We start from the raw sequence: 140239 nt of genomic DNA on the forward strand, positions 1-140239 counted from the left end.
GGCTGGAGACTCCCTTTCTGTCTGTAGGTACTGAGAGCGGCAGTGAAGAGGAGAGTCCTCAGCAGGAAAGTTCTGGGGAGGAGGTCATCTTGGGAGATCCGGATCAGAGTCCAGAATCCAAGGACCCACCAGAGATGCCCCTGGAGAACCCCTCCCAGGATGCCTCAGCTCCTCAGGATTCCCCAGCCCCTCTGGCTTCTTCCACCCCCTTAGACCACCAGACTCCTATGAACCCATCAGCTCCTGAGGTAGTCCCTTCCCCCTCTGAGTGGACCAAGGCCTGTGAAACCAATTGGCAGTGGGGAACCCTCACCACCTGGAACAGCACCCCAGTAGTCGCTGCCAGCGAACCCAGCCTCCGGGAGCTGGTGCAGGGCCGCCCTTCTGGGGCCGAGAAGCCGTACATCTGCAACGAGTGTGGCAAGAGCTTTAGCCAGTGGTCCAAACTGCTCCGGCACCAGCGCATCCACACGGGGGAGCGGCCCAACACTTGCTCAGAGTGCGGCAAGAGCTTCACCCAGAGCTCGCACCTGGTGCAGCACCAGCGCACGCACACGGGCGAGAAGCCCTACAAGTGCCCCGACTGTGGCAAGTGCTTCAGCTGGAGCTCCAATCTGGTCCAGCACCAGCGCACGCACACGGGCGAGAAGCCCTACAAGTGCACGGAGTGCGAGAAAGCCTTTACACAAAGCACCAACCTCATCAAGCACCAGCGGTCCCACACGGGTGAGAAGCCCTACAAGTGCGGCGAATGCCGGCGCGCTTTCTACCGCAGCTCCGACCTCATCCAGCACCAGGCCACACACACAGGCGAAAAGCCCTATAAGTGCCCCGAATGTGGCAAGCGCTTCGGTCAGAACCACAACCTGCTCAAGCACCAGAAGATCCACGCAGGGGAGAAGCCATATCGCTGCACCGAGTGCGGCAAGAGCTTCATCCAGAGCTCAGAGCTGACCCAGCACCAGCGCACTCACACGGGGGAGAAGCCCTACGAGTGCCTGGAGTGTGGCAAGAGCTTTGGCCACAGCTCCACGCTCATCAAGCACCAGCGGACGCACCTGCGTGAGGACCCCTTCAAGTGCCCCGTCTGTGGCAAGACCTTCACGCTGAGTGCCACGCTGCTGCGCCACCAGCGCACACACACCGGTGAGCGGCCCTACAAGTGCCCCGAGTGCGGCAAGAGCTTCAGCGTCAGCTCCAACCTCATCAACCACCAGCGCATCCACCGTGGGGAGCGGCCGTACATCTGCGCCGACTGCGGCAAAAGCTTCATCATGAGCTCCACGCTCATCCGCCACCAGCGGATCCATACCGGCGAGAAGCCCTATAAGTGCTCCGACTGTGGCAAGAGCTTCATTCGCAGCTCGCACCTCATCCAGCACCGCCGCACGCACACGGGCGAGAAGCCCTACAAGTGTCCCGAGTGCGGCAAGAGCTTCAGCCAGAGCTCCAACCTCATTACGCACGTCCGCACGCACATGGACGAGAACCTCTTTGTGTGCTCAGACTGCGGCAAGGCCTTCCTGGAGGCTCAGGAGCTGGAGCAGCACCGCGTGATCCATGAGAGAGGCAAGACACCTGCCCGGAGAGCTCAGAGTGACAGCTTGCTAGGACTTGGGGATCCTGCCCTGCTGACCCCGCCACCGGGGGCCAAACCTCACAAGTGTCTGGTCTGTGGCAAGGGCTTCAATGACGAGGGCATCTTCATGCAGCACCAGCGGATTCATATCGGAGAAAACCCCTACAAAAATGCGGACGGTCTCATAACACACCCGACCCCCAAGCCTCCGCAGTTCCGCTCCCCTAGGCTCCCCTTTGGGGGCAATTCACATCCAGGTGCTTCGGAGGGCAGAGCTGACCCCCCAGGACAGTCCTTAAAAGTGCCTGAGGGTCAGGAGGGCTTCAGCCAAAAGCTGGGTCAGCTCTCCTCTAAGTGCTATGTTTGTCCCCACTGTGGAGAAAGCTTCCTCGACAGGGCGGTGCTCCTGCAGCATCAGCTAACCCATGGCAATGAAAAGCCCTTTCTCTTTCCTGAGTGTAGGATTGGCGTTGGGGAAGGGGCAGAGCCCAGTTCCTTCCTAAGTGGGAAGCCCTTTAAATGCCCAGAATGCAAAAAAAGCTTTGGCCTGAGTTCTGAGTTGCTGCAGCACCAGAAAGTCCATGCGGGCGGGAAGTCCCAGAAGAGCTCAGAGCTGGGGAAGAGCTCCTCAGTGCTGTTGGAACATCTCAGGAGCCCCTTGGGGGCCAGACCCTACAGCTGCTCTGATTGTGGGGCCTCCTTCCTCGACCGGCTAGCTCTTACCCGCCACCAGGAAACCCACACTCAAGAAAGGGCCCCCACTCCTGAGGACCCCCCTTCAGAGTCAGTCACCTTGTCCACAAATCAGGAAGACGAGGGAGAGGCCTCTACGCCCCCAAAGAGCAGCAGCCACAGGGAAGAGGACAGTCCTAAAACTCTCCCGGAGGAGAAGCCCTATCTGTGCCCTGAGTGTGGCGATGGCTTCACAGAAGTCGCAACGCTCCTCCTCCACAGGAGCTGTCACCCAGGGGTCTCCCTGTGAAGGAGGTCTGGAGACCAGGGACCTCTCTCTCCTGAGAAATTGTGGGGAAAGGAAACCAACCCCATCAGGTCGTAGAGAAGTGGAGGGCCAAGAACCCTGGGAAGAATTAGTGCTTTTGCGTCAGCGGTGAAAAGCCTATGAGATTGTGGGTGGGGACCACTTATAAGCCGTAGAGAAAAACTGCTGGGTTAGAAGCCCCATACATATGTAGGAAAAAAGCCCTTTAAGTCTGTAGCAGAGAAACCCTATAAACCATAGTGGGTAAAAGCCCTGTTAACCGTAGGAAGAGGTTCTAACACGTCTCTAGACAAACCCATAAAACTGTATTAAAATCCTTCTCAGAATCTTCTAGGGTGGGGGAGGTATAGGCAATACAGTCGGCACTGACTTGGGAGGTGCCCTGGATGGCGGGGGAAACACCTGAACTCTTGTAGTATTCTCTCCTGGCAGCCTTGGATAGAGGAGCGCGCTCAGCAGGGAAGTTGTGCAGGAACTCAGTAGAGCTAGAAAGGAAGAGAAGTGGGGAGGGAATGGCCAGGCGCTTCCAGACCCACAGGTGAGAGAAGACATCCATTGCACTAGAGGTTCTTTGGTGAATTGCATGTACTAGGGGAAGGAAGACTGGGGGGTTCCTTATCAATAAGAGCCCCCCAGAAATGACAAGCCATTTTAAAGGCTGGAGTTTGGGGTGTATAACCAACCTTGAGTGTAAGTAAGACTATTGAGAAAATGTTGAGAAACCACCTCAGCTATTAGGGGAAAGTTAAGCCTGTTTGAAGGGAAGCAGAGCACGGTGGAGAAACTGCAGCTGGAAGCTAGCCAGTTCCTCCTCCTAGGAGCATGTAAGCTTCAAGTGCAAGCAGATCCCAGTTCAGGCCGTCAGGGTTCTCCTCAGACAGGCAGGACCAGCCTTTCCCCAGCCCAGCTGGGGATGTCTACTCTGAGAGGCCTCTGGGGTTTCAGGGGGCCTCTGCCACATTCTCAGGTCTCACAGGTTTTACCTGAAAGCTAACTGCCACAAGGTTTACTGCAGTGGCAACCCGTTTCCTCGAATTCTGTCCTCCGTGGAGAGAGCCACTCGCTGCTAGTCAACTTCCAAAGAATAGATTCCTTCAGAGATACAAGGCTTGTATGTTCTTGTCCTCCCTGGACTTCTACAAGTTCATGAGAGAGAGCCACTTGTGGGTTCTCTGGTTACGAGGGATGGCAAGACAACAGAACAGGCAGCTTTGATTTACCAGCAACAAGAGTCAAACCTCAGCCTTTCGTGTGAACTCTGTGTAAGGCTGCCTGCAGGGTGAGCCGGGCTGCACATGGCGGATCGACACATGGCACAGACTGGACCAGAGTTCCCGAAGAGGCAATGGAAACTTGACCACCTTCTCATCCCCAATACCTGGATGCCCCTGAGGTGGGGTGGCAAATTTGATCCTGGCTCGGGGAAGGGACAGATTCCATCTGATCCTTTTGGCTTTTCTCTCCTTAGCCAGAAACCACTGGAGGGAAATTAAAGGATGAGACGTGCTCCTCTGCCAGGTCCATCTCCTCCTCAGATAGCACAGGCTAGACCATTCATCCAGCCAAACCTGCTTACATGACTGGAGCTCTGTGATGGACCAGAGACAGTTGCCCTATAAAGTGGTTGGAGAAAAACTTTGGCGAGAAACATCTGTGACGAAGACCCTTAAAGTTGGGAAGGACTCTCCCCTGTATTTTGGTTGCAAAAAGAGTGTCCTTACTCAGTGCTGTTGTTAGTGACACACTATCCAGAGTAGGAGGACTGAGATACCACATAATATGGCTCTAGGAGTCCTGTACCCAAGAGTGACCTGGATCCCTCCAATGCTGAGGAAGAGACATCTAATTCCATTACCTAAAAGTTCAAAAGGTAGAGGCCCATCATCCTTCATCTATCCTGTTCCCAGATAGATGACCCTCAAAATTTAAAGGACCAAAATCTAGAATACTGGGAGAAAAATGCCAGTCCTCCTGGGGAGAGAGAAAGGGCAGGCCTTATACAATTACAGGAGAGCCTTGCTAGGGTCCCAAGTATCAGGTCGGGGGAAGCACCGTGAGATGGAGAGGAGCCCATCTGATAGTGACAGAAATACTGATAAAGGGGTGTCCTTATAAAATGGAGTAGATACTCTCCTAAGTATAAGCTGATTCGTCCCCCTCTAAGGTGGTAGCAGAAACTAGAGTTATCCTTTGTAAAACTAGGGGCAGGCTCCCTGTGACCCAAGCCTGAGAGTCTGTCATCAGAAGACTGCCGAGGGTAGGTGCTCAGTGTAGTCATGGCTAACTAGACTGTTGAGGACTAAGATGTAGCATATGGGATAGGATGCTCACATGTTCTGGAGACAAGTGAGGGCTGTGGTCTCGACTCCAGTACTGAATGGACCATGTGCATAGGTGGTGCCTGGACTTCCTAGTAGGAAAAGGGCAGAGAGAGACCTTGTGGTGAGACCTGTTCTCTGGGCCACCTCCCTCTCACACCCAGCTACACCACAGAGGAATCCGTTGCAGGGCCCGGCGTCCTTCTAACTGGCTCAGGAAGAGGTACTGAGTATGGGAGGCATAATGGAGCTAACTCTATCCTGGACCAGAGCCCTCAGAAGAGCCCCTGGGGAAGAGCCCAGCAACCGTGGGCAGAGTCCAAGCATGGGAGAGGGTGGAGCTGATCTGCACTTAGGGAAAACTTAGAACTGATGCTGAATATGGGGTCAAGTAGGAACTCATAAAGGAACTGGGTATGAATCATAATTGGGGAGAGGACTTGAAACCATCTGACCTCCCAGTCGGAAGTGAGCGGGTCCCAGACAAAGGAAGCCCCGCCCACTTGCCTTCTGCCTATGGAGTGAGGGGAAGTCCCCGTTTTGAGTGTTGTGTGTCAGTACCAGTGTTGTGTCGCCAGTCGTCGTGTTCCGTAGTTGAAGAGAATAAAGGGAGCAAGGTTCCCGGGCGTCTTCTCTTAATCCTTTCTACGTGTTCAGCCAACAGCAAGCTCATCAGAACTTGTCCTCTCCCAGACGAGGGCCTATGAGGACCCCAAAGGTCCAGTGTTTGCTTGTGGAAGATTGACAGGTTCACGGAGCTTTAAGAATCCATATCCTCATGAGGGATTGAGGACATTTTGGTAAGGCAGATGGCTGCCTGGTGGCCCTGGTACCGGTTACCTTAGGCCCAGTACTGCAGCCTTCCAGGGACCACAGGGAACCTAGTCCTCAGAGCTGCCAGTTACCTCTCGGGGTTCCTTTGGATCCTGTGACCTGTCCTTTCCGAGGGAGTGGTGCCCTGGCTTCTTGTCCGTCCCCAGGATGGCCTATAGGTTCTCCCATGGGAGAGACTGATGCTCTGGAAGTACAGCACCCAAGACCCCCAGTATGTCATGTGGGAAGTCAGAGTAGCCTGGAGGCCTGCAGGCCACCTCACACCAGCCATTACTCCTCTCCTTGGCTAAGGCAGTGGGGACGATTGTAAGGAGGTCCTCAGGGCCAGGCTGCCTTCAGCACTCTCTTCTGAGTCTGTTCATAGGCCCCTGAGGCTGCCTATGATCAACACTAGCCACAGCCTGTCTCTGCCCATCTGTTAAAGACACTTGTTGGAGACAGAAAGGCGTGGCCCTTAATTTTTTTAATTAAAAAAAAAATCTTGATGTGCATGGTGTTTTATTCATGTCTGAGCATCCATGTGCATGCAGTGCCTGCAAAGGCCAGCAGAGGAGACAGATCCCCTGCAACTGGAGTTACAGATGGCTGTGAGCCACCACGTGGGTGCTGGGAATTGAACCCCAGTCCTCTGAGAGAGCAGCCAGAGCTCTTAGCACCTCAGGCATGTCCGTAGACTTCCCTTGAGTTTTATTGTGCCTCTAGCCCACATCCCAGAATGAGCTCTCTTTCCCTCCCTCCCTCCCTCCCCCTTTCTGTTCCTAGAATTGATGGGTGGGCTGGGGAGGGGGACTTGACTTTTCTTTTTCTTTTTTTCTTATATTTATTTATTTATTTATTTATTTATTTATTTATTTATTATGTATACAATATTCTGTCTGTGTGTATGCCTGCAGGCCAGAAGAGGGCACCAGACCTCATTACAGATGGTTGTGAGCTACCATGTGGTTGCTGGGAATTGAACTCAGGACCTTTGGAAGAGCAGGTAATGCTCTTAACCACTGAGTCATCTCTCCAGCCCCGGGACTTGACTTTTCATGTCCCTGGGTCCCGAGCCCTGGGAACACTAAGGAACATCAAGACTGGTCTCTTTCCTGGGAGAATCCTCAGTTGGGCAAGGAACACCAACTGATATAAAAGCCCAAGGTCACACCTGCGACACTTGGAGGAACTCCAGGGTATAGGGGTCTCAGGAAGAGGAGATTCTCTGTATAGAAGTCAGGAGTGGGGTGGGGTTAGAAGAATCAAACAGTTGGGGATTGACGTAGTTAGAGCCGCAGTCTTAACATGTGCGTCATGACTCCTTTGGGGGTACAACAACCTATTCACGGGGTCACTGTGACCACTGAAAAACAGATAATTACATCATGATTCATAACAGCAAAATTAGTTATGAAGTAGCAATGAAAATGATTTTATGGTCAGTCACTACAACATGAGGAGGTGTATTAAAGGGTCACAGCGTTAGGAAGGCTGAGAAGCAGTGCATCACAGCGTAAGGGAGCGATGGAGATGCAGCCAGGGCAGAGGCCAAAGCCTGAGGAAGGTCAGTATTACGAGAGACTGAGTTATGCCATCCCTCACGCTCTTTAAACATTGATTTTCGGCTCTGGTGCTTGGGAAAGAACTGCAGGGTTTGGGAGTCAGCAGCTCAACTGTAGTCTTGGTCCTTGGTAAACACCTCACCGAAAGGCCAAGTGCCAAGGGAAGTCTGGTTATGGCTGAAGAAAGAGCTCAGAAGGCAGTGACCACGAGGCAAGCCAAGGAAGGCAGCAACTAAAGTCTGGGGTAAGTTCTGGAGTGGTCCCATCACATGTTGGGGCAACCTTTATCTCCAGCTTGCCAGAAGTTGGCCAAGGGGAGAGTTCTGGCTCACTTAGCTGTGACCCTGACAGCAAAGAAAGCCATTTAAGACAAATTCTGCATCCATGTAACAGACTGATAGTTTGTTTTCACTGCCCTGCTAAGGTGGAAATACTGCTTCAGGCACTGGGATCCTGGGGCCTTTAGCCCATTCTCTTTGAGTCTGAAGTGGTTTGCTCTACATTATACTGTTAGAGGTTACCATCCCACGTGGAGGTTTGAGTACCTCATAAGAGGACTGGAGAAAAAAAAAAAGAGGACTTGCTTCTAAGGGAACGGTGTGCATGTGCTTAAGGAGTCCATACGGCTGTGACTTAGGATTGTGCTGGAGAGCTGGTGATGAGCTGGCGCACAGAGCTCTCCGACACTAGTTCTAGCTCAGGAGGCTGTGGCTCTATGATGCAATACCCTGCGTTTCTCCCACCTTTCCCACCTTAACCACTCCAGTCGGGTGGCTCTCTTGGTGGCCCAATGTCATCCCCTGCCGCGACTCGTGCTTCCGCTAGCGTTCCCATCGCTGCCACCTCCACACCAGAGGTCACCGTAGTCCGCATTTCTGTCTCCAGTCCAACTTGGTTTAGCCACTGCGACCCCACTGAAACCAGGCGGGGTCAGAAAGCAGAAAGGGCCCGAAGTCCTCACGAAGGCAAACCGGCAGAAAAGGCCGAAGAGCCGCGAGAGGGCACTGCTATTGCTAAGCCTGAGGCCACTACCATGGTTATGACTGTCTCTTCCACACCAACCCCAACCCCGCTTAGCACCGGCCACGGAGCTAGTCTCAGCGTAACTTCCACGAAAGCTCCACCGGAGGAGCCGACAGCACTTTGAATTCAGAAGCAACACTTCACGTTTGGGCAACTGGTTTCCGAGGGTCCAGATAGTGGCCGGAGCAGGATACAATGAAAAATCACCGTGCAGAGGTGTCGTGGTCTGTGCGTTCAGAGTAGGGGTGGGTAAAGACGGCAAGTAACAGACCGAAAGATTGGTCCGTCTTTGGTCAGCACAACAGACACTTTGCCTTGCGAGGTAAGGGACTACATCTCCCAGGATGCAACCCAAAAGCTGCTATCTGGAACAGCCAATGAACGCTAAGGGCGTGGCCAACCCTTAACCAAAGGCTTAGCCTGTGTGAGCTGACTTGGGTTTCCCCTTGAAGCAGGTCTCTGCAGATAAGCTGGCCACTGTTCAGTGGGGCCCACACAGTTGTTGGGTGGGCTGGAGCGGGTTCTCAGATGTGCCCAGCTCCCAACCCCAGATCCACATCAACCCAGGGAAATGCCAGCCAGGTGTAGCACCTAGATTTATGTGTAGACCAAGTGGACTGGCTACTCTGCAGCCTACGGTTGGATATTTATTCGTAACAATTAGCAGCCCATACACAACACCTCTAGAGCAGAGGCTGTGAGTCCACAAGATCCCGTAGCTGTCTGCAGCGCCGGCTCCCAGCTCCGCCGGGTCCTGTCTTCACTGTTGACTGTGTAGGCAGGTACCGCAGGGAGCATCCGAGTACAGGCTAGCCACAGAGCAATAGGCCAATTCTCTACCTGGAATGACTGGAAGTGCTAGATTGTCCCTTCCCTCCTGGCCAGCTGCACCTCCACATAGGACCACCAACCAGGATGAAAGCAGGCCGAGGGCCAGGTGCTCAGGGAAGGAAGGGTAAGAGGGTTGGGAAGTGTCTGGATAAAGAAATGGATGACCCTGAATCAGCGCTACGAGGAGGCAGTGTCCGGAACTGCAAGCTTCCCTGAATAGGGCAGACACCCAAGGCTGCACGTTCTTCAGCACAAAAGCTACACCAGGGTACAAGGAACTTAACTCCACAGGAAGGCTAAAGCCCTGCCCAGGCCTGGAGCCACCTAGGTGAAGAAAGGCTCCTGGGCCCTGAGCCCCGAGCCCCAATGCCAAGCAAAGGGTCCCTGGTCATCACTGAGGTTGTGTAGGCAGGCAATAAGCCCTTTCCTAGTGGAGGAATAATTCCCCTTTAGGGGTAAGGATGGGTCTCTCCCCCCAGCAGAAATAGGGTTAAGCCAGCTCCCAAGGCCACAGTTGGATGTTGGGAGAGTGCCCTAGGCTGCAGATCTGACTTTCTGGAAAAGATGGCACTCCGCTTGGTTAATTCCACCTCTCCTGCGTGCACCAGTAGCCCCAAACCATCTAGGTACATAGGGGCTGAGCTCATGGAGTCTAGAAAGGAGGCTGGGGCCACTGCCTCTGGAGGAGCAGGGAGCTGGGGGCACAGCCCCTAGGGTATACGGGTCTTTCAAAGTCCCCTGAGTTTCAGGTTCAGCTGATGTATACACGGTGGAAGTCATGGGCACCAAAGGCTGCGTTACACTTGGGACACTTCCTCTGGCGGGCCTCATAGCGGCCACGCACGCACTCGAAGCAGAATACGTGGAAGCACTTGGTCAGCACTGCATCCTTCTTGCGGGTGTTGCAGCAGGGGCAGGTCAAGCGCGCCTGGGGCAAACAGAGGCATCAGAGTTAGAGCAGCTCTGGCAACGTCCAGGCTAAGTCCACCCAGTGGCAGCTGCTTCTAATTCTGACCATAATTCCTGAAAGTGGGAGCCGGTACAGTATGAAGGAGGATACAGGCTCAGAGGCCAGGCATTCAAAGAAGGGTGGCTCACACAGCAGCCCCCAGCCTTGGGGGATTGAGGCCAGAGTAGGGCTGCAGTTCCTAGGTCAGCCTGGGCCACACAGCAAAACCCTGCTTCGAACACAAGACAAGACCAAACAACCAATCAAAACAAAACAAAAACTCCCCAAAAATCCCAAACAGAAAGCAAACCACACTAGCAAGCCACGGAGCAGCTGGCTTCCTAAGTACAGGGACCCAGCCTCAGCTCTTCTATCTCTTGCTCTATCTGCTTTTTCAGGCACAATCCCTAACTGGTCTACCCCGAAGTCACTGCTGAACATGGTAGAATCATGAGAAACTACTACACTCAGTTAGACCTACCCTGGTGTGACTCCCAAGATCCTGCTGTGGATGGACCACCTCTTAGCCTAAAGCCTACCTGGTAACTACCATTAGGAGGCCTCGCCTTCCGCTCCAGTCAGTCACTATCTGGTGTCAGCACTGTGTGGCATGTGTCTGGTCTGTTGGAGTCCCAGCTAGCGAGCTTCACTTCCTCAGATGACTGTTTCTCAGTGTCTCAGGACTCTGCCATCAGCACTGGAAAGTCTTTCAAGGTTGTCCATGGCTATCTTTCCCCACCCCCACCCCCAAGGCCCAACGGCTACAAAGGGATACCTTGTTGCCGACTGTCACCTCCTCCACTCGGTGGCCCAGAGTTCAGGTGATCTGACACCTTTGTTTCACCCAAGTCCACCAAACCCTTTTTCTTCCTCACCTGCTCCCTCCCATTGCCACTTTCTTCCCACCCTTCGACATCACTTCTGCCTGAGATTGCCAAAGAGAAGAGCGTCCCCTGCTCTTCCTCAAAGGGCAGCCAGACTCCTGTGTGGCCTCCGACTCGGCTGCAGCTGCCACTCCACAGAGATCACTGCTCTCCAGCCCAGCCTCTGCCTCCGGTGCTTTCCCAGCCCCCCACGAGGGCTAAGAGGCCCTCATCTCCTCTAAAAACCATCCCACAACCTGTTCCTAATCCACTGAAGAGTGCTGTCTATCTAGTTTCGCTATCTGGAATCAGAGCCTCCCTGGGGTCCCCCTTCCTTTATTCTAGTCACGTGACCCACCCGAGTCCAGCAGTGCCACCTCCTAAGTACTGGCTTAGCAGATCCTCCGTCTCTGGTGCCTTCGCTTAGCTAAGTGTTAATTCCTGACCCAGTGAGCACACTGCTCAAACAACTCCCCTGCCCCACCCCACCCCACACAGCTGCTGTTAGCCCCACACCTGCCCACTCTCTTGAATAAAGACCTTTGATGGCATTGAGGATGTGGCTTAATGGTGACACATGAGCTCAGCCTGTGGAAGGCCCTAGGTCTAATCCTCGGCAGCACAATGCTCCTCCACATCCCCAGACTTGACAAACAGAACCTCTACTCTGCTTACAGACTCCAAGCCTGCCTCCGGGCTCTGCTGATGGTCACTCACCTCTGCTCCAACCACAAGGCTCTACTTGGGGCCTTTCCTTTCACAGATGCTCTCTCTGCCCCATCCTAGCTTTGGGTCAACTCTGGGTGACAGTTCCCACCCAGGGCTACTCTGGAGACTCTCCTTGGGTTCTTACCTGCCTCCGACCTCTGCCATCACTCCTTGTCACTGAGATGGCAGCATTACTGTCAGTTAACTGTGGGGTCAGGGCATAAGCCCTCCCCTGCCACACTGCATATACACAACCGACGCTCAGCCAGTTGTCTGGCTCTACAGTTAGTGTTTTCTGCGGCCCTACCTTATTTTCGAGCCCCAGAGACTACCCAACTCTCGCCAGCCATCACCACATCCCACCTTGTACTCCTTGATCTCCTCCTGCAGGATCTCATCAGCATCTGCATAAACCTCCACCTTCCTCTGTTTCTCTAGTTTGCGCCGCAGCCGGGAAATGTCCTCCTAGAGCAGCAGAGCGCAGGCTAAGACACCGCATGCCTGTATGCCTCCCGCACCAGAAATCCACAGGCCCTCCCTGGCCACATACCTGAGCCCTCTTGAGATTGAAGCTCTCTTTCTCCCGGGCAGCCCGGCTCTCTGCCAGGCATGGCTGGATCTCTCGAAGCCGAGTCTGCACGTGCTCCAACTGCACCTTCAGGTCCTCAGCCAACTGGGCTGCTTCTACAGCCTGAGGTGGGCGGGAACAGGAAGGAGAGGACTATATGCCCAAGCCTGGGGCCTACAGTCCATGAGTGCTTCTGTCAAACATCCCAAGGGACATCTGCACTGGAGCTGACCCTGCCTCATTTCTTCCCACTCTTCCCAGCAGCTCCTTACTGCCCACAGTGCCCCTCTGGTCTTTGAGCCTCCACCAGGCTCTTCTCTCCGTTGCTATCAACGGTTCTAACACACTCACTCTCTCTTGGGATGCAGCTCTAGAATCGTGTCCCCAAGGAGTGCTAGTATTTTTTCACACAGCCTTAGCTTCCTTCATCAAACCGGACCAAGTGTAGTGGCAAGTATTTGTTATTCCAGCAGTTTGGAGGCTAAGGCAGGAGGATCACTGAGAACTCAAGGCCAGCATGGAATACAGTAAGAATTTGTTTTAAAAAGGAAAAGAGTTTGGTGTGGCGGTGCATGCCTTTAATCCCAGCACTTGGGAGGCAGAGTTCCCAAAATTTCAAGGTCAACCTGGTCTATAGAGTGAGCTCAACAACAGCCAGGACTAACAACATAGAGAGATTTCGTCTCAGCATAAAGACTAGCATGTAATCGGGACATAAAAGTCCTGTTTACAGGCTGGAGAGATGGCTCAGGGGTTAAGAGCACACTGCTTATTCTTCCAGAGGTCCTAAATTCAATTCCCACCAACGACATGGTGGCTCACAATCATCTGTAGTGAGATCCGGTGCCCTCTGCTCCTACAGGCATACATGCAAACAGAACACTGTATATATAATAAATCAATCTAAGAAAAAAAAATCATGTTTACATTAATGAATTCACCAGAATACCAATAAAAATGAAATCAACACTAATCCTTTGTCTTTTTCATTCTCTTTTAAATAATTTATTTCTATTTTATGTGCATTGGTGTTTTTTACCTGTGTGTGAGGGTGGTGGAACCCCTAGAATTGGAGTTACAGATAGTTGTCAACTGTCACATGGGTACTGAGAATTGAACACAGATCCTCTGGAAAAGCAGCCATCTTAACTCTCAGCCATCTCTCCAGTTAACCCTCTGTCTCAATCCCTTTCCCTCCACCCACCTTTCAACAAGGTCTCTAAATATTCCAAGGCAAGCTGGCCTCAGACCTGCTCTGTAGCTGAGGATGACCTTGAACTTCTCGATCCTCCTGCTGACCTTTCCAGTGCTGGGCTTATAGGCCACATTTTATAGCGCATCACGCTCAGTTTATACAGTGCTAGAAACAGCCCAGAGCTTTCGTATGCTACGACCACAATCCACTCACTGATTACAGCATCAGCCCATTGCTCTTACGTTTAATGTAAAACCTGCACTCTCAGCACCTGGGAGCCTGAGGATCAAGAGTTCAACCTCGGCTCAGTGGTTAAGGACACTTGCAGTTCTGGCAGGGGACCTGGTTTCAGTTCCTGGCGCCCACACAGTGGCTCACAGAAATCTCTAACTCCAGAGTGAGGGTATGTGATGCCCTCTTCTGGCCTCTTAAGGGCACCAGGCAAGCTTGTGGCACAAAGACATATAAGTAGGCAAAATATTGATTTGTATAAAATAAAAATAAGTAAATCTAAAAAAAACTGGTTGTGGTGGTATATGTCTTTGCACTCAGTACTCAGGAGGCAGAGCTCTGTGAGTCTGAGGCCACAGGCTTGTTCTACATAATGAGTTCCAGGACAGCAGGGGTTAAATAGAGAGCCCCTGTCTCAAGCCAAATAAACAAACACACAGAGTTCAGTTCTATCATAGTCTACACAGTGAGAAAATAAAAAACAAGCAAACTATCAAGAAAACACTACAGGGCTGGCTGAAGAGAGGCCTTAGCTGGGGAAGGGCTCGCAGGCAAGAGGACCTGAGTTTGATTCCCAGAACCCACATTTAAAAAGAACGGAAAACAACTACATAGTAGCAGCCACCATCTCTATTTGACAGTTACCCAATGACCTCTAAATTTTATTTATTTAATTATTTACTTGGTTTTTGAGACTGGGTTTCTCTGTGCAACAGCCCTGGCTGTCCTGGAACTAACTCACTTTCATAGACCAGGCTGGCCTTGAACTCAATTGTTTTTTAATGATTTTATTGGGTGTATGTGTGTGGGTATACATGGCATGCCACACCCGTGGAATTCAGAGGGAAAGTTTTGAGAGTTAGTTCTCTCCTTCTACCACGCAGATCCCAGGGATCCAACTTGGGTCGTCAGGGTTAGAGCTGTTCTGCACGTCAACACGAGTGGTCCTAGCCTTGCCGTTGGGATCTTGACGTGGATCTCAATACCAGTGTTGTTTTTTCCTGAACTCCCTCAGTTATGAGACAGGGGTAACGAGTAATTCTGGTTGTGCTAAAGAGACTTACTGAATAAAAGAGCTTGTTGCTCTTGCAGAGGCCCGAGTTTGGTTCCCAGCTCCCACACGGCAGCTTACACCTGTCTATAACCAACTCTGTCTAGCAGATCCAACACTATCTTCCAGTCTCCTGAACACACACACACACAGACATACATAGAAATTAAAAACAAAAACAACCTCCCACAAAGAAAAACCACTCTGGTAGGATTACTGTTGAGTTTAAAACAGGACCAAATGAAGCCGGGGAGTTGGCTTAGTGGGTGAAATGCAGGCAATGGAGACATTAAGACCTGAACTCGAATCCCAGACGATCCATGTAAAACCCAAGTGCATGCCTGTAATTCAGCGGAGACAGGCAGAGCCCAGGGATTCACACGCTAGCCAGCTTGCCTAGCTACAAGGGAAAGCACCAAGTTCAATGAGAGACCCTGCTTCAAAACCAAGGCAGAAGAGTAACTAAGAATGACATCCTGATGACAATCCCTGTCCCTCAACCCCACCCTCATGGAAAAGAGTGGTGCGTGTGCGCGTGCATGTGATCATGTCAAGTACTGAGTACAGGCCCGATACAAGTAAACATATACTTGTGAGCTGTGAGCTATTCAGAAAGCAGAGCCAACCTTCACCCTGGGTCACCTATGTCATGATTGCCAAGCAGAGCCGGGGAATTACAAGAACTGATCACACAAGCTGGCAAGCCCAAAGGCCCAGTCTTACCTTCCTCTTATTAAGCTCCAGGGCCTGGCTGCGCAACGTCAGCTCCTTCTCGACACCCCCAAGGCTGCCCTGCAGGGCCCGCTCCTTCTCCTCAAGTTTCTGCACTGTCAGCAGCTGGGCATCCACCTGAGACTTGAGGCCAAGAACCTGCTCGCCCAGCTCATCCTTCTCCTCGCGGAGCAGCTTGTGGATCTGGTTGGCCTTGATCCGCTCTGACATGAGCTTAAAGTTGGCGTCATCCTTTTCCCGAAGCTGCTGCAGCAGTCGCCCGTTCTGTTCCTGCATGTCTTCAAAAGCCTGCCCGGTCACATCCATCTCTGACAGCAGTGCCTCCTCCTCCTGCAGTGGGAAGGGAGGGTGGCAAACAGCAGATTAACAAGGCGGCTGCTGGGGAACACCCAGGAAAACAGTGTGTACCCAGACCACCACAATGTCACACGCTAAAGGCACTTAACCGAGGGCTAAGGGAATCCCAGCACTGAGAAGCAAGGAGGCCACAGGGAACGTCACCTGCTTGGTGGCGCCCAGTTTGCGCTGCAGGTGTTCAATCTGCTCCTCCGCCTGCCGGATTCGCCGCAGGGCATCCTCATCCGCTATCTTCTTGCTCTCTCTTCGATCTCTTTCCTCCAGTTCTCGGATGCGGCCCCGAAGCTCATCCACCTGCACCCACAGGAGGGAAGCCCTCAAACACGGGTCCGCACAGCAGCATCACTACTAGCTTGCTTTGCAGAGTGAGAGAATAAGAAAAGAAGCAAGCTTGTTGACCCCAGGCGCTGAAGTCCCTGGGCGAGACTCTGCGTGCCCCACCTGCCCGTACCTCAGCCTTGGCCTTCCGCTCGGCCGCCATGAGCTGCACCTTATCCCGCTGCTCCTTGGGCGCCGACTTGTACATGTCCAACAGCAGCTTCATCTCTTTCTGGCTTTCTTGGGCCTTCCTAGGGAAGGGTACAGGAGGGAGCTTAGTAAGATGCGCCGAAAGCTCCGTGACAGGGGAGGAGACAGCAATAGGGCCTCACTTGAGCTCTGCTCGGAGGCCCCTGAGCAGCTCTGACTCTTTCTTCTTGGCCTCCTCCACCTTGGCCTTTTCTCGGTCAGCCCTGGAGAGAGCGGAGGCTACAGGTGGGGGCCCCAGGCCAGGCCCTTCCCGTTCCCGGAGTTCTCGCTTGGGTCTGGCCTCGGGTTCTCGGCCCCGAGAGGGCACGCCCTGGGTCCCAGTGGCTTGGGCCTGGGCATCATCTTCAGAGGAGACCAGCTCCTCCTTCTTCACTGAAGCAGCAGCAGGGATGGTTCCAGGTACTGAAGCTGCCTCCTTTTTGCTGTCAGGGGTACCTCCGGGACCTGGCCCACCATCTTCTTTCCCTGGGGCTAGGGCATTGAGGCCAGAGTCATCTGGGTGGCTCAGGTTGGGAATGCAATGGGAAGAGCCACTGGCCTGGGCCCGGAGCTGTAAAGACAGAGAAAAATCGGAATTTGTCTCTCAGTGAGCCGGTGATCACTAAGGTCTAACGAAGGCTTTTCCCAGGCAGCTCCCTCTCCTCACTTTGCCAATCTCAGCCTGTACTTCTCGAAGTTTCCGCTTGTATCGCTGGGCATCCCCTTTTAGCTGGTGATTGTGGTTCTGAAGACTGCTGATCAGGTGGCGCATCTCACGGTTGATAGGCCCTGAAAACGTCACAAAGTGGGCCTGTAGGTCTGCCCTAACTCTCCAGCTCCCCGAAAGGAGAGGACCTGAGCCAGAGCGAACACTCCATTGTACAGATGGGAAGCCAAGCTTCAGAGAGCCTGGAGACATGGTTCAAGTCGTCAAGAGCACTGGCTGCTCTTCAGAGGGCCCAGGTTAAATTCCCAGGAACCACACAGCAGCTTACAATTTCTGTAACTCTAGTTCCAGGTAACCTGGTGCCTTCTGGCCTCTGTGAGCACCAGGCACACATGCATGAGGTGCACAGACATGCAAACAAAATACTTAAACACATAAACATTAATCTTTTTAAATTTGTAAAATTTATGTGTATGGGTATCTTACTTACATGTATGTCTGTGCACCATGTATGTGCAGTGTGGTACCCCCAGAGGCCAGAAAAGGGTGTTGGATCGCTGGGAATTGTGGGTACTGGAATCAAATCTGGGTCCTCTGGAAGAGCAGTTTGTTCCCCTTTTTAAAAAATTTTCTGGAGATGGGGTTCTCTGTATCCCTGGCTGTCCTGGGACTCGCTCTGTAGACCAGGCTGGCCTTCCAGAGATGTGCCTGCCTCTTCTCCCGAGTGCTGGGATTAAAGGTGTGCACCGCCTGGCTGCAGTCAGTGTTCTTAACTACTGAGCCATCTCTCCAGCCCAAAGAGAGAACAATACTTTTTTTAAAAAAAATCTTTTTATTTTATGTGTTTTGCCTTTATATCCTGCCTGGCCTGGAACTCAGAGAGATCCTCCTGAGTACTAGAATTAAAGGCGTGTGCATCATGCTGGGCTCCTGCTTCACTTTGATAAGAATCTGATTTTATTTTTCCTTCATTGTCTATCACCTCTCTACTGGACTCACAGCACAACAGCAGAGATTCTTTGTTTTGTTTATTTTGGGTTAAAACCCCAAAACCCAGAATTGAGTGTGGCTCACAGGGAGTACTCAATAAATCTGTGAGACAAATCCTGAGTCTCAAATAGAGGTCAGAACCACTCACAGTCTGCTAACTGCTCACTACCACCCCAGCTGACACAGGTAGCACAGTGCCTGTTTTCTGTGGGGACCGAGGCTCTGAGAAAAGCTCTAAGTTATTGGATCTGGATAAGCAGCCGGAAGACTCCGGCACCCTTTTAGGCTTACCTCTACCCACTCCCAGCACGTACCAGCCTGCTCGTTGGCCGCAAGGTTCTGTTCAAACTCAATGCGCAGCATCTCATATTCCTTGCGTACCTGGGCCAGGGTATCTTCCAACTGGATAACTTCAGTGCGCAGTTTCTTCTGCAGCCCCAGTTCATCACTCTGGTCGAGGTAGTAAAGACACACAACCCTATGAAAATCTTACCCTCGTACTGGTGAAGAGACCTAATTTTTACTTATAAAGAAATGAAACTGCCAGACGGTGATGACACATGCTTTTAATCCCAGTGCTCGGGAGGCAGAGGCAGGCAGATCTCTGAGTTTGAGGTCAGCCTGGTCTACAGAGCGAGTTCCAGGACAGCCAGGGCTACCCAGAGAAACCCGGTCTCAAAAAGAAAAAGAAATCAAGCTCACACTGGTTATCTAATCTTCCCAGATCTCTCCAGAGAAAAGGGCTCCAGTGAATGAACGTTCAACAGATAAATACACCAAGCATCATGGTGTATGACTCTAATCCCGGCACTTGGGAAGCAACGGCTTGTGGATGTCTTGCACTAGAGGCAAGCCTAGTCTACATAGCGAGTCCCAGGCCACTCAAGACTAAATACTGACACCTTGACAGATAGATGGCTCAGTCAGTGGTTAGAGAGGTCTTGCTACTCATGCAAAGGACCTGCCCTCACATGTCAGCTCACAACCCTCTATAACGCTAGTCCCAGGGGATGCAACACCCTCTTCTGGTCCCTGCAGGCACTAGGCAAACCATGCTGCACATATGCAAGCAAAACACTTACACTCAAGAACAAAACTGTGAAAAAGGAGGAGGCACTGGAGAGATTGCTCAGTTGTTAAGAGCACTGGCTGCTCTTACAGAGGACCTAGGTTCAATTCCCAGGACCCACATGGTGGTTTACAACCATCTGTAACTCCAGTTCTGGGGGATCTGATGCCCTTTGTGGCTTCATCGGACACCAGGCACACAAGTGGTGCACAGATGAACATGCAGGCAAACACCCATAAATATAAGAACTTTAAATCATACATACATACATACATACATACATAACATGGTTGGCTTTTTTGTTTGGCTTCCTTTTTGGTTGTTTTTTTTTTTTTTCTTTTCTTTTCTTTTTTCTTTTTTTTTTTTTTTCATTTTTGAGACACGGTTTCTCTGTATAACAGCCCAGGCTGTCTTGGAACTTGCTTTGCAGACCAGGCTGGCCTTGAATTCATAGAGATTTGCTCACCTCTGCTTCCTGAGTGCTGGGATTAAAGGCATGCACCACTATCACCTGGCTGTTTTTGTTGTTTAAATAAGAACTAATATGTGCATGCAATCCTTTTCCCAAGTCCTAAGCTTTTTGGCACTAATATTCTCTGTGGAAATCCACTCCATTCCTTCGGAAGTTAGTGTGACTGAAAACTAACAGCCCCACGCTGTGTTCATGCCCATCGCCATGCAGAGCTGCTGCTGTGCACCTGCAGTGCGTGCAGTGGAGCCTGGACTCTGCAGCCTTCCGTGCATCTCCACTACTTCTCTTAGAGAAAATGGAAAACTTGGCTGGAGGGAAATAATTGTACAATGCCATTACCAGAAAGCGTCTTTCTTATTAACACTGTGGCTTCTGGAGGGAGGGGTGCTGCAGGAGCTTAGAACAAGCTCTTTCCGTGTGTGAGGTTGGATCCAATACCCACAGATAACTAACTTTTCAGGAGGCACACTGCTCTCATGCACACCACTTGCTACCAGAACCAGATGTGTGGAAAAAAGAAAACAAATCCAGCTCCTTTCTATAGTCGTTAAAGCAGTGTGGTCTTAATGGGCTTATATTCTAGTCTATGTTAGTTCAAATCTGATTATCAAAGAAACAGTAACTCAGTCAGGTGGTGGTGGCGCACGCCTTTAATCCCGGCAGAGGCAAGGGCATCTCTGTGAGTTCAGCGCCATCCTGGTCTACAGAGCGAGTTCCAGGACAGCCAGGGCTACATAGAGAAACCCTGTATCAAAAACCAAGAAAAGAAAAAAGAGAGGAAAAGAAACAGTAACGCTTCAGTAGCAAAGGCTCCAGTCCCGGGACTTCAGTGTTGTCTCCCTCGGTCTCAAAGACATTGATGGTGGGTAAAATTGTACTTTTAAAAGTACATTGTAAAATAATAGAGCTAACGATTAAAATTGGAACAAAAACAAAGATATCCATTCCCCAGTCTCGCCTCTGGCCAGGGAAGAATCTATGCCTGAAGGACTCTTAGCAGGTGCAAAGGAGACATGGAGCTCAGGACTGTCTCAACTCTTAAAAGTCAATTCATCCCCCAGGCCGCTCATCCCAAGACCATACCTCCATATGCTCGATGTGTCTCAAGTGAGAGTTCTTGGAGGCCAGTAGCAGCCCCCGGGCCTCATCTAGCTGGGTCTTCACTTGCAAAGACTCATTGTAGAGGAGTGAAAACTGGGCCTGCAGCATGCGGTACTCCCCCGTCTCTCGAACTACCTCCTCGGGAAGACTCCGCAGGGCCACCTGAGGAGAAGGCGTCCAACAGGGTTGTATTAGCCCCAGCATCTGAGGCTCAGTCCATGCCCTTTCAGTCCTGACCCCAGCCTACCTTGAGACGCTCGTTGGTCCGAACAGCCCCCTGAAGCTCAGCCTGAAGCTTCTCTAGTTCTGCCATGCGGCTATTGGCCAATTCCTGATTTTCTTCCAGCTCTGCGTTCAACATCTCAAACTAAGGAGTGGAAGGGGCTGTGGTAGGCAAGACCAGGATGGGCAGTGTTCCCCAAAAGTCCACCGTGCACTCCTCCCAAGCTCCCCTGTGCACAGCACTGGCAGAAACCCCCAGGCCAAGGGTTTTCCTAAGGCACTAGGGAATGGGAGGGAATCAGTTCTGCCCGGGAACATCTTTCTTGTACTTTTTCTTTATGCTTCTAATTACCTACTTATGTACTATTTATTAACAGAGGCTGTCCCGAATAGACCCTAACTCCTATGGAAGCTTTATTGCTCCCAATAAGAAACAGAATTGAATTTATTAAATTGATTTGAAGCTGGGTACAGTGGTCCAAAGCCTATAATCTCAACTCTTGGGAGACAAAAGTAGAAGCATCAGTCACCCTCAGTTACTCATCGAGTTTGAGGCCAGTTTGGCCTGCATCATGAGACTCTGCCTCAAAAACAAAGACACAAAACCTAAAAGGATTGCAAACCCAGACTGAAGCCCAGCATCGAGGCAGGATGTGCTCAAGAGGACAGAGCACACCCAAGTATCCACGTCGGCCTCTCAAGAGAAAGTCAACTAAAGCTCCGGTTTTTATTTGTCCTTTTCAGTTTGCCTAGTTCCTAGTATTTAAATTCTAGAATTATTTAATAAAGAAGTATACAATAGGGGCTGGAGAGATGGCTCAGAGGTTAAGAGCACTGACTGCTCTTCCAGAGGACCCGGGTTCAATTCCCAGCACCCACATGGCGGCTCACAGCTGTCTGAAGATCCAGTTGCAGGGGATCTGACACCTTCACACCATTGCACATAAAATAAAGTTAAATAAACCATAAAAATATTAAAAAAAAAAAAGAAGTATACAATATAAAAGAAAATGATGCAACAATTTCAGGAAACAGCCTCAGCTACAGATGTTCGCCCTTAGGGACTGTCAAAGGTGGATTGAGGGGTTAAGAACTGGGAGGAATGCAGATGCTCACCTTCTGCATGCTAAGTGTGATCTGGCCTCCCTGAAAACCTGAGGAGCTCCCAGACACGTAGTAGCCAGAGTTGAGCTGCAGAGAAAACAGACGCAATGGATGTAATGGGGCAGAAGCTAGGGCCCCAGGCACTCGATTTGGCTTCACCCGCTCCTGCACCTGCTCCAAGGCCTCTGCCAAGTGCTTGTTGAGCTTCTGCTCCCGCTTGCGCAGCTTCTCGATGTCCCACTGCAGGTCCTCCACCGTCGTCTCCATCTCCAGGACCTTGGTCTCTGTTGATGTCACTTTATCTTGGAGCTCAGAGTACTGGGGGCAATGGAGAGTGGCTTGGTCTCCTGAGATCCTTAGATGGCAAACCCAAACCCTGCTCAAATTCTAACTGCATCCAAAAGTCCCTGGTTCCCACCTCCAGTGAGATGCGATGGTGCTTCTCTTGCAGCTGGGTGGCCAAGTCCTGTAGTCGACGGTTCTCTCGGCCCAGCTCCCGGGTGCGCACCCGTGCCACCTCCCCAGGGGCCTCACTGTCCCCTAGGAATGCAGAGCCCAGATGAGAGTCAAGCCCTGGATAACCAAGCAAGTGTTAAACTAATCCTGGAGTTTATGTGCGGGGGTGATCACCAGCGGTCTCACCACTTGCTGAGACAAACCCAGGAGATGAAGCTAGCTCAGAGAAGGAACCATTCAGCCAAACGGCTGGTGCTAGGTAGGGAGAACTAAGGGTGGGAGAAAGAAGCCTGTTGTCACAAAAAGCCTGGGCACGTACTCTCTTCTCAGTCTAGTGGAGCAATAGCTCCCTCTGAGGTTTGTACAGTGCTGCAGAGAGCCCTTTCCCTGGAGGGGTGTGAGCCCCCCCAGAACCAGCAGTTCCTGCAGTCATCTCTCTGGAGCCCCACTTCAGGAACCAAAGCTCAAGTCCTCATCTGGAACTAAGTTGTTCAACAAGAACAAGGCTGGCTATTCACTGGGAACTCTGACCTCCAGGAATTACTGAGATTAGGGAGGGGGCCTCCTCAAGATGCAGGCAGGGATGGCCTTCTCTAGGATGGCATCTGAAGAACTCACCCCGGCTGTATACTCGCTGGCAGAGTTCTTCCACCTGACGCTGTAGGCGGTCCGAGGCCTCTACCACCCGAGACACGGCAGCCTTGGAGAACTCCATGCGTCCCTGCAGCTGCAGCTCCACCTCTTCACTGCTGCTGGCACCCAGCGCCACCACAAAAGCCAAGGCTGGCTCACTGAGAGGGGTTCGAAACTGCATTGGCAGGGGTTCTGGAAGGGACAGACAACCCCCGTAGGAATAAAGGCAGCAGTGACCAGCAAACTGCACCAAGTCCCAGATGAGCTCTTTACTCCCAGGGGCTAACCTAGTTAGTGCAACCTGCAGTGTACTCTTGTCCCACCGTGACAGGGAGATACCGAAAATTTATTTATTTTCTTTTTATTTATTTATTTATTTGTGAGACAGGGTTTCTCTGTAGCTTTAGAGCCTGTCCTGGAACTAGCTCTTGTAGACCAGGCTGGCCTCGAACTCACTTCTGAGTGCTGGGATTAAAGGCGTGCACCACCACTGCCCAGGTGAGATACCTAAAATTTAAATAACAATTTTTTTTTTTTTTTTGAGACAGAACGAATTCTTATTATATTAGCTCTGGCCTCACTCAAACACACGGAGATTCAGCTGTCTCTGAGTCCCATCACTGGGATTAAAGGCTGGACACCATGCCTAACAATAGCTAATTTCCCTAAAGCCCCAGTGCTGGGATTAAAGGCTGGACACCATGCCTAACAACAGCTAATTTCCCTAAAGCTCAGCAATATCACATCCTCAGAGAAATCCCCTCTCACTTCCCAACCTAAAGTAGAACCCAGCCTTCCACAACATTTATTCCTTTTCAGCAGTACCAATACTTTTTATTTGGGGGAAAAAATGAAATTTATGCCCTGGCAATGCTGAAGCGTGCATGGACAGCCTGTACATGGCGGTTCTGTTGAACTTGTCCATACTGGGCTTCATGGTCTAAGTTGATGACCAGGTCTCTTCCTCAAGAGGGCACCAGAATTCATTACAGATCATTGGCTGAGAATTGAACTCAGGACCTCTGGAAGAGCATGCAGTACTCTTAACCGCTGGGTCATTTTTCCAGCATAATGTTTTACTTACTATAGCTTATGTGGTTCTCTTTTTGGCAAGAATATACTTCTTTCTGCTTACTTTTGATCCCTCTAAACCCATAATTACTACAGAGTACTTATTTTTATTTTATATTTTAATTTTTATACCTGTGATGTGTTTAAGATTGCCAAGAACATGTGCCCAGTTCAGTTTGTTTGTTTGTTTTTTTAAACAGAGGCCAGGCAGTGGTGGTGCATGCCTTTAATTCTAGCGCTCAGGAGGCAGAGGCAGGAGGATCTCTGAGTTTGAGGCCAGCCTGGTCTACCAATGGAGTGACAGGACAGCCAGGGTGACATAGACTCTGCCTCAAAAGACCATAAATAAATAAATAATAAACTAGAAAAACAAACAAACAATAGAGAGCCCCTGACTCTATGTCTAGAGTGCTTGGATTATGAAAATTCAGGTAGATTCCAAAATTTTGTTCTTATTCACCATAATGTTTTTGAGACAGAGTCTCACTATGTAGCTATATAGTCACGACTGGCCTGACTATATAATCCCAGTTTCTGCCTCCCGAGTGCTGGGATTAAAGGTGTGCACCACTTGGCTAGGCACAGGAGGCAGAGGTAGGCAGATCTCTGTGAGTTCAAGGATAACCTGGTCTATAAGAGCTAGCTCCAGAACAGCTAGGGCTCTTAAACATAGAAACCCTGTCTTGAAAAACAAAACACAACAAACAAAAAAAGGTGTATACCATCACATCTGGTATGAATCCAACTTTTAAACAGTTGTGGGGGTAGGGGTAGGCATTTCAGGGACCAATGTCAAAGCTACCTCCTTCTCGAGACTTTTCTCCGAAATTATGGTCCCCAGGGCTCTGATCCTACCCCTCAGATCTGATGTCCCTGGGTCTGTTCGAGGGATCACATCACGGGTTGGCCCCTCCTGGCACCCAGGCGCCTCCGTTCCTGAAGACAGCTCCCTCTGGCGCTCGTGGCATCGGAGAAGAGCTTCTACCGTTTCATCCAGCTGAAAGAAGAAAGCAACGAAGAGGTTATGAACGCTTCAGTGCCTTTCCCAACAGGGCGGTTTTCGGGTACCCACCTGGGCCCAGTATCGGTTGACGATGAGGAGCGTGGCGTCATCAGTGGCCTGCCTCTTTTCCAGTTTCTCTATCCTCTCCCGGAGCTCATCCTCACAGGCTTGCCGCTGCTCCAGCCGCTCTGCCAGCTTCTTGTTCTTGAACTGCAGTACCTTGGAATCCATCTCCTCCTACCACGGAGAAAGAGGAGTGTCAGGCAGGGTCTTGAACCATCACAGAGACAAGGGAAGATAAGTACATTGAAAGGGAGGTATATACGAAGGCTAGCTACCAGTGAAATTTATAAAGACTCCAGCACATACAGAAAAAATATTTTGTTCATGAGTGTTTCTCATTCTGTTTCTACCACTATCTTTTTCTAACTGAAGTTTTTGACAAAACGCAGGACTGATGGGAACATATTTAAGCGTGAGTGGAAGGAGAGAAAGACTCTATAAAGCTGTCCTCTGCTCACACGCGCGCCATGGCACGCCCACCTCCCCCCACCCCCGTTTTGTGTATATACACACGTGCACACACAAGATTCTGAACGCTTTGGACTGACGCCAAACGTGACCTTAGCAAAAGCCCACCAACCGTGGAAGAGATGCCCCCAAGACGAATGGGCTCGATCAGAGTGGTCGTGGTCTTCTCCTCGCGGTTCAGCTTCTTCTCTGGGGGTCCTGAGCCCCCGTCGCCGGCGGCGCGCTTGTTGCTGAGGCCAGACATAGCGGCGGTGGCGGCGGGGCAGCTCGGGGCTCTCCGGGGCCGCACACACTTCCGTCACCTGCAGAAAACAGAGCACAGAGCTATGGAGGCGCCTGGAGCCCCGGAGCCCCGAGCGTCCCGCTGAACACACCTGCCGGACCCCGCCCCCGCTGGCCCAGTGTCCGCACCCACGGTAGGGTCAGCCGAGCGCCACCATCTTGGACTTCACCGGACGTCACCGGCCGCCAGACGCACAGCGCAGGCGTCAGAGCAGCTCCGGATGTGGCGAAACTTATTTCCTGTTTCTATTGGAGGCTCTTGGTTCCGCCTCTTGAGTCTTTTAGGTTTTTTTCGCGATGGATTGTATATCTCTCAATGATTGGCCAGTAGACTGTTCCCATAGTTACTGACACCGCAGTTGCACTTTGCAGCCCAGGAGATGGAGAGGTGGACCTGCAATTGGAGCCTTTACTGCCATTCAGGAGCCCGGGTTCACGACCGCCTGTAACTCCAGATCCAGGTGATTCGTCGCCCTCTTCTGGCCTCCGTGGACATCCGCGAGCGACCTGCGCACGCGCACGCGCACCCGCACAGGAACACACGCACGCGAACACGCGCGCGCGCGCGCACACACATACAGACACACACACACACACACACACACACACAAATTTCTTTTTAATTCAATACTTAAAAACAGCGATTCCCCCATAAGCAACAAGAGGCACGTGCAACTTGTTACGCATGCGCTCTATCTTCTCAATGATTGGCGTGTGGTTGTACTTTCTACTTTCCTTAACAACGGTCACCGGGGAGACTGGATTGAGAAGACGCCCGCTGCGGATTGGCTGCCTCTGTCTTCATCGCCGGTGGAGAACCACTACAAGGGACAGGTCCGGGCATTGCAGTGGTAGAGCTAGCTGTTCCAGAGCCCGGACGGGAGAGCGTTTGACTGTGGCTCAGAAGGACAAAAAGATGATCAGCCCCCAATCCAGCCAGATCCTGGGAGTTACGGTGCAGTCGGAATCTGAACAGCTCCCCCAAATGCAGCAGGAACTGGAGAGGTGTCCCAGCTCGTTGGGTGGACTGGCTATGAGTACTGAAACAGACGAGATGACTGAGCCTGCCGCAGAGGCCACTACTTCTGTGAAAGTGGCTGAAGATCCTGGAGCCAACTTGTTCCCGGTGAGGGCCGGACAGAGTTGTCCACTAGTGAATATTTATAAAAGAGTTCCCGGTAAGGCGCCGCCAGTCATTACATTTACTAACGTTTGAGATATTTCTGGAGTTGCCTTGTTAATAGGTTACTAAATAGTATTTAGAGCCCTCCAAATCCCAGCTTCGCACCCTGTACTATACATAAAATTATAGCGTCCTCAGACCCTCTAGGCATTCACGATGGACCAGAGACGAGGAGCCACATACTGTAATAGCTCTTCTTCCCGTTATCTGTTTTCTCTCCACAGCCACCACTACCCCAGCCCCGGATCTGTATGTGGTGAGTGTGGAAAGCCCTGGGGGAAATTACAGTTCTCATTTGTATTATTCCTTTAAGGTCTCCCCAACAGTCTTGTCCAGCAGCCAGGGCACCCCAATTTTACAGATGAAGAGACCGAGCTGAGCGATGCTCAAGGTGACCAAGTCACCGGTGTTCTGGGCTCCTCAGTCCAAAGTGGCGGTGTGAGAAGACAGACAGGATGGAGCATGCAAACATGATAGAGCGCTGTGCAGATTGATACCAAGACCCTGGGGGACTTCACCATGGTCACACACAGCAAGACAGGAACTCACGTTTTCTTTTCTTTCTTTTTCTTTTATCTTTCCTTTTTTCTTTCTTTTTTCCCAAGACATAGCTACTCTGTAGCTTTGGAGCCTGTACTGAACCTTGCTCTGTAGACTGGGCTGGTCTCAAACTCAGAGATCCACCTGTCTCTGCCTTCTGAGTGATGGAATTAAAGGCATGTGCCCCCACCACCCAGCAAACACGAGTTTTCTGATCATTAGATTTATAAATAAAAGATCTCCTGAGGGTTCATCTAGAGTCTAGATCTTAGACCACGATAGTCCTCTTTACAGTGGAAGTGAGGCCCACAAAAATGCCTTGCCAAAAGGTACTTAGTACATTAGTTAAGCCTTAAGTCCTGATTCCCAGTCCGATGCCCCATCAGGAAGTTACACAAGCCATCAATGATTTGTCTCATCTTTTCCTAACAGGAAATACCTGGACCTCCATTCTATGCACAGACTGGAGAAGGCAGCCACTGTGGAAGAGATGAGAGAGTATGGGTTTGTGTTGGGAGAGACAGGACCCTTGGGAGGGAAGACACAGAGTGAGTGTCAGGTGATGGAGACGGAGAGGAGGCTGTGTTTAGGGCTGCAGAGGCAGCTCAGTGATTAAGAGCACTGGCTGTTCTTGTAAAGGACCCAGGTTTGGTTCCTAGCACCCACATGGTCTGTAATTCCAGTTCCCAAGGATCGAACATCTTCTGCTGGCCTCCCTGGCACCAAACAAACGTGGTACACAATACACACATGCAGACAATACCCATCCCCATATAATAGAAATAAACCCTAAGGGGAGGGTGGGGAGAACTCACAGCCTTACTCATTCCTTCCTCTCCATCCCAAGGGTGCTAGCTGAGCTCCTGGAGCTTGGCTATCCTGACCAGAGCCTACGGGATGCTATTATCTTGGACCTCTTTTCCTATGCACTCATCTTCTGCCGCCAGCAGGGCTTTTCACTAGAGCAGACGTCAGCAGCTTGCGCCTTGCTCCAAGATCTTCACAAGGCCTGTGTTGGTGAGAGGGAGGCAGCCGCCAGAAGTGTTGAGCCCCAGGAGAGGAGGCTGGGCTAGCACAAGTGACTGTGGGAAGCAGAAGCAGGGAGACCGCAATTTGTGATTTTTGTCTCACCATAACTAGTATCATGGCACCACATTTTCATCACCTTTGAGATCGATTTCCTTATCAGTAGATGAAACACGTGGTACTGATGGTATGGGTCTGTTCTAAGAAAGAGATAAATAGGGGCCTGGGGATGTAGCTCAGTTAGGAGAGCCCTTATCTCGCATACGCAGAACCCTGGGTCCAATTCCAGCACTGTCGAAGTCAGGATTACTCACCTCTCATCCCAGCACTTGGGAAGTAGAAGGAGGAGAATCAGAAGTTCAAGGTCATCCTCAGTTTCCAAGTGAGTTCAAGGCTGTCCTGGGCAACAGGAGACCCTGTCTCAAAAACAGAATAGCCTTCCTGCTGGTGGTATGGTGGACCCAAGCCTGAAACCCCTGTGCTCAGAGGCTGAGGCAGGAGCAATGTCATTAGTTTGAGGCCGGCAAGAGTTACACAGTGCGTTTCAGTCTAGTCTAAACTACAGAATGAAATGCTGTCCCAGAAACAAAACTAAACCTCTGGAGGGAAGGACCTTGTCTGTCTTGTTCAGTGCCTAGGGAAGTATACAGTGAGAACAAGCCAGGCCTTACTTCTGAATCCCGCGCTCTACAAGTAGAGGGATGGCGGGATGACGGGTAGGAAAGGCCTGACCGCAGCACCTGGTTTCCTTCCAGCCACCCCTTTGGGCAATGTGGAGGAATGTTACCGCTACTTTACCAACGTTCTCTTTTGCCATGGAGTCAGGGTAAGATCTAGCCCAAATTCCTGTTCTCTCCCACCACCATCATCCTCCCTCTCCCTCTGAAGGCCCCCTGAGGTCTGCCCTGATTCTGGAGGCTGTCGGGGTGCTAACTCACTCCTAATTGCCATCACAGCGGCCCCCGTTCAGCATAGACCTTTTTAAGGAGGAACAGCTGCTGGCACTGGCGGACTATGTGGTCAACACCTACTTCCGCCACTTCAAGCTCTACAAATATGTCTTCACACCCCAGGTACTGTGTACAGGCTGCGAGGCCACCTGACTCCACCTTCCTCTTATGATAGGTGCTATCTTCTCAGCCTCCTTCTTCCTGTGTCTCCCCAGGTTCGGCTGGACCTATCGTTGACTTACATGGGGCTACAGCTCCCTAAGCCAGAGGGTAAGATGGGCACAGATGAGCCAGGCTGGCACTAGGCCAGGGCTGGGACTAAGGCCTCTTCCCGCTTCTGGCTTGCAGAGAAAGAGGGCGAGGAGGCAGTGGAACAGGCAGCTACTCCTCAGGAGCAAGAACCGGAGACTGAGATTCAGCCTGAGGAACAACCAAGTGAGCACTGTCAAGGGTTGAGGTGTCTAGGAGCCCCGGGACTCTGTCAAGATTGAATGAAGGGTTTGGGTCTATTTGAGTCTTCAAGTCCCCTCTTCCCCCTGCTGATTTGTTTTGTTTTGTAATACTGGGGGGAACGAAATGAGCGACATTTGCATATGCGTTTCACCACTAACTGTATCCTCAGCCCATGCCCCACCCCTTTTTTGAGACAGGGTCTAATAGTCCTGCCTGTTCTGGAACTTATGTAGACCATGCTGGCCTCAAACTCCTAGAGATCCTCCTGCCTCTCCGGTCCCTTGTTTTATTAGAGACAGAATGAATGCCTGTGGAACTCAGAGAATTTGGGAGTCAGTCCTTCAACCTTTATGTGGGTTCTGAAGCTCAAGCTGAGGTTGGCAGGCTGGCACAGCAAGCTTTTACCCACTGAACTATCCACCAACCCTTGTTTTAGTTTTTTGTGAAACAAGGTCTTGCTGTGTAGCCCAGGCTGGCTTTGAACTACTGATCCCTCTGTCCAGCCTGCGTAATGGGCTTGTAGAGATGCTCCACCATATCCAGCTCAGGACTTAGTTTTAGTTCTAGTGTCCCCTAAAATTTCTTGAGATTTATTTATTTTTATTTTGTTTGGGAGTTTTGCTTACATGTGTATCTGTGCACACATGTGTGCAGTACCCAGAGGTCAGAAGAGGTCTGAATGCCCTGGGAGCTGGAGTACCATGTAGGTGCTGAGAACTGAACCCAGATTCTGTGGAAGAGCAGTTAGTCCCTTTAACCACTGAGCCATTTCTCCAGCCCCATGTCCCCTCTCTAAATAATTCCTTATGCAAAAGTCCAGACAACAGTGTAATTACTGGGGTGTTGCTATGCATAGGAAAGGTGGCCCCTGAAAGAGAGCGATGGGGGAATGGTTGACAAAGGCAAGTACTGACCTGGTAATACTAGGTCCCAGGAGACCCGGCCTTTAAACATGCTGCTGTGCCTATTAACTCAATCCTATAGTCACGGAATTGCTACCATCCATGTTTTTCATGAAGAAGCTGATGGATGGGCTGCCTTATGTCAGAAGTAGTCAGGATCTGAATCCAGGAAGTGTAGTTTGGCTGCTTTGCCCAGCCATCTGTCTCAGAGTAATGCTGACAGTTCCTAAGTTACAGCACCACTCTGCACAGCTCACCACCTCTCCTGTCCTTCCTCTCTCCCCGTAGGCGAGGTGTGCATCCTTCAAACCTACATCAAGACGCAGCTGAGCAAGGAGCTGAGGCAACTGCAGCAGCTGGTGGAGGAGCGGCTCAAGGAGAGCGAGGAAAGAATGAGCAACAAACTGGCTGCCCTGGAGCGGCCCTATCAGCCACCTCCCAGCAAAGGCAAGACCAAGACCAAGTGATCCCCAGCATCTTCTCCAATAAAGACCTGGGCCAGAGCATCCCATCTCCCACCTTCATGAGCACCTTCTGTGCTCCCCTATGCAACCAGACAGCGGACACGGGCACCGGCTCTCCCAGGCTTGTAGCAGTTTTATTTCAGATGCAGCACAAGACAGCGATGGCCAGGTCAGGCACAGCACTGGAAGAGGTTCCCTTCCATCTCAGTCAGCCCTGATCTCCAAGTCCAGGATGAGTAGTGGTAGCAGTCCAGTGATAGCAGTGGTAGGCTTGGCAAGGCAGGGCTAAGGTCTGAGTCCCAACAGTCGGGAATGATAAAAAAAAAAAAATCTCCTCCTGGAGAGTCCTGCTTTCTGGCTTGCCAGGGATGAGGTTCTAGCCCAGCACCAGCACAGCCTCGTCCTCTGTGATAGTGTTGGAGTCCCCTTCTTCTTCAGTGGCCACAGCGGGGAACAACCTAGGAGGCTGGTGCTGGAAGAGGGCTGCCCGGTTCTGCTGCTCCCCCTTCTTCACCCAGTGCCCGTAGAGCCGGAAGGCACAGTTGTCAATGAGGCGCCGCACTGGCCTCAGTGCGTAGGGGTCTCTCAACAGTGCACTCTTGGTTAGTGGCCGTAGGCGGTGAGTGCTCAGTGCCACTCGTCCAGCAGCCAGGATTGTCCACACTGCCACCTGGGAAAAGGGACAGTATTCACCCTGATAGAGATCTGGCACAGGGCAAAGGACAAGGCCCAGGTGCAGAACCGGCCACTCCTTGGCTTACCCGGAACTTCTGGCGAGGTGTGAGGTTCCAGGGTTGGCTGCCTTCGCAGCGCTCAAAGAAGGGGTGCTGCAGGGCTTGCTCAGCTGTCAGGCGCTCCTCAGGATTCACTTGTAGCAGCTTTGAGATCTAGAGAAACCTTACAACATTAGAGTCTGCTCTCGGTCTTCCCTAGGGACTCTCTTTCATGGCTGCTACTCACCAGGTCCTTGACAGTGTTGGAGCGGTCATCCCACTCAGGCGAACTAAACTGGTATTGCCCTTCCATGATCATACGTAGCATCAGGATTTGGCGCCGGTGCCAGAATGGTGGCGAGCCAGCCAGAAGTGTGAACAAGATCACCCCACAGGCCCAGCTGAGAATGAGACCATGGTTAGACTGGCCTAGGTAACAAGCAAGAACGACACACAGAAGGGGAGAGGAGGACAAACTCACAGGTCGACTTCTTTGCCATAGCCTGGGTGGGTTTCATCCATGGAGCATTTAAGGATCTCTGGTGCTAGATACCCAGGAGTCCCACACAGCTCTAGGGAGAGAGGGAGAGAATGCCGCTAGACCCCTCTGGAGCCCTGCATACCCAAGAGTCCCACACAGCTCTGGGGAGAGAAGGAATGGCGCTAGACCCCTCCAGAGCCCTACATACCAGGGCCTTCTCAGTTCTGCCAGAGCACGCGTGTACCTTGTCTGCTTCTGCGTCTCCTGTGGAGCCACAGAGCAAGACCATGACCCTAGCAAACCAGTTCACATCCCCACCAAAGCTCACAGTGGCCTTCCTAGGAATGCCCGGTTTGGGAATGACTCTGAGGTCTTACTCAACCACATCATTCACCTCCTGAAGCCAAGCCAAGTTACTCATTCATCAGGACAACTTGTGCCACGTTATTAGATACATAATACACGTGAAAAGTAAAATTCAAAGTTTTGCTGCATTACTTTCGGCCAAACCTATTCTCCCTTTCCCAGGGTGCATTCTGGTGAGTGGTACCACCATTCAGCCAAAGGAGAACAAATAGAAATTTGAAGTTCTTTTTGGGTCTCTTCAATTTGAAAGGAGTTTTTTCTTCTAGTGCCTGGGTTTTCACACATACTAATCAATTATTCTACCACTGAGCTCCATCCCCAGCCTGGAATTTTTCTTTTTTTAGACAGGATCTCACTATGTAGCCTTGACTGGCTTGGCTAAGTCAGACTCAGATCTGCCTGCCTTTGCTCCCTGAGTGCTGGCATTGAAGGAGTGTACCACCATGTCCAGCACAAGCCAGAATTTCTTAAAGCATATACCAGGGTGGTCCCTGTTTAAAGTCTATCCTTCAGCTGGGTTAGGTCCACATGGGCTATGCTGGTCTACAGAGTTAGTTCTAGGACAGACAGGGCTACATAGAGAGTCCTTGTCTCAAATCAACCCCCCCACAAAAACCCTTGATTTTCTATCATGGCATGAGGACCAAGGCTTGGTTCCTCCATCACTTGACACAAATCTGTATTTTTAGTTTCTTTTTAACACTCAAGGGTACCAATTCTTTGATTTCAGAAATTCCAAACTATTTCATGTTGTACTTCCAAGAAAACTTAATAAGCCTAAATAGAAAAAGCCTGGAAATGCAAGTATTTGACTATCTAGCATCTACTAAGACAGCTCTATCAGATGGACATGAGGTGGATGTACCTTTCCCAAGCTCACTATCTTCCAGGAAGCAAGGAAAAAAGTAACAGTGTTAAGTCATGTGACCAGGAAAATACAAAAAGCAGGGGGACCTCCCTGAGTGGAGGCTGAAGTGAGATGTGCACCTCTCAGGCCAAGAGAAGGGTGAAGCAGGCAGGGCAAAGGGTTCCAAAGATGCGTGTGTGGAAGCCCAAGAGCAGCGTGGGTAAGGCATCCCATGTCTTCACGCCTAGTTCTAAGGGACGCCTACACTACTAATCTCAGGTCACTGCTGAGAAGACTTACGGAAATAAGCCACAGCAGAGAGGTTTGGTGTGGCACCTGCCCATGGTAAAAGCCCATTTTTTGGTTTGTTTAAAGATTTATTTACTACATATACAGTGTTCTGCATGCATGGCTACATGCCAGAAGAGGGCACCAGAGATCATTACAGATGGTTGTGAGCCACCATGTGGTTGCTGGGAATTGAACTCAAGACCTCTGGAAGAGCAGCAGGTGTTCTTAACCTCTGAGCCATCTCTCCAGCCCCTAATGCCCATTACTCGATAGCTATTAGTATGTGCAGTACAAAACCATAAAGGAAGCTCTTGGAATTCTTGGATTTGAATTTGCTTAAAGTTTTCCATCTGTATTAGAAATAGCGTGCGTGCGTGTGTGTGTGTGTGTGTGTGTGCGCGCGTGTGCGTGTGTGAGAGAGAGAGAGATGTGTAGGTCCAATGCTAACATTGGTCATCTTCCACAACTGTTTTCTACTTTATGTATTTGGGCGAGACTCTCCCCTGAGCCCAAAGCGTCACTGATTGAGATAGCCTCATTAGCCAGTTTACTCCAAGGTTATCCTTGCCTCCTACATGCTGGTATTTCCATGGTTACTGGCATCCAAACTCTGGTCCTCAAACTCGAATGGCAAATGCCATCTTCCCGGTCCCAGATATATTTCTATCATAGTGAATGCATGGCATCAGGGGCCCCAGGAGAGATGCCACACACAAGGCCGGCTGGATACACCAGGCTCCTCACAGCACTGAAGCACCACACAAAGCTCTCATTTTATCTACGTTTCAAACAAAGTGCTGGGCCCTTCTAGCCCTACTCTCTTTCCTCCTAGGACAAAGGCCAGCTCTGAAGCCCCTTCCTCTGTGGACCCCTCAAATTGAACAATGTTCCTTTCTTCTAGCTTTTTTGGCATAGTCCTCTTGCTTATTCGTCTCCATTCTCCAAGGTAAAGAAGAGTTGCCCAAAGCCTTGGCACCAAGAGGGTACTCAGCAAGTATTCATTTTATTTTCCTTGGCATCTGGGACTCTGTTCCCAAGCTGGCCAGCCAACCTCAAGCATGGGTCTCCTTCCCTCACCTCGAAGCTTTTCGCCAGGTTCCAAATGGCAGGAGAACCCGAAGTCGGAAAGGCGGATCTGCGCGTTGTCATCTAGGAGAATATTCTCGGGCTTCAGGTCTCGGTGGACAATGTTGTTGGCATGGAGAAAGCTCACTGCCTCCAGCAGAGACCTCATGATGGACCTGGCGAGGAACAGACTCCTGTTTCTCCCTGTACCACTGCCCTGTCCACCCCAGGGGCATTAGGCTCTACCAGTACCTGGTTTCCTTTTCTGAGAGGGCCACCTTCTCCGTGAGATAGTCAAACAGCTCTCCTTTCCGCATCCTAGGAGATGGGGGAGGACAAGAGGCAGATGCACCCGACTGAGAAGAGGACAGGGCTAGTGAGGAGTGCTAGCTACCTCTGTGGCCATCCGGAGCCTGGGAGACAACATCCCAGGAGTGAGCTGGATTCCAGGGCAGTTTTTGACACAGTGGGCTGGTGGTTTAAATATTCTTAATGTGCCATGAAGGGACACTTTTAGAAAGAATAGTGACTCCTTGTGACAATAATTTCCAGGAGTTCTTCCTTATCTGAGAGCAACTACAGCTGCAAGAGCCCTCTTAAGGCCATCTAGAAAACGGGCCTAGAGTTCAGTTAACAGTTACTAAAAGGTAGAATGAGATGATTTAAAAAAAAAAAAAAGCTTGTCTGTGTATCTTCAATTTGTGTGCATGCGTAAACACATGTGTGTGTATGTATTTTTTTTAATTTAAATTTTATTTTATTGGTATGTATGTCTGTGTGAGGGTGTTGCATCTTGGAGTTAGAGACAGTTGTGAGCTGCCATGTGGGTGCTGGGAATCGAACCAGGATCCCCCGGAAGAACAGTCAGTACTCTTAACCACTGAGCCATCTCTCCAGCCCCCGAATCAGACGATTTTGGAGTTTGTTTTTATCATCTTTTAAATTGAAGCTACAGCCAGGTGTGGTGATGCACACCTTTAATCCCAGCACTTGGGAGGCAAAGGCAGGAGAATCTTTGTGAGTTAAAGACCAGACTAGCCAGGGCTACAAAAAACAAAAACAAAACAACAAAAAAACCCAAAACCAAAAAGCAAAATACATACATACAAAAATAAGTAAATAATAAAACTGAGGCTATAATCACAATTCTGATCAATACTCAAAGCAGACTGTCTTTGTCCAGCGACTCTGCAGGACAGTTAATAGACATTTCCTATTTCCCCTTAGATTTTTGCAGAGGGCAATTTAATAGTGTCATGCATTTTTTTTTTTCTGAAGGTCTCTGTTAATCTTTGGTTTATTATTCCCTCTTCTCCCAGATATAGGGTCTTGGTACATAGCCCAAGCTAGCGTTGAATTTACAATCGTCTTGCAATTCTCTGCCTCTGGAGTCCTGGGATTACAGGCATGATGCCTGGCTAGACAGTACTCTGGAAATACTTTGGCCGTTAGTTTGCACTCTATCATATAATAAGATAAGATTCAGATAAACCAAAGAAGAACCCACAGACAGAGGCGGCCAGCGGTGCACTGCGTTAAATGAGTTAAGATGGCTGAGTGAGGAACTTTTATAAAGAATTAGTTCATGGTTGAGGGACTGGGATAGGGACCCCTTGGGTCATTAGAACTCTTGGCATTTTGATTGTTCAGTATTACTCTTGAAATATTTGCCTCAATCATGGCACCTAAGAAGGCCTGTGCCTTGGGTTTTCAGGGAGGCAGAGCAAGATGTAAACAGAGTGGTCTCCTGCCCACGGATGGAGCTGTACTTCTTGGGCCGTGCATGGAGGCAAGGAATAGGCTTCTCAGTCGGGCAGGGTGATACTCACAGGTCAAACACCAGGAACATGAAGCTAGAAGACTCGTAGGAATCGATGAGAGTGACTGGGGAAAGAGGCAGAAAGGCAGAGAGAGATGGGAAGGAGCAGATACACACCACAGGCGCTTTTCCACCCAAAGGCAGTGCTAGACTATTCTAGGGGGAAGGAAGGAGTACAAAGGAGGCCACAGGGACCCAAAGACTGGCCACTCTTGGAGGTAGAGAGTGAGGAGGAAGAGCAGAGAGACCTAGAGGCAATTCTAGGGCGTGGTTTAGGAACAGGGCTAGCAGACATGGGGGGCTGTCAGTCAGCAGGACCAGGGAATGCAGCCTCACTGATATGGGGGTGGCCAGCGACTTGGCGAAGGATGTGCATCTCTCGCTGTGTGGCTTCCCGCACCTCCTGCAGCTGCTCAGGACTCAGTCGCTCAGCCGTCACCTCCATGATCTTCACAGCGAACTCATCACCAGTAGCTCGATGAACGCAGCGGCGAACCACAGAGCTCACCCCTCTAGCGGAGAGTCAGATGACGGTCACGTCAGGCCTCCCTACTCTCGCCAGTGTCCTTCCTCCCCCGCCCCCCCCACCCCGCTTTCTTTTTCGAGACAGGATCTCACTGTACAGCTCTGGCTGTTCTGGACATCACTACATAGACCATGGTGGCCTCAAACTCACAGAGATCAGACTGCCTTTGCCTTCCAAGTGCTAGGATTAAAGATGGGTGCCACTATACCCACAAGACTGAGTCTTGCTATGTTGCTCTGTAGCCCAGGCTGGCCCTGAGCTCAATCCTCTTGCCTCAGCTGCTTCAGTTCTGAGACTACAGGCATGCCCCAGCATCTGGCTTCCTCCTTATGGAGCCTTTGGACCACTGTGCTTGCTGTCCCAGACTCTGAAGACCCATGACATCAGGACAAGTGCCAGAGGAACAAACCCTGGCCTTCACAGTGTCCTCAGGCCAACCAGCCTGAGTACCAACCAGCAAGATGCCACACAAAGCCCACAGGGACTCCGGCAGAAGACTTGGTGAAATCCAGGCTCTATCCTTCCCACTGTGTGTAAGCCCTGAGCAAGGCTTCTGACATGATGCCAGAGTTTGTCCCTGGTAGGAGTGGTAAGAAACTATCTCAGTCTCCATCCAAATCCCAGACCTCCCTGTGACACTCTGCGTGTAAAAGATCTGTTGAGACTAAGACCCTAGTGTAGGTCACAAATTTGCCACCAACAGATCCAGAAATGACCCAAGATAACTTGTCTGGACTTTATCTTGTACAACTCTGAAATATCTCAAAGGGATGTTGGAAATGTTAGCAAGAAAGAGGCAGGAAAGTCTGTGTGGCTTTTGTAAGAGGCACATGGACCTCCATGCGTGGGTTCTGTCATCAAAACACACTTCTGCTGCTGATTCCCTGGTTGGCCTTCACATGGCCTTACCTCCATGCTCTTCTGCACCCTGAGTGTCATACACCTAAGTCCCTTTGTTTAGAATTCTGTCATCCACAGCACAAGTAAATCACAGTACAAATTTACTGAGCGTCAGGTCAAATGTAGCATAGCCAATGGTGTGTTATCTTTTGGCCATATCTTAACTGGACCATTACACACACCTCCTCCTACTGTATTATTCTTGGTTACTTTATAATTTCATTTTTCTATCCATATGAGCCTCAAGCTAACGGTCAAATCTGCATGTATGTATGTATGTATGTATGTATGTATGTATATAGTGGAACTCAGGGCCTCACACATGCTAGGGAAGCATTCTACCATTAAGCCACATTTCCAGTCTCTAGGCAACTCATCTTTAATAAACTTCATTTAAGAATCTTGTAATTTAGCAGTAGTGGTACACGCCTTCAATCCCAGCACTCGGGATGTAGGGGCAGGTGGATTTCTTTGAGGCCAGCATGGTCTACACGAGCTAGCTAGTTCCATTACAGGTTCCAAAGGTACAGAGAAACCCTGTCTTGGAAACCAAAAAAAAAAAACCAAACCACCAAAAAAACAAAAAACAAAACAAAACAAAAACCTCGTAATTTTTTTTGGAAGTTCAAAGGGCTCAAGTCACTAAGTCATCTAGACCAGACTAAATGCCACCCCCACCAACTCTGTTCTCTAGCAGAAAGGAACTCTTCGAGCATTCCATAAGCTTTTATTTTAATGGCACTTACTCTTTAGTAAACCTTTCTAGTATGATTCTAGATCATTTCCAAGTCTTAAGACTCAAAGTCTAATCTTCTTCCCGTTCCTTAGAGGTCAGCCTTGGGCTGTGAGCATAGTGTAGGGTGGTGTGCTTGCTGAGCCTGGATTAACAATGCCCAAATACAGGTTTAGGCTGTAGCTCAATGGGAGAGTACTTGTTTAGCGTGTGAAAGTCTCTGGGCTCAAATCCAGCCACCCAGCCCCCCCACCAAGAGTCCGCCAAAACAAATCAATAGAGCAGAGTATGTTGGCCCATGTCTATAATTATAGCACTCAGAAGGCTGAGACAGTAGAATTTTGAGTTCCAGGCCAACCGTGGTTACACAGAGATATTCTCAAAAATAACAAATATAAATAAGCTGAGCTTGCCCAAGGCTCCATCCTTAGTCCCGAGCACCCGCATCTCCGTGACCTCAGTCTCTAAGCCCAGCCGTCTCCCCCGTCAGGGCCTGTCTGCCTGGACATCTTTCCTAGTCCACATCTCTCATCAGCAACGCACACTGCATTTTCCCCCAAACTAACTTCTCTCTCTGATCTAATTATTTATTGTTCCTATTGTTAACACTGCTGCTGCTCACACCCCAGGCTAAACCGGCCCCCTCTCTCTACTCCACACCCTCGGGCGTCACCACCAGCACATTCGCTGCCAGGCTCAGGCCTTCATCTTCCTTATTTGGACGACTGTGACAGCTGCCTCAGTCTCTTCCCAGCTGCCGAGGTTCTCTAATCCAACACACTGCTTCTCCAACAGCTTCGTAAACAGAGGTTCAATCACGTTACTCATTGTCTGAAAACTTCCCAGCTTATCAGTTAACAAGGGTAATAGCCTCTTCTCTCCTCCTCCCTCTAAAGTTCTGGGGACTGAACCCAGGGCTTCATATATGCTAAGCAAGAGCTCTACCTACCACCTGTCAGGCCCCTTTTGGGCGACACTTAGCCCCGCCCCCCTGAATAGTTTCACTGTTAAGTCTGGCTGGCCTGAAACTCTAAAAAGCTTCATCTGGGACTGGTGAGATGGCTCAGTGGTTAAGAGCACTCACTGACTGCTCCTCCAAAGGACCCGGGTTCAATTCCCAGCACCCACATGGCAGCTCGCAGCTGTTTGTAGCTCCAGTTCAAGAGAATCTGACATCATTATGCCAATACAGATGAAATAAAGTTGTTGTTGTTTTTTTTCTAAAAAGTTTCATCTGCCTCTACCTCCATCTCCCTGAGCACTAGCATTAAAAGCAGGTACTATGCCGGGTGGTGGTGGTGTACGCCTTTAACCCCAGCACTCGGGAGGCAGACACAAGAGGATCTGTGAGTCTGAGGTCAGCCTGGGCTACAGAGCGAGCTCAAGGACAGCCAGGACTGAGGAGAAAGATAAGTGATGATGTCATAATAACGCTGGTCCTACAGGATGTCACCTCTGATCTGCCTCCTCCAAAACGATTTTGTTTCCCTTGGAAGTGGAGTCCAGGTTTGGTTCTTCCCCACAGGTCTCACTTTCTGCATCCTCCTCCTGTTGTCCTGAATCCTGTAACGCCTCAGGATTTGGACGTGGGCTCTTTTCCTTAATACACTCAGTGTGGATACCCCCACAGGCACACATGTTTGAAGGCATGTTCCCTAGTAAGTAGAACTGTTTGGGAAGGATTAGGAAATGTGTCCCTGGGAATGAGTGTGCTCTCCCCACCTGCTGTGTGTGGGTAAGATGTGAACTCTCAGGCACTGCCCCAGTGCTGTGGCCCCCTGCCATCATGCTCCCTGCCAAGGTAACGGACTGACCCTCCGAAACTGAAAGCAAGCCCACAATTCAGTGCTTTCTCTTATAAGTTAAGTTATGGTGTTTCCTCACAACAACAGAACAGTAACTAAGACACAGTCTGTCGACCTTCTTCGAGTTCTAGAAGTTTTAAATATCTATGGGCAATTCACACACTATATTGTCTTTGATCCTTAATTTCTCATAGAATCCTGGTTCCAATTGCAAACTGACATCTCCATGTGATATCTAAACGTGTCTGGCTGAGTCTAATGCCACGCCCCTGTCTGTCCCAGGCCTCTCAAGCACTTCACATAGCAGATCCCGCCAGGCTTCTAAGAGGAAATTCTTGTCTTCGCTCTCGCTCACAGCTACCTCCCCAGGTCCCTTGGTAGCTCTTCTTTCTAAATGATCGTTAAATGGTGACATGACCCAGGACCTGAGCCTTGGCCCCTTTCAGCCCTCTGTATTCTCCCTCCTCACGGCTATTTTCTGCATGTTGATGTCTCCCAAATTTGTGGTTATCATATATATTTCCTTGACTTCCAGATGCAAACCCATCGGAAAGTGCCATCCACTAGGGTGTCTCAAACTGCGATTTCCAAAATGAAACTCCTGATTTGTTCACCCCGTTCCCCAATCTGATTCTGTCCCACCCTTTGTCTTTCCCATAAACAGGCTCAAGTGCTTGAATAAAACCCTAAAGGTCGGGTCGGGCGGTGGTGGCGCAGGCCTTTAATCCCAGCACTCGGGAGGCATAGGCAGGAGGATCTCTGTGAGTTCGAGGCCAGCCTGGTCTACAAGAGCTAGTGCCAGGACAGGTTCCAAAGCTACAGAGAAACCCTGGCTCGAAAAACAAAACAAAACAACAAATCCCTAAAAGTCACCCGTTTGCTCTCCTTCATGATCTGCAGTCAGTCTCCTTTGAAATCATTGCCTGGATCCCCCCATCTCCATAGTCACCACTAACCTAAACGACCACCATCATTAGCCCCTTTCCCATCCAATCTCGACATAAAAGCCAAAAAGACCTTTTTGAAAAATCTAAGAGTTTTAAGTACTACTATATGCTAAAACTGTCTGAAAAGGATCATCCAACTCATGCCAAACTCAACAGCAAAACAGAAGGTGGAGTCTGCTTTTATTCTCAGTTAACTGAGGTGCAGGAAGAATTCGGGCCCTGCTCACAACCCCCTGTCATGTCATGTCACCGGTGTGAAAACATGCAGGGCACCCATGAAACTTATCATGGCCTAAAGCCCTAGGGTACCCACTTCTCCAACTCCATTTCTGTCTGGGGAGGCTTCGCTGTTTGAATCCTACTGCCTACTTTCCCCCTAATACTTGCAAAAACCTTTCTCTTGCTTTCATATCTCTCTACTGTTGGAATGTAAACTCCAAGACAGAGACTTGATGGGTTCCTGTTACCACCTCACTTGGTATCATTAGTGTCTAACACAACATAACCAACATACTATGCTTCCGCAACTAAGACCCATAGCGCCCCCGGGGTTATGGCACCACAGTAGCGTCTATACAGACCCCTAGCTAGCTAGCTGGACACCTTCGAAAAGCACCCACGTGCTTCTTTCTGTCACTTTAACTGAAATACAGAGGACAGGCATTTTCTACCCTCCCAGTGTCCAGTGTGTCTGGCCCACAATCAAGTTTGATGCATCAATCACACAATCAAGTTTGATGCATCAATCAATCTTGACTATATAAATGAATGGATTAGAGAAAGAGAAAGGAAAAAAAAAGAGGGTTAACTCAGAATACTAGTTTAGTTACTGTTTTCCACTGACCCCTTCCCAGCAAGCCGGGCTTCAGAATGAATCGTTTATCCTTGGCCAGGATCCCACTCCTCTGTACCTCTGTATTCCTGGTCAAGGCTCACCTGCCAATGACGTCCTTAGGGTCGTACTTCTGGTAAAACTCTTTGGCCGCAGCCCAGTCGGGCAGCTCATCCTCCGGCCCCACGTCCAACGTCATTCTGAGGGATGTGGGGGCCTGCGCGGAGGAAACGGAGGACAGTGAGGGCAGGGAGACCCATGGATTCTGAGACGAAGCACATCGTGGCTCCCGGGGGCGCAACACCTGCGGCTGGGGCGCCAGGGTCCTGGGGGGCGGGGGTGGGGTAGGGGAAGGATCAGGACCGGGGAGACCACACCGAAGGGCCAAGGGGTAAGGGAGGGTAGCAGGACAGGGAAAGGGATAGGGAAGGGAGGGGGGAAAGGTGGCTCGGAAGAAGGGGGAAAAGGCACAAGGTGCGGGCGGCTGTTACCGCGCAAGCGCACTTGGCAACCACTGGGAGGAGGCGAGAGGTCTCGAGCAGAGTGACTCGTGAGGATGGGGCAAAGACAGTCTAACCTGGGCAAAGACTCTTCAGCCGCCTGGTTCGCGTTTATTCCTTTGCTTTTAACCAGTAGGGCTCCTACAAAGACTTAAGGATCCAATCCCGTCATTGCAGCCACTGATCCCCGCTGCTTGAGGACTAAGACTCAGAAACCTTGCCGATTGGAAAGTGGCAGTCCAATAGGAAGCCGGGAATTCAGGGCAGGCGAGGACGTTAGAGCTAGAAGTTCCCTAAAGGTCTCCACCATAAGGAGGAGCCTCAAAAACAGCCAATCAATGTATGGCATTTGCTTTTATCTAGTGGTGCTGCAGGTCTGGAAAGGGACGCGGAAGTTAGGTTACCGGAAGTATGACTTCTCCATTGTAATTCACGGATCTCTTCAGTTTCCTCCAGGAATTCTCATCATTTGTTTGTCGGCCACCATCGCCCGACTGGAATCCTCATCTTAATTCGGCTCTTTATTATAATAAGAGCCTGTTCCAAAATTCTTTTATTGTGGAAACCTTAAAACGTATGTAACCAAGTGTGATCACTCACGACTTTAATCCCAGCGCTCAGGAAGCAGTGGCAGGCAGAGTTCCAGGCCAGCCTAGTCTACACAGCGAATTCCAGGACAGTCAAGGCTATTAAACAGAGAATCAGTCCTTGTCTCGAAAAACTAAAGAAAACAAACAATATACGTACACATAGGCAGCTTTGCCAATTGGTGCCAACTAAGACCTCATCCTGGGCAGCAGATCCTCCAAGGTTACCAGTCTTGTTCTCTAGAAGTCATTGGTTTTAAAAAGTACACTAGGTTATAAGGTTCTACCTCGAGTAACTTCAGAGCCAGCCCAGTCCTAAAACCTAGGCTCTGGACTAACAGCAATGAAAACAGCAAAATCCTTGAGGTTACATTCCAGCAAGAGACGAAAATCTTTTTCTTTTCTTTTATCTTCTTTAAGACAGTGTCTCACTTATGTAGCCCTGGTTACACTAGAATTTTCTGTGCAAACCAGGCTGGTCTGAACCTCCATCACTATCACCTGAGTGTTGGGATTAAATGTGTGCAAGACTATAGAGTACTTTGGCTTTCTACCACTCTAAAATACTGATCTGTCATCAGGTTTAGCTTTAACAACTTGTGCCAAAAATGAGAACTTTCCTAAGTAGGTTTGTTGTTGGTATATAGTAGATAATTATTCCGAAATTAGTTAAATTAAAATATTTATATAATTAAGAACCAAGATTCTTCCTGTGAGAAAATGGAATCTGGAACTAGAGGAAGAGCCCTACAGGGAGAAATTAGAGCCATGATGAAAAAATAGATTAAAAATATTTCAATATGTGCGGAACCACAAAAAAATGTGAGCTTGTTTCTCCACCTGTCTGAAGGTCAGACTTGATGTTTTGGACATTAAGACGGCCCATAGAGGTAGATCCACTCCACCCTAACCAGAGGTTAGGGTTTTGTTTTGTTTGGTTTGGTTTTTTGAGACGGGGTTTCTCTGTTTTGGAGGCTGTCCTGGAACTAGCTCTTGTAGAACAGACTGGCATCGAACTCACAGAAATCCACCCGTCTCTGACTCCCAAGTGCGGGGATTAAAGGGGTGCTGCGCCACCACCGCCTGGTTTAGATTAGGATATTCAAACAGACTTCTGCTACTTCTTTTGAAATAGGAGGTTTGACCTTGGGAGTTGCTGCCTTGTGGACACTTGGTCTAAACAACAGAGGCTTTTTTTCATGAATTAACAACTCGATGACTCAAAATATCAAAACAATTTAGTGTTCTAGTTGTCCTTTGTGTCCTGTTAAAGCAGCTTTTTGTCTTCTTCTCCCCCGTGGTACTGGGGTATAAGGAGGTATTTATTGCAAGGAGGCAAAGACAAGCAACTGTTTCCTTCCACACTAGTTTCTGACTTGACAGGCAAAGTGAGAATGGGGAGAAAGATTATTTCTTATTATTATTTCATATCGTGGCTTATTATTTCTCACAGCTAGCAAGATGGAAAACAAGGAGTAAGTACAAGTTTTTTTTTATTGTTGTAGTGAGAAACACTGGAATATATTTATTTAGCTCTACATTTTTCTCTGCTCTTGTCTTTTTCTACTTTCTACTTCTCATGTAGATTAGATCTGTGTAAGTCTCTCTTAGTGTCTGCATTGTTGTCTAAGTTCTCTGGGATTGTGGTTTGTAGGCTGGCTTTCTTTGCTTTATGCTTAAAAACCACCAATGAGTGAGTACATGTGATAATTGTCTGTGTCTGGGTTACCACACTCAAAATAATGTTTTCTTTTTTCTTTTTTCCATATTTTATTGAGCTCTACATTTTTCTCTGCTCCCCTCCCTGCCTCTCCCCCTCCCCCTCCAACCATCCCCCAAGGTCCCCATGTTCCTAATTTACTCAGGAGATCTTGTCTTTTTATATTTTCTACTTCCCATGTAGATTAGATCTATGTAAGTCTCTCTTAGTGTCCGTATTTTTCTCTAAGTTCTCTGGTCTAGTTCTATCCATTTTCCTGCAAAATTCAAGCTATTTTTTTTCTGCTGTTTAGTACTCCATTGTGTAAATGTACCACATTTGCCTTATTCATTCTTCGGTCGAGGGGCTACAAGTTAGTTTTTTATATTCTTCTTGAGTTCCAAACTCCTGGAACCCATAGGAGAAACTAGAAAGTAAAGATAGAAGCAGAAGTTACAGAAGATACTTCCTGGATCTGATCTTTAGTACAGAGAAAGGGAAACACTCATTCATTCAGTAAGCAGATGGGGGCACTTAATAATAGTCCAGACGGGCAGCTATGATAACCAGAGAAAACAATATCTGATCTGTTTGATCTGGAAAGAATTATTTTTAAATTAAATTTTATGTGTATGTGTGTGGGCGTGCACATGCCATAGAGTGTGTGTGGTCAACAGCCATGTCATAGGAGTTGGTTTTCCCTTTCCACAATGTGGGTCCCAAGGATCAAACTCGGGCTGTCAGGTTTGGTGACAGTAATATTCACACCTTAGGCTATCTTGTTGGCCTTGGAAAAGATTTTTAAACAAGAAATGGAAGATATGGAGCTGGAGAAATGGCTCAGAGGTTAAGAGCACTGGCTGCTCTTCCAGAGGTCTTAAATTCAATTCCCAGCACCCACATGGTGGCTCACAACCAACCATAATGAGATCTGGTGCCAACTTCTGGCCTGGAGGCATACATGCAGGCAGACCATACATAATAAATAAATCTTTTAAAGAAATGAGATTCCCCTAGTGGCCTGTTTCATAATACTGTGAGACATGGGAACGGATGGTGCAATGGTGACACCCACTCCCTCCCCTGTCCACCCAGGCTGATCTTCAGCTTCCAGCCTGAATCCCTTCCTCCCCCAGTTTCTCTTTCTCTCTCTCTGCTCTTCCCCCTTCTCCCCTTCCCTTCCCTAACCCACTAAATAAATATCCAACTTCACTCTACATGGCGTGCCTATCCATCTCAGTGGTCTCTCACCTGCCATGTGGCTTCCTGCCTGGGATCCAGCTGCCTTCGTGGCCTGCTGTGGTCTCCGGACTACTGCCCAGTTGCCACTTGGGGACCTGCAGCATTTTATTGTTACCATTACAGATGGAATCTTGAGTGTGTGGAAGCAAAGAAATTAACAATGTAAATTTGTATAATCTGATGTAATAAAGGAAAAAGAATTCCTGGTAGGAGCTGGGCAGTGGTGGCGCATGCCTTTAATCCCAGCACTCGAGAGGCAGAGGCAGGCGGATCTCTGTGAGTTTGAGGCCAGCCTGGGCTACAAGAGCTAGATCCAGGACAGGCTTCAAAGCTACAGAGAAACCCTGTCTCGAAAAACAAACAAACAAAAAGAGAATTCCTGGTAGACTAGTTCTTATGAAACACTAAGCTTAGTTATCAGTGGCTAAAGCTTCCTAACATCAAGTTCTGGAAGACCCCCGAAAAATGACAAGCATTACTAGGGAAATTGGGCATTCAAGAGTCAGTGTTCAGTGCCCAGTGTACCAGGCCTGACAGGACTATTCATGGCTCATATGGAGTTTTAATAGCTTTTGCAGAATCCCATGGTGAGACATGTAAAGCAAGTTTGTAAGGTGTGAAAATAATCAAAGGGGATTAAAAAAAAGGCAAAGGGTCCATCTGGATTACTTAAAGACAACTACACCTGGGTTTGGTTGCTGTGGGATAATCCTTCTGTATGCTGTGAGTATGTATTGCGCTCATTGGTTAGTGATAAAACTGATTTGGACTATAGCAAGACAGAATAAGGTTAGGTGGGAAAGCCAAATTGAAAATACAGAGAGGAAGAGGGGCAGAGTCGGGGCGGGGGGGAGGTGAGCCAGAGAGAGAGAGAGAGAGAGAGAGAGGGAGAGAGAGGGAGAGGTGAGCCAGCAGCCAGAGAAGCAAGATGTTAGAGTACAGGTAAAGCCACGAGTCATGTGACAAAATATAGACTTGTAGGAGCTAAATAGTAATAAGTCTGAGCTATAGGTCAGCGTTTTGTAATTAATATAAGCCTCTGTGTGATTATTTGGGATTGAGCGGTTGGAATAAAAGAAAGTACTGCTTCTGTTTACCCTTGGTGACATGTCTGTCAGTACACAGGAGTTTAAGGCCAGCCTGGGATACATAAGTGTATCTGAAAAAAAAAAAACAAAAAACAAAAAACAGCCTGTGAGATAGTTTGGTGGGTAAAAGTACTTGTCACCAACACTGGTTATGAGTCAACTCCTAGGTCCCATGTGATGTAAGAAAACCAATTCCTGAACATTGTCTCCTCATTTCTTTATGCATGCTGTGCCGGAGCCCTCCCCCTTCCCCCACAACACACAAGACCAGTAAAAATGGGGATAAGAGAGATGGATCAATGGTTAAAAGTACCGGCTGCTCTTGTAGATGACATAGGTTTGGTTCCCAGCACTCACATAGTGGCTGGCAACAATCGGTAACTTCAGATTACCGATTCAGGTTCCAGATCTAATGCTGGCTTCTGAGCTTCTTGGGTAGTAGGCAAGCATGTGGCACAGATACCCATACACAGGCAAAACACTCAGTTATGAAATAATAAAAATTTTAAATTATAAGAATAAAAAATAATTGAGAGCCGGACGGTAGTGGCGCAGGCCTTTAATCCCAGCACTTGGGAGGCATAGGAAGGTGTATCTTTATGAGTTCAAGGCCAGCCTGGTCTACAAGAGCTAGTTCCAGGACAGGCTCCAAAGCTACAGAGAAACCCTGTCTCGAAAAACCAAACACCACCCCCCCAAAAAAACCAAAACAAACAAACAAAAAAACAAACAAAAAGAAATATAGACAAATGTAGCAAGATTTCTATAAAGCTAGCATTCCTGTAAAAAAAACAAAGTTTTTCTGTGAAGTGGTCAAGTCTCCTCCCCAGAGCACATTACTTCCATATGAAAAAAGATAGAGCTGATTTGCAGTTAGGTGTGATTCATGGAGAGTAGTATTCAAGCCTAAGTTTAGGGCCTGTTGACCCTGGAAGCTGGCTCCAGTGACAGGTGCAGCAGACTAACATGTGCCTTGCTGGCCTTTCACTTGGACCTGGCCAAGCAATGCAAGTTATCTCTCCTGAGATCATTCAGGACAGCGGAGTGACTCGTCCATCTCATGCTGAAGGCAGTGTCCTAGGAATGAGACCAGATGGCTCAACAACAATGTGAATTTTGGAGGGTACTGTCCCGTCTGTGCTACTGCACCCAACATTACACTCCTGATAATTAATTCAAATGTTGTATTGGATCTTGCTAATGTTTTCATAGTATCCTCTGCTTTAGAGGACTTAGGAGAGCCACCGGTCCTCTGTGATAAAAGTTTCATTATATGGGGTAACATAAGTTATAAGAGCTAATAAGTAGCCAGAGCTAAGTGCCAATCAGTTTATAATCTTATGGAGTCCTGTGTGTGATTTTCTTTGGGCTTGCCGGATGTGGGGTACCGGGTGGGACAGAAACCCCAACAGGCCGGCCCCTCATGTTACATATGGTGACCACGTGGATAACTGAATCCACAGAAAGCTTGGGAAAAAATAGAGTAAAGCATGTTTTCTTGGTAGCAGCTATTTCTCGGATCTACTTTGCTTGCTAGAAGCAAGCAAGACTGAGAGACTTCCTGACTCAGCTTTAGCTGCAAAACCCTGCAGCACTTTTAAGAGGTATTGCCATGAAACACTTAAACGGTGTTGATGAAAAGCTGAATGCATGCTTTTCGGTTTTCAGCTGTAGCAGGAAAAAAGCTGTGCCATTTTGAAATGCCGGCTTTCTGGTCTGTCCTGCCAGGGCAAACTCTGACTCTTTCAGGCAGGCAGTCCGACTGAGTGTGGTCTGTGAGCGGAATGTTGCAGCTTGCTTGCTGGCAGGGACCTTGAAACGCCAAGAGTTGTGGCAATCAAAATGGCTGCAGTCAGTACCTCAGCCATGAGGCTGGAAAGCTAAGGAATGGGCTAATTCCAGCCGTAAAAGCCACAGTTTTAGTCCTCTCCTTAAAGACTCATGTGGTCAGAAAAAGAGAGACATACAGTAAAGAGAGATTCAAATATGAAGAAAACCTCTAAATGGTTTACAGTGTGTTAAAAATATATGCAGGCTGAAGGTTAAAGTTCTTAAAAATAAAAAAGAAAGAAAGGGAGAAATAGGGTGTGGTGGTACACACCTTTAATCCCAATGCCTGGGAGGCAGAGGCATATTGACCTCTGTGACTTCAAGGGACAGAGGTAGAGATTGACCTCTGTGACTTCAAGGTGTGGTAGCACACGCCTTTAATCCCAATGCCTGGGAGACAGAGACAGACAGATCTCTGTGAGTTCAAGGTGTGGTGGCATACACCTTTAAGCCCAGCACTGGGGAGGCAGAGACAGAGGAATCTCTGTGAGTTCAAGGACAGCCTGGTCTACAGAGTTATTCCAGGACAAAGATATATACAGAGAATCTGTCTCAAAAAGCCAAAAGTTAAAAGTAAAATTAAAAGAAATAGAGGTTGAAATAAAGCCGCATAAAGATGGAAAATACACAGAGAATCTTGATACTGTGTGTTATTATGCTCTCTTTGAATTGTTTGAATGCTGAGGAAGGAGCAACAGTCGCCAAACGACATTTGCTTATAAATGCTGCGAAATTAATCCAAGATAGGTATTTTGAAAATACCTTGGCTTCAAAATTGAAGTCAAAAGGTATGTTACTTTGGAGAAGAGATTTTGTTTTTGTTTCCACAGAAAATGAGAGGCTGTGGATTCATTTTGAGTTAAGAAAAATCAGGTTCAATAAAGGAAGACCACCTGAGAAATCTCCGATAGGAACAGATGGCCCAGATGACAGAATTCTTCATTCAGAACAGGTTCAAGACTGCTGCCTGAGATGATCAAGACTCACAGGATACTCCAGTCAGGACTTGATAATAATTTTCTTTAGTTCCCCATAAGATTATCAGCGTCCCCTACCAGCAGGAAGTAGCCTGGAATACTACTCCCACATTCCCAAAAAATGAACTATGAGTATTTTCCTTTGTTTAAAAAAAAAAAAAAGAGGGAAATGGTGTGGGAGAATTGTCTGTATTCTGTCAATCATATTTTAATAAAACGCTGATTGGCCAGGCAGGCAGTATAGGCGGGAAAGCCAGACAGGAAGTAGGGGTGGAGCAAAGAGACTGGGAGTATTCTGGGAAAACAGGAGGCTCTCTCCGCTATTCCCGCGCAGACCACCACCGAAGAGGCAACAACATGTGAGCTGACAGCTGAAAGAGGTACCAAGCCATATGGTTAACATAGATAATGATAATGGTTTAATATAAGTTACAAGGACTAATAAGAAGCCTGACCTAATGGGCCAATCAGCTTTATAACTTATAGAGATCTCTGTGTGATTGATTTTCTCTGGGACTTGCTGACTGTGGGGTACCAGGCGGGACAGATACCCCAACAAGCCGGCCCTTGTGTTACAATTATATATAATGCTAACCCTGTACTGTCTCACAGACTTGGGAAACATCTGGAAGAGCAGTAACAACAACAATAAAGTAATTTCAGCAGGGGTACCCAGTGTTTAGAAAGTGACACTCTGAAACCATGGTGCCAGGGACGAACTGTATTCTCAGAGCTGTTGCAACGAAGACCACTGAAGCCCTGCAAACCTTAAAGGCTGGTTTTTTAATTTATTTTATTTATTGGTGATTTAGGTGGAGAATGTCTTTGTCTCAATTACATGTACTTCTAGAACACAATATCCAACTAAAAGAATTTAACTATTTTAAGACTATATCTCCAATGAAAATGGAAGTTGTCAATGAAATTAACCCCACATTGAGTTTCTGATGAGACTTTTTAAAATTTTTTTTTTGAGTTATATATTTTTCCCTGTTACCCTCCCTTCTTCTCCCTTCCCCTTCTACCCTCTCCTAAGATTCCTAGGTTCCCAATTTACTCAGGAGATCTTGTCTGTCATTGCTGTTGTTTGTATCCCAAAACTAGTTGGCAGTTCTGTTGCTGAAACACCACATTAGTTGTAGGATATGGAGAAATCAGGCTGAACTGAGTCATGAGCTCCCATTCCTGCTGGCTAGCTTTTTAGGGAAACAACAACAACAGAAAAACCAAAAAACAAAAACACCAGCTGGGCCGTGGTGGTGCAAGTCTTTAATCCCAGCACAGGAGGCAGAGACAGGAGGATCTCTGAGTTCAAGGTCAGTCTGGTTTACAAAGTGGGGTCCAGGACAGTCAGGGCTACGTAGAGAAACCCTACCTCAAAAAACAAAACAAAACGAAACGAAAAAAGAAAACAACAACAAGGAAAAACACCAGAAGGTACAATGAGGGTGACAATGATTTTTGCTTGCCTCAATTATAAAAAGAAACTTAAAATTTTTTTTTACTTTAGCTAGGTGGTAGTGGAACACACCTTTAATCCCAGCTCTTGAGAGGCAGAGGCAGGTGATCTCTGTGAGTTCAAGACCAGCCTGGTCTACAGAGTGAGTTCCAGGACAACTAAAAAACAAAACAAAAAAAAAACATTTTTTTTTACTTTAAATTATGTGTATGCACATATATGTATACATGTATATAGCTGTGGCGGAGGCCAGAGAACAGCATTCCCTTGGGCGGGTTCGAAGTTGGTAACGAGAGTGCTAGGAATTGAAGCCAGAACCTCTCTGCAAGGGTGATATGGATCTTAACTGCAAAGTCATCTGTCTAGCCCAGTAAACTTTTTGCAGTGATGGCAGACACTCAGAGCAACTCAAGCTACTGAAAATAAGTGACTGTTGCTATGGCATTGTGGCAATTCTCAACTACAAATGGAAGAAAACTGATCAGACATAGCTATCATACAAGCCACCCAAACACCCCTCCCTGCCAAAAAAAATTCCCCAGGGAATGTCCTCAAAGAGGTGAAATCGATGTATCAGAACTAAAGCGGTGGAGTGTTGTACAGCTGTTTCGGTCTAACTGAAAGATGCTCCCCTCAAGAGAAAGGAGGCCCTTAGGAATGAGGAAACTGAGAAAGGTAAGACCCATGAAGTCCTCCTTTTAAGTTGTACAATCAGTAGGCAACTACTGTGGAGAAAACCTCTTGATCAACGAGCTGCAGAGGTGCAGTGTTCATGAGCTATTTTCCATGGTGAGGTGGATTTTTCAATAATATAGCTACTTTTGAGTTACCATGTTCCTGTAAATGACCCCAATAAACTCACTGGTTCATCACACTAGATTTGAACTGTTTCCTTGGTCTGCTGTTGGTGTCTTATCTAGGGTGAACATATTTAGTCCCGTCTCTCCAGAAGTAACACAGGGCTTTGGAACACTGAAGACAGACATCATGTGCCTCTCTCTCTTTCTCATCAGTATATGCATCTCTAATTTGTTTAGCTCTATCTTTTCTGTTTTCTTTCTGAATTATGGTAAGGTCACTCAAAATTCTATTTGTGAGGCACATAAACTTCAAAAGACAAGTACAAGAGCCAGGCAGGCATGGCGATGCACAGGAGGCCAGCCTCGTTGAACAGTGAATTCTCAGATAGCTAGACCCTGTGTTAAAAGCGATGAGGGGGTAAGGTACAAGGACATCCATAGTAGCATAGTTCTATAATGTTCATGAATTGTAAACACCCCCAAATGCTACCAACAGAAAAATAACAAATTATAATGCATTCATATAACATAGCAACAAAACTACAGCTATATACAATACTCACAATGCAATACTAAGAGCAAAGACAAAAAAGATATATGACTACATCTCTATAAAGTCCAGCCCTCCCCTTAAGATTTTTGTGTGTATATATGCATATATATATTGTGTAAGAATGTTTGCCCTGGGGGGCTGGAGAGATGGCTCAGTGGTTAAGAGCATTTCCTGCTCTTCCAAAGGTCCTGAGTTCAATTCCCAGCAACCACATGGTGGCTCACAACCATCTGTAATGAGGTCTGGTGCCCTCTTCTGGCCTTCAGGCATACATGCAGAAAGAATATTGTATACATAATAAAAAAAAAAAAAAAAGAATGTTTGCCCTGTAGAGATCAGAAGGCACTAGAAACTCCTGGAACTGCCATTATGGAGGTGGGAATAGCATGTAGCTACAGGGAAGGAAACCCAGGTCTGCAGCAAAAACAAGTGTTCTCAACTGTGGAAGGTTTCTCTAGCCTTCATATAACACCCTCCCCTCCTTTCTGTTTTTTTGATACAGGGTTTCTTTGTGTAACAGTCCGGGCTGCCCTGAAACTTGTTCTGTAACCAGCCTGGCCTCAAACTCCAGAGATTCTCCTATCTCTGCCTTTCAAGTACTGGGATTAAAGAGGTGCGCCACCACCACCACCCAGCCCATATATCCCAATTTAAACATTTCTTTATTTTACCCCTCGAGACAAGGTTTCTCTGTAGCTTTGGTGCCTGTTCTGGAACTAGCTCTTGTAGACCAGGCTGGCCTCGAACTCCCAGAGATCCGCCTGCCTCTGCCTCCCGAGTGCTGGGATTAAAGGTGTGCGCCACAAACATTTATTTCTTGACTGGTTGATTGTCATCTCTCTAAAGCAAATTCAAGCAAAATCACATTGTGAGAAGTCAGAATAGTAGCTACTTGTGATAAATGATTAGAAGGTATTAAGGCTTCACAGTGCTGACAACAATCAATTTGGAAAACAGCCTTCAGGTATTGGCTAGGTGTTAATTTAAACTGTATATTTGTCTGGAAATCTGCTTGTGGGTTATGTTTCAAAACTTTAAGAAAATATTTAAGCTGAATGTGATGGTATTCATCTATAATTCTACCATAATTAATTTTGTAATTCTCCGGAGGCAGAAGCAGGAGGATCAAATTTGAGGCCAGAATGGGCAACATGACCTCGTTATGTTAGAACACAAAACAGCAATAAGAAAAATAACAACAACAACAGTCAAGCATGGTGTTGCACACCAGTAATTCCAGCACTGGCACAGCAACTCTGAGCATAATCTGACAACAACAACAACAAAAAACCAACCAACTAAACAAACAAAAAAACGCAAACCACCAAAATAAAAACCCAGAAACATATCCCTCCCCATATATGTACATTTGCAGACCCCAAGATAAAGAATATAAAATATACTTAATCATATAACAGTCAGTATAAAAGGTGAATGTTCTTGTAATCTTATCTTTTCATCCCTCTGGAATCAAACTGTCCATTTTAATTCAACCTACCTTTTTTATTTTCAAGTTTTCGGACCAAGGACACACACACACACACACACACACACACACACACACACAAGGACACACACACACACACACACACACACACACACACACACACGTTTCCTTAACTATAAAGAACAATGGTACCTACTATTGAGTCACTGTGAGGACTCAGAAGAAATAAACAGTGCCTGGAGCATAGCCTAGCAGCAACTATTCAATAAATGTGTGCTAGCTACCATTACTATTTTGTCTGACTTAAGAGTCATGGCTGACAGATAAGAAGCTGTTCCCACCTTCTCTCCAAGGGAAACTTCCAACAAAAGTATATATATATATATATATATACACACACACACACACACACACACATATATATATATATATATATATATCATCCTATCCTTCTCTTAGGGCAACTAGATAGAGGTTAGAAGGCAGACGAAGGCTTAGATGTATGAGTCTTGCCTTTATCAAATGCCCAAGGGAAAGCAGGAAAAAAAAAACAATTAAGACAATATTTCACCACCAAAAAAGATTTTTATTAAAAAACAAATTCTAATAAAATCAAGCCTGGTTTTCAACAATTTCTCTGAATGGAGGCTCCTAGGATGGAGGGGCAGGGGAGACAAAGCAGAGGGTAATGAAAGAACAGAGCAGGCTGACCTCCCCGTGAAGTCTCAGGTGCTTTGAGTAGCCTAGATGGGCTCTTCCAATGGCTCCCGAGAAAGGCAACGTCCTTCTAGACAGGAAGAACCACGAACCACTCCTGTCATCAGAACCGAGCACTGCTGCACTGTTGGACTGGATCCAGGTCTTGACTGGCTCTCAGCAAAGGCCATCCAGATTACTCAGCCTGCGCAATGGTGTAGGAGAGAAGCCACAGCAGCAGGGGACCCAGAACAAGGACAGCAAACCAGACAGCAAAACTGGCCAGAATGAGTCTCCGGGCCCGGGCCCCCCAGTATATGGCTTCCTCCGACTGGCCTGCCTTATGCCGCTCTTCTGCCTGTGGGGGCAGGTTCTTGGTTAGATTCTCCCCCTGCTTCAGTCCCAAAGTGTCCACTGCCCATTTCACTCTTTGATCTATCACAGCTCATGACTGCACATCCAAACATCTTACATCCTTTCATTTGTCTTTCTTCTCATCTACAACACAAACCATTCACTACCTTCCTGCTTACCTTTCAATTGGCCACAGTCAGCTTAGAAGACTGCGCTGGGGAAAGTGCTGTTTAATGACTTTGGCTGGTTTTATGGTATGGTGCCAAAAGCAGGGTTGGGGCACACGAGCCAAGTACTCTGCTAAATTACATTTCTGGACTGGAAAATACTTTCAAGTCCGTCTAGTCCCATTATTTTCTATCTGTCCTATGCTCATTCATTCAGAATTTGAAATTCATGACTCAAGTGAGTCACATCCAGTCAGATCACTCAGGGTCCAATAGGTATCATCATTTTCATCATCAAGGATTCTTTTTTATGAGTTTGCCCCAGTGAAATCCCTATGGTACCAGCATATATATATATGACTGTCAAGATATATATAACTAGGGGTGAGAAAATCCCAGAATGTTATGCTAACTTGAATAGTCTTTCAGGAGGCATACATGTATGCTGAACTCAGTGACAATGCACTTAACCATGGGCAATGCTCTGGGCTCAATTCCTAGTAATGCCATCCCCACCCCAGTCACAAAAAGGGGACAGGTGAATCTTTAGCAACTGAACTTCTTCCAGATCCTGGATATTGCTCTCATTGATGGAGGAGGGTCACTACTCAACTGCCTCTAGTTTTGCCCCTTGTGGTTCAACCTCGAAGGAGGTTTTGAGTAGATCCTCCTAAAACACAATCTGGCCATGTCACTCCCCTGAAGTAATTTTTACATTGCTCTCTAGTATTTGAAATAAAGTCACAGTTCCCAAGTACAGAATTGGAAGCCCTCAGGAATCTAGATCTTTGGTGTCAATCTTCAGTACTCCTCATTTAGCCCACACCAGTGCTCACTGCTGCTGTTATCTGGATTATCCTTTTACCCTCATTCACCCCTTAATATTACCTTCTCCTTGTTGTCTTTTATGTCCTTTGGAAGCCACTTAACTCTAAAAGATTCACTCCAACCCCCCTCAACAAATAACTTTCCTTGTTCCTTTGTTCTTAAAGTACCCTGTGCTTCCCCTGTACCACAGTATTGGTGAGCTGCACTCTACTAATTATCCTTTTTTACAGCTATCTCTTTCATTAAGACATGGATCCTTTGAATGTATTCCTATTCAGGCACTAAGCATCACTAGGTATTTAGTAACTGTTTAATTGTAGACCGATCAGATACACAAAATCATTTTCTTATACCCACCCCCGTACCCATAGAAATTTTATTCCTCACCTTGACAGCAAACACAAGAGCCATGACTCCCAGGCAAGAACAGCCACAGATAATGCTAGTAGCTGCCAAGTATCGGAGGCGGAGCCAGCAGCAGTGGATAGGGGATGGAGAATGAGCAGCTTCCATGTTGCTCATCAAGCTCTCCGCTGCATTCTCCTCGTCCTCCATCACCTGTGGGCGATATAGTCAAGGTATTTTTAAGCCCAACAAATGAGCTCTTGTTCTGGTGTGGTGACTCCACCCTTCTCAAAGCATGCTGTCTACTGTCCTACCCCTATACTTAGAAATGTTGTACTGGGAAATTTCTCCAATGACTCAAGGCAGGAGACTATTAAGTACATGGATGGACTGCTTTCCTTCACTGTAAGAGTCTGAGTCTTTGAAGGCAGACATGTGAATATACTCGTAGTTTGATAAGCACAAAGCAGCAAACTGACATGCATACTGAGAAACAGGATACAGAATCTCAAAACCTTTTAAAGTGCCTTGTTTTGTTTTGAGATAGGGTCTCACCATTTAGCTCTCCCTGGTTGGCCTGGAATTCAGTATGTAGACAAGGCTGCCTCAAATACAGAGATCGCCTACCTTTGTTCCCTTGTGCTAGGATAATTCTTTTTGAACAGGGTTTCTCTACATAGTTCTGGCTGTCCAGGAACTCACTATGTAGACCAGGCTGCCTAGGACTCAGAGATTCCCCTGGCTCTACCTCCTGAGTGGTAGTGCTGGGATTAAAGGCAAGTGACACCACACCCAGCATGAAAACAGTTCTGGGGAGGAAGGGAAGGAGGGGAAAAAAATATCACACAGTTAAGATCTTTTCTTTTCTTGATTTTTATAAAAAAACAAAAACAAAAACCTTAAACAACTAACCCAATAGTAGTGGCAGACATCTATAATCCCGATTCTGGTTGAAGCAGAAAGATCAAGAGTTCAAGACCAGCATTGCTAGCTTGGAGTTTGAGGATACAGGAGATCCTGTCTCAAAACAAAAACATAACAAAACAAAAAACCCAAACCCTGAACATAGCTTTGTTATGATGCCTTCCTGCCACCTTCTCTCTTCATTTTAACCCATGCCGCGCAAGACAAATCAAACTATGTCAGAGTCCAAATGGCCTCACTGCCCACACAGACACCTGCATAGTGCCTTTTTCTCACTCCTTCTCAGGCCCTCTATGCATATCACAATACCTTTCCACTCTCATGCTCAATCATTCTCCTACGACTTAGACAAAGTGAAACCACCTGTGGTTCGCCAAGCACAAGGGACTGCACAGAATGAGACAGAGCACAAAAGGATGTGTAGCAAAGCTGCAGTGCAAGTTGAGGCAAGAACTGAAGTGTCAGCCAATGAGAAGAGCCCAAGAGGGCCCAGGGAGTTAAGCTCAGAAACTATAAACATGAACAGGTTCTTACCTGGCTATAGGCTTTGAGGGACTGTGAGTTTCGGCTCCTGCCTCAGGTTTGATTTGGCTTGGGTGGAGATGAAGCTGACTCATGGCTCCAAGCCAAGCCAAGGTAGAGTTGTGGGGCCAGCCACCATGTGAAGAGCCCAGGGAGCTGGGAAGGGGCATGACCAACTCAAACCAGTTTGGCTAGATGGAGAGCAGAGGAGGGCCAAGGCATGAAGCAAGTGGAGGATGCCTGCTTTCTGAAGAAAGGAGTGTAAGGAAGCACCTGAGCAAGGAGGGTGAAAGGGACTCCAAGGTGTGGGGAGCTGAGGGCAAGTTCAAGAGTCAGAGAAAAGAGTATGTCTGAGTGAACTGAGGAACTACCAGCCTAACAGATCGTATCTGACAACCTTCCCTTTTCTTGACTGAGAGAGGAGTTAAGTTCTGACTTAAAAGTATACAATCTTGTATTAAAGATTAGGTATGGGATCATTGCAAGAGGGAGGTGAAAAATTACATCCAAGTTCCCACCCAACCCTCCACCAGACCATAAAATCAGAAGCCTCCTTACACGGATGCTTGTACAGAAACTAAGTTTATTATGTTTTCTTTAAAAAAAAAAAAAAAAAAAAAAACCAAACCCACCCCACCTCATTGAAGAAAAGCCCCTCCCCCTTTTCCCTAAGGGTTTGAGGCTGTGAAAGACAGCTGGGGAATCAAGTACAAGGGGGTGGGGTCAGAGACTACCTTGCCACCCTTAACACTGCCCAGCCATGTAGGGTAGAAGGGGAGTTGTGACAAGCCCCATTTCCATGACAACCAGTTACCTACCCCCTACTTTGGTGGAAAGGGAGACAGCCCCCCATGTCTCCCAGGAGGTTTTCCCCCCTCAGACTTCAAGTAGTGGTTAACAGAGTCAGGCCTGGGCATGGGGAAGCGACCATGGTGGAATACCTAAGTGAAGAGCCTACCCACTCACGTCTTGGCCTTGCGACCTCTGTGACTAATAGTAGGGATAGACAGGTGGGGAGGAGCACTACTACGCAGGATACGCTGGTCCCCTTGGTTGGTGGTCCCAACGAGCCTGCGGGGACCAGTTCGGCGGCGTGGGGTTCCATCTCCTTCCTCCTCGTCACCTGAGGCTTCTGCCTCTGACTCCTCTATTGAACCCTCAGGCCCCAGGGGACTTGGGGGCTGCAAGCGGCCCCGCTTTGCCATCCCAGAACTCCCGACTGGAGCCCCTGACCTTTTGCGAGGCATTTTTTCAGTTTCTAGTGGGGGAACTAGAGACCCTGGACGCAGACGGGTTGAGCGAAATTTGGGAGTTAATGAGACCACAGGTGGTGTCAGTTCTAACCCACTTGGCCCACTATCTGTTAAATCCAGGTCATCCTGAATTACGGCCATCACCATGGACCCTTCACTCTTTCGTCCCCGCATTCCCTCTGCTTCAAGTCGTAGGCGGGCCAGGCGGGTGAGAGGACGGCTTCCATCCTCATCAGAGGAACTGCCTTCACTTTCCGCCTGGCCCAGGGGTTGCCTCCGCACCCCGGATCCACAGCTCTCATGGACAGAAGGGCTGTCGGTGTCCAAGACAGGGAGCTGGCTGGGCCGTGGTGATGGTGGATTCTTGGGAGGTCGACCCCGCTTCCGCTTAGGTGGCGATGTTGAAATGGTGACAGTGGTGACAGTGTTGGCGACAGCAGTGGGACAGGCTAGGAGTGGTGGGAGTGGCGTCAGGAGGGCTGGGAAAGGGAGTGGCTGTGTCCGGCTCTCTAAATTGCCATCCCCTGGAGAGGATATGGTCCCAGGAACAGGCAAATCCCTTGCTTTAGGGGGACGCCCACGTCGTCTTTTCTCCACAGGTGATAGGATGGGCTCTGGTCTGTGAACTGGTTCAGGTCCAAGAGGCTGGGGTCCAGGAACAACCTGAGACCTGAGGGCAGGCTCTGCAACAGTTATTGTCTCAGGCCCAGGAACTGGGTCAACCCCATTGGCCTTCCCCTTAGAGACGGATGAAGGTGTCTCATCCACCCCTCTCCCAGCATCTGCTGGAGACCTGTTCTTCTTAGGGGGCCTCCCCCTCCGACGTTTCACAGCAGGTGGAGTGATGGCAAGCTCTGCTCCTTCTCCATTCTCTGGGCTGCCCCCACCAGTCATACCCAGTTCAATGTGACGACAAGCTACGAAGGGATGCTGGGTTGGGGTAGACAGTGAGGATGATGGAGCAGCTTCACAGGGCCCACTGCTGGGAGGTGAGGATTCTGGCCCTGATATGCTGTGGGCTGATGGACTTCCTGGACTGGTGCTAGTTTCTGGAACTAGGGTGCTGGCAGCTGCTCGATGTCGCCGCCTTCTCACAAGCTCTTTCTCCTCCACTACAGTTACTAGCCGTCCTGGTAGCTTTCGAAGCACTTTGGGTCCTGGGGGTTGTCCTGCCCGGCCAGACCCCTGACCCCTGATTTCTACATCAGCACTGGTGCGACGCCGTGGGGGACGGGCAGGCGAAGGACCCTCGGGAGAGGAGGTGGCTGAAGATGAGGTTGATGGGGCTATAACCTCAGCTCTAACAAGTTCTTGTGGCTTTTCTGGGTTAGAGATTGGGATCTGAATCTCTCCCATTTTTTCCAAGTTCCTGTGAACCTCCAAAACCTCCTGAAGTGGCTCATCAGATGTCACTGAGGGTGGCAGCTCCAGCCCATTACTCTCACTCAGACTTGTGGTGAACTCCTCACCACCAGGTAGCAGTGTGGGACTGGTCCCCTGGACAGGACCTAACACCTCCTGCTCCTGACCATTGGGGATGCTGTCAGTCTCCAGGTTTGAACTGGGTGCAGGAGTTAGAAGAACATTCTTCTCTGACTCATGTAGAGTATCAACAGGCCCTGGCAAAAGATCGTTTGGAGGAGCAAGACTAACTAGGGAAGCCTCAGAATTGGTGGTTCCAGGCAGCTCTAGAGACTCCATAGGTACCAACTCTTGTGCACACAGCTCTACGTCTCCTGAGTCCAAGGGAAGGTTGGTAACTCCAGGAGAGATGGAAATGGGAAGGGAATCAAGTAGGGCTGGTGAAGAGGTCAAATGAGAGGTTTGAGCTAGTGAGGGGGCACAAGTGGGTATTGGCGCACAAGCAGGAGGGATGCAATTAGGAGAACAAGATGGAGGAAGTTGAAGCAGAGGTGCAGGAGGAGGCAAGATGTGGACAGGAATGGTTACTGGATTTGGGGCTGAAAGGGGTATGGGAGCTGGGGCTAGAGCAGAAGTTACAGCAGGAGTAGGAGCGGGTGTGGAGGCAGGGGCAGGGGCAGGGGCAGGGGCAGGGGCAGGGGCAGGGGCGGAAGCAGGAGCAGGGGCAGGGGAAGAGGTGGGAGTGGGGGCAGGTCGAGGCCTAGGCACTGGCCTGGGAATTCGTTCTCTCACAGGGCTGCACTGGGGAGGCATGATGGTGTTGCAGGTAAGATGGGTAGATGTGACAGGAGTGTGGTTTGCTCCTTGAGTCTCAGCCCGAGCTCCACGAAGACGCTCACTGACACGAGTTCCCAGCCTTTCAGGAGCCCTGACTTTCTTACTGCGCCGGTGGCTGCCTCCACTAGTCCCACAAGACATCTCATCCCCAGCCCCTGGGCCTTCCTCTTCTTCTTGGGGCAGTCGAAACACTTCTTCCTTGGCTTGATCCAGGTCTTTTCGGGCAGCTTCCACTTGTTCCTACCAACAAGAAGTCCAATATGGTCAGCAAGAGGTAGAGCAAAGTCAGGCATAGTAAAAATGATCAGTTCCCCACTACCTCATTCCCCAGAAAGACTTACTTCTGCCTGCTTGAGCTCCTCTCGGCTTATTTCCTCCAATGATGCTTCTAGGAACTTCATGGCATAGCGCTCAATGGGAGTCAGCTGTAGAGAAGAGTAACTGGATAAACAGAAGGACCAAGAGTACGGGGCCTATCACCAGTATTTATTATCACCAAGAAAGATGGGGGAGGAAAGGTCTGAGTCCTGGCATAAGTTTTGGCAGATGAAGAGAAGCAGTAGTGGATCTATACTGACCTGTTCTACAAGTGCTGCAATTTCCTGTTCAGCCCTGGACATCTCTTCTTCCTCAGCCCCAGGCCGACTGGTCTCTTCTCCCTCACCAGCAGGAAACCCATCATTCTCATTAAATTCTGCAAGTTCAGCCACTTGTTCAGCCTTGGCCTGGGTGGCTGCACGGATATCTTCTTCATCTTCTGCCCGACACAATGCCTTCAAGGTACACAAAAGCAAAACAAAACACACACAAATAAGAAATGTAAGCATCTGGAGGGCAGTAAAATGGCTGGTTAAAGGCATTTGCCCAGCAAGTCTGACAGCCTGACTTTGATCCTCAGAACCCATAGTGGAAGGATGGATTCTAGAAATTTGCTCTCTGACCTCCATATGCATGTGATGGCAGATAGGCATATAATAAATAAAAAAAATTCAAAGAAAAAACAGGGGGATGGAGCTGGAGAGATGCCTCAGCACTGGAGAAAGCTTACCACTCTTGCAGAAGACCTATCAGATAGCTCAATTCCAGTTCTAGGGGAACTCCAACCCCACTGGCTTCTCATAGTACCTGCACTCCTGTGTAACTACCCACACATAGACATAATATACACATAATTAAAAGGAAAAAATTCTTTAAATAAAACAATAAAACTACAAACTTTTCAAGGCATGATGCAGGTACATGCCCATAATCTCAGCCCTCAGGAGGTATAACTAAGATTGCTGAAAGTCTGAAGCCAGTCTGCTATACACAAAATGTTCCAGGAAAACCAGAGACACTTGACAAGACCTTGTCTCAAAACAAAACAAAATAAACTATTAATATCTTGTAATTACATTTTATTTATCTATTTATGCCCTGCTTGGACATTGATGTTTAAACTATCTTTGAACTAACAGAGCTCCACCTACCTCTGCCTCCTGAACGCATGCATTATATTCCTGAAGAAACAACAGAGACAGCTGGGTGAGGCAGTACACACCTTTAATCCCCAGTATTGAGGAGACAACAGTAGGTAGAATACCTGTGAGTTCGAGACCAGCCTGGTCTAAAGAGATTCCTATCAGCCAAGCCCTAACAGTGAGTCTCTATCTCAAGTAAAAACAAAAAACAAACAAAAAACATTTGAATCCAAGTTTATATAAAAACAGATTTAAAGCTGAACTCAGCAGTGGTCTGCAACACTAGAGCTACCAAAGCAACTCAAAGCTCAACACAAGACAGAATGGTTTTTACTAGCTCTCCCACTAGGGAACAAATGACTATTTTAGAGCCCCCTATTCTCTACTTCCTTTCCTTTATAATTTTTATAATTTAGCCTTAGAGTTTCTCTCTTAAAAAAAAAAAAAAAAAAAAAAAAGGAGTAGGAATGAGTTGAGGGTGCAGCTGTTAGAGTATTTGCCTAAATCCTGGGTTTCATTCCCAGCAACAAAAACATGAAGAACAAGATCATAAAGTTAAGAGCTGGAGAGATGGCTCAGAAGAACACCTATTGTTCTTGCAGAAGATCCTTTCAGTTCTAGTACCTACTTTGAGCCCACAAGCTCTATCTCCAGGGATTCATTCCAATGCTCTCTTCTAGAATCTAGAAACTAATGAATCTACACGTACACACAAGCACACACCACCAATAATTAAATTCACATCAAACCCACTAAGAGAAGCTGCCTATAGGTCACTGAATTAGCTTAGGGGGTAAAGGCAAAGGCCACCAAACCTAACAACCAGAATTGAATCTTTGAAACCCACATTTTAAAAGATCACTGACTCCCACAACTCCTCTGACCTCCACATGTAAGCTGTGGCATGTGTTTACCCTCCCCATACACAATAATTAAATAAACGTTAAAAAAAAAGTCTAAAGCATATGCTCAGCAACAGAAAGTATCTGGTAGGTACTTTCAAGATGCTCTTTCATACCTGTAGTTTACTTCCCATTTTTCTAAGAATTATACAACATATTGCATGCTACATAATATCCTGCAAAATTTAGCAAAGGCAGATGACCATAACTAAGTGACTTTTTTCCATCAATGTTCTCCAAGCTTTGAGACACATAGTTTACTACTTAAAAGATGCACCTATCTCTTTCCATTAAACCTCACTAATAAGAAAATGGGCAACACCTTTATTCTTGATCCCATTAATAAACTTAGGGATTCATTCAGTGGCTATTCTAGGTTAAGAGTAGCAAGAATACCCACGGTGCTGAATCCAGGGACAATATCAAATCAGATCTTGACACATTTACCTCAAGCAAAACCCTTCCCCATAGGCTCACTTACAGGTGGTTCTGAAAAAAATACAAGAGGTTAATGCTTAGTTATATCCAGCACTTAAGAATTACAGTTTAGCCGGGCAGTGGTGGCACACGCCTTTAATCCCAGCACTTGGGAGGCAGAGGCAGGCAGATCTCTGTGAGTTCGAGGACAGCCTGGTCTACAAGAGCTAGTTCCAGGACAGGCTCCAAAGCCACAGAGAAACCCTGTCTCGAAAAACCAAAGGAAAAAAAAAAATAATAATAAATAAATAAATAATTACAGTTTAGTACATTTTGAAATGGAGGCCCAGGAATCAACCTTTTAGATTCATGTGTAGGAGTGTTGCCCTCCATGTATGTATGTATGTACGCCTTATGCCTTAAGAGGTCAGGAAAGGGTGAGTACTGGATTCCCTGGAACTAAAGCTGCAGATGATTGAGCACCAGCATGTGGGTGCTGGGAACTGAACCTAGGTCATTTGTAAGAACAGTTAAGTGCTTTTAAAAACTAAGCCATCTCTCTAGATCCTTTTTCCCCATTTTGAAACAAGTCTCTCTGTGTAGCCATAGACCAGGCTGGACTCAGACACACACAGATCACCCATGGCTCCAGTTTCTTTTTGAAGCCCTTGAGTCATATTTGTAGCCTGTTCTGTACTCCAGGAAGTAGACACTGTCTACAAACAAACAAACAAACAAACAAACAAACAAACAAACCAAACAAACCTGATGTGGGATTACCCTCTGTATGCTGTGAATACCATTGGTTAATAAAGAAACTGTCTTAGGCCTGTGAAGGCAGAATTTTGGTTGGCAGAGAAAATTAAACTGAATGCTGGAAGAAGGAAGGTGGAGTTTAGAGATGCCATGTTGCTCCATCAGAGACAAGATGGCAGAACTTTACCCGGTAAGCCACAGCTTCGTGGCGATACACAGATTAATAGAAATGGGTTAAATTAAGATGTAAGAGCCAATAAGAAGCTAGAGCTAATGGGTCAAGCAGTGATTTAATTAATATAGTTTCTATGAAGTTATTTCAAAGTTGATCAGCTAGGAATAAACAAGCGGCCTCCTCCTACAACACAACCCTTAAAATCTGGCCTGGGAAGATAACTCGGCAGGTAAAGATCCTTGCTTTTCATTACTGGAATGCACACAGTGAAGAGATAATCAACTATTACAAGCTGTCCTCTGGTCTCCACAAAATTATATTTATTACTTTGTATATCTCTGGATGGGTATGCTATGGTGCGCATATCCATACAGAGACATACAAAGTATAAATAAAATTTTCAAAAAGTTAAAAAGAGCTGGGTGGTGGTGGTGCACACCTTTAATCCTGGCACTTCAGAGGAAGAGATAGGTGGATCTTTGAGAGTTCCAGGCCAGTCTGGTCTACATAGTGAGTACCAGGATAGCCAAGGCTAAACAGGGAAACCTGTTTCAAAAAACCAAAAACAAACAAAACCCAAACCAAACAAAAAATGACAAAAATCCACAACAAAGAACAAACCAAAAAACCATGCAACAACAAACAAAAACCAAAAACCAAACATGTCTTTCCAGAAAAATCGCAATCAATCAAAATGCAGTAGTGAAGCCCTGTCCCAAAGGGTATATCCACAAAATAACTCCACATCTAAGGCCCGAGACACTTTGCAAGAGGGGGCAGAAAGATTGTAAAAGCCAGAGACCAGGCAATTTGTTATAAGACCGACTCTTACAAATGTTAGAAGTCTCACCAACATGACTGCATAAGCATGAGTTGAACAGGACAACACTAATAGATGTGCCAAAGTAGGTGGAGAAAGCACGAGGCCCCAGTCCTACACAAAGAACTAGAAGCAACTAAGAAATGATGGATGAGAGCAGGAGGACTCGTCTTCCCCAGGGAAGAGCACATCAATTGGTTATCCAATACTTTCAGCTCTGAAAACATACATGAGTAATATTAAATGGGCCGAAGAGGCCATGAATTTGAATGAGAGCAAGGAGGGTAAGGCTTGGAGGGAAAAAAAAAAAAGGAGGAAATTATATAATCACATTATAAACTTTAAAAAGAAAAGAAAATCAGCTGCGTGGTGGTGGAGCACATCTTTAATCCTGGCTCTCAGGAGGCAGAGGCAGGCAGATTTCAGGGAGTTCAAAAGTCAGCCTGGTCTACAGAGGCGAGTTCTAGGACAGCTAGGACTGTTACACAGAGAAATCCTGCCTCGAAAAACAAAACAAAACAAACAAACAAACAAATAAGCAAGCAAATAAAGAGTATCAAACAAAACAAAAATCCACTGACTATAAACTGGAAACCAACAGAAACTGTACTTTCTCATGGACAAACTCAAATATAAAGGAAAGCCAACATATATCTAAGCAGCAGTACTATTTTAGGATTGACCCCTCTTTTGTTACCTGCTCCAAAATATGAGTCTGCTTGCTGGCCACAGCCTCCTCTTCCTCCTCAGGAACAGAAGATGCAGATGAGCCAGGTGGCTCTTCCAGAGGCATATCAAACAGCTCTCTGATGGTCTGCTATTGGATATAACAGAAGGGAAGAGGTCAATCAATGGAATATTACTTCTGGGCAAAAAACTTTGAGGTATGGAGGCACTGCAGACTGAGAGACAGATGTGGAGGTCAAAGCAACAGTTGTCTAGCAAACAGGGGTAACTCTTCAAGAACAAAAGTTCTCTTCTGTCTAGACCAAAGGATTTTATTTTGTACCTGTTTAAAATAGGCTGTAGTGAAGTTCCCTCCCTCAATGGCCATATCTCCCAACATTCTCTTCTGATTTGCCTTCTTAAGAATGTTCTCTTCTACTGTTCGTTCACTGATAAGCCTAGGAAATGGAAGTGAGGTGTGAATAGCTAAATATATTAGGATTCCCTGTATATAAAGAGGAAGTAAATTGAGGTAAGACTGGGCAATAATACCTATAGATGTGGACATCCCGAGTCTGACCAATTCGATGACAGCGATCCTGGGCCTGAGCATCCATGGTGGGATTCCAGTCGCTGTCATAAAAAACAACAGTGTCTGCTCCCGTCAGGTTCACACCCACACCCCCACTTCGAGTTGAAAGGATGAAGCAGAATATGCGTTTGTCTGCATTGAACCGTTCCATCAAGGCCTAAAAGGAAAGGGAAAAAAGATGGTATTTGGAGACTTATTCCCAAAACAAACCAAAGGCTTTTTAATTTTTAAGGTCCCTTCTCTAAGCTGGAAGTTTGAGAAAAGAAACAAAAGCTGAGGGGAGTCTCTAAAGGGTAAGGATGCTTAAATTACCTGTCTCTGCTCAACTCTAGTAGACCCATCCAGACGCAAATATAAGTGACCATGGTAGGTGAGAAACTGCTCTAATACATCCAGCATCCGGGTCATCTGGGTGAAAATGAGCACCCGGTGGCCCTCTGCCTTAAGCTGCCGCAACAGCACTGCCAATGTCTGCAACTTCCCTGAAGAAATATGAAGGAGTACAAACAGTTAGCTACATGACGATATAGAAAAAAAAAAAAAACTGGAAAGCCGCAGTTGAAAGGTAAGAAAGAAAGGCCTTCCACAAAGGTTTCAACTGGCTCACTGAATAAAAAAACAATTCTCTCTCCATTTTCTAGTCTCTTTCTCCCCCCCTCATCCTCTTCTTTTTTTTTTTTTTTTTTTTTTGAGACAGTTTCTCTGTTTAACAGTCCTGGCTGTCTTGGAATGCACCCTTGTAGACCAGGCTGACCTCAACCTCAGAGATTCACTTGCCTCTGCCTCCCTAGTGCTGTGATTAAAGGGGTGCACTATCACTGCTGGATGCAGGCTAGGATGTTAAGAAGTGATCTAGTTTAATGTTCCAACACATAGAAATGATGCTGAGGCTACATTAAGACTTGAGAAATTGCAAGAGTACTTGCTCTTGCAGAGGAACCAAGTTTGGTTTCCAGTACCCACACAGTGGATCACAACCATCTGTAATTCTAGTTCCAGGGAATCTGATGTCTTCTTCTGACCTTTGGCACCAGGCATGCATATAACATTCAAACACACATACACAGGCAAAACACATCAAGTAAGTAAACCTAATTTTTTAAAAATTAAGACAAACAGAAATAATATATTATTTCTAGTGAGCCAACTAGAAAGAAGACCAACAAATAAAGGTTCTTGCTGCCAAGCCTGTCAACTTGAATTAGTTTTGGAACCCATATGGAGCAAACTCTCAAAAACTATCTTGGACCTCATACCTACCATGTAGACACCCACAGGAAACTAACAAAGTAATAAGAATTTCTGGCAGTGTTGGAGATCTAGGACAACCTCAGTTGAAACCTTGAGTTACTTCATCCTTAGGTCCGAGTTTTAGTATGTGTGTGTGGTGAGGGGAACAGGGCTAGGGATTGAGTTTAGGGCCCTGTGCATGCTAGGAAAGCACTTAGGAAAGAGCTAAACCCCTAACCCAGTTTCAAAAGTCCTTCAATTAACCCATTATGGTTTCAGATGTTATCCAAAATGGGGGAGAGGGATGCCTGAGGAGATGGCTCAATGACTTGCTATGTAAGCATGAGTGCCTCCATTTGGATTCCTAACATCCATGGAAAGGCTGGGGTGGAGGTAAAGACAGGAAGATAGGGGGATTGATGGCCAGCTAGCTCAAGTAGTGAGCTTCCGGTTTAATAAGAGACCCTGTGTCAAAAGAAATAAAGTGGGGGGCTGCTGGGCAGTGGTGGCACGGGGCTTTAATCCCAGCACTGGGGAGGCAGGTAGATCTCTGTAAATTCAAGGCCAACCTGGTCTATAAGAGCAAATTCCAGGACAGGCTCCAAAGCTACAGAGAAACACTGTCTCAAAAAAACAAAAAAAAAAAAAAAAAGGAAGTGGGACCAGGTGGTAGTGGCACACTTGGTTAATCCTGGCTCTCAGGAGGCAGAGGCAGGCAGCTCTCCATGAGTTCAAGGCCAGTCTGGCCTAAAGAGCAAGTTCTAGGAGAAATCATTTCAAGGAACTCAAAAAAAAAAAAAAAAAAAAGTAGGAAGTGAGAGGGAAATAAAATGTATGCAAGAGTAATCAGAATGATAGAGTTACACACACGTCTGCATGTATATATAAATATCTATCAATCAATAATGAAATTGTCGAAAAACAAAATTAATTATAGAAAAAAGATGGAGTAATAAAGAAAAATTGACATTGGCCTCTGGCTTTCACACTCAAAACACAGACACAAGAACTTACACATACACGCAGGCACAGTCACACATTACATACACAGGAACTTCCCCTCTCACCCCGCCCGCCCCAAATCAGGTCTTACTATGTAGATAAGGCCTCAAACTTATCTTCCTATTCAAGTTTCTCAGAGGCTTGGATTATAGGCATGTACTACCATCCCAGGCATAAAAAGGTCTTTTGTTTACTCAGTAAACATGAATAAAAATTCATCTTTTCTCATATTCTAAGACATTAGGAAATTGTCAGTTTTGGTAGTCATCGTAGCACTGTGCAAAAAGAAGAATAAATAGCTTGAGAGTAAAAGGTAAAGATTTCTTTCTTTCTTTTTTTCTAGACAGGGTTTCTCCGTTTAATACCTCTGGCTGTCCTGGAACTCACTCTGTAGACCTGGCTGGCCTCGGACTCACAGAGATCTGCTTGCCTCCCAAGAATGGGGATTACAGGCATGTGTCACTATCGCGGGCTCAGAACTTCTTATGTAAACAATAAATGTTCTTGTGGCTTAAGCCACTGTAAAACGTGGTTATGTTTCTTTCAGTCAAATGCCTTATATTAAATATAAGGATTATTGTTTTTAACTGTGCAGTCTAATGCCACCATAAACCATTTCCCATGAACTTTTTTAAAAACACATTTACTTTATGTACATGAGTGCACTATCTGCATGTATGACTTTACGCCAGAAAAGAGCATCGGATCCCGCTATAGATGGTTATGAGACATCATATGGTTGTTGGGAATTGAACTCAGGACCTCTGGAAGAGCTCAGCCAGTACTCTTAACCTCCAGTGCTTCTCATGAGCTTTTTAAAACAAAGTCATGGTTTGTAGCCTTGGATGGCCTTGAAACTTGCTATATAGGCCATATTTGTCTTGAACTTGTGAGTAATCTTCCTGCCTTTGTCCTAAGTGCTAGGATTATAGGTGTGTGCCATCATACACAGCTGCCTTTTCCCATAACTTGTGGAATTTCAAGACAATGTTTCTGTGTGCAACACTAGCTATCCCAGAACCTGCTCTAAAAACCAGGGTGGCCTTGAATTAAAAGATTTGCCGGCGTCTGCTGGGATTGAAGGTTTGCTTCCACACTCTATGCTATGCTGGTCTTACTCATTATCCCAAATGAAAAGCAAAAGCAAAATGACAGATGTGATGATAATCACTGAGTCAATAAATCAACATCACATATACTTAACTTCCACAAAAGCCACCAAAATGCTACCTCTATGCTGCATCTCATTGATATAAACTGTCTTGTCACTAAGAGTGCAGAATAATCTGGGTAATCAGAGCTGTCATCCTCAGCTCCATAAGCTAATCACAGGCAATCTTGGGATACAGGAGATACTGTCTCAAACAAAACAAAACAAAACAAAACAAAACAAAGAAAATATTGGTGGTCCTGCAACAGCCAAGAACTCACCACAATCATACTGGATGAGTCTCAAGTCAGGGAACTGGGTACGCATATTACACACAATACGGTGCAAAGGACGGGCTCGAGGCCAGAGCTCACTGGCCAATTGCTCCTGGAAGGCTGCCTGATGAGGGGCCATCCAAGGAGGTGGGTGGCAGGCATGCAGGGAAGGGGGAGGTGCCTCCACAGGAGGCATAACAAAGATGAACCTGTGAAAGGAAGAAAGTAAATAATGTAAAAGATATGACCCTGAAATATCACAGAATTTAGCACCTTCATTAGCCCTAGGAACTAAATCCACTGTAGCCGCAAGACCCACTCCCCATCATCACTTAGCCCTGCCAACCTCTCAATGATTTCTGACAGCTGGTCTAGACGCTGCTGGGGAAACAGTACAGCCTGATGGGCAGCCTCAGTATAAGTCCAAAAGATGGGGTGGCTGGGGCCAGGAGAACGAGGGCTGATGGGGCTGGCAACAGGTTGGGGCAAGGTACAGAAATCCAGGACTTCAGTCCCATACACGGGTGCCAGGGCCCCATGAGCCTCACTAAGTTGGAAAATCCGTTCCAGGCGTTCAGATCGTTGTTGCTTCCGCTTTTCTTCCAGAGAATCCTAAAGGAAAAAAACAAAACAAAACAAAAAACCAAAAACTGGTGTACTCAAGAATTTGCAACAAAATTTTATAAAAACCTAAATTCTTACAGATGGAGTCTGTAGTAATAAGATCTAAGGCATCTACCATGTGCTTTATCATTTTCAAAATCTGTCAACGAAAACTGCTGTTTCACAATGTTAAATGAAGTCATCCTCTACAAGAGAAAACTCATCTTTCCTTGCATGCTTGTTAACGCAGAACTGCTGAACATCAAAATGAAGACCTACATACCCCACAGTTTATAGCACAGCTGAATTATGGCAATTTTGTTATGTCACATTCAACTTTAGGACATATAACTTATTTTCTTGTAGTAGCTCTATGGAATGCAAATGGGCACTTGCATGCACATAAACAAATAAATAAGTGTAATTAAAAAATCAACAGGTATTGAGTCAGGTGTGCAGCCTTTATTTCAGTACTCTGGGAGGGAGGGAAGTCTCAAAAAAGGAGGAAAAAAAAATCAGTGGGTGGGGACTGACTAAAACAGCAAAAATGTGAAAGGCAAGCATGTGAAAGCATGAAATAAAGAAGGGTGTTCTTTTGTTTTGTTTGAGACAGGGTTTTGCCTCAGACTCAGAGATTTTCCTGCCTCTGCTTCCTTGTGCTAGGATAAAGACGAGTCACCACCGCCTGGCTAAGGAGGGGCCTTCTAATTATGATGTAAAATCTTTCTGTATGATGGTAGAAGGAAGAGTGGGAAAAAGCAAGGAAAAACCTCAATGCTTCATGCTTTACTTAGGGGATAACCTTAAAAATTATGATTTTAGATAAACATACTTTTCTGTATTTTGGTTAATGGTCTTTTTGGGGTAGATTTTCTATAAAATATATATATTATATATATATGCAAACATATTCATAAATACACACTTTTTTAAACATAATTTAACTGTAATAGCTCGCTTTTAAGTTCTGTCACTGTGAAAGAAATGTAAGTTCATAATGTGAAGTTAGAAACTACATAGTAGACATTAATAGTAATTTATGGCTAGACAACTATATTTCCAAAATGGGGGGGGAGGATTTGTTAATGAGAACTAGTAATATCATCCACTGTATAAAAAAGGCTATTTTTCCTTATATGTACATAATTTTTACCTTAACCAATATAATCAGTAGGGTATACAATAAAAATTAACATTCCAATTAGAAGTACATGATAAACCAAGTAAGTTCAAACCAAAAACTGTCTGTAAGTATTATAGAACATTTATAAAATATACTAACTATTCATGCAAATTTTTATTTAAAGTTATATAGCTACCAATTAGAGTCATATTTATCAAACTACTCCCATGTTCCCTGACAAGGTTAACCACAATCCCCACAAATACACGTTTTAGCATTTAGCATTCATAAACACACACACACACACACACATCATAACTTATCAGTGAATTCTTTCATGAATCATAGTAGCACTGAGGATACACTTGAAATGACTGACAGGTATTTCAGGCTCTATAATTCTACAATTCTCATAGCGGCAAGACATATGGTAGATTTAACAAGAGTCAGCCGTCTCTACATTGTTCTGACACTTTACTTCTAAATAGATAGAGGCCTTGGGTTTAATCACCAACACAAAAATAAAAACAAAAAATTTTAATGTGTTATTTTTGCACAATTGGGTTTTAATCCAGCTATAAAGAATCAAATTCTGAAAATTGCATGGAACTACAATTATACTGAATGAGGTAACCCAGCCTCAGAGAGATGCTACAAGTTTTCTATCATATGTGTATCTTAGTGTTGAAATTTTAAATTTGAGTTTAACTTGGAGCGCCTATAGAGACCAGGAAGCTATAAGAGGGATAGAATACATAACCTTAGAGCAGTGGTTCCCAACATGTGGGTCACAAACCCTTCCCAGGGGTTGTATAACGTATCCTGTACATCAAATATTTACATTGTGATTAATAACAGTAGCAAAATCACAATTATGAAGTAACAACAAAAATAATTTTATCGTTGGGGGTCATCACAACATGAGGAACTGTATTAAAGAAAGGAAGGTTGAGAACCACTGCATTAGAAGAGACTATCAGGTATGGAAAGGTATGTGAGTAGGGAATGTGGGAGAGCAGAGGATAAAGGGAGAATTAACTAAAATTATGAATGGAGAAATCATAAAGAAACTTGTAAGCTAATATATGTTTTTTAAAAAAAAACTATTGAGGGCACACATTCCAGGCCAGCCTGGTCTACACAGTAAGTTACAGAACAGTCAGGGTTACATAAAGAGACCCTGCTTCAAAATAAATTGTGTGTATAAATAATTAAAGGGGTAAGAAATATGACCGAGGATTTAAGAGTATTTGCTCTACAAGCATAAGTTACTGAATTTGGATCCCAATACCCTAAGTAACACATTAGTCATCCTTACAAATGCCTGTGGTCACAGCACAGAAAGGGAAAAGACAGGAGAATTGTGAAGTTTGTTGGCTCCAGGCTAATCAAGAAAATGTAAATCCCAGAATCAGAGAGAACATCAGGTCTCAAATCAGTGAACAGTGTGACCCCTTGATGCCCCTTTCTAAACTCTTTCCCTCTAAAGCATACAAACATGTAATTTTAATACATTTTTCTGTGTGGGTGTTTTTACATGCATATATGTCTACACATTAAATGCCCTAAAGGCCAGAAGAGGGTGCTGCATCTCTTGGAACTAGAGTTATGGATGATTGTGAACCACCATTTGAGTGCTGGGAATTAAACTACAGTCCTCTACAAAAACAAGTGCTTTTAACCATTGGGACAACTCTCCAGTTCACACACATAATACAAAAAGAAAAGAAAAGAAAAGAAAAGAAAGAAAGGAGGGAGGAAGGGAAGAAGGGAAGAAAGAAAAGAAAAGAAAAGAAAAGAAAAGAAAAGAAAAGAAAAGAAAAGAAAGAAGGCATAAGCAGGTAACTTGCATGGGTGGATAAGGCTATTTCTAAAAGTCATAGGTTAGCAAATGAAATCCAGTTGCCGGGTCTGAGACATCTACCTATGAATTGCTGGTCAGAGAGAACCCAGAAGGCCCCCAGACAACACAGACTATTCCCATTGCTCGCAGTTTCCCATGAGACAAGGTGGTAAAACTCTACTGCAGAAGATTTCACACATTTTGGGTAGACCTAGCTGTCATAGTATACCACAAAATGTTCAATAAACTGCTGGGGAAGTCAAGTCAGCAAAGGCCTTTCCTGGCCATGAACCCTACAAGTTATAAAATCAATATACCAAGAAAGATGTGTCCATTAGTTTTACAGTAGCATGTTATAGAAGTATCCAATTGATTTGTTCGGATTTGAGGCATCCTCCACAGGAAGAAAGTTGATACTTTAAACCTGTCCAAAAGTCCATGGCTGTGCTGGTAAAATGGCTCAGTGGGTAAATGTACTGCCAGACAAACCTGAGTACCTCAGTTCACAATAAAAGGTGCATCCTAAACATTTCTAGGTTTAGATCATCTTGTACTTAGATCAGCGGTGCTCTCTCATCTTTGGGCAGAGAAGATTCTGTTTGCTGAGGGTAGTAACTGGTCATAGTGCTGAGAATAAGCAAATGTTAAGTACTCAGCCCTAAACAGGTCATCTGTATCACCTCTTCCAAAGCTCATAAAATATCAAGCAAGAGAGAGAGAGAGAAAGAATATAAGAGCTGGACATTGAGGAGGAGTGCTATGAAATAGTGTCTTTTGGACATAGCTGTTACCCTCAGAAATTCACAGCAACATGAGAAAATGGGGAGCCCTTTTCTTCAGTAGTATGGTCACAGTTTAATAACCACCCCACTTATGCTCAGGTAAGGGAGCCTAATTAAACTCAGTGGACCACCAAAAATAAAACACAAAAGACATTAAAGTAAAGAGGGGACTGTTAGGGAATAGGCTATTGGCTTCACTCCATAGAGCTGTGTTGTATTTGTTTGTGCCACAGAACTGTCTACATAATGAGGCAAACAAGCCTCACCGCAGCACACACATGAATAAAAATGGGTTCGTTTAAGTTAAAAAAGACAGCAAGAAACAAACTTAAGTTAAGGTTAAGCACTCATAATTAATACTAAGTCTCTGTCACGATTTGGGGGTTGGTAGTTCAAGAAAGCCTGCTACAGGGGACTTGGGAAGAAAGGGTTCAACCACAGGGGGAAGGAATTCAAAGAAGTTATCTATGAAGGGTAGAAAATGGTCAACACACACACCTACGCATGTATTTTTTTAAATATTTATTTTTATATGTATGGATGTTCCGCCTGCCTGGATAACTGTGCAACATGTATGTGCAGTGCCCACAGAGGTGGGTGGCAGATACTCTATAGGACTGGAGTTACAGATGGTTATGAGCCATCATATGAATACTGGGAATTGAACCCAGATCCTTTGGAAGAGTAGTCAGTACTCTCAACAACTAAGCCATCTCTCTAGCCCCCACTTGTTACTTTTTAAGGGTTTAAAAACAGTCACAGAAAGGCTAATCCCAAAAATTTTTGACAAGAGCCAGAAAATAAAATTAGGTGGGGTGGGAACTTGCTAACGAGTCACCTAGGTATAGTAAAGATTTAAAAGGGCAACTTATAAGCCTGGAAATCTGAAAGATTTGATTGATTTCTTTCCCACATCTGTCTTTCTAGTTTGGCTTTAAAACTACTAAATTGTTGTAAGACAATTTTAGTGCATGACTTTAATCCCAGCACTTTGGAGGCAAAGGCAGGCAGATCTCTGTGGGTTCCAGTGCCATCATTGGGCTGGTCACTATGACACACATTCCAGGATAGCCAGATAGCTACAGGTTTTCATAGTGAAACTGTCTTCAAAAAAGGTATGCCAGCATTCATATCAAGAAGCTCACTACAGTTCAAGGGGATCTGATGCCTTCTTCTGGCCTTAAAGAGCATCTGTACAATGTGCACATATATGGGAAGATACATAACATACACAAAAATAAACATTAAAAAATCTTTTTTAAAAAGAGAGGGCAAGTGCCAGGCAGTGGTGGCACAAGCCATTAATCCCAGCACTTGGGAGGAAGAGAGGCAGGGGGATCTCTGTTGAGTTCAAGGCCAACCTGGTCTACAGAACAAGGTCCAGGATAGCCGGGGTTATATAGAGAAATCCTCTCACAAAAAAACCAAAAACCACCAACCAAATTAGCAAAAAACAAAAAAGAGTGGGCAAGCACTGGTGCTATATATACTTCAGTGGTGGAACTTTTGCTTAAAAAGTGTAGAGGTTTAACAAATAATAAACAACATCTCAATAGGGTGAAAAAGATAGGATAAGATACGAAGGGAATACCTAGACCTTTTTATTCTGGGTTATTTAATTTTGTACTGTTGAGTTTACTATCTGGTGCTGGGTACAATCCCTGGCACCCAAACCAAAATTAAACAACCTCCCAAGAAAATAAGATATTACTACTTCAGTTTTACAGATTGGAACACACACCCACAAAGAGGAATCTATCCAAACGTGACTTGGCCATGATACACTAGGCTTTGTAACTATTCCATGCACTCATCAACACAAGAAAATTCAATTTCCTTTGTGAAAATTAAACTTACCAGATAGAAAGGGGAACGAGGTGGTGGTGGGGGCTGGCGCCGAGGCCGGGGCCCACTGAACGAGGTAGCAGTGGGGATAGGGCTGGGAGGACCAGATCGCAAAGTCAGTGTCTCAGGTTCATCCTTGGGAACAGATAACCTGTTGACCACGGTGACAGGTATGGAAGCGGCACCAGATGATGAAACGACGAGGGAAGACGCCTGGGAAGTTGCAGCCTGTGTTAAGGCTGGGGCCAGTGCTAAAGTCTGGGTGGGCACAGGTGTAGGGGCAGGGCTCAAGGTCAGTGTTTGCACCGAAGTTGGGACCAGGAGTGAAGCAGACGATGATGCTGGAGCCAAAGTCAGTGTGTGAGCTGGAGCTGGGCCTACAGGAGAACTTGGAGCCAAAGAGGGTGCTGAAGCCAGAGACAGTGTTTGAGTTGGACCCAGTGGTGCTCCTGGGGCTAAAGACAGTGTCTGCACTGGCGGTGGTACCAGGGATGATGCTGGAGTCAATGACAATGTCTGAGTTGGAAATGGCCCCTGAGGGCTCCCTGTTCCCAAAGAATGTGTCTGAGACGGAGACAATCCACCAAGAGTTGCTAAAGTTGGGGCTAGGGTCAATGTCTGATTTGAGAGAGGTGATGAAACTGGGGTTGATACCACAGTTTGAGTTGATGAGGGAACCATCACAGGAGTTGAGGCTGATACCAGTGATGATGAAGGTAAAGGGGTTCCTGGCATTGATGGTGGCGTTATAGCTGGAATTGGAGTTTGTGATGGAGCCAGAACAGGAACAGAGCCTGGTGAAGGAGCTAGGACTGAGAGTGGAGCCAGAGGAGAAGCTGGAGAAGGGCCCAGGATTGCTGTCTGTGAAGCAGCCATAGGAGTCAGAGAGGTGGCTAAGGCCTGAGATGTAGAAGGTGCTGGAGCCAGAAGAGAAGCCTGAGCTGGAGCTGCACTTGGAGATACTGGGAAAGGACTGGTCAGAGCTGAAGCTGGCACCAGGACAGGTGAACATGCTGGGGCCACAGCTGAGTTCAATCCTGGAACATGTGAAGAGGTGGTCGCCAACAACAGAGAGTGACCAGATGTCTGAGGTGGGGACAGGGCTGGAGTAGTAGCCAAACCTAGAGCCAAAGCTGACACTGATGGGGGAACCCCAGCTGATGCCAAAGGTGGTCCAGAGGCTGCTGAGACAACAGCCAGTGCTGGAGCCACACTGGTCAACAGAGCTGGACCTAAATCTGAAACAGGCAAGGGGGCTGTGATGGGAATGGTTAGTGGAGCAGAGGCTGGGGTGGAAAGTGTGGTAGGGACAGAGATGGGAAGTGAAGATGACACAGGGACTGAAACTGTAGAGGACACAGGACTAGCAAGGGGAGAGGAATTGTGAATTGTCATCGGAGAAGAGGCTGGCCCAGGGAGTGAGGATGGCATGTGCAGAGAAGAAGAGATGGTCATGGCAGCAGCTCCAGGTGCCGATGCTGTGGAGACACAGAGGACAAGTTAGCTTCATAAAGAATTATTTTTCAGCTCCTGCTACTATCTGTCCCAATCCTTCCACTAACCCACAAGCTTTACCAACTTCCAGAAACCCTTCAGTCCCACAATATGAGGTCAAAAATTTAAGGAACAGGATAGCTTGGCCTTTCTTCTCTAAGATTCTGACAAATTTTAAATAGGTCAAGGTTTGAGACTAAACAAATTAAGACAATAGGGATTGTGACTAAGAAACCTACGGGGCTACCAATGTCTCGTTCATTTATGATAAAAATTTCTGGCCTCAGCTGTTATGAACTTACCACTGACTTCAGATGAAGGACTGTGGACCAGCTTGAGGAGGGGCCTCACCAGAGTAGGTGTTGGTATGGGGGCACGGGTAGTACCCAGAGTTGGTGTCGTTAGACGGCTAGGGGTTAATGTAGGGCGTGATGTCAACACAGCTGGAAGCCCAGAACTTGAAGGCCGGGGTGCTGGTGCCAACGGTGGAACAGGAGTCAGTCCATCCCGAGGGGCCTGTCTTACTACAATCTTCACCACGCCTGTATTGTTCACCATGGATGGTGGCACTGCAAGAGGAAGCTACATTGAGAGGAAGGTAGAAAAGAAACAAGAGACCCAAGAATGCAAGAAGTCCAGGGGAAAGAAAAAGTGGTAGACAAGATACTGGAGATACTGGCAAGAGAAACAACACTGAAGGAAGGCTAGACACACAGTTGGCCCAGGACATGCCTGCAAGGACCAAGGCCAGGTAAGGGCTGAGTAAATACAAAGGCCAAGAGCCTCACCCTGGTTAGCAGCAAGCGGAAGGCTGAGGCCAGTGGGGGCAGGGGTGGTGCTGGGGGTCGAAGAAGGCAGCACAGAGACAGGGGTGGGGCCAGGGGTCGGGGCCACGGCCTGGATGAGGGCCACATGGGCAGGCTGGCTGATGAGGTGGTGCTGCCCCCCTGCTGACACCAGGTGCACCACATTCCCTGGGTTAAGGGAAAAGAGAGAGAGAAAGAGAGAAAGAAAAAAAGAAAGAAGCTCCTATCAGCCTGAGGGCAGAGGCAAGAGCAAGAGAGAGAATAGGCAAGAAGTAACAGCTCTAGAATTATCTTTTCCTATTTTTAGCAAAGACCCCTTCCAACCATTCCCTCTGGCCCTATCCACCAAACTAAGAGACATAAAGGCTGACATCCAAAGAGTCACACAAACAAAGAAGACAGAATAAAGAGGAAAAAGGCAGGACAGGGGGTGGGTTTTACCTACTTTGCAGCGGGCGGGGCTGCCCTACAGCCAGCTGGCGCACCTGGGCACCAGTCAAAGTCAATTTGTTGCCCTGGATTTGGAAGGTGAGAGGTTTGCTTCCCCCAGCACTCGTCACTGGACGTTGTGCCAAGGAGGCCAACTGCCCGATGCTGACCACTTCTCCAGCTACAAACAGAGAAAGACTTATATACACAGGGCTCATGCTGTCCAAAACCACCTCTCAGACCCAACACAAAGCACCTATTTCCTGAGTTTAAACCTTTTCCATAATTTATCATACTCAACAAACTAAGTCTCCACTGAGAACCTTTGTGTCCAGTGCCACCTGCAATCTCCTTTACATTTTCTAACGGCTCGCTACCTGACAAAGACTACCTATTGCTCTGTACCGTCTTTTTACATTAATTTATTTTTCTCATGATTTTGCATTCAGAAGATTAAATTCAGGATCTTAAACATGCTGGATAAGTAATTTACCACTGAGTTATATCACCCCCCCTCCAAACATTCATCTTGCTGAGCTTACTACTATTCACTCATCTAGGAGCCATCTCCCCCACATAATAAACCGAATACCTTGAGGTCTTTTATTTATGATTTACCATTATTTAGCAAAACACCCAGTGTGAATTAGCTGCCTAAAACTTTTCCTGCTCCTCTTTTCCTACAGCTCTCTAGCATGCAGCTTCTTTTTCTGCAGACCCTCATCACAGAGGTCTGAAAACTTACAGGGCAGACGAGCCTGCATTTCAGGAGATAAGATGAGGCGTTGTGGAGTAGAATTCGGAGCTGGCACTGCTGTAGTGGTAACAGTTGCTATGGTGGTAGAAGTGGTGGTAGCAGCAACAGGAGAGAAAGTGTAGCCTGGAGGCACTGTGAGGGGCTTCAACAGGCTAGAGGAGCCTGGAGGTGGAGCTGGGCTCAGGCGAACTGGGGCAGGTGGGGCTGGCTTCAGTGACAGGGTTGGTGTGGGAGGTCGTGAGGTCCCACTCATGACTCCCATGGGAGATGGCAACACTGCAGACACAAACATCTGTCAGGTACAACTTGACAAACGCCTTACCTGGGCTGCAAAAGTCTCCATACTACTATTCTTTCCAGTCTACTAAACACTATGTATGTTCCCTCCTTCTTGAACTCTTTTAATTTAACTACTTCATACCTAGAAGTAACCCTTGTTTTCCTTTTAACTCACCCTGGGGGAGAGGACCAGTATTTGGCTGCAAGGGAGACAAGAGAACAGGTCCAGACGGCCGGGATGCAGGAACAACTGGGGTTCCGGCAGGTGAAGCTGACACCATGAGTGGTGCTGGCAGCACTGGGGGTACTGGACCAAGGGTGGGTTGGACTAAGACCTCAGGGCCTGGAGGAGGGCGGACTGGGACAGGGCCAAGGGGTGCCCGTGGGCTGTTCACCACCACCACTGTACGGCCTTCTTGCTTGGGCACTGGCTGTAGCATCCTATGAGAAAAAATTAAAGGGCTAAATAGACACAGAAGGAATGAATAAGTAACAAAAGAAATTAAGACAAGGCAGAAAGACTATACAAACAAAAAGAAGAAAGAAGAGACCCCCCCCCACGCCCCACTTTAAGGAGAAAGTGGGACACGGAAACAAAGATAATCAGAAAGCACCAAGGAGAGAGGACAAAAACACCAGCAGCCCCTCTCAGAACTCTTGGTCATTCTGCCCCCCAATCCCTTTACAGCAAGTACACTATTAAGCAATCTGTATGAACTAACCTAGCTTACAAATCTTTCTATCCCAAGTTCTCCTTTTATTCCAAGAAACCCAGCCCCTTTTTCCTTAATGCATATACCTGTTGACTTTCATCTTGACTGGCTTGGGTCGAGGTGGGGGATCAGGAGCAGTAGCTACCTCTAACAGAATGCGGCGGGAAAGACGGTGGCGGGGTAGAAATGTGTCAGCCTCATATCGAGAGACTCGACCCTCCAAGCCAATAAGATCAAACCGACCCATGTCAATTCGCTGCCACAAGAAACACAAAGCATGTTATCAAAAGAACCACTCTGGTAATAATGTCTTGGACATGACACTGAAATTAAAGGTAACAAAAGAAAATGGACAACTGAATATTTAAAATTTAAACTTATATGAATGGAAGGACAGAGTAAAAATGCAACACACAGAAAGTGACAAGGTACCTGGTACATTACATATCTGACAAGAGGTTAATTTCTAAAGTATACAAAGAACTACAGCTTATTGATAAAACAGCTTTATAAAAAGAAAATTCAGCAATGTCTTGGATATGCACACATTTCCAATGACATATAAATGATCAATACAAGCACACAGAAAGATACCAACGGTGGATAATTATTAGAGAAATGCAAATCAAAACTACAATAAAATATCACTTCACATTATATTCATATATTTCTTTAAATCCATTGGAAAAGATGTGAACAGAACCCTGTGACACTAATGGTAGAAATGTAAAACATACAGCAGCAGATATGGATATATAAGGCAGCTCTTCAAAACATTAAAATAGAATTATCACATGATGCAGCAACTTCATTTTTTTTTTAAAGAAACAAACATTATTTCTTTTTCAATTTTATTTATTTATTTATTTCGGTTTTCCAAGATAGGGCTTCTCTGTGTAACAGCCCAGGCTACCCTGGAACTCCATTTGTAGACCAGGCTGCAGGCTGGCCTCAAACTCACAGAGATTCACCTATCTCTGCCTACCAAGTGCTGGTATTAAAAGCGTGCACATCTTTATTTTTGAGCACCAACTCAAAATAGGAAGCAGGGACTCAAACAGATTATCTGTACATTCATAGCAGCATTATTCATAAAAGCTGAAAGGTAGGCTGGGTATGGCAGTGCACGTCTGTAACCCCAGCATTCAGGAGGCTGTGGCAGAAAGATCTTGGTTTCAAGGATGACCTGTACATAGCAACACCCTGTCTTAAATAAATTTAAAAAATAAATTAATTCATTCAAAAGGTAGAATCTACAAGTCAGATGTCCACTGAAAAATAAATAAAATGTGACATTATCCAAACAATGAAATACTATTTAGTCTTAAGAAAAGAAATCTGCCTGAGGAGAGGATCTGAAGCCCTGTTTGGCTTTGGCTTCTCCAACAAAAACTCTCACCTGGAATTCCTTGATTTCCACCCTGCTGGCCAGCCCTACAAAAACTCCCAGGCTGCTAGCCCCCAGTGAGCCAATTCTTCAAAGTCAAAGTAAGGCTAGCATATATTCTGGAAGAGAAGTGAGGGAGTGAAGTGGACAAAATTGTGGGCCTCGTTGAGTTCTAGTTTTTGTTGCCCTCCCCTAAACAGGACAGCTGATTAGTGTAGAAAAGGAATCCGGTATACCTAATAGCCATGCAGTGAGAGGGCACTTAATACCACTGCAAGGGACATTAATGTCCCATCTTGGGAAATTGCTAACCCTAGCCTCTAAGCTTCAAAGTAGAAATCAGGTTTTGTTTTGCTTTTTTTCCCCAATGGAGAAAAGAGGTAAGGTAGGAGAGGGCTAGGTGGAGTTCCAGGTTTTTTAACTAGCCAGTATCAAGGAGCACTATTTAAACGGGATGGGAATGAAAGGCTCCGCTATTACCAAGATTTACATTCAAAATGGCGCCATGATTCTGATAGAAGTCCCAAGAGTTCTTTCACTCAGTAGTTGTCTCTGAAATAGGAACTGAAAGGTGATTTGACAGCCTGCCACATTTCTCAGACTATCTGTAAATATGAAAGCCAGTACCACTTTGTTGAAAATTAGACTCCAGGCCTTTTTTGTACTTCAAGAAAAGAAAAGCATCTCCAAGGAGCTATTTCCCTCCCTAGCCTCTATCTAGTTCACATTTGAGAATGCAAATATATGTTAAGAAAGTGTTTTGTGGTGACCTTTATACTCTTGGTAACCATAGTCTCTTAAATAGAAGTATCATTTATTTCGGGGAGAAAGAGTGGTGCTGTATGTTATACTGCTACTAAACACTGGGATTAAAAACTATGCCGTTATGATCTGATTGATAAAAATACCCCTACATTTTTTGGTATGAAAGCAGGGTATCAAAGTCTCAGATACTGCAGGGCTAGACTAAAACTATATAGTTGAGAATGCATTTGAATTTTTAATCCTCTAATCTTCACACCTCAAGTAAGGACCACCATGATCAGTTGATATTGTGATCTGCGTATGCTAAGGAAGCACACTATCAACTGAGCTATATATATCCTAGGCCTAACATTCTTATTTAAGGTGTATTAACTTTAAAAATGGGTCAGGGGAGGAATTTTTTTACATATGCTAAGGTAAAGATAAATAAGTACTTTATGATTCTGTTTCATCAAGTACTCAGAATAGTAACAGAGTAGAATAGAATGATAAATCTTGGGGATGGGGAGAAAAGGAACAGTTGTTCAATAGGTATAATGTTTCAGCTTAAGAAAACAAAAGCAGTTCTGAAGATGGATGGAGGAGATGACTACACAACAGAAATTCCTTGATGTTATTGAAATGTAGACATAAAATAGGTTAAAATGATAATTTGTTGATTCTGGTTCACCACAATTACAAAATTAAGGGATTCAGGTTGATGGCACACGCCTGTAATCCCAGTACTTAGAAGGTAGATGCAGAACGATTAGGAGTTTGAAATTTTCCTGGAATAGATGAGACCCTATCTCAAAAGAGCAAGCCTGGTGGTACATGTCTATCATCTCAGTACTGGGAAGGCAGAGGCAAGCAGACCTCTTCAGCATGGTCTATATAGTAAGTTTCAAATCAGCCAAGGACAAATAGTAAAGCCCTGTCTCCAAAAAAAAAAAAAAAGGAATAAGAAAAATTAGTATTTACCAAATAGTTATAGAAATGACAGACATTTTCAAAAAGTGTTAACTTGACTCTCCAGCATATTGTAGGCCAGGCTCTATAATATAATCCCTGTTTTTATGAACAAGGAAGCTCAGGCTAATAATTAACTTGCCAAAGGTCACATGGCTAGAAAATAATGAAGCTAGGAAAGTAATACTGATTGATGAAATATGGAAATAGGCCAAAGGTCAGACACTAAAGAAGAGGTAGGAAGTTTAGATAAGAAACCACTAACCTTAGGGGCAACTACATACCTGGAGTGGGTGGACATCAGTGGCCCTTAGCACCAGAGAGGCGGTGCTAAAGCAGATGCCTGGGGTGATGAAAGGGGAGGTAACAGGTCGAGGGTCAAAGAGATTTGGATGATTGCAGACTTTCCGCAACTGCATCAAAATGTTGATGACACTCATGAAATGGCCTGTAGCTAGTGTCTCCTTAGTTCTGGGGAGAGAGGCAAAATAAATAAGGGACATTCTGCCAGCTACCTGGATTCTAACCCAGAGTACCAGGGTCTACCCTCAGTTCTCCCTTACGTAGTTTGTGCCATGAAGTCATCATAGAGACAGCGCTGGCGCTTGGAAAGCCGGCATCGGATAACATGCTCATACTTTTTGGGCATCTGCTTCTCAACATCCACCTTTACTCGGCGAAGCAAAAAAGGTCGCAGAACCTAAAGACAAATAAGCAGGGTGCTAACAGAAGAGTGGGCACTAAGCTCCCCATACTCCATCTAGATTAAATGCGTTTCAGGTCCAGGATAGGCAGAGTACACAGGTTTAATTCATCAGCAAAATGTCATCAGGCATGTCAGATACCAATTACACAGATGCAAATCTTCCTTTCATGTAATTTACTGTTTACAGAGAAGATGAACACAAAAATAATTATACCACAACATATAAAGATCCACCAAGAGCAAACTACAAATTACATTTGGAGGAATGACTCTTTGTTACATGACTACAAAAATAAACCAGGCATGATAAGTCTGTGTGACTTTAAATCCAGCCACTTTGGAAGAGTGAAGCAAACAAATTACTTGGATCTGGGAGTTCACGATCAATCTGGGCAACCTAAGGAAAACCTCACCAAAGCAATAACATAAACAAACAAGTAAATAAATAAATAACCCAGGTGAGAAGCTAAGCAAAACTTGTGGCTCTGAGCAATATACAACTCAGTGAAAGAGAGAGTATTCTTAACATGTCTAAGGCACTGGACTCAACTGCCAATACTTTGGGGGTAGGGGGAAACTGGCCTTTACAGTCTAAAGTTCTAAAGGTGAGTAAATCTGTAATCGGGGTATAAAATCTTGTAAGAGCCAAAGCAGGTTGATTTCTATGAGTTCAGGCTAGCCCAATCCAGTTCCAGGACAGCCAGGGTTATTTAGAGACCCTGTCTCAAAAAGAAAAAAAAAAGTGCTGGGCAGTAGTGGCACAGGCCTTTAATCCATTGACTTTGCCAAATGATGATATAACTGACCGAGAAGATAGAAATATGTGCTGATAACAGAATAAACTCAAGAGAAACTATCAATTAAGAGAAATCATCAATTAAAGATCCTATATAGAGTAGGCATGATAGCATTAGCCTTTAATCCCAACACTTGGGAGGCAGAGCAGGCAGGTCTGAGTTTTAGGCCAACCTGGTCTATAGAACAGAGTTCCAGGACAGCTAGGACTGTTATGCAGAGAAACCCTATCTCAAACAAACAAAATCAAGAAAGATCCTATATACTACCAACTCAGAAACTGAGTAGCCTTAAATTCAAGCCTTGCTTTGGCTACACATCAAGATCCTGTTTCCCTTAAAAGGGGAGTGGGGGTAATGTTCTTCTTTTTTTTTTTTTTTAAACAGGGTCTCACTATGTAGCTCTGGTTGTCCTAGAACTGACTATGTAGATCAGGCTGTCCTTGAACTCACAGAAATCTATCTGCCTCTGCCTCCTGAATGCTGGGATTAAAGGCGTGTCCCACTATGCCAGGAAATTTGCTTTTTTAAATCTATTTTTGTTATTTTGAGAAAGGGTTTATCTATACAGGCCTGGTTATCCTGGAACTCACTATATATACACCAGGCTGTCCTCAAACTCAGAGATCCAGCTGTCTCTGCCTCCTAAGGGCTGCGACTAAAAGTGTGTCATAAAATGTTGCTTTTTATGTTTTGCTTTTATAGGAAAAGAAAAACAGCAAGGTGTGGTGACACCCACCTTTTACCCTAGCATTCAAGAGAAAGAAGCAGCAAGGGCTCTATGAATTTCAGGCCAGCTATCACTAACTATTGAGACCTTATTTCAAAAGCAAAAATAGCTAGTAGGGCTGGAGAGATGACTCAGAGGTTAAGGGCACTCACTGGTTGCTCTTCTAGAAGTCCTGAGGTCAATTCCTAGCAAGCACACTGGGATCTGATGCTCTCTTTGGAATAAAGGCATACATACAACAAACAAATAAATCTTTAAAAAAAAAATAAATAGGACTAGAGAGATAGCTCAGAAGTTAAGAGAACTGGCTGTTCTTCCTAGCAACCACATAGTGACGCACAACTATCTATAATATGATATGGTGCCCTCTTCTGGCCTGCAGGAGTATATGCAGGCAGAACACTGTACACATAATTAATCTTTAGAACAAACAAATGAATGAACAAACAAACAAATAGATAAATGCAGCTAGTCAAAACTTGAATGCTGACCAAGTCATCTGGAAATTTAAGCAATTACAAACCCAAGCAAAAGAGTTGTTACCACACAATGCTTGTGAAATATATAGATCAGAAAGATCAAAGGACCAAAACAAAAGAAAAATTATTCTGTGGTTAAGAGGGCATACTGAAGACTACGAGAAGAGGTGGCGCACACCTTTAATCCTAGCACCCGGGAAGCAAAGACAGGCGAATTCTCTGAGTTCAAGGCCAGCCTGGTCAACAGAGCGAGTTCCAGGATAGGCTCCAAAGCTACACAGAAAAATCTCTATTCAAATAAATAAATAGATAGATAGATAGATAGATAGATAGATAGATAGATAAATGCATGGGTTTGTGGAGGACTGAAGTTCAGTTGCCAGCATCCATGTTATGCAGCTTACAACAGCTTGTAACTTCAGTTCCAAGGCCCCCAATGAGTGTACACACACAGACACACACACACACACACACACACACAAAATATAAGTAAGTCACAAGGAAGTGATAGTGCATATCTTTAATCCCAGCACCTAGGAAGAAGAGGCTAGCCTGGTCTACAGAGTGAATTCTAATACAGCCAGGGCTACACAGAGAAAAACCAAAGGGGGAAAAAAAAAGGGATGGGGTGCTTCAGAATGTTGAAATATGCTGTTGAAAAGCTGAAAAAGCCAGAGACAACACCCTCAAGAGAAAGAGTCAAGAGATACAGTTCAGTGATAGAGTACATGCCTAGCACTTACAGTAAGGCCCTAGATTTAATTTCCAGGACCACAAAAGGGCATAGTGGCACATGCCTTTAATCTCAGTTCTCAGAAGGCAGAGGAAGATGCAGCTCTGTGAATTCGTCAGCCTGCCTGGTCTACGTACGGAGTTCTAAGACAGTCATGGCTACATGGAGAGAGCCTGTCTCAACAACAACAAACAAACACACACATTCAAAAAGTCCAGACAGGGGCTAGAGATGGCTCAGTGGTTAAGAGCACTGGCTGCTCTTACACAGAACCTGGGTTCAAGTCTAGCATCACATAGGCTCACAACTGTCTGTAACTCATTACTAGAGTATTCACACTCTTCTGACTTCCTTGAACACTAGGCAAGGGATGTAATGCACACAACATATTCAGCCAAACACTATACATATAAAAATAAAAACCTAAAAAATAAATTTATCCAGATAAAGAGAAATAGCACAGTATCAAGATCCAAAGAAAATAAAAAAAAAAAAACCACAACTACAGAAAACAAAGAGTATCTAATGCAAAGCAGCTCAGCTTGGCAATGGTTATTATCTAGAACACTATAGTGTGACAACTTAGTTCAGCCTAGCACTGACCTCTTCTAAAACTTTACTAGGTTACTGCCCTTATTTAATTTTTATTATTATTAATACTTTAACAAACAACATAGGCCCTACCTTGTGAAGGCGTTTGACTAGACCTTCATTATATTCTTGGCTTCCCTCAATCATGCCAGTTAGAGGGTTAGAGAACCACTCCTTGAACTCTCGATGAGACTGGAAGACATGTGGCATCAAAAAATGCATCAAGGACCACAGCTCCATGAGGCTATTCTGCAAGGGAGTTCCTGTCAGGAGCAGGCGCCTCTGGCTGTAAAGAGAGAAGGAATTAGGATGAAGATAGTCAGGAGAATCCCAACTTTCTTTCTTTTTGTGGTTTTTCGAGACAGGGTTTCTCTTTGTAGCAGTCCTAGCTGTCCTGGCACTCAATCTGTAGACCAGGTTGGCCTTGAACTCACAGAGATCTGCCCGCCTCTGCCTCCCAGCGCTGAGATTAAAAGTGTGCACCACCAGCACCTGGCTCTTAATATACTCTTAACCCAGGCAGCCAACCCTTCACACCAAGACAACTCTCCCACAAATCTCTATATTCATTTTTACCTGTTGAAGTTGAGCAGTGACTGCCACCGTTGGGACTTGAAATTCTTGATGTTCTGAGCCTCATCCAGAATGAGATAGCGCCAGTTCTTGCGACGAAAAGCCTGGTGATCCTGTAGCACCAGCTTGTAAGATGTGATACACACATGGAAAGCATTGGGCTTGGTCCAGCCCTAAGAGGTCAAAGAGAAAGAAAGCAGCATATAATAAAGTGGAAAAAAAAACACAGAAAAACACAAGGGGAAATGGAAGACGTGTTAAAGTACTCAAAGACAGAAATTAGGTTGGAAGAAATTAAATAGTACCAGCAAGAGAATGAAGCAACAGGAAAATAAGGCTAAGTAATTAACATAAGGAAAGGATCTAAAACTGAAGGACATTAATAAGGAAAGTGACCACATAGATGATCAAACCTGCCGCTTGAGCTTCCTCTCTTTCTGAGCTCCATAGTAAGTGAGGATTTTAAAGCTTGGACACCAACGTTTCAATTCCATCTCCCAATTCAACATCACGCTGGTAGGAACAATGATTAAATGAGGACCCCAGTTACCTGTTTAGGAAAAAAAAAGACAGACTATGTAAACCTTGTAGCTCTGGTTCTTAAACAGACCCTGACTAGCATCTTCTGATGCTGCTTAAGACTTCAGCACCTATGCTGTTGTCCTTATATCAATCATTACTGACAAGACTCAATGAGGCTACCATAACAGCAGTACTTTTCTGCAGGTGAAATCTCCAGTAAATAAGATGTCCTACCAGTAATTAGCTAAGAGGCCCTTGGAGGTATCTACCTTTTTCACAGGCCAAGTGAGCAAGCAAGGAGATGGTCTGGATTGTCTTCCCCAGTCCCATCTCATCTGCAAGAATGCCATTAAGCTTTTTCTCATACATAGTAACCAGCCAGTCAAGGCCAATGTGTTGGTACTCTCGGAGTTGGCCCCGCAGAAGAAGTGGAATCGGTGTCTTCACCTAAGAGAGAGGAAATTATCACACATGGTGGATATGAGGCATTTTTGTAGGAAACAGTAAACTCAAGATATGAGAAAGAAGAATCATAGCCTATGGATACCTGGGTAGTGGCCAACGTATAACCCTTAGGCTGGAGACTTTCAGCTGCTGCAGCAATATCAGTAATTTCTTTCTTGGGCCCTAGAGCGGTGGTGGGACCTGGAGTAGGAGGCCCACTGCCTCCATCTGCCTCGCTCCTTTCCTCATCCCGAGCAAGCAAGTATTCCACCCCAAAATCATCATCATCATCATCTTCTTCCTGTTCTTCATCTGCTTGACTTTGCGACTGAGCATCCTCAGACTCAGACTCTTCTGACTGTGAACTCCCACTCATCTCTTCCTCTGAATGTTCATCTTCCTCATCCTCACTCTGCTCTTCAGCAGAATCTAAATCACAAACAAAAGCTTAGTAAGTTCTTTCTCCAACAGCCGCCAACCCCAGTTATCCTCTGAAGCACATACTTACCAGACTGATTGCTACTATCTTCTTGAGCAGCCTCTTCAACTTCTCTTGTTTCCTCCAGTTCACAGTCATAACTATTGGCTTCACCCTCATCTTCCTCTTCACTATGCCTAGAGCCTGGAGCAGAGGCATCATAGGCAAAGGCCCCTGCATACTGCTGCAGTAGCTCCTCTACAGAAAGCTCACCTGATAGGGAGAAGTAAAATTTGGTTCCTTTGTTAGGAATGGGAAAGAATTATTTGAGTGGTACTTGTTTTATTTAACCTAAGCTCCAACTCCCAGGCCCATATCTACAGGAAGACTACAGAGTTTGCCTTTAGCACCAGATAATAAAACCAATCCTTGTAACAACCATAGTAAGTGAAGCATTCTTATAAGGACAGCACCTACTCGTGTAAAAACAAAATAAAATAAAATAAAATAAATTACACACACACACACACACAAAACCCACTTTTCTTCAATGATTGTAACTTATTATCTGTTAGTAGCACACAAACCAAATAGTAATTATTCAGAAACTGTGTTCCTATAGAAGTGGGCAATGATACAGGCCATTCAGTGGATGGCTGTGTGTTTTTAAACTTCAAGTGACTCTGCTCGATTTGTTTCTGCTTCAAGGCAGACAGGTGTTCTTTAGTCTTCTCTCAGATGTTTGGATCCTCTTTAGCTTCTCTCTCTTTCCAAAGGCCCCAATGCTTTCTCAGAGAGAGCGCCCATGTCTAAACTCTCCTACCAGTCTAAGCTCAAGCCTCAGCTGGCAGGATCTTTACTTCTCAGACACCAAGTCAGTGGCCTACTGTTGTCACCTGAGCCACTGAACTACCGTTTTAAAATTCTGGTCAAATAACTCGTATCTTGCTACAGTAACCCTTCAACTCAGCTGTCAGACCAATTAGTTCAAACTCCTATCATGAACACACACTCCCTACTTATAAGTGCCTTTCATTTACAAATCTTCTTGGTCATTACACCTGAGTTACATGAAAAACATATGTAATAATCAGTAACTGAAACTACAAAGAGAAAACTATCTAATTAACTGTCTTCTTCTTCTTCTTCTTCTTTTTAATTTCCAAGACAGGTTTTCTCTGTAGCTATGGAGTCTGTCCTGGAGCTAGCTCTTATAGACCAGGCTGGCCTTAAACTCACAGAGATCCACCTGCCTCTGCCTCCCAAATGCTGGGATTAAATGTGTACACTACCACCGCTCAGTTGATTTACTGTCTTTTATCTACCAATTTCCCGCAGAGTAGTGACAGAAAGAAGATTTTCAGTAAAATATCTAGTAAATGTCACCTTCTCGAGCCAACTCGCTCAGTTCCATGGCATGGTCCACTTCTCCTTCTAACTGCTCCTCAGCTGCTATGGTGTCTTCTTCATCCTCTGCTACAGGAAGAGAATAAAGTTTCCATTGGTGAGGCCAAAAGGATAGTTCCAAAACCATAGTCACACACATAGTTGTGGTTAAAAACTCAATGGGAAACAAAACAAAGACATAAAATGTAGGAAAGGGATTTGTAGGGAAGGTGGAAGGTTGACGGGGTTGGAAGGTGAGAGAAACCAAAATGCATTACATACATGCATAAAATGTCAAAGAATAGCCTAATTAATTACAAGAGAGCAGAGCATGTTGGCACATGCCTTTAATTTGAGCACTTGGAAGCAGACACAAGTGGATCTTAGTTCAAGGCCAGCCTGGTCTATAACCATGGATACGCAATAGACCCTGTTCCAAGAAAACAAACAACAACAAAAAAGACAAAACAGGTCTGACCTTCATCTTCATTAGCAGTAAACTCTTCATCATCTTCATCTGGATGCCAACGCTGTTGCTTGTGCTGTGTGACAGAGGAAGGTGGAGGGTTTACCTGTATGGGAAAGGATAAAAAGTGGGAGGACTTAACATTCGAGCACAAAGTTGGGGTGTTGTGGCAAAAGCCTTTAATCCTAGCATTAGGAGGCAGAGGCAAGTCTGTAAATTCAAGGCCAGCCAGGTCTACATAGTGAATTCCAGGATGGCCAGAGTCAAAAATCAGTAACAACAACAAAGTCAGTTATGGTGGCACACACCTTAAATCCCAGTACAGGGAGGGGGGGAATCACTAAGTTTGAGGCCAGATTGGTCAACAAGCAAGTTTCAGGACAGCCAGGGCTACTACACAGAGAAATCCTGTCTCAAAAATCCCAAAACAAGCAAAAACAAACAAAATAAATAAATTAAAAAACAAAACCTAAAAGACACAGAGTTGAAGATCAGAAAAGCATCACTGTTCCCTTGAGTAACAGCTGCACTGATACAGTATCAGGGCAAGGATGTAATCAAGGATTTTATCTCAGCACCAGCTACCAAATCCTGACCCTATTGACTAAGGGAGGACCTGTGAAAAGTGCTAGGAAATAAATAAAGCGGGACCAAGTATGCTCGCTCATGCCCTTAATCCAAGCATTCTAGAGGCAGAGCGTTTTTAATTTGAAGCCAGCCTGGTCCACACAATGAGTTCCAAGCCAGCCAGGGATACATAGTAAAGATGTCTCAAAAACAAAACAACACAGAAAAAGAAGAGAAGAAAGGAAGGAAGGGAGCCAGGGGAACCATCAAAATGGCTAAGTGATCATTAGTTGGCCTGGCAACCAAAGCTCAACTCCTGGAACTCATGTAAACAAAGGCTAGAACCAACACTATAAAATTGTCCTCTGATTTCCACATGCATAGCCACAAAGACAAAATTCTAGTTAAGTTTTTTTTTAGGTTCATCTATTCTAAATGAATGCCAGGCCAGCTAGAACCATGTAGCAAAATCCTGTCTCAAAAATAAAGCAATAAAATGAAACTTAAAAGTAAATAAATGAAGGGTGGTGGTTTATCAGTAAGAATACTTGCTACTCTTCCAAAGGAACCAAGTTCAATTCCTTGTACCCTTATCAAGTGGCTCACAACCATCTGTAACTCCAGGTCCAGATTTGAAGACTAGCCTCTGTTGGCAACCACACTCATGTACACATATCCACACAGAGAAAGACAAATCTATACATAATTACAAATAAAAGAGCACATAAAAATTTTATTAAAGATTTATTTATTTATTACACATAAGATGTTGTCTGCACATATGCCTGCAGGACAGAAATGGGCACCGGATCTCATTACAGATGGTTGTAGGCCACCGTGTGGTTGCTGGGAATTGAACTCAGGACCTCTGGAAGAGCAGCCAGTGCCCTTAACTGCTGAGTCATCTCTCCAGCCCCACATAAAATTTAAAATAATAATAATAATAATAATAATAGTAATTTTTAAAAGACCCTTAATATGCATTAGAACCCATGGTACAAAGGTCCAAAACAGATTTTATATTTTTGGAGACAGCGTCTTACTATGTACCTCTTGCTATCTTGGAATTCACTATGGAGATTAAACTGGCCTCCAAGATCTATCGACTCTGCCTCTTGAGTGCTGCGATAAAGGTATGTGACACTACATCTAGTTCAAAGAGAATTTTAGGATGACCATCACAATTCCCAAATTCATATGACCTAACAATTTATATATGTGTATATACGTGTTTGTTTGCACATTAGTGCATGCTTGTGGAAACCAGAGTTCATTATCTGGTGTCTTCCTCAAATACTCTTGACTGAACTTGGAGCTGATTTGATTAGACTAACTAGCCAGCAAGCCCCAAGGATGCTCTTATCTCTGCTTCTTAAAGCCGAAACTCCTGAAACATACCACTGCACAAAACTTTTTTTATGTGGGAAACTGGGAATTGAACTCAAGTACTTTACCAATTATGCTATCTCCCTAGCCCTTCCTTTGCAAATTTAAAGTACAATAAAAGTGCTGATTATATTATTAGAAACCTTGTCAACTGTAGGCTGCAACTTGACCCAAACCATCATCTTCGCTAGCAATGAAACCCCCAACTATCTTTAATTCAGATTCTCAAAATCAAGAATCAACCTAAGACCACAATTTGAGAGCCGAAACTCCATCTACTTCCTCTCTGAAGTTTCCTTTCTGTACCTCTTCTATATGTACCTCTTCTATATGTACCTCCAAATCCTGAGACGGTTCTTCTTCAACATTTTCTTCAGGCCCATCATGGGTATCACTGTCATGAGATGAGGGTGTTTGAGAGGGGCTGGAAGGTACACCCAATAGCTGAGGGGGGAGGGAACGGAGCAGTTCTTCCAGTGGCAGTTCTCCCTCATGTCGAAGCAGTTCAATCTCACGCCTCTGGGTCTCCGCATCATTGCCTTCCTGCTGTTCTTCAACCTCAATGGTCTCCTCATCATCCTCTTCTTCCTCTTGGGGTTGGAAGTCCCCATCTATAGCAGGAGAACAAGGTCACAAAATCCACGGGCCCTGCAAGCCACAGGGTGGATTTTTCAGCTCTGGAAAGGGCACTTGGGAAAAGTAACAGGACCAAAGAGCACACACACCTTCATCATCCAGCCGAGAAACAGGGGGTGGAGGACTGGATGCTGCCGAGGAAGAACCAAGACAAGGGGAGGAGCCAGCTTTGCTGGAGGCTAGTGGCTGGTTAAGGCTCTGAGTCAGAAGGTCCGAGTACTTCTCAGTTTGTCCCACAATGAAGTCTAGGTGCAGATCCAAGGCTTTCTTACGTTTTTCTTCAAGTCGGGACTGTTGTTTGAATTGTACCACCTACCATAATCACAAAAAACATCAGTCACCCATATATTCACTTTTTTAAATTTACATACTCTTTTAGTCAACTATTTAGGGATACTACCTTTATGGCAGGCTTTGGCCTAGTCATTTAGAAATTAAAGCTAAAAATTCTTAAGGGGCTTGTGATTTAAACAGTACTTCTGGAAAAAAAAAACACAGAAACTGAATAAATGAAAGATCAACTTAGTATCAAGGACCTAGAGAAGATTAGCAAATCTATCTGAAGTTAGACCTTTTAAAAAAAAAAAAGTGGTTGGGCAGTGATGGCACACATTTATAGTCTCAGCAGAGGCAGGCAGATCTCTGAATTCAAGCCCAGTCTGGTCTACTCCAGTGAGTTCCAAAACAGGCAGGGTTATATAGAGGAAATCATGCCTTGAAAAACCAAACATAAACAAACAAACCAATAAATAATAGAGTATAGTGGGCTACCAGTGGAGAGCAGTGGGAAGACACATGCCCAGTGTAAACAAAGCCCTAGTTGGGGGGAAGTGTATGTGTATTCTTTAACAAGGCAAGCAACAGCAGTAGAAAGATCATATATGAATAGCCACACATATCAACCAACCTCAAAAAAAAAAAAAAAAAGTCCTAGCACTCGGGAGGCAGAAGCAGACAGATCTCTGTGTGTTCAAGACCAGACTAATCTACAGAGTGAGTTCCAGGATAGCCAGGCATACACGGAGAAATCTTGTTTTGAAAAACCATTTAAAAAAATATAGCTAGGAGTCAAAACAGAGTGATCAATGCACCAACTTAGCAGCACAAGGTCCTAGGTTAATAAAATTAAAGCTATAGATGGGGCTTAGTGACACACATTTTAATTCCAGCACTCAGGAGGCAGAGGAAGACAGATCTCTATGAGTTGGAGGCCTGATGGCCTGAGTTCGATCCTTAGAACTCACATGGTAGAAACAGAAAACAGACTCCCACAAATTGTTCTTTAACTTTCACCATGCATAACATGGTGTATCTCCCCAAGCCTACATAGACATACAATAAGTAAATGCTAATAAAAGAACTGCTTTGCCTCAAATAATTTCAAGCCTAGGTGTTGTTAGATAGCACATTCTCAGAACTCAGGAGACTGAAGATGGCTCCATGCCAGGGGAAATTATATAGGGAGACCCTGTCTCAAAAACTACAAAGCAAACATTGTAGCCAGGAACGGAAACTGACAAAAAGATGAGTTCTAGACTAACCACCAAGATACTACACTCTTATAACTCAGCACCTGAGAGGAAACAGACAAAAGGATCAGCCTCTGCTATAGTGAATTTGAAGCAAACCTGGTCTACATGAAAGTCTTGTTTCAAAAATAAACAATAAAGGGTACTTAGAAGAGGGAAGGATCGGGAGTTCAAGGTTATCATTAGGTACACATCAAATTTGAGGCCAACGTGAGTTACATGACACCCTGTCTCAGAACTGGAAGAAAAAAAGTCAACCTGTGAAATGCAGATATATACCTATCTCAAATAATACAGCATGACAACTATTTATGTAGTAATTTTATACCAAAATATGCATCACAAATGATCTAGAAATATTTAAAATTCCACAATTATCTGCTCATATGTTATATGCATTTTATATACTGGACTTGAGCATTTCCAGATCAGATACCAATGGAGAGTCCTAGAACCAATCACAAACACAAAAAAGGAGAGAAGGGCTTCAAAGATAATTACAACTTAACATATAAGCAGAAGAAACTTCAGTGGCATAGGCAGGTAAACAGCAAACATATCTTGGAAAAAACATACTACACAAACATACTACCACCCTACAAAGAGTAAATGGTCTAGGAGTCAAGGAGTCCTACTCATCCCCAAAGGCACAACATATATTTTGACACATAAAACAGATCGCTGGATGCTACTCAAAGTTTAAACTGAGGAAAGGGAAGCCAAGAATTCCTTCTTCCTTAGGACATTCCGTGGTGGAAAGGTCCAATATATAGGGAAATATCATAAAGAACTGGAATTGCAATGTTGAGTTCTTCAGTAAACTCTGGTCAGTCCTATCAACATGCCTCCCTCTAACCTAGTCAAGGCCATCTCCTTTTGGCCAACCTCACTGCTCACCTTCTCCACATTGCTCCAGAACTGCCTAACATCCTTGGCCATGGTAGAAGCAATTCGGCGAAGCTTGGCCTGCTCTTCTCTCCGAGCTCGTTCCTCTTTTTGTCGCTGCTCTTCGTGGTGTCGGATTACCATACGTACCACCTATAGAATAAATACCCAGGATAAGATCACTCAAGCTAAATCTCCTTATCCACTCAATCAAAGACAATCATGGGTAAAAAAACACAGATGTTAAAGACTGCCTTTAAATGCAGAAAACACCAAGAAGGGATTTATAATTTCATCTTGTTACCTTTCACCTTCTAAGTAATTCACCCATTAAAGTTTCTTTCTTTCTTTCTTTCTTTCTTTCTTTTTCTTTTTTTTTTTTTTGGCCAGGAGGATGTGGGCGGGGGGGGGGGGGGGTCAAGACACAGTTTTTTGGTATAGCCCTTGCTGTCCTGAAACTTGTTCTGTAGACCAAGCTGGCCTCAAATTTACAGATTTCCTGCCTCTATGTCCTTAGTGCTAAGATTAAAAGTGTGTGCAGCCACCACCACATGGCTAACTATTAAGGTTTCAAAGGCACACCTGAAAAATATATGGATAATAGAGCAAACAGGACATACCTTCCGGGCCACACCTCGCTTCCATCGGCGCTCCTGAGCAAAGTCAGCAGAAAGCCACTGCATTTCTTCACAGAGATAGTCCCAATGGCCTTTAGGGCGGGGAGGCTCTGGTACTTTAGGTAGTCTTTTCAAAGACCAAAATCCCTCCTTTCGAAGTTCAGCAATCCGAGTTTCAATTTCAGCTTCCTAATGAGGGGTAACGATATTGATCAAGACTTCCTGGACATACAAGCGAACTCACTGCTATGGTTGAATTTCTGACCCCTGAATGGACTGTTTTATGCTCCTACAAATTCTACAAGGATTCTGTTGGCAGGTGGTATGGGGAATATCTGGAAAATCAAATGTGTTTTCTGAGATCGTACAGCTAAGAAAGAACTGGCAATCAAAAACAAGTCTAGGAAGCGTAGTATGTTGACGCATGCCTTTAATCCCAGACCTTGGGAGACAGAAGTTGGAGGATTTCTTTGAGTTCCAGGCTAACCTATTCTGCATAGCAACTTCCAAACCAATCAGGGCTACATTCTGAGACCCTGTTTTAAAGAAAACAGAAACAAGAAGCAATTAAATGTTGACATCTGATTTCCACATGCAAGTGTGTACACACACACAAATACCTATACACATTTTGTTGTTGCTATTGTTTATCGAGACAGCTTCTCTGTGTAGCCTTGGCTGTCCTAGACCTTATTCTGTAGACCAGGCTGGCCTCAAACTCACAGAAATCCGCTTTCCTCTGCCTCCAGATTAAAAACTGGGATTAAAAGCGTGCACCACCACAGCCCAGGTATATTTATTTTTTAAAAAAGAAGACTATTTTGGAGACAGAGCAACAGTTATAGTTAGCAGGCATAATGCTCTCTATTTAATCTCCACCATGGAGGGATAACCAGAAAAATAGCAGATGGGGTACAGGTCACACAAAATAATTTTAGAAAATCTTATTTTATGGGAAAACACTGAAGATACATGCAATTAGATTAACAGGAGCTACCAATAACAAAAAGCTCTTATTTTTACTAAAAGCTTTTGCAATTCATTAAATTTCTCATTAAGAACATTAAATTTTTTTGAAAAAAAATTGTTTTAACAAGTAGCTTTAAAAAATTTAGACTAAGGGCTGGAGAGATGGCTCAGTGGTTAAGAGCACTGACTGTTCTTCCAAAGGTCCTGAGTTCAATTCCCAGCAACCACGTGGTGGCTCACAACCATCTGTAATGAGATCTGGTGCCTTCTTCTGACCTACAGGCAGGATACTGCATAAATAAATAAATAAATAAATCTTTAAAAAAAATTTAGACTAAATCAGGTGTGTTAACAACTATAATCCCACCACTTTGGGTGCTGAGATGAGTGGGCCACAAGGAGTTATATACTTAGTTCTAGATTTATGGCAGCCTGAACCAGAATAAAGATCCTGTATCAATCAAAATCAAACAAAACAAACAGAAAAGGACCAAAGAGGGTTGTAGAGTCGGCACAGAGGTTAAGAGCACTGTCTGTTTTTCCAGAGGTCCTGAATTTGATTCCCAGCAACCACATGGTGGCTCACCACTACCCATGAGAACTGGTGCCCACTTCTGTTCGGCAGATATACATGCAGCTAACACTGTATATGTAACAAGTAAATAAATATTGAAAGAAAGAAAGAAAAAAAAAGAAAAGGAAAGAAAAGAGAGGCAGGAAAGAGGCAGACAACAAAGAGGATCAGGAGTTCAAGGTCATCCTTAGTCACAAAGAGAAGTCAGACTAGGAAAATGACAAGTTTGTGTGTATGTACAGGATCAGGGCACACTGAAATCACTACAGCATGGCTATCCAAATCTGATGACCTTAGTTTTATCGCCAGAGCCCAAGTAAAGGTAGAAAATTAACTCTACAAAATTGTCCTCTTCACCAACACGTGTGTGACACAGCATGCAAGCCCCCCCTCCCATCATGTACGTGAGTGAACAAAGTAAATAATAACTGAAAGAATAAGGCTGGGCAATGTGGTGTGCGCCTTTAGTCCCAGCACTCGGGAGGCAGAGGCAGGATGATTCTTGTGAATTCGAGGCCAGCCTGGTCTACAGAGCAAGTTTCAGCACAGCTAGAGATACAAAGAGAACCCTGACACAAAAAACAAAAAGGAAATAAAAAGGTTAATGGACACCAAACCAAAGTTTAAATGCATAGGCCGGAAGGGAATCTGGGGATATATATTTTTACTGAGCTCCCAGATGTAATTACATGCATTTACAGAAATTTAACAGGCTACAGACTGAATATAAATAGGAAACAATAAATTTGAATACCATCACAACAAGTAATTCAGTGTCTAATTCCTTTATTTACATTAGTAGAAGGTTTTTTGTTTTGACTTTTTGCTTTCTTTGAGATAATATCTCACTCTGTAGTCTAAATTGGTTCAAACTTTCCAATTCTGCATTATCACCCCAGAGTTCTAGACATAGAAGTATGAGCTACCTCATCTACTTAAATAAATTTTTAAATTTTCTTGGTATTTTGAAACAGGCTTTCTCTGTGTATCCCTGGCTATCCTGGGACTCAGAGAAATCTACCCGCCTCTGCCTCGTGAGTGCTGGAATTCAAGGTATGTGCCGTCAACACCCAGCCTAATTTTTTCAATTATTTACTTTTAAAAAAAAAAAAAAAAAAAGACATCAGCCTGGGAAAGTTAGGCTGACCTTGAACTCACAAGCCTCCTTTTTCCACCTCCTACTGTAAGGATGAAAAGTGAGAGCCAACACACCTATTAATTCTTACTTTAAGTCTGGTAACAGCACTCAGGGCACAGCTTGGTGGTAGAGAACTTGCCTAGTATGCGTAAAGGCTTGAGTTCAGTCCCCAGGAGTGTGAAAAGAAAACAAAGTCTGAGAGTAAACTTAACAGACTCTCCTGTTCTGAAAAATAAAAACTTGCCTATAGCTGGAAAGATGGTTCAGTGGTTAAGAGCAATTGTTCATGCAGAAGACATGAGTTTGATACTCACCATCACAGCGGCTCTAACTCCCAGTTCCAGAGGATCTGATGTCCTCTTCTGAACACCAGGAGTACCAGGCATGAATGTAGTATATACATACATGTAGGCAAAATACTCATATACACAAAAAATTACACTAATTAACCTTTTAAAAAAGCGAACACTTGTCTAGCATATATGAGACCTCAGTTTAGTCTGAAAGAAAGAAGGAAGGTTGGTTCCTTTCTTTCCTGTATGAATGTTTTGCCAGGAAGTATGTTTGAACACCACTTGATTGCCTGGTGCACAAGAGAGAACTGGATCCCCTTAGAACTGGAGCTAAAAACAGTTACAAGCTACCATGTGGGTACTGGGAATGGAACCCAGGTCCTCTGGAAGACTAACTAGTGCTCAAAAATACAGAACCATTTCCCCAGCCCTCAAAGAAAGGGAAGGAGGAAGAGAGGGGTTGGTTTTCTTCAAGCAATATACTCAAGACAAAAAAGGAATTCACACCCTTAACTTATAGCTAAAAACAAAGACACATAAAATATCCATGGGATAATAGAATTAAGTCAGACAATTCCCATGAATCTTCATTGGTCTTTCTTCCCAATACATACATGTTTAGCTTGCTCTGCGATTTCTGCATGGCTCTTCTCCCACTTTGGGCCCTTGTTGATTAGGTCAGCAGCCTGGGATAAGCTGAACCCCTCCAGAGGAACTGTGGTACCATCTGGAGGGCCTGGAGGTCCATCCAGAGAGGAATCTTGAGCTATATGTTGGGGGGAGATGCCACCTGCCCCACTAGAAGCTGGAGAACTAGATGAGGCAGGGGACACAGGATTGCTGCCTGTCATGCCGTCCGACACCATCTAGAAAAGGGGAAAATGATGGAGAAAAAGGATGCTAAGCATTGTGCTAAATGTTTTAAGTACATTTTTCTATTCCACTTCACACACACAAAAAAACTGTATTAGTCTCATTTTTAATCAACGCAAACACTTTGTTGGTTTGTTTTCTTGGGAGAGGGGATATGATGATGATGATGAAGGAGGGAAGCTGTTACAGCAGAAGATAAGGTCTCACTATGTAGTCCAGTCTGGTCTAGGATTTACAATCCACCTCCCAAATTCTGGGTCAAAAAGCTAGTGCCACCACACCAGGCTTGGAAATAAAGGCCTTTTGTTTTTATTTTTTAAAACAAAGTAATTAAAATGGTAGAGTCCAATTTCTAGTAAATATCTAACATGTAAGATATACATGCTGATACACACAACTACCTGTATTCAAGACTGCTACTACAGGGTTAGATGTATAGCTCTCAAACACAAAAACTTGTTTTACAAGATAGAAGGCATGATTTCTTTTTTTCTTTAACCCATGAGACAGTCTCACTACAGAGACTAACAGAGGTGGGCCTGTCTGTACTTCATGAGTGTTGCGATCAAAAGAATGCTATGATTTCAAATTTAATGGTTCTTTTAGAACCTTGATTTTTTTTTTGGGGGGGGGGAGTGGTGTTGAGAGAAGAAGTGTAGCCTTCCTTGGCTGTCCTGGAACTTGCTCTGTAGACCAGGTTGTCTTCAAACTCAAAGATTCGCCTGCCGCTTCCCAAGTGCTGGGATTAAAGGCATGCACAACCACCACCTGGGGAACCTTGATTTTACTCACATAAACTAAGGATCCACCTATGTAATAAATTTAAAATAACTTCAAATAATAGGAAAAAAAAATCCCCTTAAACCTCTTCACTGAAGATGCAGGGGATGGAACTAAACACCACTTTCAAATATCCATATATTACTTTACACAGTATTGACCATAAAAGCAACAATTGAAAACAATGTCCTAGCACTCAGGAGGCAGAGGCAGGCAGATCTCTGCGTTCAAGGCCAGACTGGTCTACAGACTGAGTTCCAGAATAGCCAGGGCTACACAGAGAAAACCTGTCTTAAAAAACAAAGTCCTAATAGGGAAAATGAACTCACTCATGAAATTCACTACAAAACAGAAAGTCTCAGAGTGCTTCAAATTCCTACTCCAGCTAAATGCTTAAAGACTACGTATCAAAATTTTCCAGAAGCGAAGAAAAATTCTAAGTATCAAATTCATTGGAGCAATGACAGAATGCTTATGTACCTGGACTGTGCAAGGCTATGCACTGAACTCCCAGCAACGAATTTGAAAGCCCAAAGGGATATGGTTCAATTATAAAGTTTGCCTTAGCATGCACAGGCCCTAAGTTCAAAGGTCAGTACAATAAATGAACAAACTATCAATTGAGCTACCTTCCTGGTACAGGTCTACAATCCTAGGATTCAGGAGGCTGGGGTACATAAGGAAACTGCCAACTCCCTCTCCTTTCTTAGATAAGGCCACATGTACTTCAGGTGAACCTGTAACTCCTTACGTAGCTGAGAAGGACCTCAAACTTCTGAATCATTCTGCTTCCATCTTTCAAAGTGCTAGAATTACAAGTATGTCACCATACATGGCATATATAGTACTAGGAACCAACTCAGGGCCAAACTCTAAGCCTTGTGCATGACAAGCACTGTACCAATTAAGTTAAACCCCCAGCTCCACAAGAACCTCTGTCTTATTAAGAGGGAAAAGCCTATTAAATACAAATGTAGAGCTAATTAATTTAAAAAACACCCCAACTCCACACTCCCACAGTATGAGGAAAGAAATAATGCCTCATTTAAGGTTTACCCTGTTCTAGTTCCAAATGAAGTTTAACTATTCTCAGAGCCTACAGTCTTAGCAGCATTTTTCCTGCCTCCATTTCCAGTCTATCCTAATTCAACCACTCTAAGGTAAGAAAGACCTACGTCTTTTCTTTCCTTTCCTTTCTTTCTTCTTTTCTTTTTTAAAAGACAGAGAATCACAATGCATGTACTCTTAACTGGTCTGAGATGCGCTAAGTAGACCAGATTGACATTGATCTCATAGAAATCTGCTTGTTTCTGCCTCTGATTGCTATGATTAAAGGCATGTGCCACCACACCCTTCAAGATCTGCACCCTTAGAAACCTACATTATTATTATGTGAAGCAGAAAGTACATCTCTAAAGCTAGGGATGGTGGCACATGCCTTTAATTTCAGCCCTTAGGAGGCAGGGACAAATGGACCCAAGTTCAGGGCCATCCTGGTCTTCAGAGTTCCAGGACAGTACACAGATAAACTCTGTCTTAAAAAAAAATAAATTAAGCCAGGCAGTGGTGGAGCATGCCTTTAACCCCAGCACTTGGGAGGCAGAGGCAGGAGAATCTCTGAGTTTGAGGCCAGCCTGGTACAGAGTGAGTTCCAGGAGAGCCAGGACTGTTACATAGAGAACCTCTGTCTTGAAAAACAAAACAAAACAAAAAAAAAGTATCTAACAGGCTTGACATGTTACAGTCCAATCTATCTGAAAACTAAAGAATCCAAGCTTGACTCCTCAGGCAGGTAATAAGACCTGTAAAACCATTTCTGTCTCAAAATCATTAGTCCATTAGTCCACAGAGAATGAGCAAAAGAACCCTCCCCACTTTCAAACCTGTGTCTGTAGGATTGGGAGCTGAGGATGAGCAGGGGAGGGGCTGCTCTGCATGGTCCCACTCCCAGGCTCCTTGCTGGATGCCTGAAGAATGACTGGGTTATTATCACCACTGCTGCAGGCCGAGGGGCTGGTGTCCGGCTGCAGGGCATGCTGGGAGCTGGCCTCATTCTGGGCCACCAGCCACCGGGACCTGCCTTCCAGGGCCCGGGGCCCACCAGGGCGTCCCAGCCTCCGCTCAGGTCCACCAACCTCTGGAGCACCTACAGTTGGATTTTAAAAAAATAGTAAAAATAAAATTAACGGCTATTAAAAGTTGTTTGTTTTTTTTGTTTGTTTGTTTGTTTTAAGACAAATAGGGTCTTACTACACCATACAGGCTGGTCTGGGACTTACTATCCTCCTGTCTCAGCCTCCAAAAAGTTGAACTGTTTCTTGGGATCACGAGGTAGCTCAGTTTGTTACACAGCACAAGTAAAACATGGGTTCAATCCCCCAACAAAGCATAAAACTAACACGGTGGCATATACCTTCAATCTCAAGCTTGGGAGGTAGAGGCAGAAAGATCAGGAGTTCAAGGTCACCCCTGGTTACACAACAGTGAGTAGAGAGACCCATGTTCTTCGAGCATTTACTATGTGTCAAATACTTGGAAGTACTTGCTTAGCTAGAAGAGGTAGAACATATTTGCGACATAGGATGAAGAAGATTGTTTGAATCCAGCACTCCAGAGGTAGAGGTTTGGATCTCTGTGAGTTTAAGGCCAGCCAGGTCTACAGAGTGAGATCCAGTACAGCCAGTGCTACACAGAGAAATCCTGTTTCAAAAAACTGAGCATGCGTGGCGGATGATATTTATTAGGTGTGGTGGTTCATACCTATAATCTCAGCACTTAGGGGCTAATGCAGGAGGATTGCTATGAATTCGAAGTCAGTTTGGGTTACAGACTGAGATTCCTTCCCCTAAGGAAAAAAAACTGAGGCGGGGGTCGGGGAAAATACAGGGCTAAGAACTTGGTTACTTGGTAGAATACTTGACTCATACTAACAAAGCCCAAGACTCGATCTCTAGAACCACATAAAGTTGAGTGCCATGACTGTACACTTGAGGCAAGAGGATCAGAACTATTCAGTTATTCTCAGCTATACAGCTTCAGGCCAGTTTAAACTATATGAGGGTTTCTGTTTTTTTGCTTTTTTTTTTTTGCCTTAAAAATAAAAAAAAAGAAGAAAGAAAATGGTGGGAGAACTTAAATCCAGATAGCTTCATTCCAAAACACTAAAGAAGCTGGGTTGGTGGCACATGCCTTTGCTTTATTTTGGGTTTTTCGAGACAGGGTTTCTCTGTAGCTTTGGAGCCTGTTCTGGAACTTGCTATATAGATCAGGCTGGCCTCTAATTCAGAGATCCGCCTGCCTCTGCCTCCTGAGACCTGGGATTAAAGGCATGAGCCACCATTACCCAACTATTTTTTTGTTTTGTTGTTTTTGGCTCACGCCTTTAACCTCAGCACTGGGACTCTAAGGCAGGCATATTTCTGTGACTTTCAAGCCAGCCCTGTCTATACAGTAAGTTCCAAGACAGTCAAGGCTCTGCAGAGAGACCCTATGCCAAAAGAAAAAAACAAACCTCTGCAGAACACTGTACTCTTAGTACTCTCCCCGGGAGTGCTGAGACTCCACTGTTGTACCATTATCGTCACACTCCCGTGAAAACACATGCAAAGATTTGAAGTTTACTTGAGCAAAAATCCACAAGTAACCTAGTCTCTCATTATCAAATACTGTTTCTCTATTAATACAAGCACACAATATTGTATCTGAAATGAGCTCACCTGTGTGAGCAGAGACCACACCCCCTGTGAAAGTCTGCACTTCCACGGTGCCGTGCTGTAAAGAGGGAAATTACACCTAAAACAGCAGAGAAAAGCAGCAGTGAGCAAGCAATCCACATTTGTCAATGCCTGTCTAAGAGTACTTACACCAGCTTTCCGGGACCTTATGTACACCCAAAGTCAGCTCGCATAACAGTAGTAGGAAAAGTTCATGCTTCAGAAAAATAAAAATAATTGATCTTGGTTGTAGCTCAGCTAGGCCTTGGGGGAATTTCTGGAGAAATGTATGAGCGATTCAGAGTATTTATTATTCTTGCAGAATTCCGGGTTTGGTTCCCAGCACTCATGTGGCAGCTCACAACAGTTTTAACTCCAATTCCAGTGGCTCCAACACACTCTTCTAGCCTGTTTGGACACCTGGCATGAATGTGGCATACATACTATATGTGCCAAAATTCACAAAAACATGCAAAAGCAAAATAATAATTTTTTTGATAAAAGTGGTGGCAACAAAAGAATCGTGCTTTGTGTAGAGAATTTCACAGGGTTGTACATTCTGGTTGAATAAGAATAAGGGCAGAGAGGAAACGAAACAACACAAAGTTTTAAAAGCTAAACTACTTGAAGCGATGGACAGAAACGTTATATCCAGAAGTTCACAAAGCCTTCTGGATGTCCGACTGCCGGTTTGCCTTTTCAGTGAGGACTTAACAGGAATGAGGGTGGAGTTTCCAAAAACAAAACAGTTGGTCACAAGGAAAGGATCCTTCGAAATCTGTACATGCGGGATGGAACATTCAAAGAACTTTACAAAGAGCAGACATAAGGCAGGCTCCAATGAGACCCATGCTCCGGAAACAAGCAGTTAAACTATACAAGGCCCGGAAGTATTTGCCCAGTTAACTCCTGTCTGGGTGAAGCGCTGCCTGGCTTCACCCTCCACATTCCGGGGCCCGGAGAGTCCGAAACCTAGATGCTTGAACTCTTGACCTTAGTCTTCCCTGCAGTCTCCCAAGACCTCTCAGGACAGTGACCCAGCATGACCCCCGACCTCTGCCCAAGCATTCACCACGCAGACTGTAGCCACGCCCCCGCCCACCCACCCCACCCAACGTGCGCGCCAAGCGGGGGGAGGGGCCCGCGCGTGCGCGGTTAGAGGCGGAGTGTGCCGGCGGCGCGCACGGCCTGGGGGGGTTCCCGCCAGAACCCAAAACCAAAGACTAGGTCGCGGGACTCCGAAGTCCGCGTCCGTCGGCGCCCTCACACCAACAGGGCGCTAAAAGCTGAGGAAGGAAGGGTTCGAGCGCCAAGCCTTGGTCTCTCATAAATGGAGTATGGGGGGCACGCGCCCGGACTATTCGTCTCATGCACCCTTTACTCTTCCTCCTCTCGCTCCCCTAAGGGGAGGCAGGTTGGTGGGCGGGCAGAAGCGCACCTGGGTCCGTCCTCTCGGGGTTTGCTCGCTCACGCACGCGTGCGCAGAAGGGCAGGAGGGCAGGGAAGCCGCGCAGAGACCAGGTGCCACCCGGCCTGACAACCCCCTCCCCTTGGTCTCTATGGGCGCGCGCCGGCAGCCTCGCTCACCGGCCTCAGGGCCCCGGCTGAAGGTGCGCGCGCAGCACCCCGGGAAGGTGGGAAGAGGCGCGAGGCGATGCGCGCGCAGTCACCCGCCAGGGGAGGGGGGAACTGGGAAGCCTCCGCCATCTTGTCTCCCTCTCCTTACCTGCGTCCTCGGGGGCGTGCTCACCACCCCCCCTCCCGCCGAGGAGGGGGGAGGGCCCCCTCTTGGTCGCCGCCTTCACCGCTTTAAATCCCCCTAAGGGCCGCCGCTAGAGCCACCCCCGTGCTCCCGCCGCTTCTAGTCGCGCCACGGAGATGCGATCAGTAAGTTGGAAAAAGAGGAGACGCTACTCCCAGCGACCCCGCCGCCGCCGCCGCTGCTCCCGAGGCCTCACCAAAATGGCCGCCGCCTTCTCGGCCGCCACCGCCACTACCACCACCACCACCACCAAGGCTCGTTATCGCTACCTCCGGAGCGGCCCGTCTTCTCGCGATACACAGTAACTGGAGGCTGGAGGGGCGGGTAGGCTCGCGTGCTAGCGTAGGACTCTTGTCTGGAGCGCAAAGCAAGGTGGGAGTTGTAGTCCGTTCCGAGGTTCCATGCTTGCCCAGCACGCTTCCGCGGATCTGAAACCACTTTAACTTGAGCTGCATTGCAGCAGCTCTGGGGAACAACCTTTGGGTTTGTGAGGGGTTTTTTTGTTTTTTTTTCAGATCAACCAGTGAAGTGAAACAAATTAGTTGTGGAATCTTAGCCATCAGTAGCTTTTTTTTTTTTTTTTTTTTTTTAAGACACGTTCTCAAAATGTTCTATGGCTGACCTGGACTCGCTGCGTAGATCGGCTAACCTTAAACTCAACAGACACTCCTGCCTCTGCCTAGGATCAACGGTGTGTGCCATCACTACCAGTTGCAGTTGACTTTGTAGCATTGGTTTTTCAAGAGCCCCCAAACATCTGTGCCATTGGTTTGCACGTTTTCTGCATTAAGAACCCTTTTGAGAGGCTGGGAAGAGCGCTCAGCGACAAAGAATATTGGCTAGTTCCTCTTCCAGAGGACCCAGGTTCTATTTCCAGCACTCACAGTAGCTCAACCATCTGTAACTCCAGTTCCAGGGAACCGGACACCCTCTTCTGGCTTCAAAGGTCACTCACTGCTCATGGTACAACAGACACACATGCTTGTAAAATGCCTATGCATATCAAATAAAAATCCTTTTAGGCTGGAGAGATGGCTCAGTGGCTAAGAGCATTGCCTGCTCTTCCAAAGGTCCTGAGTTCAATTCCCAGAAGCCTCATGGTGGTTCACAACCATCTGTAAAGAGATCTGATGCCCTCTTCTGGCCTGCAGGCATACATGGAGACAGAATACTGAGAATACTGATACATAATAAATAAATAAATCTAAAAAAAAATTTAAAAAAAAGAATCCTTTTAAAAAAATGCCTTTAGAGTCTGATACTCCCTCCCCATTTTAAGGACCGGTTTATAATCAGCAACAGTCGCAAGAAAGATCTTGAGACCCCTTGCTTACATAGCAAGACCCTGTCCCAAAGCATAACTAATAATTAAAGCATGTGGGATAAAATAAATCAGTGATGGACATAGGAGAAGGCATTGTGGGCAGTGGTGAAATGACAATTGAATAGAGACTGGAAGAAAGATTCTTCACAGCTAGGTGTGGTGGTATATGTATGCCTAGAATTCCAGCACTTACAACCTAGGGTGTGCACATACACACATACACTAGGAAATATTCTAAACTTCAAGATTATCTTGTCATATATATATGGTCTTGCAGTAAGTATATGTTTGCTTTTTCAATTTAGTACTTTTTTTTTTTAAGATTTATGATGTATGTTCTGCCTGCATGTACACCTGCAGGCCAGAAGAAGGCACCAGATCTTATTGTAGATTGTTGTGAGCTACCATGTGGTTGCTGGGAATTGAACTCAGAACCTCTGGAGGAAAGTTTTTTGTTGTTGTTGTTGTTTTTAAATAATTACAAAGGCAGAGCTGGAGAGATGGTTCAGTGGTTAAGACTGACTGCTCTTCTAGAAAACCAGGATTTGATTCCCAACACCCTCATAGAATCTCCTAACAGTCTCTAAGTGTTGTCTTAGGGATCTTAACACCCTCTTCTGAATCAGAGCCATACATTCAGACAAACACTCATAAAAATAAAATCTCAAATTACAGAGGTAATAAATATTTGCCTTTGTAAAATATAGTATGAATTATTAGCAAAAGCCTTCCCCACATGTCCTCAGTGCCTGCCCAGAAGCAATCAGTGTTGAGTCCCTCATATTTAAATGATACCATACTATATATTGTTTTACACTTTGCCTTTTCGGTTGTAATATATATGTAATATCTTTCCAGATAATAGCAAAAGATAATGGGACCAGGTGTGTCACTCACCTTTAATCCCAGCTCTCAAGAGGCACTGACAGGGCAAATCTCTGTGAATAAAAAGCCAGCCTTGTTTACATGGTGAAAGCCCCACAGATATGCCAGAAGGAAGGAAAGTAAAGGGAAAAGATAGGATAAATGTAGGTAGTGAAAGAGAGATGTCTCAGTAATTAAGAGCATTGACACAGACCAGGGGACCCAAATTCAGTTCCTAGGACCAAAAGGGACCAACAAGAAAGCTTGTAAGCATTTTAAACTCTTCTGGCCTCTTTATCACTGAAAGCACATAATACAATACTCACAGACACATCACCCAAGACACATTTTAAATTTATTATGTACACAGTGTTCCTCCTGCATGTACACCTGGAGGCCAGAAAAGGGCCCCAGATCTCATTACAGATTGTGAGCTACCATGTGATTGCTGGGAATTAAACTCAGGACCTCTGGAAGAGCTCTTAAACTCTGAGCCATCTCTCCAGCCCCCCACATTTTAAAATTTTTTTAAATAAAAATAATGAACAACTTTAATGCCAAACATTGAAGAGGCAGAAGCATGGAGATACAGATATCAATACCATTCTGGTCCACATAGTGAATTTTCTTTCCCAAAAACACAAGAGCTGGGTGCTGGTGACACACTTCTTTAATCCTAGCACTTGGGAGGCAGAGGCAGGCAAATCTATATGTTGAAGGCCATCCTGGTCTACAAAATGAGTTCCAGGACAGCCAGGGATATACAGAGAAGTTCTGCCTCAATAAACCAAAATAATAATAATTAATAATGTATACTAAGCTCTGCTTCACTTTTGAATAGCTGAAAGCTGGGTGTGGTGCTGTATGCCTAAATTCCCAGAACTCAGGACTCTACAAGATTCAGTGGGTAAAAGTGCTAGCCACCTGAGCTTGGTCCAAAAAGCTCTTGTTGATATTGCATTGTAGGTTTGTGTTTTGAGATGAGGTTTCTCTGTAACCCTGGCTGTCCTGAAACGTGCACTGTAGACCAGGCTGGTTTCAAACTCACAGATACAGGCCTCAGAAAAACTTAATAAAGCTGATCATAGAGATATTCAAATCCAAACAGGAATTTAATGGATAACCAGTTTTAGCGTTGCATTATAAGTTAAAGAGGAACAGTCTAAAGTTTTCAAACAGCCAACCTTAATATATCCAGTAACCTTACAGGAATTGCCAAATGATAAAGACTATGTAAGAGCTAATTGGACTCCTGTGTCAATATTAAATTTAAGGAGATTCAAGGAAGCAAATGTTAAACTCATGGTCAGCCTGGCACAAGGGAAATGCACAAGAATACACAAGGATGAGCACAGATAAAACTCTTAAGTTAACAGTGGATGGTGGGACTGAAGTGGCCTCCCATGCCATCAGATTGAGAGCTGCCATGACGGCCAAGCCTCATCCAGTAACTGATGAGAACAGATGCAGAGATCCACAGTTAACCACCAGGCCAAGCTCCCAGAGTACTGTCAAAGAGAGGGAGGAGCAGTAATATGAGCAAAGGGGTTAAGACCATGATGAGGAAGCCCACAAAAACAACTGACATGAGTTAGTGAGAGCTCACCAACTCTGGACTGATAGCTATGGACTGCAGAGGGCTAAACTAGACTCCCCCCAATGCAGTTGACAGTGGACTGGGCAGTTTGTGATGCCACTAGCAGTGGGTTCAGATCTATCCCTAGTACATGAATTGGCTTTTTGAAACCTATTTCCTATGTAAAAAAATACCTTCTTCAGCCTAGACTCAGGGGAGGCATTGGTCAGGCCTCAATACAGTGATGGGACAGTCATTGTTGACTTTCCACGGGAGGCCTTATGCTCTCTAACGAGCAGCTGGGGGGTGGGATCAAGTGGGGCAAATGGGATAAGGGGAGGGAAGGAGAACTGGGATTGATATGTAAAATAAAAAAAATAAATTTTAAAAAAATTCATGGTCAGTTTGTAATAGAATTATCCCTAAAGACTGGATAGACTTGTTTAAAGCTGTTTTAGAGCCTGGTCCACAATTACAATGGAGTACCTGGTTCAGAGAAGAGGCTAAGACTACTGAACAACAGAGTAAAGCTAGAGGTAGGGAAATCTCCTAAGACCACCTTTTTTTTTTTTTGTTTCTCTGTAGCTTTGGCATCTGTCCTGGAACTCACTCTGTAAATCAGACTGGCCTTAAAATCAGAGAAATCTGCCTGTCTCTGCTTCCTGAGTGCTGGGATTAAAGGTGTGTGCCACCACTGCCTGGCCCAAGATCAACTTCTTGGAGAAGGTGATTATGCTACTATAGAAAGGCAATCTTTATATGATGACCACGCCCTGGCTTTCTGCAGTGGAGAAGTTTTGAATGCTTGGGACAGAATTGGAGAAGTAGGAAAGAAAATTGAGTCATTTACTAAAGTTATACAGGGCCCAAAGGAAACCTTCATGGATTTCTTACAAAGAGTGACTTCAGTAGTAAACAGAATGATAACAAATTCAGAGGCTAGACAAATGATAATTGAATCTCTGGCTTTTGAAAATGCTAATTCTCAATGCAAAAGGATAATAAGGCCTTGAAAGGCAAGGTCAGTACCCTTGGAGGAATGGATCTGGGATAAACCAATATTGAATCTCATGATCATGGTGATGCATGGACAGAGAGGTGATTTCCAGAGGTTTAAGGAAAAATCAAATGTCAAGTGTTAAGATTGTAGCAAACAAAACACCTTAAAAGGGACTGTAAACAGGGAATTCCTAGAAACAATGTTTATTCTAAGCATAATCCAAACAGAACACCCCTCCCTTCTGGATTATGTGGAAGGTGTGGCAAAGGTAGGCATTGGACTAATGAATGTAGGTAAACAAGGAATATTCAAGTAACCCTTTGCCATCAGGAAACTCCATGAGGGGCCTTTCACAAGTCACTTTGCCAAATCCAATTCAGTCATGTCCCAAAGTAATTAAAGATCCTGATGTCTGTTGAAAGAAACAGTACTATTGTAGGTAATAGAACAACTATAGACAAGAGAACAAAAAATTCAGACAAAAAAAAAACAACACAGGGGGCTGGAGAGATGGCTCAGTAGTTAAGAGCATTGCCTGCTCTTCCAAAGGTCTTGAGTTCAATTCCCAGCAACCATATGGTGGCTCACAACCATCTGTAATGAGATCTGGTGCCCTCTCTGGCCTGCAGGCAGATATTGAATGCATAATAAATGAATAAATATTAAAAAAAACCACAAAGCGAGTATTTTGGTTAACTTTTATAAATGAACAAAGGCCAAAATTAAAAATATGAATAAATAACATTGTCACTGAAGGTCTTGTAGGCACATGTATGGATGTAACAATTTCAACAGAATTTTGTCATCCAAATTGGCCTCTTCAGGAGGTAAATGTTCAGCTTTTAGGGATTCGAACTTTATCCCAGGTAAAACAGTGTGAGATGAGTCAAATTTATAGAGCTGGAAGGACAGAGAGGAAAATTAAAAGTCACATGTGTTAACATAGCAAAAAATTTGTGGGGACGTAATTTGTTACAGCAATAGAGTATTCAGATTAATATTCCCCCATATTAGAAACAAACCATAAATTAACATGTTTCTGGGAAAATATTAGAAGGTATTGTAAAGAAACAGTCGCCAATCATTCGGGTTGTACAAAAACAGGACACACCAGCTGCTGATAAAATGGTTGACAGAGAAACCTATATGGTTTGTGCAATGGCCTTTAAACAACAGAGAAACTGCAGGCTTTAGAACAGCTGGTACAGGAGCAACTAAATGCTCAGCATATTGAAGAATCAACCAGCCCTTGGAATTCTCCCATATTTGCTATTTAAAAGAAATTTGGAAAATGGTAACAGATATAAGAGCTATTAATAAGGTGATTCAGCCAATGGGATCTTTATTGTATGGTCCAGACTGCTATGTGTACTACGGTACTACGCCTGTAGTATGGCGCCTGTACTACAGGACATTCGTAAGCTGGGCAAGGGCCTTGGAGATTGAAATATACACACAGACAGACAGAGACACGGGTCATCCTTGAATTCCCCAAGAATGCCCCCTTTCTTGTGTTCCAAGGTAGCTTATATAGGGCTCCTTAACTGATAGCCATGCCCCAGTCAAACCCACCAGAAACCACTCCCCTGCCATCGGAAACTCCTGAGGGTCTCCTTCTCAGAGCAGCTGCAAACACAGGAAAACAAGTTGCTTTGATCAGAGCAGCTGCAAGCATAACAAGCTGTCTACAGGAAATTCAGGGGCTGGGGGTTCATAGCCCCCAACACTTTAAACTCTACACTTTTGCCTTCTCTAGTGCCTAAAGGATAGCCTCTGATAGTTATTGATTTAAAAGATTGTAGGTTTTTTTTTGCTATTCCTTTACAAGAAAAAGAGAATAATTTGCCTTCACAGTGATTATTTATAATAGTTCTAAACCTCCTAAGAGACATCAATGGAAGATCTCCCACAGGGAATGTTAAATAGTCCCACCCTGTGTCAGTATTTTGTAAGTCAGCCATTGGAAATACTACAAAAGCAATTTCCTCAATTTATAGTTTACCATTACATGGATGACATCATGTTTTTTAATGTGGGCTTTTTTATTTTATTGATATTTATTGAGTGCTACATTTTTCTCTGCTCCCCTCCCTGCCTCTCCCCTCTCCACTTCAATCCTCCCTCAAGGTCTCCATGATCCCAATTTACTCAGGAGATCTTGTCTTTTTATACTTTCTACTTCCCATGTAGATTAGATCTATGTAAGTCTCTCTTAGTGTCCGCATTGTTGTCTAAGTTCTCTGGGATTGTGGTTTGTCGGCTGGCTTTCTTTGCTTTATGTTTAAAAACCACCTATGAGTGAGTACGTGTGATAATTGTCTTTCTGGGTCTGGGTTACCTCACTCAAAATAATGTTTACTAGCTTCATCCATTTTCCTGCAAAATTCAAGATGTTGTAATTTTTCTGCTGTGTAGTACTCCATTGTGCAAATATACCACATTTTTCTTATCTATTTTTCAATCGAGGGGCATTTAGGTTGTTTCCAGGTTCTAGCTATGACAAACAAAGCTGCTATGAACATAGTTGAGCCCATGTCCCTGTGGCACGATTGAGCATCCTTTGGATATATACCCAAAAGTAGTATTACTGGGTCTTGAGGAAGGTTGTTTCCTAATTTTCTGAGAAATCGCCACACTGACATCCAAAGGGGATGTACCAGCTTGCATTCCCACCAGTAATGCAGAAGTGTTCCCTTTTCCCCACAACGTCACATGGATGATACTTTATAAGCTGATTTGAATATAGATATTTTAGAAAAAATGTTTGAGGGAGTAAAAAAAAAATGCCTTCTTGGTGATTACAGATTGTTCCTGAAAAAAAATACAAAGAGAATATTCTATTAATTATTTAGGCTATAAAATAAATTTACAAAATATTAGAGCCCCAAAGGTTCAAATTAGAAGAGACTGATTACAGACTTTAAATGAGTTTCAGAGATTGCTAGGAGCTATTTCTAATCTATGGCTCACTATTGGGATAAAACCTAATTGGTTAATTTAAACAAAACCTTAGTGACAAGGACTTACATAGTCCCAGGAAGTTATCAGCTGATTGAGTATAATTGAAGAGAAATTACAGAAGATACATGTGAATCATGTAGCTCAGAAGCTTAACTGAATTTGGTCATATTACCTTCCAAGCATTCCCCCTACAGGAATTTTTTGGGGGGGTGGAGTTGAGACAAGGTTTCTCTGCAGCTTTGGAGCCTGTCCTGGAACTAGCTCTTGTAGACCAGGCTGGCCTCTAATTCACAGAGATCTGCCTGTCTCCGCCCCCTGAGTGCTGGGATTAAAGGCCTGCACCACCACTGCCCAACCCCCTACAGAAATTTTAATGCAGAGGGAAGATATTTTCTTAGATTGGATCTTTTTACCACATAAACTGAGTAAAAAATTAAAAACTTATATGGAAAATGTCTCTGAGTTAATTCTAAAAGGAAAATTGAGACTCCATCATTTAGCAGGAATAGACCCAGCAGAAATTATAGTACCTTTTAATAATGATGAAATTGACAAATTATTGGCAAAAAGTTAATCTTGGCAAAGAGCGTGCAGTGATTTTTTGAGAGAGATTAACAACAAATATCTCAAAGGCAAGAGAATTCAACCTATAAAGAGAACTAACTGGATTCTTCCTTGTATTGTATGGGACACACCCATAACTGGAGCCCCTGCATTCTACACTGATACAAATAAATCAGGTAAGGCAGGTTACAAATCAGAAATTTTAAGTAAAGTGGATCTAAGCCCTAATAATTCTGTCCAAAAGTCAGAATTATATACTATTCTCATGATTCTAATGTATTTTAAGGAAGCTCTCAACATATTTACCAGTTCAAAATATACTGAGGAGATTGGGCACATTCAGGGTGGTATGGCTATAGACAGTCACAGTACATAGAAAAAGTTGCTTTGCATATTGAAACTACTGAATGTATACCAGATGGTACAAAATTGACTTTATTATTTATTCAGTTACAAGATATAATCAGGAATAGTAATCATCCCATATACATAACATACATTGGATCCCAAATGGGTCTGCCAGGTCCTCTATCACAAGGTAATGCAGAAATTGATCAATTATTGATTGGAAATAAGCTGAAAGCCTCAGAATTTCATAAAAAAAAAAGATCATGTCAATAGCAAAAGGTTTTTTTAGGTTTCTCTGTAGCTTTGGAGCCTGCCCTGGAGCTAGCTCTTGTAGACCAGGCTGGCCTTGAACTCACAGAGATCAGCCTGCCTCTGCCTCCTGAGTGCTGGGATTAAAGGCATGCGCTGCCACTGCCCTACAATAGCAAAAGTTTTAAAAAAGACTTTTCTATCACATGGCAACAAGCCAATGAGGTTATAAGAAAATGTCCTACTTGTTCTTTATACAACCAAATACCATTACCTGGAGGAAGTAACCCAAAGGCTACTCAAAGGAATGAAATCTGACAGATGGATATGTTTCATTTTGCATAATTTGGAAAACTAAAATATGTATGCCACACCATTGATACCTATTCAGGTTTTCAATAGGCAACTGCTTTGAGTTCAGAAAAGGCTGATTTGGTACTTTCACATCTGCTAGAAGTTATGACCATCATGAATATACCTGTACAAATAAAGACAGAAAATGTCTCCAGCATATCTCTCTAAGAAATGAAACAGGTTTTTTTTGCTTATTATAATATAAAGAATATTACAGGTATACCACACAATCCTATAGTTCCAGGCAGTTATAGAAAGATCAAATTGAACTCTAAAGGATATGTTAAATAAGCAGAAATGGATAATAAATACTCCCAGAAATAGATTGTATGATGCTTTATTAACTTTGAATCTTCTAAATGATGATGGGAAAGAAGCAACAGCTGTGGAAAGACATTGAATAATTGAATAATAGAGAAAAACTACAAAATTAAATTAGCCAGTATACTTTAAAGATTTACTGGCCTCAGAATGGAAACCAAGATGCCGGGCAGTGGTGACACACGCCTTTAATCCCAGCACTCGGGAGGCAGAGACAGGTGAATCTTTGTGAGTTCGAGACCAGCCTGGTCTACAAGAGCTAGTTCCAGAACAGGCTCCAAAGCTGCAGAGAAATACTGTCTTGAAAACCCAAAAACCAAAAACAAAACAAAACAAAACAAAAAGCATAGAAACCAGGACATGTGTTACAATGGGGAAGGGGTTTTGCTTTTATTTCCACAGGAGAAGAAAAGCTGTGGTTATGAGCAAAATTGATAAAGATTCAATTTGAACAAGAGATGCTTCTTGTTTTTTTTAAAGATTAATTTATTATGTACACAGTGTTCAGCCTCCATGTATGCCTGCAGACCAGAAGAGGGCACCAGATCTCATTACAGATGGTTGTGAGCCATCATGTGGTTGCTGGGAATTGAACTCGGGACCGCTGGAAGAGCAGTCAGTGCTGTTAACCTCTGATCCATCTCTCCAGCCCAAGAGATGTTTCTTAGTTAGAAGAGATGATAGTTCATTAATCAGCATACCATTTAATCTAAACTAATCTATAATACTAACAAATGCTTTTCATTTGATCAGTTATAACTTGCCAAAAGAGAATCTCCCAAAATTAGGATTGGGCAGGGTATTTTTTTTCTTATCAGGAAAATAAAGGCATCCAGCTAAGGAATCCAAAGACCACTAGACAAATGAGACATCTGAAGAAAAAGAACAAATCATCCAGAAAAAAATGTCCCAAGAAAAAGAGAAAATAGGTTTGCATATCATATTTCCAACAGGATAAAATTTCATAAATCTTCCCAAATGTTTGTTTATTTCTGCTGTTTTCTGTAGACATATAAGGCAATTGGTCTTTTTAGAGTCTCAGCCCAACTAAACATTAAAGCTGGCTTTGAAGTTGGAATATGGCTGTCTCCTTCTCTAAACCCAAACATGCTTATTAAATTCCAAAATGTCTGTCTCATGTCAAAAGAGCCACCTGATATGAGACAGAAGAAAAACAGATACTTAAGGACTATTTTATTGCCACTAATCTCATAATCTTTTGGTTTTTTTATTGACTCTTTAACAGCTCTCCTTAAGGTATAAATATCATCTCTATCAGTTTTCAGCATGAGCATGTCTAACAACAACTGTTCAAGTCTCCAAAAGGAGGACCAGGCCCTACAATGACAAATTCCTCTAGGACTATGATAACACCGCTAAACTGAAAAACACGACCTAAAGATTGGCTTTGAACTACAAACTGCTCAGAACACTTTCCAGGTGACTAGCTGAGATGTCCCAGCCTCATAGACTACTCTAACCAGGACTTCAGATAAGCCCTGCACTCTCCCATTACACAGGGACTGGACAGCAAATCATACAGCTACCTCTCCCAGGACTTGACAATTAACCTAAATTTTTCTTTTCAAGATCCCCTAAAGATATTATTGCCTCCAGGCAGTAGGAAATAAATTTAAGAATACAATGCCCACTTTCCCAAGAGGTGGTGTGGGTGGTTTTGGGTCATTCAGTGCGTTATGGATATTTGTCATTGTTTACAGGCTGTGACTGTTAAAAAATGTATCAGATCCTCTGGAACTGGGGTTACAGACAATTGTAAACTGCATGTGGGTGCTGGGAATTGAACTCAGGTCCTCTGGAGGCATAGGCAGTGTCCTTAACCTCTGAGCCATCTCCCCAGCCCCTACATAGATTTTTTTATTTTTATTTTTTTAAAAGATTTATTTATTATGTATACAACATTCTGCCCCTATGTATGCCCGCAAGCCAGAGGAGGACGCCAGATCTCATTACAGATGGTTGTGAGCCACCATGTGGTTGCTGCTCTGGAAGAGCAGCCAGTGCTCTTAACCATTGAGCCATCTCTCCAGCCCCAATTTTTTTTTAAAGATACAAATATTTTAAATAGACAGGTTGTCTTCAAACACTTCAGAGATCTGCAGAATGTGCCATTTAACATGTTTTAATAACATGGGTTCTTTTTTTATGACAATGAGACATGTCTGCTCCTGGCAGCACCAATCTACTTCAGAGAAGACAATAGGCACTGAATTAATTCCACATGGAGTTTACTTTCTTTTGTGGCAAAAATAAATCACTGGGCAAGAAAATGCCCTTGCCTCAACTGCTGACAGTATGCTGTCCCAACTGGACAAGCAGGACACACAAGAGTGACTGCCAAACCTTATCAAGACAAGGCGGGGACAGTTCTTTAAAAATCCTGCTTCAAAGAAAGACTGTCAAATAGTCTAGGCCTTTAGACTGAAGATGGATACCCCAACCTTGCAGAAGAACTTTGGGTGATTGTCCAGGCAGCCAGCTATTTCTCATTTCTCACATTTTTCGGAAGTTGCTTGCTCATACTTCCTACTTACTCAGTAAAAATTATTTCCTTCTCGGGTCTCTTTGGTAGTTGAAGACTAGATAGTTATAGTTTTCATTGTTTATGAGACTCAGAGAAGAAATTCACTAACGAAGTGAAAAGTGTATAAGGTTAAGAGATATCAAAGATAGTTTTGGATAGTAATGCAAGTTATGATAGAAAATAATTTAGGTAGGTATAAGTCTTCAGACTCACCAAGATAGCATAGATATGGAATATTTTCTCTGAATTTGCCAAATGCAAATGGACTAGACATTATTGATGTACTTATTGCCTATATATATTGTATATAGTTATTGTACTTATTGAATATAAGTACATTATAATTATAATCTTCTTTATTAATATTGGACAAAAAATGGGATGTGATATTTTATTTATGAGTTAACAAAAATAAAGCTTGCTTGAAGAACAGAGTGCAAAGCTAGCTACACTAGTCAGTCATACATGCCAGGCAGTGGTGGCACACACCTTTAACCCCAACAACCACACTAGGTAGCCATAGATTTCAGGTGGTGGTGGTACATGCCTTTAATCCCAGCACTAGAGAGGAATATAAGGTGGAATGAGACAACAACTCACTCTTTTTTTAGTCTGAGGATTTCACAGAGGTAAGAGCTCTCTAGTGGCTTAGCTGCTTTGCTTTTCTGATCTTCAGTTTGAACCCTATCTGTCTCTTGGTTTTTATTGTTCATTCCACATCCTTGTAATGTGGAAAGAGAAACTAACTTCCACACATGTCCTTGGTATGTACACACTTGCCTTCAAACACAATAACTAATTTCAGAAGGGAGACTGGAAAGATTGTTCAGTAGTCAAGAGTACTTGGTATTGGGGCTGGAGAGATGGCTCAGTGGTTAAGAGCACTGACTGCTCTTCCAGAGGACCTGGGTTCAATTCCCAGCACCCACATGGCAGCTCACTACTGCCTGTAACTCCAGTTTCAGGGGGATCTAATGCCTTCACACCAATGCACATGAAATAAAGTTAAATATATTTAAACAAACAAAAAATTAAGAGTGCTTGCTATTGCAGAGTACCTGGGTTCAAACATCTACATAATGACTAACACCATTCATAATGCCAGTTCCTGGGGATCCAAAGCCCTCTTCTCACTTCTTCTGGCACCAGGAAAGTACTTGGTTCACATACATACGTGATGGCAAAACATTCATATTCATATTCATATGAACATAAATTTTTAAGAATTTACAGGATAGGGCCAGGTAGTGGTGGTGCATGCCTTTACTCCCAGCACTCAGGAGGCAGAGACAGGTGGATCTCTGTGAGTTACAGGACAAACTACACAGAGAAACCCTGTCTTGAAAAAAAAAAACAGCCGGGTGGTGGTGGCGCTCACCTTTAATCTCAGCACTCGGGAGGCAGAGGCAGGCAGATCTTTGTGAGTTTGAAATCAGCCTGGTCTACAAAGACAGTTTCAGGACAGCCAACTGTTATGCAGAGAAATCCTGTCGAAAACCAAAAGCAAGGGGCTGGCGAGATGGCTCAGTGGTTAAGAGCACTGACTGCTCTTCCAGAGGACTGGGGTTCAATTCCCAGCACCCACATGGCAGCTCGCAGCTGTCTGTAACTCTAGTTCCAGAGAATCTGTCATCATTATACTAATGTACATGAAATAAGGTTAAATAAAGTTTTTTAAAAAAATAAAAGAAAGAAAACCAAAAGCAAGCCAAACAACAAAAATTAAAAAAAATCAGTATATATCTTTGAATGAGGTAGAAATCTGTAACGTATCTTCTTCATATATCTAATGCTTATAATGACATTCAATGTTATTAATAGAACTCCATACTTACAGATTTTTTTCAGTGTTGTATTATACCCAGGGCCTATACCTTGTTATGCTAGTTCTATCCGAGCTCTATTCTCAGCCCACTATTTTACAGCTCTCTATTTGCATTGTAAACTTCATTACTCTAAAGTCTAAAAGATATTTATTCACTGTTGACTTTCTTTTAAAATGAATTGTGTGTGTGTATGTGTGCATGTTCCTGTGTAAATGGGTGTTCATGTGTGTGGATGCACTTGGTTCTGTGGTGGACAGAGAACCATGTCATACACAAACATGGATGTAGGTGAGTATATAAATACTGATTAATCAATTTTGCAGCAGGCCCATTTCTTTGTTAAGGGTATCTACACTCATCTGCATTACTAAGAGCACTCTTGCTCATTCACAGCCCAGCTCAGAAGTAGGGAAAAGAGAAGCTAGGTGTGATGGCAAATATATATAATCCCAGCACTCTAGAGACTGAAGGAGGACAGAAAATTTGAAGCCAACAACAACAGAAAAACGGAAAGAAAGAAAGAAAGAAAAAGAAAGAAAGAAAGAAAAAGCAGGGTATAGGGTAAGTACTGATATACACTCTGGGTGACAGGAGCTGGAGAATCACTGCATAGTGGAGTCCAGCCAGGACTAAGTATCAAAACAAAGAGTGCAGGGCAATGGTGGAGCATGCCTTTAATCCCAGCACTTATGAGGCACAGGCAGGCAGATCTCTGAGTTAGAGGTCAGTCTGGTCTATAGAGCTACTTCCAGGACAACCAGGTCTACACAGTGAAACCCTGAGAGAGGGGGGCTTGGATAAGCATACTCAAAATAGGTCCGGGGAGAGGTTTTTGTGGATAAAGTGCTTGCTTTGTAATCATGAGGACCTGAGTGTGAGCCCCCAGCATCTGTATGAAAAGTTTGATGCAAAGCTATGTATAACCCCAATATACCACGCCAGCATGGCAACTGTAGTTCTCTGAGTGAGGGACATCAGGATTAACACACAGCATAACTTCAGGTTCTGCAGACAAGCCTTTATTCCACTTTCTCACACAGTATATATTGCCCTCAGCGGGGGAGGTAGAGCCAGCAGAAGCAGGAAGCTCATCACCATAACTCACATGGCTTAGGGGTAAACATCCTTAATAACATTGCTGAGAACAACAGATTGTTCCTGTTTTTGGAACAACCAACCACAAGAGTGCAAAACAGATCAAGAATTCCTGTCCTCAAGGGGCTCAACAATTCCCCCCTTTTTATTTTAAAAGCTTGAGAGTCCCTGTTTTAGGACTTGCCTGGATAGAGGCTCTTATCTGTCTACGAGAGGCCTTATCCCTGTCTTAGGCAAGCTCTCTATACCAGGACAGTGGCCCATTGTAGGGATCCCTCATGACATCTGTAGCCAGACTTGGGGCACTTCCTGATTACCGTAAGACAGCCCAAGCAACACTTGTTGAGTGACGTGTGCTGTACGTGGGATTGTCGCATAAAGTGGCAGAGACTTCAAAAACAGATAACCCCAGTAGTAATATCAGCGCAAGTGAGATCATTCCAGACAATTGCTGGACCCAGCCCCCACGCTGGGCCATGGCATTCCACCAACTGGATCCAGACAGGAACCTGTGTGCTATTAATACAAACATTATGATGAGCTGTCTGCAGATATGCATTTAACTGTTTAACCATATCAGAAGCATTTGCAACATTATCAGGTGTAATGTACAAGACATTTCTTGTAGGAGCCAAAGGGAATCTACCTGTTCTTGCAAAAGTGCAGTTTGTTGATTTAGATTTAAAAGTCCAAATCTAATATGAGAGTTCAGAGCATTCTGTGTCTGCAGGGCCTCGCTAACCCTTCCAGACAGCTGATCCACAGTCTCCACAGTCACAACCATCTGCAAAATGGCAACTCCAGCAACCATAGTGGCTATTGCAGTGGCAGCAACAGCAATAGCAGCAACAATCACAGCTGTTAAAGGATGATTTCCTGACGTTCTTGAGACACCAGCACGGGCAGAGAAATAGCAGCAGGCAATTGAACAATCAAAGCTCCATCAGAACCGTTCCAGCAATTACTCAGCTTGCAGATTGGAAGAACAATTAAGAATATCGCCCTCCAAAGTACCATTCCACAATACAAAGAAAAATGGGACAAGAACACAAGCAAAGGATTGAATAGTCATATTGCGTCCAGCAGTATAATTTATCTTTAGAGAGGTTTCAAAAAGATCTGTTTGGTTAAAACTGGCAGTGGCATTAAAAACAATTACTTATACCCAGGAAAGGTGGAATTTTTCATCACAGGTCTATGACCATACCACCACATGTCTTTCCTACTTTGTAACAAATCAGGCTCTTGAGTGATACATTGTCCCCACATAACTGTGGGGTGAAGATTAAAATCTCTATTACCATCCCAATGCCAATGCCAAGGAGCAGGCTTGGGACCATAGGTACATGTTATATTTGTTATCAAATCCTCTTTCTGGATGGGATTCAGTATATTTCTAAATCCTATCACCCTACTATGAGTATGATTATTAGTAAACATCCATGATGAAAGGTGGACTCCTTCACCAATAACAGGTTACTAAGATTAATAAAACTAAGTGCCTCCATTGATGGAAAGGGAGCTGTAATGTTTCCCTGTTTCGGATCAACTCGGGATGAAGCTGTCCCCACTGTTATGTTAATAGCAAAAAGTGAGAGAAAGAGGGGGCTTTTTACATTAAAAGTGGGGAGTTTCTCACCAGACTCCTTATCATCTGTGATTCTGTTGTTGCCAGAGTCATCACCTGAAGCAGAGGAGCATCACGGTCTTCATCCTGGGTTACTGGCCATAGACACCGCTCTGGCACCCAAATTGGTTTATCAACTCCTGGAGGAAAAACACATGCAGCCCCCCTCACCTTTGCCAACAAGGGGGTTGGTTCCATCCATCTTCCTGTTTGCAGATCTTTCCAATGAACCCATCCTAGGCTCTGAGCCCTAACTTGTGTATGGCGCTTCATAGGCGAGCGCTCTTCAGCATCCACCGTCAAAAAATTTAAAATAAAGAGAATGGTGGATAATTGAGTTGTTGGGGAGAATATGAACTCCCCCCCCCCTTTATTTTTTGAAAATATTGCTTGAGGGTCTGGTTGGCTCTTTCCACAATCGCTTGACCCATTGGATTATATGGGATGCATGTTTTATGGGAAATTTCATAGGATGAACATTTTTTGCTGATATATGCTGGGCCATTATCTGTCTTAATAACCTCAGGTTTGCCCATATGGGCAAAAGCAGACAGGTGGTGTGCAATGGCATCTTTTGCTCATTCTCCTGAATGAAAGAATGTGAAAATTATTCCTGAAAAGGTGACTACTGATACATGGACAAACTTAACTTTCCCTGTAGCGGGCAGGTGTGTAACATTCATCTGCCATAATTGATTTGGTCGTAACCCTCATAGGTTAACTCCTAAATTCGGGCTGCTTAGGAAAGGAGCATACTGAGGACAAGAAGATGTAATGGCTTGTGCTACTTCTTGTGTGTACTGAGTATGATGCTGAAGAGAGTATGCATTAAGGTGAAATTTATCATGTATTTCTTGGGCGCAGTCAGAAGTAAAGCAAACGTGTGCGTTTATCATCTAAATCATTACCTGCTGACAATGGCCCAGGCAGCTGGGTATGACTGCGGATATGTTCAACAAACAAAGGCTCAGTCTGCTGCCAAATCAAATGCTGAACGCAGCTGAGCAAATGATGGACCTTAGAGGTAGGTGATATATATGCAGATGTCTCCAATGGTTTAAAGATGTGGGCCATATACACACTATCAGTACACAATTTACAGGTTCCCCAGGGAAGAGTTGGAGTGCAAGGAAGCTGGCTGTTACCTTTGATATACCCCCCCACAGGACGCTTCCATACTTTTCCTCCAGAAACCACTACTGCATTACCTTTAGGGGAAGCATCTGTAAAGACAGCATGTGCTGAGAGTATGGGAGATCCTATAATCGCTCGGTGTGGTGAACCCCTTGACCAGCGAGGAAGAAACGACCACGAGTTGAGGATTCTTCTCAAATTACACTTTATTGGAGCCTCTTGGTTGAAGGGAGAGCAGGAAGTGAGAGAGAGTGAAGGCCAAGCAGCATCTGCTTATATAGGTTGAAGGGACTCGGGTACTGTTCTGATTGGTGAATACCAGTCTGCTGATGCCCGAAGCCTCGGGATTGGCTAGGGGCAAGGCTCAATTGCGCATGTACAAGCAAAGGGCGCTCAGCCCCACGCGGCAATACCAAAGAAAAATTTTGTTTACCTCCAAGCTGCAGGACTGTCAGCGCCATCTTGTAATGGTGATATCTGGACGGCTCCTTACAGTTCCCCCTTTTTGTTTTTAAGAGCAATAAGGCAAAACTATTTCCCAATCTGGTCCCCACTTCATGATGTGTGGACCGATCGAGGGAAAGGAATAGGCAAGATACACCCTCCCCGTGCAATGGAACAAATACTTCCCTGGGAGTGCAAGGGCTGTATCTACATACTCTCCTCTATGCATACCTTCCTCTGTGCAATGGGACTGTCAGGTCCTTGAGGTTGCAAAGGCTATGCATAGCATATTGTCTACGAGCTCTTCAAGGCTAAAAGCCAGACTTGGGATGAGGATCCACATTCTAAGGCAGCCAAGGTCTGTGCTACAATGACCTAGTCCCTCCTCATTTGGGCTTGTAGACGGTACATCAACCACAGACATACCGCACATCCACCTAGGCAGCATGCCAAAAATATCCCTACCCCACCCATTCCTTAAAGAAGGAAAAGGCAGAAGAAAGCCAATCAGAAGAATTGCTGAAAGGTGAGAGGCTACACACGGGTGCTGCTCAAGGTGATAATGTAGGCATACATGGCGCACTCATGTCACAGGAGGTGGAAAATAATGTGGGCAAATGGGATGAGTTAACATGAACTGGTATCGGTATGGGCCATGCCCTTATCACTGCCCAGAGGGTCATCCTTGCTGCTTCCGCACGGCATCAAGTTCTCCAGTCCAATTACCTAGAAGATAACTAGACAATTGCTTAGACAAATTTATAGCACGGTTTAGGTAATAATCAGTCACTGCATCTGGGATCATATTGGTGTAATCCTTCAGCTGCATCAAGAAGTCTACCAGAGGCATGCTGGAAACTACGGGCTTTACTTTTCCCTTGTCTGCACTCGGCAGGGCGTAAACCCCGTTGGACATTGCCCCTTCAGGGAAGCCGTGCCGCCCGTTGCCACCGAGGCCAGTCCGCACTGCTCCGCCGGTTCCCGGCTTGCACAGCTATGGAGCCCATGCCTGTAGTGGCGGCTCCAGCCCCAGGCCCCCCTGCCTTCCCCGCGGGGCTAGCCTTGCTCTCCGCGGCTGTGTTGGTGGGGAGTGTAGCGGGAGCCAACACTGGAGGTGCCGGACCAGTGACCGAGGCGGCACAGGTAGGCAACACCTCAAGGTCCGTGCCGGAACTGCAGCTCACGGGGCTGATGGTAAAGGTGGCGAACAGGGCCACTTCCTTATTAGCAAACTCTCAACACCTGTGCCACAGTAAAAGAGGCTGTAAATTCTCACAGATTTAGCCCCAATGACCCAATCACCTTAAAAATCCAAGGACTTTTCGCATCCATCTCCCTGCGGATCCTGAAACATTAGATAAACCAAGCATATATACAGCAATCTTTCAGGAGGACGTGAGTTCTTAAAATGCTAAGCAGTTCTTAAAAACTTAAGTCGCACTATGTAGATGTAATATGGTACTGCCTGTTTACTGCGTCTAAACCTTATTGCGCTTTTATTATGATAATTACGACCAGTCCTGCCTGAAGTCAGCACAGTTTAGCATAGCCAAGTGGAACTGGAGCCACTCCAGCCTCAGAGCCCCTCACAGCTCCAGGCACACTGCAAGTCTTCTGGTTTGACAGCTTGTGGCACCGCTCTTATTCTCGGCACTGCTGTGGCACCCGCCAGGCTAGGCACCGACTGGGCTGGCACAATGTGCCTTTCACCACAGCCACCTAGCAAAGCTCTGCTCCAGCTGCCTTCTAGCTGCAGCTGCATTCGTTTTGGGTCCAAAGTGGTGCACGGAGTGAAGCGGAACTCAGAGAAGCAGGCTTGCTGCTCTGTAACCACTGGAAGGACCTCACTTAGTCTTTTAGGGAATTTGGGCGTTGTCAGTCTGTTTGGCTACTTCCTGCTGAATAGGGACGTTGCATTCTTAGGGGTATTTACTACAACATTTCAGGAGGTCTCGGTGATTCAAACCACATAAATCTTGAATACATCCTTAGGCTCTCATTTTCTGTGGAGACGAAAACAGAACCTCTTTTCCAAAACATCATATCCTTAGGCCCATATTTTAAATTCAAAATATCTTTTTTAGCAGTTCCTAAATTCAAATATCTTTCTCCTGTCCAGTACACAAAAGACAACACAAACAACATAACATACATCTGTACATATTTACATTAACCCTGCTTTTGTAGCAGTCATATTAACACCACTCTTGTGGTCATTAAACCCCACTTTTGTCCATGGCCAATTGGTACCCAAGGTAAGAATATGGGACTTGCATTTGGACCTTCTCAGGAGCTGTGATCAGCCCCACCTTCTCTAAATCCTGTTGCATTTGAGTACAAGCCTTGAGCAGTTGATCAATAGCAGGTCCTGCTACTAATAAATCATCCATATAATGAACAATATATAATTGTAGGAACTGACAGCAGTCAGGCTCCAAGGTAGCCGCAACATAAGCTTGACATATGGTAAGACTATTTGCCATTCCCTGTGGGAGTATGATCTAAAGGAATTGCAAAGCTGGTTCCTTAAAATTAACTGAAGGGATGCTAAAAGCAAAACGAGGGCAATCCTCTTTGCCTAGAGGAATAGTAATTATATGCCAGCCCTGGGGTATGGCTGAAGGGAAGGGCAATCCCTGCTGAAGAGGACCACAGGCTGCATCACCTCATTGATAGCCCAAAGGTACTGTAATAGTCTCCATCTTCCAGATTTTTCCAAGTTATAGGAATTGGGGCAATGTAGAAGGAGCTTGCTTTTCGTCCTGCCCAGTTCCCACACGGCTAGCTTAGCCCCGAAAATAACAACATACAAATTGTATCCATTTAAACACTGCCTGGCCCATTATCTCTAGAGAGTTAGTTGCTGACTAACTTTCACATCTTGATTAACCCACTTCTAATAATCTGTGTAGCTTACCGGAAAAGATTCAGCATGTCTGACCTGGTGGCTGGCTCCATGGCGTCTGTCTCATTGCCCTCTTCCCAGCATTCTGTTCTGTTTACTCCGCCTACCTAATTTTCTGTCCTATTAAAGGGCCAAGGCAATCTCTTTATTAACCAATGAAAATAACACATAGACAGAAGGCTCACCTACATCAGGGCAGGCTTAGGAACAGTGACCCTAACTAACAATGGCCTAGACCACTTTGGTCTCCCAAAGGTCTGGTAATTTGTTCATCGGGTGTCACTGGCTGCAACCAGCCCTGCAGATTTTTTCTCAGGCCCTGCCCTGGTCTCCATCCCAGTTGCTGCATAATTTGGGCCGCTGGTGGTGGTGGTGTGGGCTGAGAGGTCAAGGCAGCTTCAATCTCACTCAGGACATCTCTTTCCCAGAGATTAATGGGTAGTCCTGGGAGGACGTATGGCTGAAAGTAACCCTCATGGCTTTCATTATCCTGTCATTTTAATATTTTTGCACTCTTCTTGGGACTTACTTGACCTATCCCTTGTAGGGCGGCAGTACTACTTTCTAATGGCCACTTCTTAGGCCAGGATTGTAAGGACAGGACAAAGATGTCAGCTCCAGAATCTAAAATCTCATTAAATGACTTCCCATCAATAATCAATTCTAGGGGCTGGAGAGATGGCTCAGTGGTTAAGAGCATTGCCTGCTCTTCCAGAGGTCCTGAGTTCAATTCCCAGCAACCATATGGTGGCTCACAACCATCTGTAATGAGATTTGGCACCCTCTTCTGGTGTGCGGGCATATATGCAGGCAGAATGTTGTATACATAATAAATAAATAAGTAAATCTTTAAAAAAAAATAATCAATTCTAATTGTGGCCCTTTTTTTCATATGAGTTACCCAAAAGGCTGCAGTGCTGGATGACCCAAAACCCTTAGTACCCCGACTGGACCTGTCCTCAAGGGACCCAACACCAATATTGGTGAGTAGACACTGGTAGATCCCAAGGACTGGCAAGCCAACCTTGCACAAAGGGTTAATTCCAGGTTCAGCCAGAGATCCTGTCTCAAAAAATAAGGTAGAGGGCCTGGGAAGAACAGTGGCTAAGAGCACTGGTTGCTCTTCCAGAGGACCTGAGTTCAGTTCCCAGCACCCACAGCAGACAATGGTCTATAACTCCAGTCTTGGGATCTGACTCCCTCGTCTGTCCTTTGTGGGCACCAATCAGGTGCATGGTGCACAGACATACATGCAGGCAAAATATTCTTTTTTTTTTTAAATAAGATTTATTTATTATGTATACAGTATTCTCGGTATTCTGTATGCATGTATGCCTGCAGGGCAGAAGAGGGCACCAGATCTCATTAGAGATGGTTGTGAGCCACCATGTGGTTGCTGGGAACTGAACTCAGAACCTTTGGAAGAGCAGGCAGTGCTCTTAACCTCTGAGCTATCTCTCCAGACCCCAGGCAAAATATTCTTAAGAATAAATCTTTTAAAAATATGGTGGATAGCAATGGAGGATGACTTCCAATGTAACCTCTGTCCTCTACTTGCTCATAAATCTATGTGAGCACACTCATGTGTATACCAGGAGGGAGGAAGGTGGTGATACTCAAAAGAAAAAGTGAGACACGATGGATTGGATCCAGACACCTAACAAACAAACAAAATGGCCATATCCAGTTCCATAAAAGGAAGCAGTGGAATTATACAGTATAAGCATTTGGGGGGGGGGCAGTTAATCATGTTCCAAGTGTTAAGAAGCTGCTTGTATCATTTCAAGCCAGCTTTTTCTTCTTTTTCTTCTTGTCTCATGGATTCCAGACTGACTTCAAACTTGCCTACTGTGCAACTAAAGATTACCTTGAACTTCTGATTCTCATCTCTACCTTCAGATTGCTGGGATTACAGGTATCTGCCACCATGACAGCTTTTATGTGATGGAGTTACAACTGAACCTAGGGATCTGTGCATCTTTAGGCAAGCACTCTATCAGCTGAGCTACTCCTCCAGCCTCTGTACTCTGCTTGTAGCAGTTTTTTTGGTAAACCTGTATGTGTGTGTGTGTTGCTAGGGAATACACGGTTGTACCACACGGTTAAACTATACCCAACATTAAGAATAATATTCTGTGTAGGTTTCTTTTTGAGATTGGGTGTTGCTCTGTAGACTAGGCATGAATTCACCATCCTCCTATGTTTACCTTCTGAGTACAGAAGTAGGTGTATGTCACCATACTTGGCTGCCTATTCTCTACCCAATCCCAGTCTTTTGAGACAGGGTTTCTGTAGGGTAGCCACATTTTTCCTTAAATTTGTAGCAATCCTCCTGCTACCCCTCAACATGACACCAGTAAATGTTGAGATTGCAGGCATGCACCACAATTCTCAACTCCATATTTTTCTTACCCTCCTCCTCTTCTCCTCTGCCTTCCTGAGTGCTGGGATTAGAGGGATGTACCACCATGCCCAGATCCATATTCTTTTCTTTTTTAAGATTTATTTTATTATGCATACAGTGTTCTGCCTGCATGTATGTCTGCGGGCCAGAAGAGGGCACCAGATCTCGTTACAGATGGCTGTGAGCCACTATATGATTGCTGTGAATTGAAATCAGGACCTCTGGAAGAGCAGCCAGTGCTTTTAACTACTGATCTATCTCTCCAGCCCCTCCCCCATTTAGATATAGATTTTTTCCCTAAGATTTATTTTTGAGTGTGTGTGTGTTCATGTTTGTATGTGGATTTGCATGTGGTTGTCAGAAGAGGGTGTCAGATCCTTTGGGGGCTGGGGTAATGGGAGGTTGTGAGCCACCAGATGTGGGTGCTGGGACTCAACTCTGACCCTATGAACAAGCAAGTACTCTTCTTTGTGGGGCGTGGCTCAAGACAGAGTTTCTCTGTCTGGACCTGACTGTCCTGGGGAAATACCTTTGCAGACCAGGCTGGCCTTGAACTTGGAGATCTGCCTGCCTATGCCTCCTAAGTGCTGGGTTAAAGGCGTTCACAAGTACTTTTTCTTTTTTTGGTTTTTTGAGACAGGGTTTTTCTGTAGGTTTGGCGTCTGTCCTGGAACTCATTCTGTAGACCAGACTGGTCAAAATCACAGATATCCACCTTTCTCTCCCTCCCAAGTGCTGGGATTAAAGTCATGAGCCACCACCGCCCGGCTTTCACAATAATACTTTTAACCATTGCCAGTTCTATACTTTTTCTTTCAATTTACAAAAACCTATGTGTATGGATGTTTCACCTGAATGTATTATGTCTGTATACCACTTGTCTGCCAGTGCCTGCAGAAGGCATCAGATCTTTTAGGATTAGAGTTACAGCCAGTTGTAAACCACTATGTGGGCACTGGGAACTGAACAAAGGTTCTCTGAAAGAGACATCAGTGCTCACCAAACTATCCCTCCAGCCCTTCTGTATTTTTAAATAGTGTAAAAAATCAGTACCAGAATTCTGGGTGGTGATGGTGCACACCTTTAATTCCAGCACTCAGGAAGCAGAGGCAGGTGGATTTCTGTGAGTTCAAGACCAGCCTGGTCTACAGAACTAGTTTCAGGACATGTAGGGCTGTTACACAAAGAAAACCTGTCTTAAAAAACAAAACACAAAATCAGTACCAGAGACAGATTAATAGTATTAAGAATCCTTTCCCTTTATGGAACATCAAGAATTCTTATAATAACTCTATTAAGATAGATTTTGTTTGTATTCCCATTTTGCAGAGGGAACAGAAATTTTTTTTTCAGAGACATAAAGACCCTTGTGTTCAGCCAGGCAGTTCAGGGTTCATCAACTTCCTTTAATTTGAAGGATCTTGAAGAAAGTGAATGGGCAAAGGTAAGAGGAATCCTTCTAAGACCTCAGCCAGCTGACTCTGGAAGCAGTGTGGACCACAGTGCCCACGGTACTGGGATAAAGGCTGCTAGAACTGCCAAAAGGGTCAGTGAATTGGCCATCATGGCTAGTGAAGGCTCGTATCAACATCAGACATTATTCTCAGCTAGCTCATTGTTACCATAGCACACTGTCCCCCATGGGGAGAGTGTGAATGCAGTACCCCTCTATCACAAATTATGCAGTCAAGTTTCCTGAATTTGGGGAAATAGCAGGGGTCAGTATATCCAGAGTGCAATGGATAAGCCTCGCCTTGGAAAACCAACATCTTTGTGACCGTGGTATCTCCCTAGGTAATTCAATATAAGTATATACATTTCCCTCCCCCCCTTTTTTTGTTATTTTTCGAGACAGGGTTTCAATACATGAAACTCTGCCTCAAAAATATGTCATTATGCCAGGCATGGTATCACACACCTTTAATCCCAGCACTCAGGAGGCAAGCAGACCTCTGTGAGTTCAAAGACAGCCTAATCTACAGTGAGCCTGTCAAACAATTGCCATTATTTTAAAATGTGTACATACATTTCCTTTTCATTATTGTTATTTTAAAATATTTTTAATGGTTTATTTTTATTTATGTATGTATGAGGGCATCAGATACTTTGGTGTTACAGATGGTTGTGAGCTGCCATATGGGTGCAGGGAATTGAACCTGGGTCCTCTGGAAGAGCAGATAGTGCTCTTAACCATTGGACCATCTCTCCAGTCCCAAATATCATTATTTTTAAGACAGGATTTCACTGTGTAACCCTTGGCTAGCCTGTAACTTATTATGTAGTCTAAGTTGTCCTTGAACTCAGAGATCTACCTGCCTCTGACTCCTGAGGGTTGGGATTAAAGGAGTGTGCTGCCATGCCTAGATTATGCTTAAGTATGCGTGAGGCTGCATGTGGGTGTGTAGACATAACTGCAGGTACCTGTAGAGGCCAGAGGGAGTATATCCTCCAGGAGCTTGAAGTAACTGTGAGCTTCTGATGTGGGTGCTGGGAACCCATCTTAGGGGCTATGGAAAGGCAGAAAATGCTCTTAATCACTGAGTCATTCGCTAGCTCCTAGTTTTCTTTTTCTTTCTTAATTTTAAAAATTATTTTATGTGAAAATATGTTCCCTCCATGTATGTGTGTACAACACCTGTGTACAGTGCTCTCAGAGACCAGAAGAGTGTGTCAGATTCTTTGGGACTGGAGTAAAAATAGTTGTGAATGACTGGATGGGTGCTGAGAACTGAACTCAGGTCCTTTAAAAGAGTAGGCAATATTCTTAACCTCTGAGCATATTTCCGGCCCTCTGTTTTCTTTCTAAAAGTAGATTGGATCAGGTGTGGTGGTGCACGCCTTTAATCTAAGCACTTGGAAGGCAGAGGGGAGGCAGACAGATCTCTGTGAGTTTGAGGCCAGCCTGGTCTACAGATGGAATTCCTGAACAACTAGAGTTACACAGAGAAACCCTGTCTTGAGAAACAAACAAACAAACAAACAAAAAGTAGATTGGTAGCTGGTGATTGGTCAGCAAGTAAAGGCATTTGGCCCCAAGCCTAGTTTGATCCATGGAGTTCACACTGTGAAAGAAGAAAAGATTCCTCCTGCAAACAGTCCTCTAATGTCCACACAGGCACCATGGCTTTTACAGTCACCACAAGAAGTGTAGAAAAAAATTAAAACTGTATAGATCAATTAATAAAATGCTTTTCTTGAAGCTGGGTGGTGGTGGTGCACGCCTTTAATCCCAGCACTTGGGAGGCAGAGGCAGGTGGATCTCTGTAAATTGAAGGCCAGTCTGGTCCACTGCTGTAGGATAATGCTTTGTGTGTTGTAAAGATTTGTCACTCATATTGGTTTAATAAAATGCTGACTGGTCAGTAGCCAGGCAGGAAGTATAGGCAGGGCAACCAGATGAGGAGAATCCCTGGAAGAGGAAAAGGTGCAGTCACCAGCCAGACACAGAGGAAGCAAGATAAGAATGTCTTACTGAGAAAAGGTACCAAGCCACGTGGCTAAACATGGACAAGAATTATTTAAGTTATAATAGCTAGTTAATAATAAGCCTGAGCTAGCAAGCCAAACAGTTTATAATTAATATAAGCCTCTGTGTGTTTCTTTGGGACTGAATGGTTGTAGGACCAGGTGGGACAGAAAATTTCATCTACAGTCTATAGAGCTAGTTCCAGGACAGCTAGGGCTGTTACACTAAGAAACCCTGGGCATAGGGCCAGAAAGATGGTTCATGGGGAAAAGGGTGTTTGCTACCAAACCTGATTACCTGACTTCATTTCTGGAGATCCACATACTGGAGGGAGAGAACTGACTCCCATAAGTTAGTTTTGCTCTGACCTCCACATGGATACAAAATAAAATAAATGTGATTAAAAAAAAAGGTTAGGTGAGGCAGGTATGGTGGTACGCACCTTTAATCCCAGCACTTGGGAGGCAGTCAGTCAAATCTCTGTGAGTTCCAAGCCAGCCGGACTACATAGAGAAATCTTGTGTCAACAAATAAAAAGGTAGAGGGCAATAAAAGACACCTGACTTTGACTTCTAGGACAGCCTCCACAGGTCTGCACACATGAGACCCCAAAGGAGAAATGAATGTAGGTGAGATCCTGCAATATGGACAATGTGCAAAACTTAAAGAAGTCTGATTAAATAGAAACTTCAGTTCATAATAGCATTGTTTTGATGAGTCAGTTTTATTACACCAATGTGAGAGGCTCACTGTAGTGTGAACTGAGTGTGCTGAGTTTGAGAACTTTCCACATTTTTCTTTGCAATCGTCCAATAAACCTAAAAGTGTTGTAAATTGAGGATTTGGGGCCGGAGAGATGGATCAGTGGTTAAGAACACTGGCTGGCTGCTCTTTCAGAGGACCCAGGTTTGTTTCCCAGCACCCATACGGCAGCTACAACAATTTCTAATTCCAGTCCAAAGCCCTCTCTGACCTTTGTGGGCACCAGGCACAAATGTAGTGCACAGACACACACGCAGGTAAAATACTCATAAAGTAATAAAAACTTATAAATCAAAATACTGGGTATGGTGGTGCATACCTTTAATTTCAGCACTTGTGAGGTCTGAGTGAGTTCCAGGCTAGCCAGAGCTACTTAGTGAAGCACTGTCTCAAAAAGAAAGAGAGAGAGAGAGAGAGAGAGAGAGAGAGAGAGAGAGAGAGAGAAAAGATATACAGCTAGGAGGTGGTGGTGCACTCCTTTATTCCAGCACTAGGGAGGCAGAAGCATGCAGTGGATCTCTGTGAATTCAAAGTCAGCCTGGTCTAGAGTTCCTTTCTTTTTTTTTTTATTTATTATATATACACTTTAGTGCCAGATCTCATTACAGATGGTTTTGAACCACCATGTGGGTGCTAGGAATTGAACTCAGGACCTCTGGAAGAGCAGTCAGTGCTCCCAACCTTTGAGCCATCTCTCCAGCCCTAGAGTTCCTTTCTTAAAAAAGAAAAAAAAGATAAAATAAATTCAAAGTAAGTTTTTTAAAAATTTATTATAGTGTTCTGCCTGCATGTATGCCTGCAGGCCAGAAGAGGGCGCCATATCTCATTACAGATGGATGTGAGTCAGTGAATTTAGAGTGTGCAGCCGGTCCTCTTAACTGTTCTGAGACATCTCTCCAGCCCGAGACAGGGTTTCTCTGTAGTTTTTTTTTTTTTTAAGCCTGTCCTGGAACTAGCTCTTGTATTGTAGACCAGGCTGGCCTCGAACTGACCTGACAGAGATCCTCCTGCCTCTGCCTCCCGAGAGCTGGGATTAAAGGCGTGTGCCACCACCGCTCTAAGGAAGTTTTTATTTACTTATTGTGTGTGTGTGTGTGTGTGTGTGTGTGTGTGTGTGTGTGTGTGTGCTATGATGTCTGTTCAGAAGTCAGATTGTCAGAATTGGTTCTATTCTTCTATCGTGTGGTTTCTGAGGACAAAGGCTTGGTGGCAAGCCCTTTTACTCATAGACCCATCTCACCAACTCTGTCTCTTTCTTTTGACAGAGTTGCTAGAGATCAAGCCATGCTATGAAAGCACTAACTTGCTAAGAACTTGGCTTTTTTCCTATGTGTGTGTGTATTCATTCCCTCTGCCTCCATGGCTGCTGGTTTAAATAAACTGCATCTCCTGTTGGTAGCCTGTCCTATTCACCCTTATTACCATGTTGTAATGTAAGGATGGAACCAAATGAGGGTTTGACATGTGTTAGGTAGACCAGCACTCTAACACAGCCTGCACTGTCAGTTTAGAAAACTTTTCAAAAGGCATTCTTCGTTTCTGGTTTCCTTAAGTCATACAAAGTCTCTGATCCTTAATTTGCCTATTTTTCTAGCACTGGGACTTGAACTCAGGACCTAATGAATGCTAGGCACTCTACCACTGAGCTCCATTTACCCATGTTGAAATAGTGAAATTATGGCTGGAGAGTTGGCTCAGGGACTAAAGCACTTGTCCATTTTGCAAATGACCCAGCTTCACCACCTTCTTGAGCACCAGGCATATATGTGTTGCACAGTCCTACATGCAGACAAAACACTCATACACATAAAATAATAAAAATAAGCTGGGCGGTGGTGGTGCATGCCTTTAATTCCGGTACTTGGGAGGCAGAGACAGGTGGATCTCTGTGAGTTCGAGGCCAGACTGGTCTACAAAAGCTAGTTCCAGGACAGGCTCTAAAGCTACAGAGAAACCCGGTCTCGAAAAACCAATAAATAATGATAATAATAAACAAAAAATGGTGAAATTACTCTCTCTCTCTCTCTCTCTCTCTCTCTCTCTCTCTCTATCATGTAGAGGGAAACCATAATAGCTAAGTACTCTACTAATGAGCTACATCACTACTATATTTCTGGTTTATTTGTTTTGAGACAAGAATCTCATAAAGCCCAGGTTAGCTTTATGCTCAACTATATAACCAAGATTGACTTTGAACTTTTGTTTTTGATACAGGACCTCACCTATTTAGGCCTGGCTGGCCCACATCCTGCTCTATAGACCATGCTGGCTTCAAATTCACAGAGATCTACTTGCCTCTGCCTCCAGAGTGCTGGAATTAAAGGCCTTACCACTTGTGGCAGAATTCCTGCTGGGTTGCACCTGGCCAGGTGCCAGGGTGCTAGCAACTAACCCCAATCCCCGCTGAACTACACCTGGCCCAGTTCAGGAGTATATGCACCTAGCCCTAATCCATCCTTTGTTTAGTAGATACCTTTTGTTGCCCTATGTGAATCTTGTCTGATATTTTCCCAAGGATACAAAGCCTATGCAAAATTTGGTTTTGGGAAATCCAGAAAACCATGTGACCTGATGCATCGAGAATTTAAACTTGGCACTGTATTTTTGAAAGTTTCACTCAGGTTGTTTTGAGTTTATAGAAATCAAGTGGCTTAATTGTAAATGTGGAGAAAAATAAAAATGCTCTGGGTGAAGGGAAAGAGCTTCAGCCCACCCAGATTGGATCCCTTTATGCCGCGAATGGCTAAGTTAATTCTTAAAGTTCATTCTCTGAGCCTTCTTTCGATGTAAACCCGCACCTCCGCTGAGACGTCCATAACAACAATCACGCCTGGCTTGTTTGTCCTTGAGTTTCTTTATTCTCTTCCCTCCACTGCCCAGTGCTGGGATTGCAGGGCTGGACTTCCGTGCCTGTTTTTATGTGGTGCTGGGAATTCAACCCAGAGTTTCCTGAATGCTATACAAGGATTCTACCAACAGAATTACATTCCCAGTGCTGCATCATTTCTATCTTTTAAACTACAGCTAGTCTAATTTTGCTATGTACTAAGTTCTGTGCTAAGCACCTTTTCGTTACATGCATTAATTATCTCATGTGTCACAGGTACCTGTGTATGGTCCTCATTTCCCTTCTTTTCCCACCAGAAACAGACTATATCTAAGCCATAAAACTGGCAAGCAGTGGAGGACTCTGGTGTCAAATCTTTCAGCCCCCTTCCTTCTGCAACCTAAGAGATTCTGCCCACCTCAAAGCCAATTTTGAAACATGTGCTTCCCACACAAACTGCATGTAGGTCAGCATTCTCTTTCATCATGGCTCTCAAAACCTGTTTCTTGAGTTTCTAATCAAACAGGCATTGCCAGGAAGGATAGCAATCATTTAAAAAAATTTTATTTATGTGCATGTAGGTATACACACCAAAGGACATGGTTGCCAGAGGAATAGCTTGTGGGAGCTGATTCTCTCCTTCCACCATATGGGTCACA

The 140239-nt window shown here is 45.1% G+C and overlaps 6 protein-coding genes, 2 long non-coding RNA genes and 2 other non-coding genes across 21 annotated transcripts in view; 4 read left to right on the plus strand and 6 right to left on the minus strand.

The window, feature by feature from the left end:
- Positions 1–5523, plus strand: part of Znf629 (zinc finger protein 629) — an 8268-nt gene extending 2745 nt beyond the window's left edge. For both annotated transcript variants that reach the window (XM_085693141.2, XM_085693142.2), the window contains exon 3: positions 28–5523. In XM_085693141.2, the coding sequence (XP_085549267.2) occupies positions 28–2561 (2534 nt within the window). In that variant the 3' untranslated portion in view covers positions 2562–5523. The remainder of the gene's footprint in view (positions 1–27) is intronic.
- Positions 5524–8929: 3406 nt separating this feature from the next.
- Positions 8930–26156, minus strand: Rnf40 (ring finger protein 40). Its single transcript, XM_048455016.2, has 19 exons — positions 26018–26156; positions 25719–25908; positions 25145–25312; positions 24928–25069; positions 22987–23193; positions 22331–22452; positions 22084–22230; positions 21925–21999; positions 20834–20953; positions 20569–20748; positions 18259–18394; positions 16955–17076; positions 16431–16858; positions 16232–16349; positions 15925–16074; positions 15415–15753; positions 12197–12337; positions 12010–12111; positions 8930–10054 (listed from the first exon to the last, which is right to left on the minus strand). The coding sequence occupies exons 2-19, from the start codon at positions 25848–25850 to the stop codon at positions 9878–9880; spliced, it is 3006 nt and encodes a 1001-aa protein (XP_048310973.1). The 5' UTR covers positions 25851–25908; positions 26018–26156; the 3' UTR covers positions 8930–9877.
- A 263-nt stretch (positions 26157–26419) lies between these two features.
- On the plus strand, positions 26420–31448 carry Cfap119 (cilia and flagella associated protein 119). Of its 3 annotated transcripts, none has more exons than XM_048455018.3 (9): positions 26420–27014; positions 27296–27327; positions 28044–28115; positions 28459–28628; positions 29393–29463; positions 29594–29710; positions 29803–29857; positions 29936–30022; positions 31231–31448. In XM_048455018.3, exons 1-9 carry the CDS (start codon positions 26574–26576, stop codon positions 31407–31409), a joined length of 1224 nt encoding a protein of 407 aa, XP_048310975.1. In that variant the 5' UTR covers positions 26420–26573; the 3' UTR covers positions 31410–31448. The 3 variants fall into 3 exon arrangements, with proteins under 3 accessions (XP_048310975.1, XP_048310976.1, XP_085549275.1); XM_048455019.3 differs by having other exon boundaries at positions 28044–28109; XM_085693149.2 differs by lacking the exons at positions 27296–27327; positions 28044–28115; positions 28459–28628 and having other exon boundaries at positions 26420–27066.
- Positions 31449–31521: 73 nt separating this feature from the next.
- Phkg2 (phosphorylase kinase catalytic subunit gamma 2) lies at positions 31522–43515 on the minus strand. Its single transcript, XM_087908415.1, has 10 exons — positions 43309–43515; positions 42836–42948; positions 37325–37500; positions 36999–37053; positions 35422–35487; positions 35182–35345; positions 32601–32691; positions 32367–32520; positions 32168–32293; positions 31522–32076 (listed from the first exon to the last, which is right to left on the minus strand). Exons 2-10 carry the CDS (start codon positions 42928–42930, stop codon positions 31783–31785), a joined length of 1221 nt encoding a protein of 406 aa, XP_087764541.1. The 5' UTR covers positions 42931–42948; positions 43309–43515; the 3' UTR covers positions 31522–31782.
- Positions 43516–55478: 11963 nt separating this feature from the next.
- Tmem265 (transmembrane protein 265) lies at positions 55479–59268 on the minus strand. Of its 3 annotated transcripts, none has more exons than XM_048455014.3 (3): positions 58762–59268; positions 57346–57516; positions 55479–55967 (listed from the first exon to the last, which is right to left on the minus strand). In XM_048455014.3, the coding sequence occupies exons 2-3, from the start codon at positions 57511–57513 to the stop codon at positions 55806–55808; spliced, it is 330 nt and encodes a 109-aa protein (XP_048310971.1). In that variant the 5' UTR covers positions 57514–57516; positions 58762–59268; the 3' UTR covers positions 55479–55805. The 3 variants fall into 3 exon arrangements, with proteins under 3 accessions (XP_048310971.1, XP_085549261.1, XP_087764545.1); XM_085693135.1 differs by lacking the exon at positions 58762–59268 and adding an exon at positions 58537–58755; XM_087908419.1 differs by lacking the exon at positions 58762–59268 and adding an exon at positions 58216–58530.
- Positions 59269–59340: 72 nt separating this feature from the next.
- On the minus strand, positions 59341–109087 carry Srcap (Snf2 related CREBBP activator protein). Of its 6 annotated transcripts, none has more exons than XM_085693134.2 (34): positions 108949–109087; positions 107226–107301; positions 105393–105655; positions 102471–102722; positions 98886–99071; positions 98278–98418; positions 95941–96163; positions 95552–95826; positions 93275–93368; positions 92797–92883; positions 91501–91683; positions 91096–91421; positions 90818–90995; positions 90440–90576; positions 90030–90199; positions 89547–89739; positions 85984–86120; positions 85705–85891; positions 82407–82576; positions 81783–82069; positions 81317–81604; positions 80588–80752; positions 80125–80310; positions 79639–79905; positions 77855–79320; positions 71993–72258; positions 71653–71855; positions 68302–68471; positions 67950–68146; positions 67741–67855; positions 67429–67548; positions 62780–62974; positions 62543–62626; positions 59341–62441 (listed from the first exon to the last, which is right to left on the minus strand). In XM_085693134.2, exons 3-34 carry the CDS (start codon positions 105444–105446, stop codon positions 59712–59714), a joined length of 9732 nt encoding a protein of 3243 aa, XP_085549260.2. In that variant the 5' UTR covers positions 105447–105655; positions 107226–107301; positions 108949–109087; the 3' UTR covers positions 59341–59711. The 6 variants fall into 6 exon arrangements, with proteins under 6 accessions (XP_085549260.2, XP_048310970.3, XP_085549258.2 ...); XM_048455013.3 differs by having other exon boundaries at positions 81783–82048; positions 92797–92886; XM_085693132.2 differs by having other exon boundaries at positions 92797–92886.
- LOC125413732 (small nucleolar RNA SNORA30/SNORA37 family) lies at positions 93766–93894 on the minus strand. Its single transcript, XR_007236013.1, has one exon. It is a non-coding gene; the product is annotated as a small nucleolar RNA SNORA30/SNORA37 family (small nucleolar RNA).
- Positions 108347–110277, plus strand: LOC146893472 (uncharacterized). 2 transcript variants are annotated; one of them, XR_015738427.1, is made up of 2 exons: positions 108347–108636; positions 109047–110277. It is a non-coding gene; the product is annotated as an uncharacterized LOC146893472 (long non-coding RNA). The 2 variants fall into 2 exon arrangements; XR_015003096.2 differs by lacking the exon at positions 108347–108636 and adding an exon at positions 108724–108832.
- Positions 110278–130730: 20453 nt separating this feature from the next.
- On the plus strand, positions 130731–139484 carry LOC146893471 (uncharacterized). The gene is made up of 3 exons (XR_015003095.2): positions 130731–131104; positions 131950–132036; positions 138968–139484. It is a non-coding gene; the product is annotated as an uncharacterized LOC146893471 (long non-coding RNA).
- Positions 134166–134327, minus strand: LOC125413729 (U1 spliceosomal RNA). Its single transcript, XR_007236010.1, has one exon. It is a non-coding gene; the product is annotated as a U1 spliceosomal RNA (small nuclear RNA).
- Positions 139485–140239: the final 755 nt, after the last annotated feature.

The sequence above is a fragment of the Myodes glareolus genome, chromosome 7 (assembly GCF_982192425.1).
Source record: "Myodes glareolus chromosome 7, mMyoGla1.1, whole genome shotgun sequence".
In the NCBI taxonomy this organism is placed as follows: Eukaryota; Metazoa; Chordata; class Mammalia; order Rodentia; family Cricetidae; genus Myodes; species Myodes glareolus.

What these genes read in the sequence shown, in the direction of transcription:
- Rnf40 (XM_048455016.2), bottom strand. Translation starts at nt 25,850, where the DNA reads ATGTCTGGCCTCAGCAACAAGCGCGCCGCCGGCGACGGGGGCTCAGGA. An exon ending in AGGGACATCAGATCTGAGGG is followed by an intron (nt 23,194 to 24,927) that starts GTAGGATCAGAG and finishes TGTCCCTTCCAG; the next exon opens with AACCCCTGCCAATGCAGTTT. An exon ending in TCACACTTAGCATGCAGAAG is followed by an intron (nt 20,954 to 21,924) that starts GTGAGCATCTGC and finishes TCCACTCCTTAG; the next exon opens with TTTGAGATGTTGAACGCAGA.
- Cfap119 (XM_048455018.3), top strand. Translation starts at nt 26,574, where the DNA reads ATGCGCTCTATCTTCTCAATGATTGGCGTGTGGTTGTACTTTCTACTT. An exon ending in TCTTCACAAGGCCTGTGTTG is followed by an intron (nt 28,629 to 29,392) that starts GTGAGAGGGAGG and finishes GTTTCCTTCCAG; the next exon opens with CCACCCCTTTGGGCAATGTG. An exon ending in TCAGCCTGAGGAACAACCAA is followed by an intron (nt 30,023 to 31,230) that starts GTGAGCACTGTC and finishes CTCTCCCCGTAG; the next exon opens with GCGAGGTGTGCATCCTTCAA.
- Phkg2 (XM_087908415.1), bottom strand. Translation starts at nt 42,930, where the DNA reads ATGACGTTGGACGTGGGGCCGGAGGATGAGCTGCCCGACTGGGCTGCG. An exon ending in CCTAAGGACGTCATTGGCAG is followed by an intron (nt 37,501 to 42,835) that starts GTGAGCCTTGAC and finishes ACTCTCCGCTAG; the next exon opens with AGGGGTGAGCTCTGTGGTTC. An exon ending in ACCTGGCGAAAAGCTTCGAG is followed by an intron (nt 32,692 to 35,181) that starts GTGAGGGAAGGA and finishes CTCTCTCCCTAG; the next exon opens with AGCTGTGTGGGACTCCTGGG.
- Tmem265 (XM_085693135.1), bottom strand. Translation starts at nt 58,560, where the DNA reads ATGATTGAGCATGAGAGTGGAAAG. An exon ending in TTGAGCATGAGAGTGGAAAG is followed by an intron (nt 57,517 to 58,536) that starts GTATTGTGATAT and finishes TATCGCCCACAG; the next exon opens with GTGATGGAGGACGAGGAGAA. An exon ending in CTCTTGTGTTTGCTGTCAAG is followed by an intron (nt 55,968 to 57,345) that starts GTGAGGAATAAA and finishes CTGCCCCCACAG; the next exon opens with GCAGAAGAGCGGCATAAGGC.
- Srcap (XM_085693132.2), bottom strand. Translation starts at nt 105,446, where the DNA reads ATGCAGAGCAGCCCCTCCCCTGCTCATCCTCAGCTCCCAATCCTACAG. An exon ending in TCCTTCATCTGAAGTCAGTG is followed by an intron (nt 79,321 to 79,638) that starts GTAAGTTCATAA and finishes GTGTCTCCACAG; the next exon opens with CATCGGCACCTGGAGCTGCT. An exon ending in CTCGTTCCCCTTTCTATCTG is followed by an intron (nt 72,259 to 77,854) that starts GTAAGTTTAATT and finishes TTTTTCCTTTAG; the next exon opens with GATTCTCTGGAAGAAAAGCG.